This window comes from Acartia tonsa, chromosome 1, assembly GCF_053477335.1.
Source record: "Acartia tonsa isolate MP-2025a chromosome 1, ASM5347733v1, whole genome shotgun sequence".
Classification (NCBI taxonomy): Eukaryota; Metazoa; Arthropoda; class Copepoda; order Calanoida; family Acartiidae; genus Acartia; species Acartia tonsa.
The window spans coordinates 20,395,129-20,539,307 of NC_137260.1; the positions used below are offsets into that span (position 1 = coordinate 20,395,129).

Consider the following 144,179-nt stretch of genomic DNA (forward strand, 5'->3'; position numbering starts at 1 on the left):
TTTCCAAATTTAAAGTTTAGCTACACTTCAATAATAAAAGTATGCCTTTTTAATATAAATGATTGCTTCGCTAATAATGGAATGTTGACATAATTGTACTTGTTTTTAAAAGTCAAATTAAAAACTGCAAGCTTAAATTATCGTAAAAATATATCTTAGTTTCTTATTTGCAGTTAGAAGGGATGTTTTAACGAAAGAAAAACTATTCTTCATTTTATTCAATGTAAATTTTATTTTCCTTTCAAATTCCATATTAATTTATGCCAAAAAAGATTTTCTTGTGATGCAATATCTCTCCCTGTTTTCACTTGTTAATGGATGTTGACAATTATTTTAGAAGTAAAACTTTTTCTTCTTTTTTATGAAGGAGTTATTGAAAAGCAGCCAAAAATAAGTCTTATTAAAAAAGAATTTTTGGTTGTAAGTCTGTCTGTCTGTATATTCCATGATATTTTAAAAACAGGTTTATAGTAGTGTAAAAATTTTAGGACAGGCTTATTGTTATTGAATATTTTTATGGGGTTAGGTCAACGTCAAGGATTCTAAGTGATAAGATAATGAATGAGGAATTGATGTAAACACCTAATTATGATCATCAAAGTTGAACCCAGTAATAGTGTCTGACTGATTATGACGCAAGAAAAAAAATTAGCCAATGAGAGGTCATTATTGACCAATGGTAAAATTTATAGTGGCATCTCATTGACAAATTTTTTTCTTACGTCATAATCAGTCAGACACTATTACTAGGTTCATCAAAGTTACCCCTTCTGTTGATTAAAATTATTGGTAAAGCTTTAGACGCTGCCAGTTTGTACCAACCAATCAAGATACAATAAATATATCCAAAATAACCAAAGTCCAAAGTTAAAGCCAACGCTTGTGTTTACAATATTGTCAGACTTTGGGTAGCAGTATAATTTACAGTCATATGCCAACTACCTTTCTACTCAACGCTAAGGTTTCTTGATAATTTTGTCATTTTGTTTTAACTCTTTGCTATAATTGGCTATAAAACATTTTTCTACTTTAGAGAGCACTCCCACTATAGAATAGTTATTTCTCGCATCGTATTATAAACGGCTTTCCGCGGATATAGAATGTACAATTATGAGATTAAAACTAGTTTTTTTAGCCCCGAGGTGACGAAGTCACCGGCTAAAAAAACTAGTTTTAATCTTATGATTGTACATTTCTATATTCGTAGAAAGCTGGATATAATACGATTCTAGACATAGTTTTTTCGTATGGATGAGAACCGGTTCCTATCCACCGGATTCGAATGAATACGAGAAAATATGTTTATTTGTTTTTACAAAAGTCTTAATTTAGTGGGTTTGTATTAGATATAAAATAATCTGAAAAACCGTGTCATAACAAAAGATATTAAAAAGGTGTCTAGTATTGCTATATAAGGTGCGTGTAATGTTAGGTAGAATATATATGCCGTTTCTTTAATAGACAAGTTTTTCCATATTCTTGATATATTATAGTTTATGGCTATTTTTTAGTTTATAATATTGATTAGTTTTTAATAGCCTTTGAGTTTAAGATTGCTAATACTTTTTAATGTAATTTTCACAGAAACATTCTTATTTAGTGAATTTCTTCTAGGTTAATTTAATGATATTTAGATAAAGATTGCTTAATGAGAAAATACATTTAAAACAAGATGCATAATCACGGATAAGGGATAGGACTAAAATAATTATTATTTTAATGAAAATATGAGAACCAAACAATTAGTATAACCAACAAGCAAAAAAGATATTTGCGGGTCAGATAAAAGGACATTATTACAACAAAGACAGTAAAAAAAATCAAGAAATTTTACAAATTTTTTTTCTCGAATTTTTTCAGTTATTGGTTACAGGTGCAAAAAACCAAAGCTTGAAAAATAAAATAGTTTAGTTTAGTAATATTAAGATAAATATTGTTCAATGTTCAATGATTGAATATCTATCTATCTATCTATCTATCTATCTATCTATCTATCTATCTATCTATCTATCTATCTATCTATCTATCTATCTATCTATCTATCTATCTATCTATCTATCTATCTATCTATCTATCTATCTATCTATCTATCTATCTATCTATCTATCTATCTATCTATCTATCTATCTATCTATCTATCTATCTATCTATCTATCTATCTATCTATCTATCTATCTATCTATCTATCTATCTATCTATCTATCTATCTATCTATCTATCTATCTATCTATCTATCTATCTATCTATCTATCTATCTATCTATCTATCTATCTATCTATCTATCTATCTATCTATCTATCTATCTATCTATCTATCTATCTATCTATCTATCTATCTATCTATCTATCTATCTATCTATCTATCTATCTATCTATCTATCTATCTATCTATCTATCTATCTATCTATCTATCTATCTATCTATCTATCTATCTATCTATCTATCTATCTATCTATCTATCTATCTATCTATCTATCTATCTATCTATCTATCTATCTATCTATCTATCTATCTATCTATCTATCTATCTATCTATCTATCTATCTATCTATCTATCTATCTATCTATTTGTCTATCTATCTATCTATCTATCTAAGGGAGGCCCACAGTGGTGAATATTATGCAATTAATTTCCAACGTACATTATCACAGTTGAAAAACACTTTTAAAATTTAGAATTTAGAATTATTAAAGAGAATCAAACATATTATAATATTTGATATTATATTATTACTTGGATATTGCGCCAGATTTTCATGTACTCAAATAAAGTAATACTCGCAGCTGGCTAAAATAAAGATACGCCCCATCCACTTCCTTTACTTCTATTTCTTGATGAACACACTGGCCATATTAGCAAGCTAAACTGACGACCAATTTTTCCCTGTCAATATATCAACATATATAGTGCATTATTATAACAATTATATATTTATTCAATTTCTTGTATTAAATTGATTCTGTAACAATATAACAACTTGAATATATTTTTTTAAAACTTGTTAAAACATTAAAATTTCATCACTGTGGTATGGTTGCGTGACGGTGTATTTCATCCAACATTTTAAGGTTCCAGATTCAATCTTCATAAAGCTGATAATATCTTAAATAATAACTGAGATACTACACACAGAGGTGTTTCTAAATATTATAGTTCCATTGTATCTACTTGCGGTTACGTTCATAGGAGCCTCTAGGGGCACTTGAAGTGGAGGTTGGATAGGAAAGGTTTGAATTCGACCTTTCAAAATTACAGGATACTGTTTAAGGGCAGACTTTTATTTTTCAAACTTGATTATAGAGATGCTTCGCTTATAATATTGCATTTTGGATACCTTACATAGGGGAGGTCCGACCCTAATAATAAAAAAAGCTCTGCTTTAAAAATCTAACAGGCCCTCAAAAAAACTTCTAAAGTAGTATCTCGACTGGCATAAAGCTGTAAATTCATAACATTTAGATAATGAAATAAGAAGGATATCTTTCTAACATTACCAAGGTTTTGAGTATCGGGTAGACTGTCAATAATTTTGCATCGAGATTTATTCAAGCTAGATTTTTAAAAAGATTCTCTACTTTAGCTGCTTAAAAACTTTGAGGAAATGAGATTTACTTGGCTGTTAAATGATATAGATTTCTGATTATGAATTAATTTAATCCTATTATATAAAGTAGTAAGCTTTTTTGTCTGTAGTGAAGGATCTCGCTAACCGCTGAACCGATATGGTTCTCCTTTACAGTGAAGTTTCTTATTGGTTCATAGATGGTTTTACGGTATTCTATTTTTTTATAAGTAAGCCTGGGTAAGGTTTTAGGCTATTTTTCTGCCCTTCAAATATAGAACCCCTAGATGCTAGCGGCGCAGCCGCTAGTATTCTATAAAGTAAGCTTCTGAAGGTTTTTGTCAACATTTCCCCGGTTCAGACTTTGATTTTTCATTTCTAATCCTTGTTTAGTATATAAAAATCGTGGAAACAGTTAAAAGTCAACCTTAAATACATGACTTTGATGACAACAAAGCCTTAGATGCAACAAATTAGCTAAAGTTACTGCTATGAGGGTATTAAATTTTATAATAAAAATTGCCGCTACTTTTTATTTATTTTAATTTGTCTTTGGGTTGGCCCTTTATATCTTTTTTTTTAGTGGAGCAGCTTCTACATTACTAGTTTATCTGTATATCTTAAACACTCTCGAAAATAGTTTTTATATTGCTAATTCCATTTTTAAAACAGATATATAATTAAGAAATAAGCTGTTCATAACAGCAGATTGAAAAAACATAAAGCATTTAACTTTAAAATGATAGACATAGATAGGTGGATATATAAAATAACACAAAAATGGAGGGAAAATGTAAAATAGATAGATACATATCATTAAATATCACCTTTGGGGCGCATAAGAATATTAGCTACATCCCTTAAATAAACAGAGGAGCATTGTACCCCCCCCTTTCCTCATAACTTAGTTTTTAAACTTAGTATTAAAGTTTAGAGAGAGGAAGTATTAATCATATTTGTAAAAAATAGAATTTGTAAGCGTGGTCAATTTATGATCTTAGGTAAGGTTCAGAATGGTTGTAGTCCTTAGATTTTAGTAAAAATAAAAGGCAAGACAGAGACCTTCTTTCCTTATTCTCATCTAATGAACGAGGGGATGGGGAGTGTGTGTATTTTACTAACAATTGATAGGATATTACCAGAATATCAATAATGAACCCCTTGACCCTTTTATCATGAAAACTTTCATGTATATGGTCTTTTTAGGCAAAAGGTGGTGTTTCAAAAAACTTTTAGTGATTTTTTATTAATCTACTTTAAAAGTCATTCGGTTTTTCAGTAAGATGGTAGTTGGCTTTGACTAGGCTGATGTTTTGGGTTCGAGTCTTCATCAAACATGCAATACTTTAAACCATAAATTGGTACCTACTGCTTACTTATTCAGACATATTTAACTTAAAAACGGGCATGAATTTATTGCTAGCTTGTAAATATTTTCAATTGTCTATGTCGGCACTATGGTATTAAATAAAAAGTGGCCATGGTTGACATGGTATCCATATGATGATATAGAAGCTAATTTAATCCAATAAAATAACAACATTTGTATTGATACTAATTCAAGACATATTAATTTGGTGATTACAGTTAGAATAGAAAATAAAAAAAACAATTTTTTCCATTTTATTTGTTTTTGAAGCACTACTATTAGACAATTTATTCTGAACTCATCACTATTAAGCGATGGGGAATTTGCAACAGAATTGATTAGAATGAGGATTAAGTAAAATTGATAAAAACAAAATATATTGTAGAAATAAAAGTTATTATCTGGATGAATTTTTGAATATCGACTTTTTGACACAAATTAAAATTTGTATTGGTTGACAAATCCTTATAGTAAAGTAACAGGATGTTTGTCTGTTTGTGTGTCTGTACCGAAGGATATCGCTAACCGCTGAACCGATCGGGTTCTTCTTAACTGGGTAGATTCTCATATGTCCCGGGAAGGTTTTTTTAAAACTGTTTTGGAGGAGGGTACCAACACTCTCCCAAGAGAAATCACAAAAAATCTAAATTTTTTTACGTTCTCGATTTTAGAAAGCGAGTTCAACGCAAATATAAACGCCAAACGCAACATAGACATATTTTGAATATAAAAAAACATTTAAAGTGCCACTAGAGGCCTCTATGGGGCGTCGCCTCTAGTTGTTGATATTGCATTATTATATAACTAGCGGCTGCGCTCCTAGGTAGAGGGAAACTAGAAAATAGCTTAAAGCCATACCAAGACTTAAATAAGAATAAGATAGGCCAAAACTATTCCAGGACCTATGTGAAGCTTCCATGAAGAGGAAAACTCAATCACCTAAGCTAAGTAGCTATTGAAATCCAGGGCAGGCTTCAGACAAAAACTGATTTATGTATTAGGGATATTCCTGAGTTTAAAACTGGAATAATACTAACCACTCTCATATGCAGTCACACTAACTTACCAACCTTTCGTAAATTGTTTAGAAAGGCTTCGCTTTAGAGATATAAAAAAGTAGATACTAAATATAAAAGTTTTAGTCATTCTATGTAATATATTCTGATACTCATAGCGAGTGTAGATTAATTAATTTTAATACTTAGACCTAACTTTTTACTTACAGATATTCCATAGACACTTTTTAGCAGTGCTGCTACTCTATAACTAGAACCTTCAAATAAAACCGTCGGTAGATCCATACAGGCATACAGGATGGTACTCTACCACAAAATGGTCATAATACTTTCCACGGCCAACGAGAAGCTACACTGTAAATAGTATCGGTTAGTAAGATCCTAAGTGACATATAAACAGACACGCACACACAGATCCTGTTATTTTTTGGGGGGTTTTAGGGTTTCTTGCATTGATTACTTGTACCTACTTCACGGCATTATTATAGTAGAGGAAAGACCTGGTCCAAAATATGCGCAATAAATTATCATGCATTTTGGAACTTTCAGACAAATATTATGCAACCAAACTAATAAGATTGATTGTCAGTCTGTAATTATTTGTTTTTAATGTTGACTTTTTAGTTTTTATAAGGTATTAATGTTTTAGTGTTGTAATTCATCCTTAAAAGCAACCTGGTAAAATATCCTATTTAAAAAACTGAAAGAAGAATGGTCCTATCCTATTATATAAAGTAGTAAGCTTTTTGTCTGTAGCGAAGGATTTCGCTAACCGCTGAACGCATATGGTTATCCATTACAGTACACGAAGGGTATCTCCACTCTTATAATAAAAAATTACCTTCTCCCCCCTAAAATGTTTTTTCTTCAAAACTTAATTAAAAACTGGAAAATACCCCTCCTTCTTAAGTGCTCCTAGATGCTTCTATGTGAGTAACTGCTAATAAATCTTATAAATGCAAATACCTTTTATCCACTTCCTATTAATTTTAAAGAACACCTACTATTAAATATAAGAATAATAGTTTGATGACTTACAAACAATTATTTACAAATCACGATAACATTTATAGAGTACTTCAAATCATAATTCAGTACTAGTTGAAGTTGGGAATATATTTAAATTTGTTGTAGTAAGGCTTATGGTTTATTTATTTATTTAAATTTAAGAGGACAAATTTAGGAAGATAATACAATTATCGTCTCATATATAACCTACTATTATGAATGAACATCCCTATTTATCTACCTTTTAAAGTAATTTTTATATTAGTACAATAAACAAACCTAACTAGCGTACAAACACTGGAAATGGGACTATGTGATAATTTATCTATCCTACATAGGAGCCATGCATAAAACAATAGCTACGACAAGTGTACTTGTATACCCAACTTTTTGGGAATTGGACACCATAGTAATTTATCTACCTCTATATAGGAGGCATGCATTATAAACTAGTTACGACAAGTGTACATGTGTACCCAACTTTATGGGAATGGGACACCATAATAATTTATCTATCCCTATATAGGAGCCATACATAAAACAATAGCTACGACAAATGTACAAATGTTCCCAACTTTATGGGAATGGGACACCATAATAATTTATCTATCTTATATAGGAGCCATGCATTTTAAACTAGCTACGACAAATGTACATATGTTCCCAACTTTATGGGAATGGGACACCATAATAATTTATCTATCTTATATAGGAGCCATGCATTTTAAACTAGCTACGACAAGTGTACATATCTACCCAACTTTATGGGAATGGGACACCATAATAATTTATCTACCCCTAAATAGGAGCCATGCATTATAAACTAGCTACGACAAGTGTACATATGTACCCAACTTTATGGAAATGAGACACCATAATAAATTATCTATCTTATATAGGAGCCATGCATTATAAACTAGCTAGGACAAGTGTACATATGTACCCAACTTTATGGGAATGAGACACCATAATAATTTATCTACCTCTATATAGGAGCCATGCATTAAAAACTAGCTACGACAAATGTACATATGTTCCCAACTTTATGGGAATGGGACACCATAATAATTTATCTATCTTATATAGGAGCCATGCATTATAAACTAGCTACGACAAGTGTACATATCTACCCAACTTTATGGGAATGGGACACCATAATAATTTATCTATCTTATATAGGAGCCTTGCATTATAAACTAGCTACGACAAGTGTACATGTGTACCCAACTTTATGGGAAGGGGACACCATAATAATTTATCTACCTTATATAGGAGCCATGCATTAAAAACTAGCTACGACAAGTGTACATATGTACCCAACTTTATGGGAATGGGACACCATAATAATTTATCTATCTTATATGGGAGCCATGCATTAAAAACTAGCTACGACAAATGTACATAAGTTCCCAACTTTATGGGAATGGGACACCATAATAATTTATCTACCTTATATAGGAGCTATGAATACAAACATCATATTAAATATATATTCTTTGCTTATTCATATTAAGGGACATTACGTCTGTTAAATTTTAAAAGTAGAAACAAGGGAATCTTTTGAATCTTATCGCATAAAAAAAAGCAGCCGAGAAAATCATATTTGTCTTTAAGAATTTTCGTTTTCACAAAAAAAACCATAATAACGCAAAAAATCAATATTTAATTACTTGGATGTTGCACCAGATTTGCATGTACTCAAATAAAAAGATACTCACATCTGACTAAAATAACGATACCCCCATTCAACCCCCTTTACCCCATATCCCATCCTCCTACCAAATGAACTAACTGGCCAATAAGTGAGGTCCAAATTAGCAACATTAATTGATGACAAATTTTCCCCTGTCAATATATATACGTATTCTATATCTATTCGTAAAAAGCATGAATATCGTAGGTTGTAGGAGAAGATAGCTAATTAACCTTTAAATTAGATTTGAAATATGTATCTTTAATAGCAGGCGAGATAATCAAGTTTTCCTCTTACCTTTAAAATTAAATATACATATAAAAAATGTCGCAAAAGTTTCCTTTGAAATCTAGTATGTATATTGTTTGCGTATTCATATTAAAAGTCTGGTTCTAATGAAATATATTATCTGGAACACAGTTGAATATTTAGTACTGCAGCTACTCCAAAACTAAGCTTATCCAAATGTTCTTTTTGAGATAATGAACTTTGACCACGTTTTCAACATTATTGACAATTAATGCCTAAAATCTCTTTTTTATGTAAGAATCTTAAGGGATAAGACAATAAACGAAAAAATTATGTACTTACCCAATGATGATAAATAGATTTATGACATATTTATATTGTAAAGACTGAGAACTGCAATATTTAAATCAACCAATCAAGGTCTAATAAAAGAACCCAACTTATAAGAAAATAAATTTATGTAACTTTGGGTATCCGTACAATTTACAGTCCAATGTTCCCTTCCTCCCCTGCTATCATATCACAAAGCAACATAAATACTGATACACTAATCGATGGGACATATTTTCTGAGATGTCTTTGAGTTTCACTCGAACACTAACCACCTTAACACTGAACTCGTCTTGGTTTAAATATTATGGTACTGTGACACACTTTAATCTGATTGACTCTAGGACCAATTTTTATAAGATGTGTTTATTTGATATGCTTTTATTGAGCCATTAAGACATTATAAAGTGAAGGGGGGCGTTCAGGGACTATAGGAATAGATTATTACACACAAACTTCCCATGAATTAAATTGAAATAGTTTTTCCTCTCTTCCTGCTTTCTATATACACGTAACTCTTTAGATGCATTTTTTTCATAATGATAAATCATGCCTGTCTTTAGGCCATAGCATTCCTTCTACAAAGTATGACATAGTATACATTAGGTACAATTTTATAGTCTTTACTGACGAACGTTCCTTTGGGCCTTCCAAGTATCGAACACATTAACTTTTTATTTGCTAAATTATATTACTCTAATAATTTCAATATTTTTAATAGAAGCACCATGCAAAGTTAAGAAAATCTTTTTGTTTGGGCCTTTTGACTACAGCCTTATCCCTTTATTCATATCGGCGTTATAATAATGGACGTATGCCGTTTATGGAAGACTATTAAATCATGAGTAAACCCACAGATGGAGATAATCATACAGTAACTTGAAATAATCTTAATCATTGTTTGTTTCATAAAGAAAAATTATCAATCCCTTTTTTGGGGTTTTCCTTTCCCACTTCTCTTCTCATCCTTCCTTTTTAGACTATTTTTATGACGTCACACATGACACTTTCCGCTGTCTATATTTTTTATCTCGACCTAGGTTAATGCTAAGAATTAAGACTATTGCAATTTTGTGATTAATAAAAAGAAATAAAATTGCCTAATCACTACATGATTAAAATAAATTAAAATATGTTAAAACCAATCCATGTTCCTGAGAAAAGCCAGCACAATGTGTGTTTATTGTAGCTTGTTGTTCTAGGCCTTAATTTTTAGTAGAAGCGAGGCTTTTCTACAATTAGGTCCTGCACGTCTGAGACAGATTTTTATTAGAACATCAAGAGATGTAAGAATGTTCAGCCCCTGCAGACTAACAAGTGGTTTTAATCTTATAATTTTTCGTTTTTTTATCCGCGGATAGCTAAATATAATACGATACAACACTGCATGATGTCATTGAAAAGTATTTTGTTAAGTCAATACAAAGTAAGTTATCACCATTTGCAGCCGTCACACAGTCCTAGAAATTGGTTTTATGTCTACATAATCCTACCCTGTATGAAGGGAAGGTATGTTTAAAACATACAGACTGAAACATACTAGTTATAAATATAGAGTAGCTTCGCTCCAAAATAAAAAAAAGAAAACAAATCATTTATTAAAAATAAACTTTATTTACTAACTAATATTTGGCATGGTATGATTAGAATTAAAATCATTATTACATTAGAATCAATAGAGACTGGGAAAAATATTCTATTAATTGTCCGCAGATTTGAAAAGAAACTAGAAAAAGGAAATATAGTTATGATTTCTTGAAACTTATTGGATTGTCTTTACAGTTTAAAAGTAATTTAATTTTCAGAATATTTTTCCCTTTTAGACAAACATCTAAATATGATAAAATTAGAAATACCCATTGTTATAATGTGTAGGGGTTGCTCTAGGGGTCGGAATACCCAAAACCTGATGACGGGAAATAATGTCTTGGGACAAATTGTCCTTGGAAATATTATCACGAGAAATAATATCTTGTATGGGAGTTTCGGCACTAGAACTACTTGATAAATGGCTGCGGGCGGCCGCTAAATAGTCCTGACTAGGTGCACCAGCCACCAATAATTTATCACCCTGAATTTGCGCGGGGTAATGTGCACGTGATCCATTCAAAATGGCGGGAAAGGGCACAACTGCGGCAGCCATATTTTGACGACACTCGAACTCAAACTGTTCCACAGTTTGCTGACATTGCACGTTATGCTGATGCTGAACAGTTGCACTGCATTGTACAGCTGTGGCACACAGCGTTTGATGGATGCTGCTGCTGCTAAAAATTGGTTTAGAGCTGTCACAACTATTTGGATAAAAAGTTCCAATTTGATGCTGTGGGCCGGGGGAGGAGGGGTTGCTGCACATATATTTGGTATTTAGAGATGATGTTGGAGGGTTTATCATGTTGGGACTGACTGAATGTACATAGGGGTTGTGAGGAATTGTCATAGGTGACTGTGGCGTTGACTGGGTCATTATTGTGGATGGCGGCCGGGATTGTGTTGACAGTGGCATTTGGGATTGGATAATATTGCCATTATATCCATTATTAAGCTCAGGATAATGCATTGTCTGCTGGTTATTATTATACAATGTGACAGTTTGACTGTGACTAGTTGGAACAGCTGTTAAATCAGCTGATCCCCAGCTGCTGCCACGATGGCTACACTGGCCAGCTGCAGCAGCTTGTGATAGCTGACATTGTAACAGTTGTTGTGCATGTAGTTGGTGTAGTTGGACACAGCTTATCGGTTGTGAACAAGCGGCTGGCGGATAACACAACTGCTGGTCGCTTGAAGGACAATTATTTAGCTGTTGCTCATGATACATGGAACAAAAAGATGTGTTGAGCTGCGAGTTCGAGTCCTGTTTTCCATTGAAGCTATTGTTGTTGTTGTTGGAAGTTGGGAGGGAGAGGTTTGAGGAGGATGTAGACACAGTTCGAGACTCAGAGCTTTGCTTGTGGTGATTCTTCTCCAGGCAATTCAACTTTGTATCTTCACTCTGAAATAGAAAAATTTGTTAATACAAATATAGTTTTACCAAAAAATAGACAGTATAATTTAATTCCCCTTCTCTATTTTTTATGGTTTCTTGCCCCTCTTTACTTCTTTAACAAAGTACTTAAAAGCTAGAGGCGAAGCCACTAGGTATAAAAATGTAGATAAAAATCTATAATACATATTTTTATAATTTCAAAATAACCATCTTGTAGGGTAATTATCTATGTATTTGCTTAAAATCCATAAAAAAAACTTTACAATTATTTGAACAAAAAGGTAGGATCAACAAAAAGACGGTAAAACTGTACCTAATTACGCTATACTTGGCATATAAAACTATTTAACGAACCATATAAATGTCCGCTGCTATTCAGGCTAAAAATATAGATCACCTTTAATATAGATAAAAAGATAATAGAATTTAGCTTTCTTGTGTTCCCCAACTTAAAGGCTCACAGTTGACTTGAGTTAATTTTTGGTTAAATGTTCCTAATATTTATACTTATAATATCAATATAATTAATAAACATGGTGTTTTTTAAAAGCGAAGCTTTTCTATAATTAGGGTCGGTCCGTCCGTCCGTCCGTCCGTCCGTCACAGAGAGTTAGCTCTTTTCGTTAATTTAAACAGGTTAGAATTGTCCTATCGATTCCAAACTTTGCATGATGATTCCTATAGTAGTTAGGTACAATTAAGAAAGCGTAGCAACTCTATAAACAATACCAGAATGTCCGTACGTCCATTTTAAACATGTTGATTTTTAACTTTTTTGACAAAAAAATTTTGTATGTTAAAATTATCCGATTCTTCTGATTTTTAAAAACTGATTCCTATTACAACAAGGTACAATGTTATAAGCGAAGCATCTCTTTAAACAAGTCCCAAAAATGTAAGTATGTCCTTAAACAGTATCATCTATTTATGCAGTTTTGCAACAAATATTCTTAAAATATTGTTTGTACTGATGCATTGATATTCTTCTAATTCAGTTCTGACAATCTACAAGTGTTAATGTTCGTTTGTCCTTCCATTTCAGAGCTTCGCTTTTATGGATGTTGTCATCCTTGTTTTTATCTTTTTTTTACAGGAAATATTTTTACAATATAATTAACCCATTCACCATTGATTCCTATAAACATTAGATATTATGTTATAAACAAAGCATCTCTATTATCAAGTCTTAAAATGTAAAAATATTCATATAGAGCAAAATAAGGATATTTTAATTTTCTTTTTTTGTTGTCATCCTTGTAATATAAATATCATTTTGATTAAAGTGCAAATAAATTTTAAAAACCAAAGTTAGCTTAGAATTTTTTTTAAACTAAAAAAACTAATTGTGACTCTGGCATAGTGTGAAACTGTATGGCTGTAGTAAGAACCTTAATTCGTGTTGACCTTTCTTCAAAATAAATTGACCCTTCCTACACGGATCTTGTGGATAGGTTATTGAAGTGGAATGCAAGATTACTCATAAAATAAAAGCTAGAATATTTGTTTGAAATTCATTTAAGGTGTCCTCTGCCCTAGAAAATAATCTAAAACTGACATAAGACTATCAAGAAGCTTCCCTAGTACAACATAACAAATTATCTGATGAATTTTGATTAGACTTATAATAAATTAATATTAGTAATCCCTTAATTCCTTGACTTATTAAAAAATAAAACATAATATAGGGTGGGCTCATTTTAGCTTTTATGGACCCCTTTCACTAAAATTACCCGCCAGAAAAAAACATATTCGGAGGTAGGGGTAAAAAGAGTTATTAGAGTAATAAAAACATCTTTTCAATACCTAATTGTAAAAAGAAAAAGAAGAATAAGAAATAATAAAACAAGGATGATAACATCACAAAGTTCCATAGGTTCAATTTAAATCTAGTTTTTGTTACAACATGTAGTAAAAAAGACGAAAAACAAGAAACAAAGTTATAAAAATATTAATTAACAACGAATAAATTGATTTTAGAAAATAAAAACCTATTTTTCTAGTAGCAACTGCATTTGCTGCCTATATTTAGAAAAAAACAGTTCCTTTATTGTAAGGTTCATTTTTACCCAAACATTTTTTGATAAATTGTGATTAAAATAAACAAATGTAAATTTATAATTTATGAATTAATAAAACAAAAGGGGGCCAAAATGATATAAAAAGGGAAATTATCTTATTAACTTTTTTGATTCTTTGATCTTGCATCATAAAAGTTTTTTTTAGTCGTTTCCTTCTTCAAAGAAAAAGGCCTAAAAATCAGGGCAAAAGTGATATGTAAGTAATTATCATTCGGATAAAATGTATTGTTTGCTATACAGAAAACGATTTTGGAGCAATAAAAAGTTTAAAGCAATCTAATATAACATTTTTCAGCAACCAACCTTTTGATTGCATGACCTTTATCTAAATCATTACGCATTTTTATTGCATGACATTTATCTTAATCATTAAACTTTTTTGGTAACAAAAGACGTTTTTTATAACTTTACTTTTCCTTACACCCCTACCTAAAATAAATTAAACTTCTTATTATACGATGGTCATGGTTATTAGTAATTTTAGTCCTAAAAATACACTAAAACAGCTTGTAGTTGATGCTTTATAGGAAAAGGATATAAAGGTAAAGAAAGAATCATTATAACTAGTTTTATTTTGTCAGTTAAATCTTTTTAAATGTTGAGCTTTTCTATTTTAGGAGAGGTTTGGAAGAATTTAATTTATACTTCTTGCACTTCTTTTATAGTGTTTTATGTGACAAAAGTTTTTCCACGACTTTTGTCTAGAAGTCCTAAATGTGAATTGCACCTGTTTAATGACCAAGGCATTGCTCATATTATATACAATACTGAAAATTACTTTACATCCTGGTTCTAACCAATCTCCCAAGATTTATTTTTACATTCTTTTATCATTAAATCTTGAATATTAAATTTTGGCAAGTTTTTAAGGAACTTTTTAATCCTAAAAGTGCATTATGTTGATATTTTATTTGCCAAGATTACATTAAAGATAAAATTAAAACATAATTAGTAGATGGCAGCAGGGAAATATATATTACATATGTACACTGTAAAAAACATTCACTGATAAAAAATAAATTCAATTTCATTTTTTCTCCCGTAGACCTTTTTTTGTAATCTATGTTGGATGAAATAGAGGCCAGGGGTAGGCTGGCACTCCAAATTTAATTTCTTAGAGCGTGTGAACATCCCATCCCCCTGTACCCCTTTTGGCACTCTTAACGTTTTTCTTTAAATTTTGATTTTCATTAAATTTACAATTCAATAACATACTGCGCTATATATTGTCATAGTCATGCTTGTTTTAATATATGCAAAATAAATAAATTTAATCTTATGAAAATGCAAAAAGGGTCAGAAAATGGCCAAAAGCGAAAAAAAAACAATTATGTATCTGAGGAGCAAAGTAGAAATATATCTAGACATTGAAATGTTTTGAGAAGCTATATCTCCCTATGTTATAGTTGAAATTTGAAAGCTTCTTTTATTTGATATTCTTGTAATAATGAATATTAAAGCAATATAACATGAGATAAAGGTTAGGATCGCGATTCGTGCTCCCTATCTATTGCATCTGTATTGACAGCTTTGTTGTTAGAGGTAGGTATTCAAAAACTAGAATATTTATCATTAGATTCAGTGCGGTAGTGAGGTGTCAAAATTGGATTGACTTACCTTTTTTTAATCCATAATGGTTCCCCCGCCCCCCCCCCCCACACCCCACCCTCCGATTAATCGATGTGCACACTGCACACCACTAATTTGATATTATATTTCTTACTTTTAACTTTAATAACAAATAACCTTTGTATTTTTACAAATTATTACAAAATAGCATGCTGTAACTCTTCTCAATAAAGTATTTTAGTAGGACAGCGTTTAAGGTGACCTACTATATGAAGAACGGTTAAATATGGGTAATTTGCAAAATTATGATTTTTAAGAAAACTAGAACGTGCGTACACGAATGAAATTAATGCAGAGATAAAGCTGACAAAATATGCATCAATCTGATGTTAAACCACGGGAGGCCAACAGATTCTAGCCAAGGAATATTAATACTACTAGGAAATATGGAGAGAGAGGGAGAGAGAGAGAGAGAAAGAAAGAGGGAGAAAGAAAGAGAGAAGGAGAGAGAGAGAGAGAGTGAGAGGGAAAATAGAAAGAGAAAAATGTAAAATGTAAAAATGTAAGAAATTTTAAGGAAGATATTAAGTATATGTACTTTCCATCATCCTTTCATTTTCTCTCTTTCTCAAACTATTTCTCAATATCCATTTCTTTCTCTTTCTTTATCTTTTTTTCTTTATATCTCACTCTATTTTTATCTTTCTTTCTTTCTCACTCAATCTTTCTATTTTTATCTGACGGTATATTCCTTTGAATCAAGCCTTGAGATCCGAAAAGATTATGTTTATTATGGAAGACATGAAAAAGGACAATATTTTTCACTAGTAGCGTAAAAAATAGCGTAAAAATAACAGTATATGTGATAAAGAGGAAATTATGTCCATAGTTAGCGCAGCTATAATAAGCGAACAATATTTGTTATAAAAGTTACATCGTCCGTCTGTCTGTCTGTCCGTCCGTCTGTCCCTTAAGATATCGGTAACCGCTGAACCGGTCGGATTATACTCTTCAGGGTATATACCTATTGGTCCTGTGGTGGTTTTAAGCTATTTTCTTGGGGGATGGGACACTTCTAACCCCCCCCCCCCCCAATTTCCCCCCCCCGAAATTTTTTAAATTGATACTGGGGCAGCTCTAATTTTTTTTTAAATTACCTCTTGGGGCAACGCCTCTAGAGGCTAGGGGCGAAGCCGCTAGTACTGATAAATAGTAATACTATATAGTAGCTGCGCTAATGAAAATGCATATAGTATAGTGAGTATACTATTCACACTACTATGAAGGAAATACTAATGGATCCTATTATTATATAGAAGATTTGCTACGTAAAATGCATATCATATGGTGAGTATATCATTCACTTCCTTACTTTAATATTGGACTGCAGGAATTTGGGACATATAATATAAAAAAAAAATTTATTCCTTGTTGTAAGTAAGAAAGTTTTAATAAGCTATATTAAAATTACATGATTTTTTCGGTGAATTTATTTGAAATTAAAGAAATGGTGTAATACATGACAAAAAAGTTTCCCTCTATGTAAAATATTGATGCCGGACAAGTTTTTGGCTATTTTCATTGGGTAGCTCTAAAGAGAGAAAAAAAACAAATCCATAATTTTTCAATCAAAAATTAAACAAAAAATTAAGCTTTCGACATGAAAGGCTAGGGGCGGGTAAAAGGAAGTGAGTTGTATTTAAGTAGATTATTTCAAAGTTGGCATTATTCCATAAAGATGATAAAGTCGGTGTTAATGCTTGTTAATATAACCACGACTTAATCTATATTCTATCAATGACAGGCAAATCATTCTCAAGAACAAAATGTGTATTGCTGATAAAATATTAAAACTCAAATTGGACCACTTTAACCTCATTTAGAGCAAATATTTTTCAATTTTAGAAAAAACGTGACTGTGATACTTTGCAGATATAGTTTCTTTAAAATGTTATTGACAAATTAAAAATTTGATAAGGAGAAGAACAGTACACATAACTAACATATATGTAGTTGGCCAAATAGTTTTTATGTGATATCATCTTGAAAAGTATTTTTCAAACCCTAATTAAACTAAAAGTATTCTATTAAAAATATTTGAGAGAAAAAAACGTAATTGCATGTTGTTTTGAATAAATTATTTTGATGGAAATTAGCAAATCTGCTACTCAAAACAGTAGGAGACAAATAAGTTGGAAACAAGAATCATCAAATTCCATGGAAGCAAAGCATGTAAAAATACATAAAATAAATGTTTTTCGTCTTCAACTTTTACACAAGTGAAAAAGTTTATCATAAAGGCTAAATATTGTTATTTTTACATTATTAATTTTTCTACATTCTATCATTATAAACCATTGATTCTTCAGGTTATATATCCTTGTTTAGGATCTATGGATAAACACAATAATGTAAAGTAGTAAGATTTTTTTTTCAGTAGTTACGAAATGGTTCATCCAAATTATACTCTTCAGGAAAGCTTTATAAATGTCTAAAGGTGGATTTAGGCTATTTTGCTGACCCATACCACCCTCTTTTGGAAGCTATGTGCGAAGCAACTACTATGATTATAAAGTAGCTATGCAAAAGAAACAAAGAAAAAAGTATGGGGAAGTCCAAGTAGCAAAATTTTGCCTCTCCTTAATTTGAAAATAGATTTAGCATTAAAATTGGCTGTTAAGACTAATAAAATTCATAACCTGTCGTTTTACATGGATAAAGAGATAATCATTCTCTGATATACCTAGGTGTTATTATATCGACTATGTATGCTTTTTTTTTAGTGTGCAAAAGTGTCTTAAAATATATTTATACTAGAGGCTTCGCCCCTAGCATTTAAGAGCTCTGTTAAAGTGGTAACGACGTGCTAGAAAATAGCTCACAGCCATCCAAAGACTAAAATCTGAAATAAAATAGCCTAAAACCATCACAAGACCTATGTGAAGCTTTTCCAAAATAGAGAACCAAATCAGTTTAGTATTTTAAACTATAGAGATCCTTACTACTTTATAAAATATTATTATATGTATAAAAACATTTAATTTTTTAACTATTTATTGGTGGAATACATATGTTTCTCTATAAAAATAGATCATCAGTTCCAATTAAGATGTATAAAATAAGAGTTAAAAAGATATATATTGATTGTTTGTTTAAGAATGCCCCAAAACGATGCTTTTCCACATATCGTTAAAGTCTCTTAATATAAGTTAAAGAGATTTCATTCAAATCAATTTAAATTATATTTTATGAATATGTCATTGTCCTAATCTAATGAAAAATCAAAACAAAATGTGACTGAAGCCATTACACTTCTGGCAAATTAGCATCAATAAGCAATAGGAAGTTTGTATTTTAGGCCAATTTTAAAAGCTTTATCGTCACCCTAATTATTCCAAGGCACGCACTTACTTAAGTGTGGCATATGATTGGATTTATAGTTAGTTGAGCAGTATACAAAATGTAGCATTACATTAGTCTCCATAGAGAGGAATAATCTATTAAGAGGCGTGAACCTAGCTAAAAAATAGATGTTTATATCATCGTATTATAGACAGCTCTCCGCAATAATTAAATTGAAAAAATATTAAAAATAACCTTGTTAGCCCAGATGGTTCTAGGGCCCGGCCTAACAAAACTAGTGTTAATTTTATGATTTTTATTTCCATGTTCGTGGAAAATTGTCTGTTATACAATATTAAATCAGTGCTGTTGGTGAGAACTGGTTCTTATCCATACTTTGAAAGCCATACTCAATTTTTATGCACTCTCACATAAACACAATTTTTAAACGTACAAACAAACATTGTACGTGCCAACAACTATATTCTTCTAATATATAAAGTGCTTATACAATGTTTCATTTACATTAATTCGCGAGAAAAAACTTGGAGCTTAAATATCTTTTAGTAATCATTAGAGGAAGATCAAAGAAGACAGAAGTTTTATTAAAAATAATTCAATCTAATAGCTAGATAACATTAAATTAAGTTGTTTCGAAAGAACTCCTTAAAACACACTTCTCATTTAATTTAGGTGGTTACAATATCACTTTAAATATTTGTTTACATATGCTTTCAAAATAAATTGCTTAGAATTTGCTTTATCTAATATCTTTTAAAATTTAGTCCAAACTGCAACATTCCATGGAGGGAGGGGTCAATAGTCCCCAAAGTTTGGGAATAACGTTTTCTTATTTGTGGGTCTAAACAAATTTGGGGACTTTTATTGTGATTGGTTGGTTCATTAAATTGGGTGTCCAAACGTTTCTACCACTATTTATAATCTATAGAATGGATAATTTTGTGTATTATCATTGGGGATGTATAGCAATTTATCAGCCATTGTCTTGATTGCCATTAATTGATTGTAAACAAGTGTACAACTTGAATTTGTTGTACACAAAAGGTAAGTCGTTGTGCAGCAACTTTTAATTTACGTTTTTGGAATACGATTAATTCTCGTGTGTGAATAAAATTGCTCCGTCACTAATAGAGTTAGACACAAAAGGGGTAAGGGGGGTTTAACCACATACATAGGGTATTTGGGTATATGGGGGAAAAGGGTTTAGGAAAAGAAAGAAGGGTTTGGAGGGTCCCCAATATTATTTCCAGATAAGATTGTTTGTAGTGTTTTTTTTTGTGTCAATCTTTAACAAACAACCCTTTAATTGTATGGCGTTTGTGTCAATAATATTTTAAATATTTTTTTCCTCAGTGCCAATGCATTTCCAATATTTGCATACTTGACATATTTTTCTAGTTTTAAAACATTTATTGATATACTAAGAATAATATTAAAAATGATGGTTTTTTAAGGACCCTATGACCAAAGAAAAAAAGGCAATCAAAATTTGTTTAACATTTAACCTATTATTCAAATCAAACAATTTATTTCTTTGATGAAAGAAAATTTGATTATACCAAATGATTTTTAAAAATCAAAATAACAAATCAAAAATACAGTAAAAGTGTAACTTTTTTTACGATAATTTGACAATTTTTTATTTAACAATTTTGATAAAATAATTAAAGACACACATATAGTTGTCTACGAATGGTTTCGTTGATGACCTTCTAACTCAATTAACCTCAATTGTTAAGCAACGTTGCTACATAAAATTATACAATCATTAAGCATTTTAGGGAAGCTTCACATAGGTCATGGGAAGGTTTTGGGATGTTTTTTTTAAATCCAAGCCTTTTTATGATTTTAGGCTTTTTACCCTTTCATATATTACATATACTGTAATATACAGTAGTAAAATTTATTTTGTGGGTACAACCTTTTAGGGGAGATTTTTTAAATGTCTTCGTGTGGTTTTTGGTTATTTTACAGATTTTCACTTCCTCCCCTAGAGACTAGAGACGAAGCAAAACAAATCATATATAAGCACAATGATCAATAGAACACCAAAAATAATAATTAAAATCGCCCATCTAAACCTAAATGTTACGGGAATTACATGAGTATATTTCTACCGCTATATTTAAATGATTAAAAACAGCGATGGGAACCATTAGAACGAATTACAAAATCATTAGGATACGGCCAGGGGGCGAAGGGTAGTAAAATTAACAAAATTTAAAATAATCTTACTGTTTTGTGTTGTTATCTTTTAATACATATTTTTATTAGAATTGTGTTTTGAGTAATACTTCAGGATCTTAAGGGACAAAATAATGGAGAATAAATTAATATGCATCCTCCATTATAAAAAAAATTACACCTTCTGTAGATAAAAATTATTGATTGAAAAGTTTGGACACTACAAATTGGAAACAACAAATGAAGTTTTGATAAAAGTACCCAAAGTTTTGAGTCAACGAATGAGAGAGCATGTTTATATAACTTTGAGAACCAGTAAAAATCAAATTACAATGTGGTTTTTAGGTTTGCGTTTTTGGATAGAATTTATTTGCTAACCCAATTATCCCTGAACCCTCTTTTTTTTAGCCATCTCTCCTCCCTTCCCTAACGTTTTAGAATTATTAAAAGAATAGAAAAAAAACTCCTTATTCATCATATTCTGGATCATTACAATCAACAAAGGGTAGATTGAGATATAACTTTAAACCAAGAAAACGTTGATTTTCGGATTAAACGTTTAAATTTCAACTTTTTGGAAAGTTTTCTAAGCTAGACTTTAAGAAAGACGTCAAAAATTTAGTGAAGATTCCACTGATCAATAATCTTATGTAATTTCTTCGTCTGTCTGTACAAACAAAAAGCTTATGTGATAGAGTATTTTTTCTCTGCTCTAGAAAAGATGTAAAAAAACCCAAAAGTTTAGCTTTTTAAAATACGTATTTTTCTAAATAGCTACACGAAAAATTTACGATATTGTCTGGTAACCGCATAATATTGGAATATAAGATTTGATTAGTCATGGAAACAATTCTAATTCATAGGCTTTAATTTAACTGTGCCTATATATTGTTAGGCAGGGATAAAGAATAATTACTCTTCATGGCTATATCCCTCTCCTTCGAAAGTTTTTACCTTTTCAATTAAGAAATTTTTCAAGCTACTTTAAGTTGAATTATAGAGTTTTTATCGCGATAAAACTTGATATTTTGTTTTCAAAATGTACCTTGAAAAAATTCAAATAAATTTAATTTGAATTGAATTGAAATGAAATGACTGTTGCAATTAAAATAATTCCCAGCATTGCAATGTTCAAGGAGTTTTTACCTTGTCCCAGTTATTTACATGATGACAGACAAACAGTACACCGAAAATATATGCAAGTTTTCAAAATATAAGGGTAAGTAACAATTAATTTACTGCTTCTAAAAGTTTAGTTCATATTTGGTTTTAATAACTCCCTTTTCTCCTATATTTTAGTACTTTTTTATAAGTATTTATATTTGACTTCACTATCTGTTGAAATTGGTGATTATTTTCTAACTTTTATGTAAAATATCCTTTTCCAAATAGCAACGGTATACATAAATAGAATAGTAGTGAGCCCAATTTTCTAGAATTAGATTTGTTTAATTGAAAAGAATCTGGCAGTCATGCAAACTTTTTATATACAGGGTGATCTGGAAACTTTTTTTGACTTATTTCAAATAATTAAAGTATTTATGAATATACATACAGGGTGTTTATTATATCTGGAGCTCATAAAAAAGACATGTAAAGGGTGATTTGAATTTCAAGTTTTCCGAGTTATAGTAGATTTTAATGCATAGATGTAATTATTTTCAATAATGATTATAAAGAAATTATAAAGTAAATTTAGGTTAAGGTCATTTTGGTTGAATCTATAATGTTTTAACAAACAAGAGTGACATAAATCACAGGTAGGATAAAAAGGTAAACACAACAAATATTCAAAAATCATTCTCATATATGATATATGTATGTAAGGTAGAGTTTGAGTCTTTTTTTTTGTAAATATCTAAAACTTGAAAGGGCCAAAATTGGAAATGGCAAATTGAATAGTTTCTACGCTTGAAAAAGGAAAAAGTGTTAAAGATTAATATGAGTCAATAAGGGTACAACAAGGACACGGTGAACATACAATAGTTCTCAAAAACAGTTTCTGGTAACCTTTTTAGAACTAAAGAAATCTTAAAAAGGTCACAAACAAAAGAAGAAACTTCAATGTCTTAGTGAAGTAAAATTTTTGGAAAAATAAAAATGGGGGGCGGTGTCATTTTTTTCCAATGGGCGATATTTCTGAGGAGGGTGGTGCTACTCTTCCCCAAAATAGTTATAAACCTTCTTAGAAAGAAGAACCATATTGGTTTAGCAGTTAGCGAGATCCTTTGATACACATAGACTGACATACTGTTACTTTAATATATATGAAACTCATTAATTTAATTTTGTAATATATGACATTGTCCTAGTAAAGGTAGGGTTACTTGTTTCTCATTTCCCGTTCCGGCACCAATTTAGATAATAAATTTATTTACAACCAATTTTCTGAGTCTCTTATTTTTCAATTAGACCTCCTATATGTATAATTCATGACAGAAAATAAAAAATCGAACACAGTAATAGTGTCTGACTAATTATGACGTAACAAAAAAAATTAGCCAATGAGAGGCCACTATAAATTTTACCATTGGTCAATAACGGCCTCTCATTGGCTAATTTTTTTTTGTTACGTCATAATCAGTCAGACACTATTACTGTGTTCAAAAAAATCTAACTTATGCGGTATCTTATTTTTAAGAAAGTTTCTAAGTCTAACAAAACGTAACCTTTCCTTATAGAAGAAAACTTGCTTTTACATAAATAACAAATAATGGGTTAATGCATAGACGTCCAAGCTATTCTTTTTGGGGGGGGTAAAAAATTTTAAGGGGGGGGGGTAATTCGTACTTGGGGGAGGTAAAATGGCGCGCGAAGCGCGCCGAAATTTTTTTTGACCCCCTCCAAAATTTTTACCCCAGGGGTAAAATTTGCTTGGGGGGGTAATTACCCCCCCTGAAGTCTGTTGGGGGGAGTAAATTTAGTTTACCCCCCCCAAAATTTATCCCCGGGGTAAATTTTTTTGGGGGGGTAATTTAAATTTTATAAAATATTTAGTATTAAAAATGCGCGCGAGGCGCGCAAAAAATTTTTTATTAGGGATTTTTTATTTTGGTTGGGGGTACCTACGGCACCCCCAGGGTAGGGGTAAATTTTAAATGGGGGGGGGGGGGGTAAAATGAAAAAAAAATTGGGGGGGGGGGGGGGGTGGGTAATCGCCCAATTACCCCCCCCCCTTGGACGTCTATGGGTTGATGAGTGTTACACTCGAATAAATAGGATTCTGTTCAATTTTGCCATTGTCCTTGTTATCTACATACATTATTTCTATTTTACTCAGGGATCTAAAGGGATAAGTCAGTAGAGTATTAATTGTTGGACACTTCATGTTAAAATAACAAAATACTTTTAATTATGTAGATTAAAATCAAAAGTAGACAAGGATGAACACAGCTTGCTTGTACCAAACAAAAAGAAGTAAACGTTAGAAAAGAGGAAAAGTTTTTAAGTCAATGAATGAGAGAAAGCGTTTATAAAACTTTAGGAAATAGTATGATTTACAGTCCAATGTCCCTTTCCTATCTGATCACATCATTCTATCTATTTTTAAAAGCGAAGCTTTTCTATAATTAGGGTCGGTCCGTCCGTCCGTCACAAACGAATAGCTATTTTCGTTAATTTAGGCATGTTAGAATTGTCCTATCGATTTCAAACTTTGCATGGTGTTTCCTTTAGTAGTTAGGTACGATTTAGAAAGCGTAGCAACTCTATAATCATAACAAGAATGTCCGTACGTCTATTTAAAACATGTTGATCTTTTTTACTTTTTTAACAACAAATTTTTATGTGATCTAATCATCCGATTGATCTGATTTTTGGTATGATGATTCGTGGCACAACAAAGTATAATGTTATAAGCAAAGCAACTCTATAATCAAGTCCTAAGACTGTAAGTATGTCCATAAACATTATCCTATATCAAGCAGTTTTTCAACAAATTTACTTACAATTTTGCTCCGATTCTTATTGATTATTTAGTTCTGACACTATGCAAGTGTTAATGTCCGTTTGTCCTACCGTTTCAGTGCTTCGCTTTTATGGATGTTGTCATCCTTGTTAGTACTATAATGGTAAAAAAAACATTTCATTGTTTAATATATTGTATTCTATAATGGAATTTTTACTGTACTGTTTAAATATATAATTGTCCTTGTTTAGCATTTAAATCTAAGCTTTAATATGTTTTATGATATATGTATATTATGAAAAATATAACGTGACATAATTAGTCTACGTTTAGTAAACAGAATAAATTTAAATAATGTCAACACAATCACCTTTTACTAATATGTAAAATTAATGCGGGGAAAATTTTTCTGAAATATTTAGAATCAATAACAATTAATATTGAACACTTCTATTTTTCAATCAAAATTCAACAAAAGTACCCAAAGTTTTTGACAAAACAAAAATGTAACAGGTGGTTACAAAACTTTGGGGACGAATTTAATTTATAGTTCGATGTTTCATACCCACGTGAAAATTAAGTAATTGGTAAAAAATTGAAATAGACAAACAAGCATTATGCGTTTCAGTAAGATCTATTTGTTTCAATGAATTCAGAATATTTTGAAAATTCCTTTCTTTCAATAATGAACCAACTATACATCCCTCTCTCTAAAATTAAAGTTTCAGAAAAACCTAAATGGGGCGATTAGGTTGGAATCAAGAAACTGATAGAAAAGCCCCATATTGTTAGAGTTCTACTATGGAGGTTCAGCCCTCTTTTATATGTTAAAGAGAGTGGGTAAGGGGTTAGGTTATCCAATAATTCTAAAAGTATTTTACAATATATGTATGCATAAACCTAATTTATTAAAATAACTGTTTGCTGTCTCATTTAAAGCACTTTCAAAGTATACTACTCGATTTGCTATTATTTAAAGATGTTACTTATTTATGTCATAAAATGTATCATAGCGCATTAATCTGTGCCTTTAAGCTAAGAAATATAATAATACAATAACAAACTATAATAAAAAGTATTATAACCGTAGATAAATAGCCTAAAATCTTTAAACGACTATTACAACAATATTCTGTAAAATTAGAACAGTAAGTATTAAACCATTATAAAGATTTTAAGTGACTCAAAGGTTTAATATTTAATTTAAAACGTCGATAAAAAAATCAAAATAAAAGAGAATCCATTTATAATTCGTAACTAAATAGGGAGAAGAACAATAAAGAGGTTATGCAAAGGTGCGGGATTAAGAATTGCAAAAATATTGTGGAAAAAATCTTTTGATTTAAAATGATGTGTAATAAGACTATTTAAAATATTTATACATTTTAAAAGGATATTATATATTTATGTAAAAATAGTTTCTTGGATAAAGCATTTTCTTTTATTAAACATAAATATTATTTTAAGGATTTATTAATTTTGACTGGTAAATTTGTAACCTTATATATTTCATACTTGACATGCGCTTTAATAAAAGAGTTAACTACATTTTGATATTACAATAGAACGATTGTCGGTACTTTATTTATGGATTTGTAAAACTTGTTCTGTTAAGCAACTGTACATAAATAGAGAATGAATAATTTCAAATTTTGAAACTGTCCCAGAAGACTTTTGTGCGAAGTTTATAATAGTTAAATTTACTCAAATACATAAGGGTTAATACGTGGACGTCCAAGCTTTTTATTTTAAAGGGTAAAATGAGGGGTTTCAAGGGCTTGAGAGGGGTAATCTAAAGTATCTTTAATTTTTTTTTTTTTTTTTTTTTTGGGGGGGGGTAAAATACCCCTTTACTCTCACCCATGGACGTATGTGGGGTAATTTTCTTATTGATTGCAAGAAAAATTAAAGTTTACCCCCTTCAAAAAATTCATAAAATGTCAATTTATTATGTATGTAATTTTACAAACAACTAAAATAAGACCTATGCAACCAACTTAGCAACATATTGGCATGAAATTTATTGATTTTATGCACTCTGTTCTACGCGTAATAAGTTGGAATTTATGGTGTCAAGATCCCATTAGTCATTCAAAACCAGGAATGCAGTAAAAGGTAAATGTTAACAAATAAATCTACTAAAATTTAAGTAAAATTTCCGCTGTTAAGTGCTGTTTGAAAGTTTTTAAGTCCAAAAGTAATGGTTGAAAGTTAGTCATGATGACGACTTAAATTAGCTTTATCGATATAATGTCAATAATAGCCAATTTTTTTGTATATAGTCGACATAAAACAATGATTGTGTATATATTTAAAGGCCAACTTTTGAAATTGGAGGACAAATAAATTAGCATCCATTGACTTATCCCTGTATCCCATTAATCATTCACGGATTAATCAACAACAGCCAAAGAATATTAAGGACAGGGAAATGAAAATGTTTTTAATATTATATGACTTATTCAACAACTTTTTTGATGACATATATATAAATATATTAAAAACAAACAAACAAAAACTTTTTAAGGATGAAAAAGTAAGAAGCAAAAATTTGTCTTTAGTCGCCAAAAAAAAACTAAAGTAAATAAAAATAGTAAACTTACGAGAAACGATTTAATTTAATCCTGTACGAAAAATAAATAAAGGGGAAGAATATTTTATGTTGAAATAATCGTCCCTAGCCCTTAAAACAACAACTCGTAACCTCCATTCAAATTAAGGAAATACAATAATAAAGGGGGTTGTATGTGTTCTTCAAATTTGAGAAAGTAGCGTAGCTGTTCTACATATAGCAAAGAAAATAATAATGTGTTTGTCTTTTTGTCCGTCCTGGAAAGTAAAGGTTACTGACTTAAAGTAGTCTCTAGAATCCCTACACTGTTTATTCAATTTCTTTTTAAGCTGGCAGTTATATGTTAGATTAGGTTGAACATGTTTCAGGACAGTGTGTAACCCACAGGGGTAAGGACCTTTTCCTATAAAGTTATTTAACAATTAGGAGTGGTATGGATCGTATTTTAATAATGACAGAAGAATATTTCCAACTTATTTTTTTGTCAATTAAACTTTTCCCTTTAACTATTGTTGAAAATGATTTATTTTAAAGTTGAAATGATTGGTGTTGCGTTTAATGTTGTTGGGTGTTGAACAAATTAAGTTGTTGGTGGTTGTTTAATGTTTTTGGATGTTGAACAAATCAACAGCAGTTGTTTAATGATCGACTTCGATGGGCTATTTTTCATTTACTTGCCCGAAAAGTTTAATATTTCTTTAAAATTTATTGTTTAAAATAAAATGGACTACTTTCATCGTATCTAGTGACTTAGTGCCTAAAATCAAGAAGATCTGTATTCAAAAATGGTCTAAAACCATTAAAACCCTAACTTGGCTAAAACGATATCAGTATTTTTCTCATTGCCCATACTAATAGTAACTTGATTACAACTGTTTTATACAGTGAAGCTTCTCTATAAATAAATTTAATAAAAACAAAGTCTCACCTTCTTGAGATAGCAGAATGTCAATATTATCAAACACAGGAAAAGTGAGGCCGACACAATCACGATGATCACAATCCGTTTCCGCTGCTCAAGTAAACCGCCGTTATCGCCGCCAGTCATCGGAACCGCAAGGTTTTCCAGCCGTCCATGGCAGCCATTGCTGTTTAGTTGGTTAGCACAACCGTCTGCTTTAAGGATATTATATTTAATTTATGTATTTTAAACTAGATAAAGCTATGAGACATTATGTTATCAAATAAGGCTCGGATGCCGCCTGTAAGCCCCAGGAAAATAAACCTTTTACAACCTGACCCACATATAGTAAACCTTCTCTTCAAAAAAAAATCAAAACATCCAAACGGGTTTAAATTTGAGGCTTAGTCGCGGCAAACACGCGGCTGCCGAGCCCTGCCAACAAACCTTCTAATCTTGCATGGTAATGAACTGTTCAAGTTTTTAACTAAGGTATTTCCCAATCTTTTGGTACAAATATTTAGGGCAGAAGCCTGACATTGCAGAAAGGCATTTTAATGTACATTAATAAAATAATTCAAATATGATATCCTTTCCTTCAATATTATCCACCACTTTAGTAACATTAGTAGCAACTGTAGCATTGTCAACAGTGGCATTATTATTATCAACCACTATCTCACTATCTTCTATAACGACAGAGTTATCAGCTAGAGTTTCAGTGATGGCTTCTATTTCTGAGGAAAGAGATAGTGACTCTTCATCTATAGCATCTAATTCTAGGCTCTCGTTCAGTATTCGGTTTAGACCTAAAAATGTGAATGAAAAATGTAAATAGTTGTGAACAAGTTAAGAAAAAGGGATTAATTTTTAATTGTATTTAAAAAGGGTCACTTTTTCTTTTTGAATTGATTTACTATAAAAAAAGTAATGTTACTCAGTAAATTTCCACACCAGTATTAAAAATAAAATAAAAATGTGTTATTTTGAAGATAAATGTAAAAAATAAGTATTACAGGATCGATCTTGCAGCTCTTTATAGTGCCTATAAAAAAGGGGATAAATAAAAAAACTTTTGGCCGAAAAATCCCAAACGTTGACATATTAAAATAATGGACTACTCTAATAGGACGTCATTCTAGATACTTCGACAAAAAGTTTATATATCTATTCCCTTCTTTTATAGACACTATTAAGAGCTTCCAGGATCTTGATTCAAGTTAAAATGCTAACCATAGACTCACTGTAAATTAAAATGTTACAAAAAAATTCTTACCTATTGCTAAACTTGATCTAACTGTTTCTTGGCTCAAAAATCTGTCTCCTGGATTCCATACATCCTGGGTAAAGAAGTTTAGTTTAGCTGAAATACAACATTTTCTTGAACACAGTAAAAGTGTCTGACTGATTATGACGTAACAAAAAAATTAGCCAATTTGAGGCCACTATAAATTTTACCATTGGTCAATAACGGCCTTTCATTGGCTAATTTTTTTGTTACGTCATAATCAGTCAGACACTATTACTGTGTTCCATTTTCTTTCAGGTACAAAATTAGTACCTAATCAATCTAATTATTCAGAATTTTAATCTAAGTATTGAAAGATGTAAATTCATAAAAGAATTAATCAATCGTTTATAATTAGATTTTTTTATTATATTTATTTGTTTTACCTTTATAAGTTGGTCAGTAAATGTTGGTTCTGACCTTCCCTGAGCAGCTGTTGTCCTCTGGAGGTCAGGGATACAGGTATATTGAACCTCCAGATATTTTGGGGTACCTAAATATAAGATAATCGATTATTATCTAAAGTTTAAAAGTTACCAAATAATAGGAAAGCATCTTTTTTATCTCAAAAAAGTGGACAAATGTTCCGACGTTTGGTCGAACCATGCAATTTACGTCATAATTTGGCCAAGCGTTGGAACAAATTTCCACTTTTTGGAGACACTATAAACTGTTTCAATAATAGGACACTAGGACTAACAGAACCTAATAATTATATCCTGACAAGAGTCACTAAATAATAGGACACTAGGACTATCAGAACATGTTTTCTAATAACTATACCTAGACAAGAGTCACCAAATAATAGGACACTAGGACTAACATTACATGTTCTCTAATAACTATACCTGGACAAGAGTCTTCAAATAATAGGACACTAGGACTAACAGAACATGTTCTGTAATAACTATACCTGGACAAGAGTCACCAAATAATAGGACACTAGGACTAACAGAACATGTTCTGTAATAACTATACCTGGACAAGAGTCACTAAATAATAGGACACTAGGACTAACAGAACATGTTCTCTAATAACTATACCTGGACAAGAGTCTCCAAATAAATGGACACTAGGACTAACAGAACATGTTCTCTAATAACTATACCTGGACAAGAGTCTCCAAATAATAGGACACTAGGACTAACAGAACATGTTCTCTAATAACTATACCTGGACAAGAGTCACCAAATAATAGGACACTAGGACTAACAGAACATGTTCTCTAATAACTATACCTGGACAAGAGTCTCCAAATAATAGGACACTAGGACTAACAGAACATGTTCTCTAATAACTATACCTAGACAAGAGTCACCAAATAATAGGACACTAGGACTAACAGAACATGTTCTCTAATAACTATACCTGGACAAGAGTCTCCAAATAATAGGACACTAGGACTAACAGAACATGTTCTCTAATAACTATACCTGGACAAGAGTCTCCAAATAATAGGACACTAGGACTAACAGAACATGTTCTCTAATAACTATACCTGGACAAGAGTCACTAAATAATAGGACACTAGGACTAACAGAACATGTTCTCTAATAACTATACCTGGACAAGAGTCTCCAAATAATAGGACACTAGGACTAACAGAACATGTTCTCTAATAACTATACCTGGACAAGAGTCTCCAAATAATAGGACACTAGGACTAACAGAGCATGTTCGTAAATCACCACACCTGAAAATTAAGAATCATTTAAGTTTTTACATAAAAGAGTCAAGTCAAACAAGATACTGTTAAAAGGATGTTAAACTTTATGAAGACAGTCATATTCTGTTGAAATAAAAACACAAAAGCATCCTTAACAAACAGTTTATAAATATTCTAGTAAATACATTTCCTTATTTAAACCTTAAAGAATTTATAATTGTCAGAACTGCATTACTTTAAATGGCACACAGCTAGCTCTTGGTAATTATATAAACAAGAATAAATATAATCAGAAGTAGCGCAGCAATTATAAGCTAAAAATTTATTTATAAATGTATCTTAAACATTATTAAATGTAGATTTTATGTTTGTGTTTTCTTCTGTCTTGCAATAGTTGGTTGCGGACAATCAGACATACCTTACTCGTCATAGAGAAGCTTTGCTTATAATTATATGTAAATACATAATAATCATCTAATTACTATAATTATTTAAACAATTCTAAATACATACTTATACGTGTTCTAAGGAATAATTAAATCTGGATATAACAGTGTATTTGTATAATTATATTGTTGTGATGTTTAAAAGACACTTTAAGAATTCTTGAAAAATAGGAATGACCTTCTAAAAGATATAAAGCAACACTTTTGGGTTGAAGATTTGAAATTAAATTTGGAAGTAAGTTATAGTTTTTATAGCTTCATTTAGTATATAAAGTATATTTAAACACGCTATTTAGTTTATTAAATTATTTTATCATCCTTCTGTTTTGACGAGCAAAGATTTTTAAAAATATGGAATTTTGGATAATGCTTGTACCCAAACTAGATATTAGTCCCAAAAACTTTTAAGCCAACGAAATGAAGGCAGTGTTATAAACTTTGGGGACCAGTAATAGTAACATATCTCTCTCCAAGAATACTACATTTTCTAAGAAATTTCTAGTTTACGCCACAGACATGTTGACTCAACTATCCAACTTTTGTATATCGAATTATTGCTAGTAAACTATTACCTTTTAAAAAACTAAAGCTGACAAAGAAAATGCGTAATGTACTTCTTAGTATGCACATAGCTATTCTAGAGCAAGAAACTTTAACTTTCAGCAATCAACAAACGAAAACTTCAGTCCTATGTAATTTTGGGTCCAGAATCATAATCTGTTAAAACTAAAATCCTATGTCCTGCTTTTTGCAATAAAATCGCATTAAAATTGCAACAAATATTTGCGATACCTTATTTTCATCTCATAAGAAACAATAATGCATTTTGCTAAAACAAAAATTAAAGTTAACCATTTATTAAATACTTTCATATCTTTAAATTTGCAAAAAAAATATTTTTTTTGCAGAATAATGCCATTTTTGTCAGCGATATAAAAAGTCTCCTAAAAAACAGATTGTTAGAAAAAAAAGTAAATGTAAGGATTATAATATGTTTTTCTGAAGTCATTTAATAAATTTATATAGTAAAAACCAGAATTGTGCAACTTATTTGAATGAAAAGCCATAAAACGTAATTTGCAAAAAAATTGCAACCCCTAAATCTCACAGAAAAATAAACTTTTAACCAATCTAAAGTAATATGTTTTAAAAAACATTAAAAAATATTAATCTTTTATAAAATGAAGTTTGTTTGAAAAGTTCTAATCAAATAGAACAGGGCAAAATTATTTTTTCAAAATGCAAACAAACACTTAACTTTGAATATTTCTATAGTTTTTCTAAAACTTAAAAATCAAATCGTACTCAAAATCAATGGTTTGTTTGTTAAATCTTCTTGTGGCGAGATTTTTAAATGTTACTTTTTCATATGTATTGAATACTCATAAAAAAAAGAAAAAAAATTGCATTAAGCCGATTCAAATATATTAAATATTTCCTTATTAAGGCAGCAAAATAAAAAAAGGTGTAAAATAAAAATTATTTATTTTTATTTTTTAAGCTGTATAACTTTTTAAAAAATTTTAAAACATGATTTTTGCAAAAATAGATATTTTTTCACTAAAAGGAAATATTGTTTATCTAATCAGCTGTTATCAAAGAATATACCGTTTTCCTATGTTGGGCTAAGAATAGTAATTTCAAGGGATCGACAGCCGCTCACAAGCCTAAAATTCCGCAGGTGTGCAAAAAAAGAATTTTAATAAGGAGTATTGTCTGTTAAGAAACAAATTTAGATATCCTGCTTAATTTTAAAGTTATAATATGACGATTTCACTAAGGCTTACCCGCAGCTTCTGAACCCTGTTAATTTCAATTAAAAACTATATTTATATCAAGTTTGAAAATTGAAGTAACATACTAGGATCATAAATTTAGATCGCAATCTCATTTTAATTGTGTGAAAGATGGAGTTATGCCCCTTGTTCGATCCCTCCAAACAGTAATTATTTGGACGCCCCAAAAATAGACATTAAAAAACAAAAATGACAACATCCAAAATCAGATCAATCGGATAATAACATCACATACAAACTTAGTTAAAAAGTAAAAAAACGACATGTTTAAAATGAACATACGGACATTCTGGTATTGAATTTAGTGTTGCTACGTTTTCTAAATTGTACCTTACTACAAAAGGAATCACCATATGAAGTTTCAAATTGATAGGACAACTCTAACATGCCATAATTAACGAAATGAGCTATCCGTTCTGGACGAACAGACTGAGCAACCCTAATTATAGAAAAACTCACTTTTAATAATGATAAAAAAGCTTCGCTCTTTAATATATACAAGCGGCTGCGCCCCTAGCATTTAGAGGCTCTATTCTAAAGGATAAATAAGGGCAGAAAAATAGCCTAACACCATGCCCAGATTTATCTATAAAATAAAATAGCCTAAAACCACCTCAGGACCTATAGGAAGCTTCAATGTATAGGATTAGCAGCGATTAGCAAGATCCTTCACTACAGACAAAAAAGCTTATTACTTTATATAATAAGACTAGCGGATACGCCCCTAGAAGCATCTAGGTGCACTTTACTTAAGGTAGGAAGAGGAAAAGTCGACCTCATCCCATTTAAAATTTGAGTTTCAAAAAGATTAAAAAAATATTTTTTGGGGGGAGGGGTGTGAAGACACCCTCCCCCAAAATAGTTTAAAACCTTCCCAGGACCTCTTTAGAGTGAGAGGAGAGATTATTTCACAAAAAAAAGTTTCCTTTTGGGATGTAGTTTTCCTATTTTTAAAAAAATAATTTATTTGGTCTCCAGGTTTAGGTACTGCTAGCCTCCAGGTGGATTTTAGACAGGTAAAAAAAATTCAAGTTAGAAAAAAACTTATTTAACTTACTTTATGGATAGTATAAACTGATTTGAAAAAAAATTTAAAACAAGCTCCAGTTTCAGGTACTGCAGGCCTCCAGGTGGATCCTGGACAGGTAAAAACTGAAAAATTTTACTTTTTTAAGTCAAAACAAAACTTAGTTAACAAAAGTTGCTACTTTATGGATGGTATGGACTAATTTTAAGAAAATTTTGAAATCAGGCTTAATGTTCAGGTACTGCAGGCCTCCAGGTGGATCCTGGACAGTAAAAAACTGATTTCAAGATTTTCTTCAAGTTAGTTCATACCATCCATAAAGTAGCATTTTTTGTTAATTAAGTTTTATTCTGACTTCAAAAGTAAACCTTTTTAGTTTTTACCTGTCCAGGATCCACCTAGAGGCCTGCAGTACCTGAACCTGGAGCCTGATTTCAAAATTTTCTTCAAATTAGTTCATACTGCCCATAAAATAGCAACTTTTGTTAAATAAGTTTTGTTCTGACTTGAAATTTTTTTACCTGTCCAGAATCCACCTGGAGGCCTGCAGTACCTGGACCTGGAGGCAAATCCCAATTTTTTTAAATAGGAAAACTACATCCCAAAAGGAAACTTTATTGTGAAATAATTTATCCTCTCACTCCAAAGACAAAGCCTATAATCACTGTTTACGTAAAAGTGTTAGAACTCCCCCCCCCCCATTTATAAAAATTTTAACATTTAACCTAGGTAATTCAAACTATCCTTTCTGACTTGTGCATCTGGGCCCTATTTTTTCATTTGCAAATTGAATACATGTTTGCGGGAGATAATTTAAATTTCATCTTGGTTACCGCAAAAAAATGCGGCACTGCTATGGCTGTAATAAAAAAACCAATGCTGATTGCCTATTAACACTTTTTTTTATATATGATTATATCTTATAAAATCAAATACGAACGATATTATATTAAAAATCTGTTATAAATTACAACAAATTAATATTATTTTTTTACCACTGGGAGTTATTTATGTGAATGTTATGGACATTGTAGCAGACAAATATAAATTTAAAATTCAGAAAGGTAAAATTTTCAGGGATATTAAAAATAAGTGTATAATTTATTTCATTTCAAAAGTTCATCTAATTAATTGTCAATAATCGTATTTCAATATAATATATTTTTTATAGGCAATATATTAACCCTGAAAATTAAAAGTCGTTGTTGTTATTTTAATGATAAGGTTTTTATTTTTTTAAAAAAACTTAGATATCTCTGAAGAAGGGGAAAGAAGGATTTAACTGTAAATGAAAACATGAAATATAGGCCCTAATTTTATCGCCACACTTTGCGGATTCTTGCGGAGAGGCGTGGATAGTATAATTCGCCTCTGCATTTATGTGTATGGTAAAAGGTACAACAAATGTATTAGTAAATACTGATTAATTAAACAAGTACAAGAACACAAGAAGCACAAGAACCTTCTATTATTTTTAATAATAGTATGTTACCTTTTTTTCTTAAAATGACAAATTTTATTTACAACTTTATGACCAACACATACAAAACTAACCATTCTGTAGAGTTAAAAAGGCCGACAGACACACAAACAAACACCAAATCTTATTTAAAAGTAATAGGATGTTTTTGTCTGTAGCATAAAACCTTACTAACCGTTGCCCCGCTATTGTATTTACAGTAAAGGTCCAGGGAGTATTTTTGGAAGGGGGAACCTACAACATCCCAAGAGAAATCGCCTATGTAAAAAATAATTCCGCAAGTTTATATTTTTAGTTTTATTTTTTTTTCATACTAAAATTGAAAAGGGAGGGTAAAAATCTCCCCTCCCCTCCAGTTCCTCTAGGGGTAGTAGCTGATGTCTAGTATAACGCACATAATGCATACTGAAGGAGACATCCTTGTTTTTTTTTCCGCGTATGGTTGATTTTATTATGGCACACGACGGTCCCAATGAACAAACACTTTTTTGCTAGACGTTTTACCAAAGCATAAAAATTTAGCAAATAGTAATAAGACACTTCTAAGGAATCTTTTCTGAGTGTTTTAAACTATAATGGGATAGCACTCATAATGAATTTGGATAGTTTTAAAGTAGATAAAATACTCTATAAAGAAAAAAAAGTGTAGCATCTTTAAAGTCATAAAGAGAATGTAAAAGTTTTGATAGTTTGTTTCTTCATCTATTAGAAGCGGCTGCGCCCCAAGCATCTATGTTTTTTTTAATCATCGGGATAGAGAAAATGGCGAAATGGGCCTAAAACCATCAAACGACTTAAATTTTTAAAAAATGTCTAAATAATTGCTCTAATATGTGGAGCCTCCCTGAAATGGAGAACGCAAAAGGTTCAGTAGTTATTGAAATCTTAAGCTACAGACAAAAAAACTTATCACTTTATATTATAGGAGGAATGAGGATGTCAATAAAACAAACTAATTTTACCTACATTAAAGGTATACTCTGTCTCGCAAATCATCAAAGGATAATTATAAGAAACACTTTTTAAGTATATGTTTGTTTAAAAAGGACAGTCTTGATATTGAATTATTTTATTTACTAAATATTGATATTATGGTTTTAAAACTATTATTTAAAATCCATTCACATTGCACACATCCAGATACTTTACCAGCACTTTACAGTAATAAAAAAAGTTGTCTAAAATATATGAAAAATTAAAAACCTATTTTGTTAGACCCGAGGACCCGAAGGCTGAAGGAATTCATTTTATGACTTTTTTTATAATATTCGTGGAAAATTATGTGTAATACGATACAATACATGATTTTTCATTATGATTGAGAACCTATTCTAACCCAGGGTATATTGATCGGTTTCGCAGCTTTACTGGAAAAATGTATAACCTTAAAGCCAATCCTATCTATGATTCTATATTTTATATTGGTTCATTCCTGTTTCATGCTTATTAACTCTTTTTCCTTTTGAAATTTCACACGTTTCTTATCAGAATTTAAAATTTTGTAAATTTTCTAGTATCAATTAAATTTTAATAAAATTAAACAGGTAAAATAAAAAAAAGAATAGTGTACTACTATGAATATTAAAAGTTGTTTTATTTGTCTGCAATTTGTTAATGTTTTTTTCCTTTTCCTTCATGGCACTAAGGGTGTAGGGAATTTGGGATATGGGGTATTCCTATCCAGTTTTTTGTTTAGGAATGAATATTTGAACAAAAACTCATTTTTATGCTAAAAAGTGGTTTAATTTTGATTTTTAATTTTCATTTTTTCCCGAGGTAGTCATTTTTCCCCGAGGTAATTATGCTTTCTTTTAGTAATTAATAAAAATTCTAAAATCTTCAAAAAAAATTTAAAAATCTTCTAAAAATATTTTTCTCACATTTTTAGATAAATATGACTGTATACTAGACATGGGAACTTTAGTCGTGCGAGGCTTGTGGTGCAGAACTGAGATTCTGTTCACCGGTTTCCTCGGGGAAAAAATGACTACCTCACTATTTAAGGGGTCGTTTATGTGAGAATGGCTATTTATATTCATCTAAAACCCTTTTTTCCCCTAAAATATACCAGACAAACATAACATATTCAGGTGAAAGATTGATTTATAACTGCTTCTACAAAAAGTACCGATTGAGCACTGATATTTCCCCTTCTTATTTTTAATTAATGAACTTAAAAGGTATCTATCCCTAACTTCTGCAGGGCCTTTACCTGCGGTGCTCTAACCCAGCTGGTCTATTCTGTACCCAAAATAATCTAACCTAACATGACCTACAATAATAAACACACAAATGGAAAACTTTTTAAAAACTATTTTTAAAAGATTGGTAGGGAATCAAGTGCTATTTCATCTTATATTGTCCTATTCCATAATTCCTTATGTCGAGCCCATCTGCAAATCATATACAAAGATTGAGAACTTCTAAAATCTTATTCAGATTTGTACACCTTTAGAATTGCAATTACTATAGTACACATAAAAATAATTTCAACCTTTAGTTTCTACGTTTTTATAACCCCTACAGGGGCTTTAAATCACTTTTTCAAAAAGGATTTAATTGCGGTCTACTTTCCGTTGGAGGTAAATAACCATATTCTTATATGACGAAAGCTGTACGAATATAGAAATATATCCGAAGGTCCGTAGGCTAGCAAGTATTAAGATTTAATCAAACACGTCTCAAGAAAGGGTAATTTATTCCAAGAATAACAAGGATTACAGGCATGAATGTTGGAAAAATCCGACCTAAAACTAGTATTTGTGTGTGTATGTGTGTTACTTAAGAATTCTAGAACAGCTAAACTGCTTTATTTGTAGTAATAAATAGAATGTACTGTAGGACTAATCGATCCAGCCGTTTACAAGATCTTGCTAGACATATACAGACCATTAGAAATCTTGCCAAATACAGGATGACTTTATAACCTATTTTCCAATCCGTATGTAAATAAATCTATCAATACATTAGTATTACCAATTAGATATACTAAACATTTGCTATCAATACACGTAATAGCGGTTTCTGCAAAAAAAATTCGCACAAATATTCACAGATTCGAATCTCGTAAATAAATTACATGAACATTACAAAGGTAAAAGCAATATAAATAATTAAGCCTACAGATAAAATGAAATTTTGTTAGTTATATAACATTATGCATTAGCAACACAGAATAAAAACGACGAACAACGACTAATAGAAACTTTAATTGCACAACCTTTGTCCGTTATAGGCCATATCACTTCTCAGTTATCCTTACTTTCTTGGGTTGCTAAATTAAAGTTAGTTTTCCTTGATTTTGTTCGATCCAACCATTCAATTCAAAATGAAACGTGATTGCAAGTGTTTATTTAATCCCAAAACCTGCCTTATCAATACACATAATTTTATTATGTGATAACTGAACAAAGTATTCAGATTTTCTGATTAAACGGTATTGTAAAGGAATAAAAAGATTCACTTTACACATTTAAAGGTTATACAAGGAAATATATATCCATAAGTAAAAATTAGCACAGCAATACAAATAAGCCTGCAATAATAAAGAACAGAAAGAAAAAAGTAAATATTGGTTTTGATACGTTATGGCTAAGATGGTGAATTTTTTGTTTGGTGTCTTGTTTGATTTTAAATATGTAGGCTTAGGAATTTTGAATGCACATTCAAACAGGTAGTTTAAGCCTGTTTTGCCTAAGTTATGTTTTAAAAACTTTTCTAAACCTGGGTAAATGCAGGGGCTGTGATTCAGCAAATCAATTGAATTTGAAATTGCTAAAATTTGAATATTTTTGTGGCGTAATTTTGGCGTATCACTTATTTTGTCGTCCTATAACTTAAGGGAAGTGGGTAAAAAGGGGGAAAGAAGGAATTGAGTTGAAGACAAATTATTTTTGTCAAAGCTCTGGTCTCTTGTCCCTAGGTAAATAGAACACATATGTTATAATTACTTTCCTTTAAAACTATAATCTTATATTATCTTTTGCTACAACCCTATAAAATACCATTTTTTTCTGTCATTACCCAGTAATTTCGAACCCGGTATTAGTGTCGGACTGATTATGACGTAACAAAAAAAATTAGCCAATGAGAGGCTACTATGAATTTTACCATTGGTCAATAATGTCCTCTCATTGGCTATTTTTTTTTGTTACGTCATAATCAGTCCGACACTAATACCGGGTTCAGTAATTTCATACGTGATTTACAATTTTCCTGGACAAAAAGTACACGAAATTCCTTGCACTGAAATATCTTACTCTTTTACATAAAAGTATTTGTTATCATGTAAAAAATATGAAAATGGAAATAATCTAAGTAATAGATTATTAAACATGGGATAATTATTTTTGACATTTGTCTACTGATTTTGAAAACCCTTTCTACATTTCTTACTTTATTGAAATTCTTATATAAAACTAATATTCTCTTTAAATTGACTATAAATATACATATTTTTTTTATGTATAGAGATTATACACCCATAGAATATAAAGATATGTTTTTGGTAAGAGCAACACATCCTGATATATAATCGTTACTTTAATCCCACATACTTTAACCATTACTACGTAACTCTACATTGAATATGGCAGATGTTCTACCTAACTGAACCTCAACGTAATGCGAAGTATCCCTAAATAATTCTATCTTTCCTTTCTTTCTTTTTTTAGGATGATTTTCATGTGATTTTGCGTGCGAGCGGCTAAATACTAAAATAGCGCATATTCTCATATGAATAGCTGAAAATTCGCAAAGCTATTACAATAGAGTAAAGAAACATAGACACATCTAATAAGGTTTTATTTAAGAAGCCATTTAACTATTTATGCTTTTAATATAACAACAAAAGCAAAAGCATAAGTTTATTGCTTTACCTTTAACGATCAATTTTCAGATAAGAGTTTTAGTAAATACGATATAATGTTTAAAATGAAGATGTAAATATTAGACCTATTAAAAGAAAGAAAAAAAACACAAATAATCCAAAGACTTTAATTAAGTCGAAAAAATCTTAAAACTGGAGCTGTGAAGCTTAAAATGGAAAGCTTATTCAGTTAAGAAGTTAATGAAATCCTAAAAGACAGACAAACAAAAACTTTCTATTTTAACAAAGTTTCAGTTCATTGTTATAAATACCTTTGCAAATTTGAACTAAAAAATAAATACTCTATTTCTGCAACTCTGATATGCGATCTTGAAATCTTTAAAGCCGTACGTTTACAATACGTTTTGATGAGCTAGATACCAACATTTTACACCCATGCCCACTAAATTTGATAGTCAGTGTATAGTCACAGATTTAACAGGGAACAATATAGGTTAGAATAATTCTAGGTACATTTATAAGGTTTGGTTTGAAATAAAAATTCTAGATTTCAATAAAATCAAATTGACAATCTTTCAATATCAACCTTCAAGAGATTTTTTTGGACAAGGATACATATTCATTACATATAACATAATAATGTATCAATCATTGATTTACAGTAATAAACCTTTAATTGTCGAAAGCAAAGATATCTGAAACGGCTGAGCAAAACAGGATACTTTTAAGGGACGCTTTCAGAAATCTCCTAGGCTATGGAATAATATATCTGTACTATATTTGAAACCTTTAGAGGCTGCGGACGCAAGCAAAGTAACATTCTTTGACGTACTTCTCTGCCCTTCTGTATTATTGGCAAAAATATATAAATTGCAAACAGAATATCAAATTTTTATCAAGAGGGGTGCAAATAGTAAAATCTGCCATGTTCAAAGATACAGGGACGTGTAATGCAAGTTTTTTTTTAAATTCCTTTTCTGCTTTACTCAGGAATAAATATTAAAGTATATTCCCTTTGAAGACTTTATTTCATAACAAAATTGAACAATAAAATCTACCACATTGAATTTCGTTATCTGTCCTTATACCTCAAAGAGTAACATTTTTAGTAGCGTAGCTACTCTATACTATACTAGCGGCTCCACCCTTAGAATTTAGGGGCTCTATATTTGAAGGAATATGGGGGGCAGAAAAATAGTCTAAAACCATACCCAGACTTTTTTTTATAAAAATTTAATAGCTTAAAACCATCCCGGGACCTATAAGAAGCTTCCATATAAAGGAGGATCACATTGGTTCAGCGGTTAGCGAGATCATTCCCTACAAACAAAAAAGCTTACTACTTTATATAATAGCATAATAATATACCATTACTTTACGCTTTTAAGTTTGAAAACTTGTAAGATTGTGCTTCCTCAAACGAAAAGAACTTATTGGAGACTTACATTTAATAACTTTTAAGTACTATTATTCTTCATAATACTGTTCTATTATTGTTCTTGTTGATAATGCGCTACTTTTGATCATAATTATCCTTGCTATATTTTTTCAGTTATGTAAAATATAGTTTTTACTAGCATGTTTAGATCATTATGCCTCTATGTAAATGTCATCAAAAGACTGTTTGCGTTTTGATTGCTGCACAGCTGCTCTTTGAATCAATTTGTCCATTTGCTGCGCCCCTAGCATATGATGGCTGTGTATTAAAAGGAGAGAAAAAAGGTGGACAGAAATATAATTTAAAACCCCTCCAAGGCTCATATATATAAAATATCCTAAAAACCATCACGGGATATACGTAATGCTTTCCTGAAATGAAGAACTTAATCGTAGTCATTGAAATCTTAAGCTTTAGATAAAAAACCTCACTGCTTTATATTATAGGGTACTTTGTCCTTTTATAACGATATAGGGAAAATGGAATTATCAGATACTACTTTTATAATACTTTTAAATTATGTCACCCTTGTTTAATAGGTTTTTGTTGGACATTATGTCGACGTTTCTATTGTTATAGTATAACTTTCGCTCTTCTTAACAACTTTACTCTTATTTTTTTAATGTACAACAACAATAATGAAAAAAAATTATATTAAAAATGTGAACACAAATTCTGAATAGGGAGAAAATGAAATATTTTTTTTATATTTTTGACATTTAGAGCGTAATAATGATTAATAAAACTTTTTTTATGAATATGTAAAATGGCATAATAGTTAAATTTTTTTTTACAAAACCCAAGCCGTAGAAAGGATGTATTTTTTTTTGTGTACTGGCCTGTCATTGGTAATTTAGTCTGTTTATTGGCGTATCATTGGTAATTTGTATTGTAATTTTATAGACATTATGTAAAGCTTCTATTTTTTTATTGTATATCTATAGATTTCCGATTTTTTATTTTGTGAAATACTTACCAACATTTTATGCAAACATGAAGTAGCTTCGCTATTAAAATCTGCATATCCATGACGGACGGATTGCTAAACTTGTTTGACGGCCATGAATGAAAATACTTTTTTATGGTTATCTTGCAATAGAGCTAAAATTATACTTTTACCTTTTGTTTCTGTTATTAAATCAACGATATGATAGTACTCATAATACATATGTTAACCAGCTTAAATCAGACTACCTTGTTCTTTTAACATAATAAAATAAATTAATATTTTCTATTTCCATCTATAATACAGAGTAGAATGATGTCTTTCTGTTCGTCCGTCCCTTCAGATCTCGGTAACCACTGAACCGATTGGATTATTCTCTTCAGGGAATATACCTACTGGTCCTGTGGTGGTTTTAGGCTATTTTCTTGGGGGGTTGGACACCCCCAACCCCCCAAAAAACAAAAAAATGATTAAAAGATTTAAAAGAAATTATGGTTCGCAGCACCAAAATATGTTTTTTTTAAATATGTTCGAAATAAGTAGTTGCATCTCCATTTTTTTTTTAAAATTACCTTTTAGAGCCAAGCCCCTAGAGTCTAGGGGCTAAGCCGCTAGTGTATATAAATCTTTGTTGTATATAATCAAAGAAACAACAAAAAAATTTATTATGTCGATTATATGTGAGGAGTGGTCACTTTTATTATGTGATATCAACTTAATATAAATTACTGAAAGTCAAAATGTTCTGACAAGATAGATTTAATGTAAAATTTCTTTATCAATTTAAAATGCTTTCAATTTTGTGTGAGATTGTATGAACTCTTAAATATTTAAAGTATATATTTTAGTTGGTAGCGTGAAATCCTTAAAAATCTAGTAGTCTACCACATATCATATCATTTCATACATACATATGTTTATCTAAAATAACATAATTATGTTTTTGCTAAAAACCTCATAAGCTTCTCATTCTTGTTTAAATGTTTCTGTTTATTAGCTTCTAATCTGTCATATGTCTTATTGTTAGTAAATTAAATAACTACAATTTAGACAAAATGTATTGATTTTTTACTGCAATTTTTTTAAAATAAAAAAAATATGGAAATTATATATCGTTTTCATCACTTGAAGTAAGTTTAAATTTTCTTTAAAAAGCATTAAAACTAATAAAAAATGCCTAGCCTAATTTAGCTGCTTTATAAAAACAACATATCCTACTTACCCACAAAAAATCCACATTATTAGAGTAGCAACCTTGCCAAAAACATCTGGATTAATTTAAGAAAGAACGTCATTTTAAATTTACTAATTCTAACTTTTATTTATAAAGTAATATTAAAATTTAAAAATAATTTTTAGCTTTTAAAATATAATTTTAAAAAAATAAGCCTTGGTAGAATAGTTTGAAACATCAATAACCTGCTTTATTAACTGCCTATATCATAATGAAAAATCTTATAATAAGAACATTACTCTAAAGGTAAATGTTAGAAATAGTGTTACTCAAAAATCAAAAACAATTACTTAGTATCAGTTTATACTTTGAAATTATTATCTTGGAACCTTGCTCTATGAGAAAATATTATAATTAATATTATTATATAGTTTTCGTTGCAAATGTTAAAAAGTTTTGTACTTTCAATTTATCAAAGTATACCTTGATGAATATTCTATAAGGTAAATAAAAAATTAGTTTATAATTCCCAATTTATTAATTGACAGTCTTATAAATATTACTCTATTGGCTAATGTTAGAAATAGGTCTTACTGCCAAATTTCTTCATTTAGTTATACTTTGGTTGTTTATCTGTCTTAACCTCTTTTCGAGGAAGCTTTGTGTTTATCAAGTTCGAAATTAAATTCCTTATCATTAAACCAAAATCAAAGCGCAAATGTCGTCTTTTAGGGCTTTCCTTTCATAATGTGGCGCGGCATAGAGTGTTTGTTTATTTTGAAGCGCACGTTCTTTACTTTTGAATGAGATATGAGAGTGTGAAGATTGCGGAGAACAAAATTAGGCCTATCATTGGTCTCATTGAGTGTGAACTACCCTAGTATATCAGGGATTTGAAACCATAAGAGCTTCAGGTAGAATTTGTTAATTTGATTAAGAAGTATGGTGTATAGGACGATTATATGTAGTTTTAAAAAAAGGCTTTAGCCAGCTAAACATGAAACTTAATTATGTTTAATATATGTTTTAGTAATTTTTATGTGCCTTATTGTTGCATTTAACAATGATTTATTAAACCAAATAATTTTCCTTTAAAGCCAAAGTTTCCAAAGATTCTTTAACCATAAGAAAAGAAAAAGATTTTTTTTAGTGCTCAAAGTTTTAAGATAACGAATAATATTTTATTCTGTTTATTAATTGATCTTGTAATTTCAGGTCTTTTGAAATAATTTCATCAATAAATCTATATTCAAACCTGCTGTTGAATCTTGATGGTTCCTGGTATTGGGGGTTTTGTATGTTCGCCAACTGATCTCGTGAACTTCCCGCTAATTCGGAAGTCCAAGCTCAACCAAAGTGTCATGGTTGAGACAATTTCAAAATATCTGATGAATAGGCGTTAGCATTCATCAAGAGATCAATAGCATCTAGTGAATTATTGATGCAATAAACTGTGACAATTTTTCTGTGAAATAAGTACCTAGTGAATCAATATGCCACTAACCAAAAAGCAGAAAATTGAGCGAGCTATCGCTATTGGCAGTGAAAGGCTAGAAGTTTTTGATGAACAGTTAAAATTGTTTTATGACAATCTAAAAGCCTGCCAAAGTTTTAGTTCATGTGAAAATGTGAATGTAAAATCAATTCGTGACATTTTTAGTGAGGTCAAGGACCAATCTGACCTAATAAAAAGTCTAAAACCTGCCGTGGAGACTAGTGAGCTGCGCGAGTTTAAGCGTGATTTGGATGAAGCTAGTGAGCAGAAAACTGTTGCAGATAAAGTTTATGCGTCGTTGGAGCAGTGTACAAAAATTCTGTACTGGCTTGACAATGATTCAGATGACGCGAGGTCAAGCACTGTCGCCAGGAACCTTGACGTCATTGAGAAGGTGAAGATGGACATGGGAGTGCTTAAAATTTCCGTGGAGTTGCGCCAAGAAGTACGTGATATGTACCGAAGGCTTAGAGAGATGGAACGTCGTTCATCTAATCTGGATGAGAGTGGGACACCTGCCATGCTCTCCAGAAGTATGTCTGCTGTGGATATTCGGAGTTCCAACCCGCAGTATGGGCGCTGGGACAACAGTTTGTTGCCGTCGTTCGACGGTACTGACACGGATTACCCAAACTTTAAACAGGTCTTTAAGGATCTATGCTCTGGTTATGGATTTGCTGACCAGAGGTTAAGTCTGATGTTGTGTATGGAGAAGGTGATAACCAACCCGGAACTACGCAAGCAAGTGTCAGCGATTAGAGATCACAATGAACAATGGGCGTTTCTTGACCAGATGTTTTTATCAAACACTCGCCGGTTCATGAGGATTTTAACTAAGTTGAACAAGATGAAACCTGTGGATAAACCTGTGGACGTGGTTAGCGCAATTGCTACCTTCAAGAGCATGATGCAGGAGGTAGAAGCCATCGTTGGTTCTGCAGCTAAGGATTACAACCACCTAACTCTCATTCATATTTTTAAAGACAAGTGCCCTGAAAATTTGAGGGACAAAATTATGATGGAGCTTGGTAGCATGAACCAACCAAACATCCCGAAGATTGTTGAACTGCTGGAGAGGACCAGAGGTGCCATGTTGGCCGGTGATATGTCCTATGATAGTGGCGCCGGCAAGAGAAATCGTGATAGAGCTGCCGCCGCGCAAGTATCTGGCCGCAGCGACGATAAGAATGGAAAGGCTGGAAAGGGCAAGGCTTCCAAGTGGAACAGTGCATGTCCTGTGGAGAGCTGCAAGGAGAAACACCCGATTTTCCGTTGCCTCACGTTTAAGAAGATGGATGTGGTTGACCGGAAGAAAGTTGTCCAGCAGAAGAAGTTATGTGAACTCTGCTTGTGTGACGGCCATACTGCGGACAAGTGTAATAAATCTGAGAAGCTTGGTGTTTGTGGTACTAATAATTGCGACAGATACCATTCCAGGTTACTCCATGAGGCTAGTGCTGGTGTGAATACAGTCTACAAGTCAAGTTCTGCACCCAGCCCCTGTACCTTCTTACTTCAGTTAGTTCCTGTTGTAGCACCTGGCGGCGGCACCTGCCACGCCACGGTAATGTTTGACTCCGGGGCAAATTTGCCACTTGTGTCTGAGAAGTTATCCAACAAGTTGAAGCTGAAATCTACTGGCAGATATACAACTATTTCTGTAGCTGATGGCAGTGAGTCTTCCTGCCGCAATGTTGTGTTTTATCTGAAGGATAGGGACGGCAATCTGAGGGAATTTGAGGCAGCTGTCATGCCTACCCTCGGCGGGGCCAACGAGATGCGCTCGGTCCACCCCGAAACTGCCGCCGAGATATTTAAAATGCCGCCAGAAAGGTTTACATATATTAGTGGAGGCTTAGATATCATCATTGGAAATACACATCCTGACGTGTTTCCTTCAACCTACCAGAAAGTGGGCCAGTCTATGTTGTGGCGAACCATTTTTGGTAGTGGTTTTATCTGTACGAGTGCTGATGGTGGAGCTGGAGATCAAAAGTCGGCTTATAAGGCTGTCAGTGTCAGTGGAGGCACTTTGCCAGACTTTCTGACGTCTGAATCGTTTGGCATACAGCCGCAGGCACTTTGTCCAGGATGTACTGCTTGTCAAGAGTGCAAGGCTATGGCCGACGGCACTACCTGGGACCAGCGTGAGAGGCAGAGGATAATTGAGGCAGGTTTAACCCTAGACTTGCAGTCCAACAAGTGGACAGGTCAATATGCTTATATTGAAGATCCTCACACTTTACCCTACAATGAAAGTTTAGCCCGCAAAATTGCTGAAAAGGATCGTGCCAGGATGGTCAAGGAAGGTACCTATGGAATGTATGTGGAGGTATTCAACGACGCCATAAGAAGAGGCGTTTTCCAAAAAGCCACGCCTGAAGAGTTGCAGTATGAAGGACCTAAGTCTTGTTCATCAATAGTGGTTGCTTTCAAGGAGGATTCAAGTTCCACACCCATGCGATTGTGTGCAAATAGTTCTCTGACGTTCAAGGGTACCAGTTTTAATAACATAATGCTGGGAGGCCCGCCGCCAATGCAGAAGATTTTTTATCATTTGATGCTTTTCCGCGGTTACAAGGTTGGTATAACCGCGGATATCTCCAAGTTTTATAACTCCATCCTGGCCACAGAGTTCGACAGCCAGATGAAGAGAGTTTTATTTTCCCCGACGCCAGATGGTCCACTTGAAATTTACCTGACCAAAGTTGTAAATTTCGGCGAGTTAGCTGCGGGAAATTTGGCAGTTACAGCCCTGAAGTTGACGTCCCGCCTGTTCGGCGGAAAGAGTGAAGCAGAGGTCAAGGAGATGTATGGAGAGGGACAAATAAACGGTAGTGAAATTGTTGCCAAACCTGAATTATGGAAGGAGCCACAAATACCTACCTACCCTGAAGAGGAGTTCAAGTTACCTCAGATTCCAGTTGCAGTTAAGCTTGAGAAGCACAGCTTCATAGATGACGTTATTTCGGGAGCAGGATCGAAGCCAGAAGCCAAGGAGATGATGAAAGAGGCCGACAGGATTATCGGCAAAGGTAGTTTTTCCTTCAAACAAGTCATTTATTCTGGAGATGATTGCCAGCATACCAAGGTTCTCGGGCTGATATGGAAGCCAGCCACCGATGTGTTGTCCATCGCCACAAGAGTCAACCAAGATGGTAAAGTCAAGGGAAGGAAGGTGAAAGAGGATGCTGATTTGTACAACCTCCAGGACGCCTTGGACGAGAATCTGACAAAGAAGATGGTCCATAGGTTCGCCGCCCAAACCTTCGACCCGATCGGGCTTTGCAGCCCTATTCTGTTGAGAATTAAACTTGTCCTGCGGAAAACCTGTTTGCTGAATTTGGGCTGGCAAGATTTCATTCCAAAAAGTCTACGGGATGAACTTGTTCAGTCGCTGGAGGACAGAGCTGAGGTCGCTAAATTGGAGTTTGACCGTTGTGTGGTTCCGGATGAACCAACTGGCCTTCCATCCTTGATGATGTTTTCGGATGGGTCATCAGAGGCTTATGCAAGTAATGCATATTTGAGGTGGCCAACTAGACAAGGATTTGAAACGTTTCTGCTAGCCACCAAGTCAAGAGTTGCGCCGGTCAAGTGTGAATCAATTCCACGCCTTGAGTTGATGGGGTGCCAGATGTCCACAAGGTTGGCAAAGTCCGTCAGAGATGCCCTGCCCTTTGATATTATCAGAGTGATGTATTTTACTGATTCATCGTGTGTTTTATCACAAATAGTTTCCAACAGTGCTATGTTGAACACATTTAATTCTCATCGTATTGGAGAAATTCAATCTGCGACCAACAAGGATGACTGGAGGTGGGTCCCGGGGACGCAAAACGTTGCAGATTTGGGCACCAGAAGCACCTGCAAAGTATCAGATTTGGGACCAGGTTCCAGGTACAGATTGGGCCCAGAATGGTTGCGCCAGGATGAAAGTGCGTGGCCGGTGAAAACTGCCGAAGAAGTCAAGCAGGTTTTACCCCCAGAGGAGTTGAATACCAAAATGGTTAAGTTATGTTCAATGAAAGTTGCCGGAGAAGCCGCTGAAGATGTCTTTAGGTTTAAGCACAGGAGATCATTTGGACAGGCCAAACGTATTATGGCAGCTGTCCTGCAAGTTGCGAACACCTGGTTGAAGAAGCTAAAGAGCAGACAAGAAGGTAAGGCTACAGCCGCTGGTAGTCATGTAGCAGCCGCAGATTCTGTGTACAAGCCGTCTTTGTACAATTTTATGGCGGCGGCGGAATTTTTCATTGTGTCACGAAGCCAAGAGGATGAGTGGATAAATGACGCTAAAGGCAATTATGCGTCATTAAATCCATTAGTGCATGAAGTATCATTGACCTGGCCTGTCGTTGGTCCAGGTGGAAAGTATGTGACCAGGGAGATGAGGATTCTTAAGATGGTTGGTCGTGGACAGCCAGTCATTGACGCCATTACTGGTGGCCGTAAAATGATATTTGAAGACATGCCAGGTTTAATAATTTTGGAGCCTGGTAATTGGTTAGCTGCTGTTTTTATGAGAGAAGCGCATGTTGAGCTTCACTCTGGTGTCCGTGGAACTTTAGCTGAGAGCCGCCGTTGGTGCTGGATTGTGAAGGCAAGGAGGTTGGCCATCATGGAAGTGAAGAAATGTTGGCCCTGCAGTGTTGAGAGGGCTAAAGAATGTCGTGCTACCATGAAGGAGGTGTTACCTGACAAGTTGGTCCCGAGCAGGCCTTTTGAAGCTGTGCAAGTCGACCTGATGGGTCCGCTGGTCACGAGGAGAGCTGCCGCCAAAACGAGGAGTCAGACAGCAACGAAGAAGGTGTGGGTGTTCGTGGTGGTCTGCAGATTCTCAGGGGCGTTGTGGTTAGATGCCTTGGAAAAGTATGATACCAGCAGTATCCTGTTGTCCCTGCGCAAGTTGGAAGCTGTTCATTGTTTGCCGAAGATCATAGTAAGCGACATGGGCACACAATTATCCGGTGCTCGCAAGGTTTTAGAGCAGAGGTTGGGCAGCCAGGTAGAGTTTTCTTGGTCTCAGATCCCGGCCCGAGCCCACCATTATATTGGGCAGGCTGAGAAAATGGTGGGATTAACCAAGAGATTGCTGTCCAAGAAGTTGGTGAATAGTTCTGTTAATTTCAACGAGCTCCTGGTGCTGTTGGCGGAGGTCAGTAAAATTATGAATAGCAGACCACTGACGATTGAAGCTGCGAACGACGTGGAGAATTGGCGGCTAATTACCCCTGGCCAGCTGCTGGGAAATGTTGACCGCCAGCCGTTGTGCAATGTGGCGATGAAACCGGAGGACCAAATTTCCTCCAGGTTGAAGTTGTTGGAAGATTTATCTGCCCAGTTTTGGACTGCCTACCGCCAGGAGATCCTACCGAAGATATTACGGATGTCCAAGTGGAAGGATGAGATGGCAGAGCCACTAACTGATGGAGATGTAGTTCTGGTTACGAGTACCAATCCGCTGATGAGATGTTTGAGGATGGGCCGAGTGACGAGAATTGAGGATGGAAGAAAGACGGCAAGAGTCTTGTTCAGACTGACAGATAAATCTCCCCTAGAAGAACATGCTGTATCAGTCAGGCAGTTGTTAAAAATTATGATAATAATTGATTCTTATTTTATGGAAATTGAGTTTTTTTTTTAGTAAAAAGCCACATTTTTCATATGCCTATTTTTATGCCTAAAATAAGAATCAAATGAAATGCGATTAAATATTCTTCTATTTCATATGCTCAAATTTAATTTTATTGAGTTTAATTTCTTTTCAAAAGTACAATTCATTTTAAAACTTACCTGAAAAGTTTAACAAAAAGGAATAAATGTGTCGAGGTTGCGTGATTCGATATTTATTCTAAGAAAAAATCAAGTATTTTTTTAGCAGATTTTTTTAAAAAATTATATATGAATTTCAATCAAGTAAAACATTTTTATTCAGATCAAGGAATGATTGAAAATTCATATTTAAAGTTTTTTTTTACAAAGAAAAATTGGTATTTTTTTCATAATTTCAATGAAAATTCTAACAAAGATATTATTTTGCTATTCTTTAAGTATTAAAAAGTTTTATTGTTGATTAAGATATTACAGTTCTTATTCATTAGGTTTGAAAAACTTTCTGCCCAAGGATTTTGAAAAATTTTTTCTTACTACTCTTTTTGATGCTTAACAAATTTAGTTTTAAGTACCTATAAATCTTAATTTTCTTGTCTAAGATTTATTTCGTTTTATTTTTACCATTATTTGTTTACATTTACATTTCAACCTGATTTCGTAGGTACTTATTGATTTATTAATAATGATTTATTGCCTATTGATTATGAAATGATTATTAATTAGTATAGTTGTTATATTTACAACATCATGATTAATAGGATTATCTATTTTAGGATTGTGTATGTGATCTTGTGATTGTCATGTGCATGGAATGTTGTATGGTACAAACCAATCCCCATCCTTCTATCCTAAAATGTGAGGTATTATGAGTCCTAGTGAGGAGTATAATATTGTGTATGCATTTCACGGGGTTTCATTTAGTTAGGAGCAAAATTGTCACGTTTTCGGGATGTGGCCATTCTCATGTGATTATGGTGAGTTGAGTTTAGTGAGAAATGTTGCTAGTGCTCAGCGCGAAAAAAACCTTGAATCTCGTTAAGGAAGTTAATTTGACTTTCAAACGGGGGGTGTGTCTTAACCTCTTTTCGAGGAAGCTTTGTGTTTATCAAGTTCGAAATTAAATTCCTTATCATTAAACCAAAATCAAAGCGCAAATGTCGTCTTTTAGGGCTTTCCTTTCATAATGTGGCGCGGCATAGAGTGTTTGTTTATTTTGAAGCGCACGTTCTTTACTTTTGAATGAGATATGAGAGTGTGAAGATTGCGGAGAACAAAATTAGGCCTATCATTGGTCTCATTGAGTGTGAACTACCCTAGTATATCAGGGATTTGAAACCATAAGAGCTTCAGGTAGAATTTGTTAATTTGATTAAGAAGTATGGTGTATAGGACGATTATATGTAGTTTTAAAAAAAGGCTTTAGCCAGCTAAACATGAAACTTAATTATGTTTAATATATGTTTTAGTAATTTTTATGTGCCTTATTGTTGCATTTAACAATGATTTATTAAACCAAATAATTTTCCTTTAAAGCCAAAGTTTCCAAAGATTCTTTAACCATAAGAAAAGAAAAAGATTTTTTTTAGTGCTCAAAGTTTTAAGATAACGAATAATATTTTATTCTGTTTATTAATTGATCTTGTAATTTCAGGTCTTTTGAAATAATTTCATCAATAAATCTATATTCAAACCTGCTGTTGAATCTTGATGGTTCCTGGTATTGGGGGTTTTGTATGTTCGCCAACTGATCTCGTGAACTTCCCGCTAATTCGGAAGTCCAAGCTCAACCAAAGTGTCATGGTTGAGACATTATCAATAAAGCCAAAATTCAATGTTTTGCTATCATGCTTATATTTTTTCTTAAATCCATATCTGGGATGTTCATTGTACAGTGTTAGAAAAAGGCAATAATTTTCAGGCAAAAATATATTGGGTCAATCTTTTTAAAAAAGCTAAAACATGAAAACAGATTTTTCAAACTGATTTGTGTAAATACTGACAAAAAGATCTTGTGGGGTCTGAGCACATTTTTATATCTGTCAAAATTCATCATAAGAAAAGAAATCTTAAGACATAATATCATATATTATCATACTTAAATCTATTCAAATGAAAAAGGTATAATTTCCTTTGTCTTTTTTATTAACGAAGCTACTTTATAATTCACTTTGTCTGTCCGTAAGAAATTTTTAGACAAAAAATTCAAGCTAATTCAACTGTTTATAGCAGATTTTTTGTATAGTATAATATGAAAAAAAATAACTTCCATTGCATACTGAAATGTGTACACCTAATACCCAATAATATGATCGTATTGTTCTTAAAATGTTTTACTTTTGGTCCAATTAAATAATTGGTCCTCTACACTTTCTATATTTATTCTTGTATAATTGTTACTAACCCTGACCATATAGCTGCGTCAAATTGCATCTAATGAGACTTGTATCAATGGATTTATTATCACTTGGATCTTACACCAGAATATCATACACTTTAACAAAGTGAAACTTGTAGCTAGTTAAAATAACGATGCCCCCCACCCACCTTTTAACCCCATCCCCTCCCCTCCTACTAGATGAACAAACTGACAAATAAATGATGCCTGTACACCTAAATTGACGAAAATTTTCCCCTGTCATAATATCCACATATATTGTATATCCATTTTTGTTTCCAACATATAATAAACACAGTTTTAAGTGCAGATAATTAGAGGTGGGTAACTATATTTAGATAGATATATCTGGAATAAAGAGATATGGCGTTGGAAGATAATTTTTTTGCAAGCAAAATATAAGAAAGAATTAATTTCCATAGTCCTTTCATTGTATTCATATTAGGTAGACATTATACAGTAATAGTATACTCAAGATACCAAATGATATAGGCTGTGGATAAAAATTTTATTAAAGATAGATAGATAATTGATGTTCCATAGAAAAATATAGATAGATAGATAATTAGTGTCATGTGCTAGCAGCAAATGAAGTCATAAAAGGTGTTGCATTCTAAATATGGCAATAAGTGCTCTTACAACCATGCTAGATAAATTTTAGCAGAAAATGTACCCCTTTTTAAATTCAATAATTTTATTTTTTTTCATTTGGTCTGTTCATTATAATCAAGATTTTCTTATTCTTAACTTTTTCATTGATTTTCATGAAAAATTTAACCTAACAATGTGTGAATTTCTTATTGTCTGTTTTTGTTGCTTTTTTGTATGTCATGTATGTATATCGACAAGTACAAATAAATAGACTAAGAAATACACAGTTCATATGCAGGAATCGAGAGAACAAGCATTGTAATATTAACTACTCTACAATTCAAATAGTTTGTTTAACGTTAAGTTCAAAATGATTATTACATAAATGACTTTTTGGAGACTTTTGTATTGTATTGTATCACATATTTACACAATTAGATAATAATTAATATCCAGAAAGCATTTAGAAAGGGGGTGAGGGATGGTGGTGGTGTCCACCCCTCCAAACATGGATCTATATCCCTAAAGCATTTAAAAGCAGTGTCAAGTAAAATAAAGGCACAACCCTCTTAAATTCAGTGGTGTATGAAAAAAATTTTTCAGTCAAATAATGTTTTTTGGACTTTTGAGTATTTTCATTTTGTTGGGGGATGTTTCTATTTATCCATATATTCTTGATTTCACACTCCTACACTCATAATTATGAGTGCAAATCTGCGTGCAAGCGCAGTCATAGCGGTATGGGGAATCAGAAAAAGAAGGCAATAGTGTTGGAGAAATAGAGTTCTAGGACAAACGCAGGAGTGACAAACGTCGGAGTGGACACTTTACCTTATAACATAACCTATTTTAAACATCTTATAGGTTTTGTTAAATGCCTAACCCCTGTGGGGGGACTTATTTGAATATTCATAGCCTAACCTAACCTAACCTGTTTAGAAATACTTAATTAACTAATATTTTAGACACTTCGACGTTTGTCACTCCTCCGTTTGTCCTGAAACCAAAAATAGATTTATGGAAAAATGATCAATCAATGTATATCATATCATATTTTTAAGGGAAAATTTTATAAAAACTGCTTTTAATAAAACCATTACTAGCTATCAATTAAATCAGTAATTTTAGATATTAAGAATAATACCGATATAGATTATGTTATTTGTTTTTACAGAATATTATCTATGACCATAAGAACACACATACATACGTACATGCCTAATTGGCAGGAACCAATGCATATAGCAAAGTGCAATTTTAGAACAAGAAAAACCGTCAGGGTTACAGTGATAGGTCAATGTTAGATAAATTTGTAAGCTATAGTTAAATTTGGCCTTGAAATATGTAGGTAACATTTGTCCATCTCTTACCTATTTAATTGAGTTCAAGTGATTAATACTATTTTTTTTGTAAAACAACATTAAAAAAGTTTTTTTTTGATTAGAAGAATTTTAGCTTATGGATCGATGACAACATCCATAGATGGACGGACCCTTAATGTAGGAGAGTTTCGCTTTTATACAGCTCAGTAAAAGTTGGGTATCTATTAATTAATTTTTACAATAATATTATACACTTGTTTAATATACTTCTTAGATAGTATTATCATTAATTTGTTTACAGTATTATTTTTCCTAATACAAAAAAATTGGTGTTTTTATTCAATGCCTAGATTGTATATAAAGTTATAATGGGTATTTAAAGCTAATAAAAGAGGTGAATTCTACACATGTTTAATATACCCCTTAAAAGTTGGGTATCTATCAGTATTTTCTAAATTATATTTTTCTAAATGCATAAGTAGTGTTATATTAAATGCCTAGATTGTATTTTATAGTTCTAATAAGTATTCAAAACCATTACTACACTTTAAAATAATCCTTAAAAGTTGGACATGTAATATCAATTTGTTTAATTATATTTTTCTAAATTATGAATTATTATCTTCAATAGCTAGATTGTATTTTATAGTTGTAATAGGTATTTAAAGCCAATAAAAGAAGTAAATTCTACATATGTTTAATATACCTCTTAAAAAGTTGGGTATCTCATCGTAAAAAATGTACACAATTTCTTTATAAACTTAAGTGGAGAGACATATTTTGGGAGAGTTTCAAAGGCTAGAATGAGAAAGAAAATAGATAAACAAATAGATAGATAGAGAGAGAGATAGAGAGATAGAGAGAGAAGATAAAGTGAGAGAAAAGGGAATTTTTTTTGGGGGGGGGAGGTAGTAGGTAATCACCCTATTTTCCCCCAAACATATTTGATATATCCATAATATACAACTTTATGATTAGCTACCCAACTAAAAGAATGTATTCTTATGTTTTCCAATGTATAATAAACACCTTTCTTTGTGATCCTAGCTGTTTGTGTGTGTATGTGTGTGCAATGCATAGAAAGAAAAAACAATTTAGCCCTAATAAGCCTCATTTTTACATCACTTTTAAAAAGGATACTTCAATTTTAGAATATCTAGCTTTTTTTTAGATTTTGGGTATATTTAAACTCTTTCATATCAATAAAAATAAGTTTTGTAAAAAATGTCTTCTGAAAGTTTTTCATATAGCATTTAAACTAATACTAGCTGCTGCGCCCATATCATTTAGAAGCTTAGTATAAGAATATGTATGGAAGAGCAAGAAAATAGCCTTAAACCATCTCAAGATTTTAATCTAAAATCTAAAATACCTTCCCTGGACCTATGTAAAGCTTCCCTAAATTGAAGAACTAAATCTGTTTATTAGTTGTCAAAATTTTTAGCTACTGACATTAAAAACCTTGCTACCTTATATCATAGGATAATATAAAGCCAATATAAAGCAATGAAATTATTGTAATTTTACACAATTATTCAACCTAACTCTCTTTTTTAAGAAATAAAAATCAACAAAGAGTGTACTTTTAAACAGTTATTCCATTGTAGAACACATAAGTACAAGGCATAACATGTTCCTTTTCACAATATCAAACAATAAAATTACCATGCCACATAACCAATCACTGATGCCACAAACATATTATTTTTAGAGGATTTTCAGAGGGCTATATTGATTTTTTGAAAAAAATCTTTCGAGTTTTATTTCTTTCTGTTATATTTCTTTCTTGTATTCATTCGAATCCGGTGGATAGGAACCCGTTTTCATCCATACGAAAAAACTATGTCTAGCATCGTATTATATCCAGTTTTCTACGAATATAAAAATGTACAATTATAAGATTAAAACTAGTTTTTTTTAGCCCCGAGGTACCGCAGAAAGCTATTTATAATACGATGCGAGAAATAACTATTATCGCATCGTATTACTGATAGCTTTCCGCGAATATTAAAATGAAAAATTTTAGGATTGAGACCAGTTTTGTTAGCCGAAGATAATAATCTTATGATTTTTATTTTAATAAGTGAAAAATTGTCTGTAATACAATGCTATACATGATTTTTAGGTGAAGCTAAGAACGGGTTAAAATCCAGCGTTTTTAAAGCCAAACTGGAAAATATATTTTCATTGGGTTTAGTTGTGTTCTAATGAAAATGTTTGAAAATCCTCCAAACTTTGGAACACCGTGCGGATGGACTGTAATTTTGCATAGGTATGGCGCGTAGGAGTTTAATGATTAAATGATCTTCACGTATAATATAACATAACATAAAGAAAACAGGGACAATAAACATCATTTTTGCATAGCAATGCGTCTAAAAATACAATGATTTTACAGAATCTTCCCTATTAAAGATATTTCACCTCTACATCTATCAATTTTCCTAATGTGTAGGTATTTTACGTAGTTTTATAAAAATATCCTTTTTTATCTTAAGAGTTTTTAATATAGATAACTAATTTTCTCCTTTTCATTTAGTGTCCCCTTTCTTATTTCATTAATGTCTCTTTTAAACTAAAAATAGCTTAATAAAGAGTTGTACAGCTTAACAAAATGCTTTGTTTTGTCCTGCTGAGATTTTATTAAACTACATCCTATTACATAAGGTAGTAAGTGTTTTTTTTGTCTGAAGCTTAATATCTCAATAACTACTGAACTGATTGAGGTAACTTTTTTTTAGGTAAGCTTAACATAGCTCCTGTAATTGTTTTAGGCCATTCTATTTTCAGATTTCAGAAGTCTTTCGGATACTTTAAGCTAACTTTCTAGCCCCTCTCTCTTTGAATATAAAGCCGCTGGAGGCTCGCCCATAGCCACGTAACTGGCTTATTTTATAATAAGTTATCGATAATTATTCTTGTACCCTCAATGAATTATTTTTAAAATTATAAAATAATTAATAATGAATTAATTGTAAAACAATTGATTAGTTAATACAAAAAACAAACAGGACAATATCAAAAGAATCAATTATGTATCTATTCTAAAAATTACTTTTTTACGAAGTCGTGGATGATAGATTTAGAGCATTTTATAGGCGGAGAATTGGGCATAATTTTGTGCATAAAATAAGAAAAAACATATCGAATGAAAAAATGTAAAATAGGTTTTTTGGACAAAGGAATGTATGCTTTTAAAAGCAATCTTCAAATAGTTTTACATACATCATTTATTTGTTATCTAAGCCTTGTTTAATATCAAACAATAAGAATATAGGTTTTATATGGTTAAGTTTTTAAATTGGTTTATTAATACTCATTCTTTACTTTTTACATATACCAAAAGCAACGTACATACTGACAAATACTAGTTGTAGAGAAACAAAGCTACTATAAATGTACTTACATGTGTTGAATGGTGTGTATTGTCGTCAGAGAAGTGCAGTGTGTGGAAATATTCATCAAGCCTGATTTTCATAAATTGTCATCCTCCAAAATGCTTATTAAGTGTTAAAAATATCTTTAAAACGGATAGAGCCGTTTTTGCAACGAAAAAATATTAGGGTAAGAATGGTTGTACTTATTTTTAAAATATGGATGATTCGAAGCATAGTTTAAATTATCTTAGTATAAATAGTTATATTAATCTTTTTTATTATAATTATAATAAATGTTTGTTTTAAGTATAGCTGTATGAACCAGACATTTACCTAGTCCCTTTTTTTTGTCTGCTAACAAATTGCTTTCTCCTTTTTTTAGCGACTTCAGACTTGGCTTTGTTAATATTTACTATACTATTAGCTATTATTCAAAGACCCAATTGAAATTTGGTACAGGGTCCAGGGGTGGAGCAGTTTTTTTTTAACAACTTCCCCCTCTATTGTTTTACTCTAATATATCAATATACTACGCATAGTTTTAAAATCTGCTATTTTCCGCCCCTTTAGGTAAAAAATCTTTGGGTAAAAATAGCACGAAATTTTTACGCAAATTTCCAAGTCATTGATTTTGATTGGATTTGCAACACTATGGTGTTTTGATAATCACACCTTTTTATTTGTACTCAAAGATATTTGTCGATAAAAGCTACAGCAAAAGGAGGGAAGAGTACATTAATCAAATTTCCTTCTTTCTAACCCCAAAAAAACTTACCAGTTTACCCTATAAAATAAACAGCCTTTCATCAAATAATTGTATCTTTTTAATTTCGATATAATTAGAATGTCGATATCAGCAACGACAGCTTATAAAAGCAATATTGTCGATATAAATCTTTGAAAATGCATATCGATAAAATCATAAAAAGTTACAGGAAGTTATTTTGCAAAGACTTTATTTTTGTTGGTTTTTATGAACATTTTTGCAATATCATACCTTAACAGAATATACAAAAGAAAATATGTTTTAATAATATTTTACAAAGAAATAAGAACTGTTATACTGAAAAACACATAGCAAAACACAGAAGATGAAGGTTTATAAAGAGATTTAAAATATGGTAAAGTTTTATGTTGCTATTAAAAATTCTTGTAATAATGTTAATATTAATGTTAGATGACGATAAATTGCCATTTATTACTGTTTTAAGAAATTTGTCATATATATCTCGTAAGGTTAGCTCTATATTAGGTCACTTATGACCATTTTCATTAAATTTTGAAGAACTTTTCTAGGACTTTTATTAGAACGTCAATGTTTCATTAATATTTTGACAAAGACAAGAAGTTATTTTTTCAAAGGTTAAAAAATAGATTGATTTTGTTTTTGTCAAAGCCTTAAAACAACATTGCACTAAATCATCAATAATAATTGAATGTGCGTTTTGCCTTGGCTGTCAATTATGATATAACAACCACAGAAGAAGAAAACAAACAAACTAGGCAGATATTAGAGAAGCTTTGCTAAAGAAGGGAGGGTACATTGAACTATAAGTTATACTCAAGCCAAAACTTCTGCTATTCGTTATCTTACAAAATTTCCTAGTATACTGATAAATTTAATCTAAACGAGGGATTATACATAATTTGGTAGGGGAGGGGAAATTCATCATCCATTGTCTTATCCCTTAAGATCCCTGAACTGTACAAATAAAATCATATTGAACTAAATTGTAAGCAATGCTTTAATGTATTTTTTTTGCTTTGACCCCCAAACATGATTTATCAATTGTAATCAGAGAAACATAGATTCCATATACTTAGAATGATGATATACCATTAAATTGATATAAATGCTCGCATAAATTTGTATTTAATTTGCATAGAACTGGAAAATATTTTGCAATGTGAAAATATTTACTTTTAATTTGATATATTCTATTCTATATATATGATATATTCTACAACAGTAGATAATGTTATGCAGTAATATTTTGTAGAAAATAAAAAAGTAATGAAGGTTCTTATTTTCTATGTAATTGTAATCTATTGGACTCTGATGACCTAAAAATCCCACACAGGACTAAATTATCTCACAAAAAAGCAGGGGCGCAGGAATAGGGTAACAGAAAATTAATTGTTCTTCTCTAAAATTCTTGGGGGTTTTGGGTAGAAATAAAAATTAGTAGACATGAGTAGAGAAAGATAAATTTATCATTACATAAATAAAAATATTGCGTTAAAGCTAATCATAACTATTTCTAGTGAAAATGAGAATTTACTCACAAAATCTTTTTTTAAAAAATCATAAAACTAATAGGCTTTACGATCTTGTGATTTATATCATCCTTGCTGTTTATTCTTTTAAAAAAAAGATATTAAAAAGAAACATAACTGTAATTTTAGCATTTGGGGGGAGAAATAAATAGATTAATGATTTGGGCACGGTTTTTAAACATAATATTCGAATTTCTGCTTCAATAGTTCAAAATCTATTTTAATGGTTTTGTTCGATAAATGTTTGTTTTACATAAAAACAAAATTAGGTTGAACAGTTTTTGCTGTTATTGTTACAACATAAGACTATATATACACAAGGATGAAAACATCCATAAAAGTGAAGCTCAAAAATCAGAAAGAAGGACAAACGAACAAAATTGCGTGAATACAGTAAAAGGACATTCATTCATTATTAGGACTTGATTACCTATAGAGTTGCTACGCTTTCTAAATTGCACCTAACTGCTTTAGGAATAATAATGCAAAATTTGAAATTTATAGGACAATTTTAACATGTCTAAGTTGACTTGATTTAGTTCATTTTATTCATATTTTAAAGTTAGTATGTTTTTCAACCTATTTTTAAAAAAATTACACTATTCTAAGACATGAAGATATATTTCGATTTTAGCAATCATTTTCAATTCATTTTGTCTAAAAAATATAGGCATGAGACATTAGATAACAGCAAATATGATCAAAGATATTAAACATACATTTATATAGAACAATGTCACAAATTATTTTGAATCTTAGGTATCACCATAAAATACAGATGACTACTGAAAAAGTTTGAAATAAAAGATTAAAACAACAACATTACAACAACATTACAACAATTATTTAGGTATTTTGCTTAGATTTTTAAAAAGGTAAGTTTAATTAAGAACTGATAAAAATTATTTCATATGGGGTAAGCCATGTTGTGTTATAAATGATGTTTTTAGGTCATACAATAATACAAAAATTTAAGTATAGCAGAATCTTTTTCTTTTACTTTTTGTTTGTATTCTAGGACATCTATTATATATCCTACTGGACTTTGATTTTAAAAGATGGCAGAAATATGTTTAATCTACTTTTAAACTAAAAAATCATATTTAAACTTACTTTGTCAGTCTGGATAAGTAAATTAAATTTAGAATTGTAATTTGCTTGAAGATTCTTAAATATTGTATTGTATTTATTCATAAGACCGTTCGACTGTTTTGATAGCTTTCATAAACAAAAACAAAGTCATTATTTTTACTATTTAAAGCATTATAAATTTTTGCTGGTTTCTATGAAACATCGATTTATATGGTTTCCAATTAAAGAACTCTATTAACCTTATTTTACAAGGAAATAATATTGTTATAGATAAATATATTCAGGGATAGAGGGATAGATAATTAAATAACTCTAATAACCTTATTTTACAAGGAATTAATATTGTTATAGATAAATATATTCAGGGATAGAGGGATAGATAATTAAAGAACTCTATTAACCTTATTTTACAAGGAATTAATATCGTTATAGATAAATATATTCAGGGATAAAGATATAGATAATTAAAGAACTCTAATAACCTTATTTTACAAGGAATTAATATCGTTATAGATAAATATATTCAGGGATAGAGGGATAGATAATTATAGAACTATATTAACCTTATTTTACAAGGATATAATATCGTTATAGATAAATATATTCAGGGATAGAGAGATAGATAATTATAGAACTATGTTAACCTTATTTTACAAGGAAATAATATCGTTATAGATAAATATATTCAGGGATAGAGAGATAGATAATTAAAAAACTCTAATAACCTTATTTTACAAGGAAATAATATCGTTATAGATAAATATATTCAGGGATAGAGGGATAGATAATTATAGAACTATATTAACCTTATTTTACTAGGAAATAATATCGTTATAGATAAATATATTCAGGGATAGAGAGATAGATAATTAAAAAACTCTAATAACCTTATTTTACAAGGAAATAATATCGTTTTAGATAAATATATTCAGGGATAGAGGGATAGATAATTAAAGAACTCTATTAACCTTATTTTACAAGGAAATAATATCGTTATAGATAAATATATTCAGGGATAGAGGGATAGATAATTATAGAACTATATTAACCTTATTTTACAAGGAAATAATATCGTTATAGATAAATATATTCAGGGATAGAGGGATAGATAATTAAAAAACTATATAAAATAATAAATTATATAAATAAGAAAACTGAAGTTTGTATATGTAAATTTAAATGTAATAAAACCATAGCATTTTTTCATTATTAAAAAAAACTCTTTAAAGCTTCTTTTTCGATCTTTTATTCAATTGTTATTTATTAATTTTTGGAATTGCTATGCTAAATTAAGAGATTACAGTACTTACAGTCCAGCAAAAAATGAGAAAAGCACAATAAAATATTATAGAAATGGTCATAGATTTTAAAATTTTGTAAAATTAAATTATTATTTTTAATCTCGTCTTATGATGTTTAAAATGAATTTTACAAAACCTAAATATTTTCAAATATATTGGGTATGGGAATTCTTTGATTTTACTATTGTTAGCTTTAGTTCATTGTAATCAAAGAAACAGACAAAGCTTATGAGAAAAAAAATTTGCAGATTTTTAAAGACAATCAGGTTAATAGATCAGTAAACACAGGGAGGCAGAAGGCATTGAACTGTAAATTATATTAGTACCCAAAGTTTATAAACGTGCTTTATCATTTGTTAATTTTAAAACCTTGGGAACTTTTTATCAAATCTTTATTGAACTAGTAATGTTCAAACTTTTAAACCAATAATTTAAATCTACAATAAATGTAATTTTATCATCATAAAAATTTCATATCCTCAACTCATATTGATTTTTAACTTTTCTTTAAAAGAGTATTTATCCCTTCCCTATTATATTTTATGTGTATTAGTTACGCAGCATCTCTGTAATCCTAGTTATCCGTATTTCCGTTATCATAGTCATTGATTAACTAACAAAAATTAAATTTTTTTGTTAATATCTCTATCTTTTCACTAGCTTTAAAGACCTGTCTATACATACATGTTTTTTAAAAAAGATTTAATTTTAAAAACGTGTGAGGTATTTTACTTTTAAAGAATAAATCCTAAAAACATTTTCATCATTTTAATTCATTACAAATATACATTTTAGTTATTTAGATAAAGACATCGGTAAAACAAAAACAAATGAAAAAAATTTACATTCATTACAAAATTGTACTTGTTGTTCATTGCATAGAAAAAAATGCTACTTTTATTTTATTTTACTTTACAATAGACAGCTGCTTTTCCAAGTAATAAATATGTCAAAATGGAACATTTTCACATTTCGCACACTCAATATACTTTCAACTCAATTTTTAATGCTTTTGTACATAAAAAAGGAACAATTTTTGTTCAATACTTTTTGCACTTTTCCCTGTATTTTGGGCACATTTTATAGAGTTTTGCGATACCTTTTTATGGAAAGTTTGCATTTTTGATGAATTAACGACATTTAACTTTTCATCGGATAAGTTCAATCATATTTATTTATTTCATATACATTTCAACCAATAATTTTAAGCTACAAAAGTTTTTTCATCGATGGGGATGTACTTGAATATATATTTTTCATTGTCTAATCTCTTAACATCCTAAAATCTCCCAAGAAGGGAGTTTACCACTTCCAGGAAAATGGCTTTAACTATTCTATTTGAAATAAGATTAATCACTATCGGTCCAGTGGTTAGATTGTCAAATTGTATAATAAACCTACGAGATCTTATTGCACAAACACACAACCTATTACTTTATACTGTAGGATTAATTTCTTATGAAAATTATAGATAATTACTGCACATATTTGTACTTTAATCATATATCAAAAGTTTCCTCAGGGAAATGTAATCTGAAGAATATGTTTTGCCTCTAAATTTCATTAATGATAGAGAATCAGATGTGATTTAGGAATGGAAATAGGATATATTGACAGGGGAAAATTTGTCGTCAATTTAGCTTTCTAATATGTACCTCATTTATTGGTCCGTTCGTTTATCCAATATGAGGTGAATGGATCATCCAAGTAATATTATATATCGATTGATTTAAGGCTGGCATATAAATTGATGGAAAAATATATTTTCTCTGGTTAAAATATCCCTCCCTGGTGGCCCTTTGCAGCGTAAAATGCATACTTTTATCTTTTTTGTTTATCAAATAATGCAAAACATAAGTGTTTTAATAACATAAAATAAATAAGTATCTCTAATAGCAAATACATATGCAAGAACTTTATTTTGAAGCATATAATTACAATTAAAAACTAAACTTTTTAAAACCTTTTTAAAAAAATCCTTCTATTTTGCGGGTTAGTTTTTAAATACTTTAAGTTTGTTATTTGTTTTTTTTTGCTCTATTTTTCTTATCTTTTTTTGTGCTAACGAAGGAACTCTGCAAAAAAAAGTTCGCAACGTTTTGTGGCCTAAATATAATATTTGCATATCTAGTAGATTTTTATCTACTTTATTCATTAACTTTTAGCTACAATTTTTTTACATTGCTTTTTTGTATTGAAGCTTCTCTATAATTTAGATTGTGTACGACTATCATAGGCGTCCAAGGGGGGGGGGGTAATGGGCCATTTGGCACCCCCAAAATTTTGTGAACAATACCCCCCCCAAAAAAAATTACCCCTACCTTGGGGGTGCCGTAGGCACCCCCAACGATTTTGGGGGGGGGGTATTTACCACCCCCCCAAACCATTTTGGGGGGGTAAATACTCCCCCCAAAATAGAAAATCTCTAACAAAAAAAATTTTTGCGCGCTTCGCGCGCATTTTTAATACTAAATTTTTTATAAAATTTAAATTACCCCCCCCCCAAAAATTTTACCCCGGGGGTAAATTTTAGGGGGGTAAACAAATTTTACCCCTGCCAACAGATTTCAGGGGGGGTAATTACCCCCCCCAAGCAAATTTTACCCCCGGGGTAAAAATTTTGGGGGGGGTAAAAAAAATTTGCGGAGCGCTTCGCGCGCCATTTTACCCCCCCCCCAAAATAAAAAGCTTGGACGCCCCTGACGACTATGATTAGTCTTTTTTTACTTTTATCTCTTTTTTAAAAAATTTACCATGTTTCTAATTTTCTGGTTTTTAAAATAAACTTAGGTATCAAATAAAATCCCTATTCTCTTTAGTTTTTTTATGTAATTTTTACGCTATGCATGATTCATCAAGTACTTGCTTTAAAATTACTTATTTTTCTCTAAAAAAGGGCAAAATTCAATTTAAAGTAATAACTTTTCAAGAATTGAGCAGTAAAAAAGATCATACTGGTAGGAGAGTTCAATAAATACGTTCTCCTATTTGTTGGGTTAAAAACTTTGGGCACAAATTTCCGATCTGTTTTACAAACCTCTGTGTCCAAACTTTCCTAATAATAATGTTGATCTACAAAAAGAGAAATTTTGTTTATCGTAAATGGAGGGGGAGGGGGGGAGGGGGAACATATAATCCTCAATTGTCTTATCCATTCAGATCCCTGAGAATTTTTTTTAAGGTTTGGTGTATTTAAATTGACTTACAAAGATCAAAACCCTAAAACAATTTTTTTAAAAGAACTAATCTGCTGTTAATTTATTGATTTGTAGGTATTAGTAATTTTCTGTATGGAGATTTAAAAATAAAACAAGGTCAATCATTTTCACAGGCTTCTAGGGGTACTTAAGGAGGGTAAGTTGGCCCCTGCCCCAATTTAAATTTTAGTCATATCTAGAATACATAAATTAATTATTCTGTGGGGGATTTTTTTCTAGAGGTGATATATCTTTGCAGGGTAAAAGTACCCTTCCCCCAGAGAGTTATAAACCTGCCCAGGAACTATGAAGGTTCACTGTGAAGAAGAAGCATATCGTTTAGCGAATCCTTTGGTATAGGCACACACACAGCAATCCGGTTACTATTATGTAAGGTTATGTTCCTTTGAACGGTATTCTATTAAACAATTTTTATTGTAATAAATTTTACTTGATGTTTTCCTGTAAAATAAATGGAAAAAAATTTGCTTAAAATAAGCGTTTACATACAAACTAATTTAAAAAGCAGCTGTACTTAAAAATGATGTCATAAAATTTAATAGAAAACATCGTAAATTTTAAAAGATAGAAAACATCATACAGTTTGTAAATTAATCTTTTATCTTAAGGTGAAAAAAATTGCTAGTACAGGGGAAGAAGATCTTGGAAAACAATTGATTTATTTTAATTTTCACTGTCTTTTAATTATTTGAAGTAAAGTTTAAAACAATTCTAATTAATTCTGATCTTTAAAATACAAAAACATATAGAAACACGGTTATTCTCCACTAAAAGAATTATGGGGATTAACTTTTTATTGCATCTTAGGGTACAATAGTATGATGAAGAAAAGGATAGTATTCAAATTAATCGCATAATAGATGAAGGCCACAATTTTCTGCAGTTCCTATATCCCTTTCCCAGATTAAAAATTATTTGTAACTAAAGTTGCAATTAAGCTGTAAAATTTGGATCTCGTCATACATTATACAACAGATTGGGTATCAAATAGAGGACACTACGCATCTTTAACCTTTTACATGAAAAAGTTTAGCTTTCATCTTCCTATAATATAAAGCAGTAAGGTTTTTTTTATCTGAAGTTACAGAAGTAAAATGCATGTCCTAATTTGTTATATTTTTAAAGAAAGCGCTCTAAATGTCCTAGGGTGGTTTTAGACTGATCTGTGGTTCTTCCCTAGAAGCTAGAGGCGAATCAACTCGTTCGTTAATATAAGAACACTTAACTTTTACTCAATCACAATATTAATTTCCCTTCAGTTTGTCTTGAACCCAGTATTAGTGTCGGACTGATTATGACGTAACAAAAAAAATTAGCCAATGAGAGGCTACTATGAATTTTACCATTGGTCAATAAGGTCCTCTCATTGGCTAATTTTTTTTGTTACGTCATAATCAGTCCGACACTAATACTGGGTTCGTTTGTCTTTATATCTACAAGAGGTAATTTAAAAAAAAAACCATACAGTTAATGGGAAAACATAGATTGTCCCTTTTAGAAGTACTTGATATTATTTCTATAGTTTAAAGGTAATAAATAAATAAATGAAACTACTAATAAATAAATGAAATTAATGATATATAAGTAATAAATAAATGGAAAAGCGTAGTAGATAAATGACCACCTTGTCATGCAGAACTTTAATTGCTTATAATTTTAAAATTTGTGCAATTTCTCTATAATTTTATCGTTGTTTCGATTTAAATTGTATAAATAGGTTTGGTATTGTATCTATGGTATCCTATTATATAAAGTGGTTAAGTTCTTTTGTCTGCAAATTAAGATCTCCATTTTCAGAATTAAGTCTTGAGATGAATTTAAGCTTTTTTTCTAGTCCATCTATCTTCCTCTTCGAACCTCGAGAGCCTAGAGCCTTGGGGCCTATCTGCTTCTGTTTTTTTTTTAAATAATCATAAAATTGATCTATTTAAACTTAAATTCTTAAAACGGAAATTATGCTTCTTTTTAAAAGAAGCTATCATGAACCTTTTTAGAACCTTAAGTAATATTGAAATTTAAAAAAAAATATTTTAACAACAAAGATTGACTTGCAAGACAAAAGACACAGTTTGTTTTTAATCTTCACCTTACTCTACCTAAGAACATTGCTTCATCAAATTCAAATAAAACCAAATTTTTTACTTGAAATTAATTTTCACTTTGTAAGGATGACAAAAAAACCTAAAGGATTGCAGACAGATACAGAAAATCTTCCATAGTTAGCTCGAACTAAATTTATCTTTTCACCCTCCTGACATTCTAGCAGCAGGGGTGCATCACATGTGTACATAGTTCTCACTATTGGCGGGTGTTCACTGTGTACATAGTGTACAAATTGTACACTAATTGTGTACAATATTATAATTATTGCACTTTTAGAGTAAAACATTGTATTTTTTTGTATAACTAAGTTTTTTTGTATTTTTAGTTTCACTTATATCATACTTCAGAACTAGTTTCAACGTAAAATCACATTTTTATTAAATAACTAGTATATATTATTCTTTAAATGCTAAAAAAGCATGTTTTTTCACATTTTTAAAAATTTGGGCAGTATATGTTTACACGGCAAAGGTTTATTTGCAACTGAAGCGGCTACGCTGTCTCTTCGACGGATCGAGATGGTTATAATTGGTCGGAGTAAGGTAGGGGGAGGCAGAGAATGGAAGTAGGTATATTAATAATGGGGGGGGGGGGGTAATTTTAGGGAGGTTCAAGTATATTGGGCCCAAGTTTGCTACACTGTTCTTCTGAATTTTGCAAGAATTATTTTATATTTTTTAGGTAAACATTTATCATATATATAGTTTTAAACATCACTAGAACACAAGAAATAAAAGTCTAATAAATGCAGCGAATCTTTATTTTAAAAACCGAAAGAAATTCTTTAGATATGTTTTTGGAGAACTATTTTCTTTGAAAATAGCCTTAAACCATGAGGTCTAAAATGGTATTATCGTTTTATTTACCTTTTTGAGTACCAGAAAAAAAGCATCCGATTGGATACAAAAATAAATAATTTAGAATTAAAAAATCTTATTGATTTTAAGGAGATCCGTGAATTTTTATTAAATATTTAAGCAAAATGTCCCTCATTTGGCCTTATACTTACATTCCAAGTACCCTCCCCTATGACTCTTTCTCCCCCCCCTAAAGTTTTATTCCCCTTTTCTTTTCTTCCCTCATTAGAGACGTGACGGGACAACTAGAATTTCTTTTCTTATTCATTCATTATCGTCAATGATTCATTGACTCTTTTAATTCAATTATCAAAAAAAAAGGATTTAGATAGAGAAAATTCAGACGAAGATTAGCATGAAGAAATGAGTTTTATTTCGTTGCTAATAAAGAAAAATGTCTTATTTTCCTGTAAAACCCTCAAAAAAAGTAAACATTTACTTTGTAACTTAATTTTTACTTCTCTCTGTCTTTTTAAACTTTATAGTCTTCTTTTAGATTCGCATTACAACTCACTTTGTCTTTTCTTCTGATCTTGTTTTTGTTTTAAATATATTAGTTTCGCCATTAATGGATGCTTTTATACTTGTTTCCATCTGAGTTAAAATAGTTATTTTTCGCTATGTACAGCTTTCCGCGGATATTAAAATGAAAAATGGTTAGTTTAAAATAAGACTTTAACGCATATGTTTGCCGGTATCGTATCTGAATTGAATAATAATGTTTCTATTCGCATATTTTTGCAAAAAACATTTACACCGAAAGATATGTCTGCTTAATTTGTGTCACACCTAGATGGGGGGGGGGGGGGGGGGCTTTTTCCGACTTTGGTAATCATAGCAAAAGTTTGCAAGTTATACTATGAACAGAAAGTTTATCAACCTTTTGGTAGCTAATAGTCACTGTATGGACTTTTAAAGAAAAAGAAAAAATACAAAAGTAAAGAAAACTGCAATGGAGATATTTTTATGTAAAACCTCAATTTTATTTTTAAGGTTTAAAAAGCCACAACCAAAATCAAAGACATCAAATACATATGTGTGTTTTTATACTGGTCTGCATAGACGTTTGTACTCAATGTACAAAAAAGGACACCGCCTAATTATAGAATAGCTGTGCTACCCAAAAAAAACGACAAAGGTTCCCCCACTTTGTAAAGATTTAAAATGTATTTGTCACTAAATTGTTAAAGTATCAGGTTTTATGTATATTCAGGTGCCTATCCGCTTAGATTCAAGGATTGCATTCTTACAGGACAATGATTTTGGTTTTACTAGGTTTTATCTAGTTAATGATATGTAAAACGATGCCTGTTTTTTCAGTAATCTATCTTTCTGAAGCGGAAGATCTTGCTTATCGTAGGACATATTTGACTTTCCTTTTCAGGGAATATACCAAATAGCTATACCAAGAAATTTAATATACAGACTACCTTACCATTTAAATCATTCTATGATTTTTATTATGCTTTGAAGACTTTAAGGTCCGTCTGTCCGTTCATCTGTCTGTCCGTTCCGGACAGATATTATCGTCAATTTAAGTTAGAATTGTCATATTAATTTCAAACTTTGCATTATGATTTCTGAAACAATTAGGCAGGATTTAAAAGCGTAGCAACTTTATGATCATTACTACTACAAGTGTTAATGTTCGCCGCTTTTATGAATGTTCTCATCCTTGTTTTATAAACAATTTTGTAATTATTTTTTAATCCTAACTTTTGTTTTAAATATCCTTGAATGTAAGCAACAAGATTATAAAATGTGCGCCCTTACTGTCTTCACGGGATACTAGCGACAGTTATTAGCAGGTAGGACAGTAACCTAATATCTTACAGGTTAAACTTGGAACTATTGTGCTGACTTCAGAGGATACTAGCGACAGTTATTAGCAGGTAGGACAGTAACCTGATATCTTACAGGTTAAACTTGGAACTAATGTGCTGACTTTATAGGATACTAGCGACAGTTATTAGCAGGTAGGACAGTTACCTGATATCTTATGTATATATAGAAGGCTGAATCTTTTTAAAGGAATTTACTTAACAATAAACATCTTACTTCTCTGCTTCGCTACGTGTAAAAGTAATCATTCTTGTTTCTTGTTAAATATCTTATTAAATATTTTTAAAACAAATTAATCCATATTAGCATGACAGTAGTAGTATACCACAAAAATAATTTTTAAAAAAAGTTTACCACATTGAATAAGGATAATATTGTATGTAAAAAGTGCAGCAATTACGAGCTAATGCTATTAAAACAGAACAGTCATAATACAGATTTCATAAAATACTGAAAGACTGCATGCAGGATAAGACTGTTTGGACTATATTCTTCACAATCTTTATAAGAAAATCATATAAATTTATAGAGTAAATGCGTTAGAAAAAGAGCATGTTAAATATTGATTTTATTTTCAAGAAAAATTGGCTCTAGCCTTGGTAATTCAATGTTTAGATTATGTCTACTTACTGCTTGATCGAATTTTATAGTTTTACCACGCATAACATGTTCTATAATATAAAACTTTTTTACTCTTTACCTTACAATAATTATCTACAGGAACAAGCTAGCTGAGGGTTAGGACACCTTTTTAAGAAAGTATTATGAGCTTTTCCACAAGTGGCCGGTTCAGAACTGAAAACCCGATCCCCTCATTTAAAAAACAAATTAAAATAAGGGGGCCATAACTCTCTGGGGCATATACATACAGTAACCAATATAACCTAACCTAATCTAACCTAAAGTAATAAACAAACAAACAAAAAGCTATCCCCTCTTCTTTCATTTTTTTTTTAAAGTAAGGGAGAAGGAAGTTATAAGTGCCAAAAAGGGTACTTTGTGACTGTGTTATAGCGCTGAAAGCTCTGTCTTTATCATCCTTCTTGTAAAACCCTGTGCAAGCGCCTATTATGAAGTATTTATCAAATATTGTTCTCTATTCTATTAATGATTTTGATTATTCTTGTTTTATAATTGCACAAAATTCAAATTTTTGACCACCCCTGATTTTTAGCAAATAATACTAATAGCTAGTTACACCTGTATTTATAATATAGAACAAGGACATATATGCCTACAAGCAGCGCAGCAATAACTAGCTAACTGTATGGATATAGCAGCTATATAGTTATAATACGTTATAAATAGAAGTCTGTCTGTGTGTAGAGTGGGATCCCGCTAACACTATACCGATCTGGTACTCCTCTACAGTGAAGCTTCTCATACTAGGGTAAAGTGGACGATTGAATTGGTCCCTTACTTCCCCCATATTCGTTTAGTCATGTAAAGGTTGGTTATTTACGTATTTCAAATTAAAATAAATTTCTGTGGTATGTTTTATCCATGTAGGGTTTCAGCACTGAGTGGATTTTATGGATTGTAACTTATCTTCTTCTTTACCTAAAGAAGCAAAACACAGATATTTTTCTGATTTAAGCACTTTAAAATAAAGAAAATTGCCTTTTATGGTATAAATAATTTTCATAATGATTATCCTTATCCCTAAAGAATTTTATTAAGATATAATTAAATTGAAGTAAATTAAGTGAACGTATCTCCCTATAAACAACATTACAATCAGATAAAGTCAAAATAAACCAGTGCCAATAATGATGATATACACCCTGTAGACTAAGAATGTACGTAAGTATAAAAGGACGAAAGTAAAATATAAAATATTGCTTTTAAAAGTTGAATCAATCATAGGTTTAAGAATTTGTTTATTTTGTATAGTAAATTCTAATTTTAAATATAATTGTAAATCGAAAAACAACCTGTACAAAATCGTTCCCTAAATTAACCTACCATACTAGTGGCAGAGAGTGAGACATAACTACTGAAAAAAAAGAATAATTATTTTCATAATAACAGTATTAAACCCTAGATATTGGTGTTTTTGGTAACGCGTGAAGATGTTGGGTTCGAGTCTTGGCCAATCGGCGTCATACTAGGAACATTAAAAAATAGCAGGTACATGGCATTAATTTTCATAGTAATTAAATGCCTTGACCATAAATAGGCGCATTACTTATGACTTGCAGACAAAGGTCGTGCAAACAAAGAGTTATTCTACGCCGATTGTTTGGACATAAAATCAGAAATTGGCTCCCCTTATCATTGGTTGTTGTTTACCTTACGTGAAAGTGTTATGGACAGCAACATCGCCTTAGGAGGAACACAGTAATAGTGTCTGACTGATTATGACGTAACAAAAAAATTAGCCAATGAGAGGCCGTTATTGACCAATGGTAAAATTTATAGTGGCCTCTCATTGGCTAATTTTTTTTTGTTACGTCATAATCAGTCAGACACTATTACTGTGTTCCTTAGGAGGTGAGTGACGTGGTAGACAAAAAAAAACTGTCCATGTCCATGTTCAAATATTTAGAATATTTTAAATAAGTAATTTTGCAACAGATATTTTAGGATTTTAAGAAGCGCAACTTCTTTATAGTAAACTAGCAGCTACGCCCCTTAGAAGCCTCTAGGGGCACTTAAGGTAGGAGGGGTGAAAGTCGACCTCATACCATTTTAAATTTGAATTAAAAAAATGTAAAAAAAAATAGTTTTTTGGGGGAAGGGGGGTGAAGACACCCTCCTCAAAAATAGTTTAAAACCTTACCAGGACCTATAAGAAGCTTCACTGTAAAGGATAACAATATCAGTTCAGCGATTAGCGAGATCCTTTGTGACAGACAAAAAATCGCTTACTACTTTATATAATAGAATGTCTGAATATCCACCTTTCCTTCCAAGTAAAATAATATTTGATTTCAAGATTTAATCGGTGGTTGAACGATTATAAAAATGAAGAGACCACTAGCTTTATGAATCTTTTTAGTTTACACTTTATTATAAAAATTGTGTAAAAATGTTGGAATTATTAAAAGAAATACTTTTGGGTATGATTGTCATTATGTCTAAGAAGGGCTTTTTACCATTTTGTTTAATTATTTTTTTCCCACCCTGTTGCAGTAAAAAAATAATTGATAAATTTTTAAATGATAAAACTACAATATAGAGTAGCTGTATAACAAAAAAGAAAGTGTCCTAAACCTAGTTTTCCCTAATGGCCTACAACTTAGCTTAAGAGCGAAGGTTTAATTTAGATTAGTTCGTGCTAGGTATACAAATAGACAAGATTTAAATTTAAACTAATCTTTAAAAATGCAGAATTTGAATGTACTACTATCTAATTGTATGTTATATTATTTTTGAAACTTTAACTAAAATTTCTGATTTTATACAAAGACTCAAATTTAGCTAACATTGTATATAATAAATTTGTGTTTCCCTGACATTGAAAAAACACTAACATTTTAACTAGAAATAGAAATTTTAAGCGATATTCATGAAGATTAGATGTTATATGTTTGTTTTTTAAATCTTCGAACAAAATAACAAAAATTCTTCGAATTTATCTTCATGTTTTTCAATATTTTCGAAAACATTGAGAGAAAATATCTTCAAACTGAAAAACATTGAGAAAAAATCATCCAATAATGATAATGATAATCTTTCGAGTGCTTCATGTAAAAATGGTCAATTGTTAGCTGCATAGTTTTTACATATAGACAAAAGGTTTATACTATAATAACAAAGATGTAAGATTGTACAATAATTTTTAACGGAAGTATGAAAAAACTAAATTTTTTTTCAATTATGGAATAAGTTATTTATAAATCATAGAATTGTATATTATAAAGAACATGTAAATTAGAGTAGATTTAAATTCCATACCATGAAATTATCTTATATTTTCTTTTACAAATAATGTCACACTAATCTAAAATCTATGTCTAAATCAGGCTGTATCCTGTGTCATTTTACTTTATCATATTGTCTTCAGAACCAACCAAACCTATTTAGATAACTTTAAAGCATCTTTTGCATTAGAAAATATATGAATATACTTTGGATATAAAAAAGCTAAAATTCCTAAATTAGTCTGCATATCTAGCCTCTAAGTTTTAAAGAAAGTGGAAGTTCTATTGAGTATCAAAGCAATGTAAAATTAATTATCTTAAAAGTGAAGTATTAATTTCAACTTTCTGAGGATTTACCCAAATATAAAACTAATGTTTTAGACAAAGTTTCTCTGTATAGCAGACTATCTATAATACAAAGTACGATGTCTGTCTGTCCGTCCGTCCGTCCGTCCGTCCGTCTATCCCTTAAGATCTCGGTAACCACTGAACCTATCGGATTCTACTCTTCAGGGAATATACCTACTGGTCCTATGGTGGATTTAGGCTATTTTCTTGGGGGGTGGGACACCCCCAAAACCCCAAAAAATAAAAATCCCCCCAAATTATTTTCTTTTTCTTTTTTCTTGCGTAGGTACCTATTTTTCCACAATTTTTTTAAAGCGAAGCTTTTCTATAATTAGGGTCAGTCCGTCCGTCCGTAACGGATAGCTTTTTTTGTTAATTTAGGCATGTTAGAATTGTCCTATCGATTTCAAATTTTGCATGGTGATTCCTTTAATAGTTAGGTACGATTTATAAAGCGTAGCAACTCTATAATCATCACCAAAATGTCCGTACGTTCATTTTAAACATGTTGATTTTTTTACTTTTTTAACAACAAATTTTTATGTGATCTAATCATCCGATTGATCTGATTTTTGGTATATTAATTCCTGGGACAACAAAGTATAATGTAATAAGCGAAGCAACTCTATAATTAAGTCCTAAAAATGTAAGTATGTCCTTAAACAGAATTCTGTATTTAAGAAACATAATCCTGAATCAAGCAGTTTTTCAACAAATTTACTTACAATTTTGCTTTGACTTTTATACATTTATATTATGATTATTCAGTTCTGACAATATACAAGTGTAAATGTCCGTTTGTCCTACCGTTTCAGTGCTTCGCTTTTATGGATGTTGTCATCCTTGTTTTCTTATGGGGAAGTTAGTTCACATAAAACTACTGGCGGCAGCACCAGTGCTACTTAACTTTTTTTTTTAATTTTCTCTTGGGGCAAAGCCCCTAGAGGCTAGGGTCGAAACCGCTAGTAAATTTAATAATTTACGACGCAATGCAAGGAAGCTATAAATAATCACAGGATTTAACAAATTTTGTAATTAATATAATCTATTACAACAGACAAGCTTTACTCGGTCTAATCCGGTCTTTTTTAATACTTTAATTTGTCAAATATTCAAGTTTTAAATAATAATACAAGGAGAAGGATAGGAACAAATATTAATCAATAAGAAAATTTATTTACCTACTTATTATTAAAATATTTATATTAAAATCATATAACATTTATAACGTTTTCCAATCGTTCATAGCATAATAAATACTAGCGGCTTCGCCCCTAGCCTCTAGGGGCTTTGCCCCAAGAGGTTTAATCAAACCAATTTTTCGTATTTTAGATTTAAAAGAAAAAATTAAAGGAAAAAAATTGGGGGGGGGGATTAGGGGTGTCCCACCCCCAAAGAAAATAGTTATAAACCCTCCAGGGACCTATGAGAAGCTACCCTGTAAAGGAGAACCCGATCGGTTCAGCGGTTAGCGAGATCCTTCGCTACAAACAGACAGACAAACAGACATCGTTCTTCTTTGTATTATAGATATAGTTTCAAAAGCAAATTTTTCACATTACTGCTTCATATATAATGGTCAAAGCTAAAGAAGACTGGAAAATATACTTTTCTAATAAATTGTTTTAGAATTTTTGTCCATGTCCCAAAAAAAGTAATTTAATATTTTTGGGGTTTTAAAATAAAAAAAATAGTATTGTATAATAAATTAAGGGAAAAGCTATAGAATATCATAGATAATGCAATGATTTAAACAATACTAAAGACTAGAAGAAAGCCTACCCAAAACATTAGAAAACCTTTTCAAATCACTAGATAAAGACATGGATGTTTTCAACTTTATTACTGATTTCTTCACCCCTTGTTTTTGTTTTATATAATTTTTTCGAGGTAAACATGAAACAAACTATGAATTTATGTAATTTTAAATGTTTACAATAGATACAAATTATGAATTATTCCTGTTACTGTTAGGTCGGATTCAGGAAGCGAAGCAACTCTAAAGTCGTTACCAAAAAGTCCGTACTTTCATTAAGAAAATGCTAATTTTAACTTTTTGACAATAATTTATTATCCTATAATTATCCTATTCATTTCATTTTTGAAATAATGATTCAATAATAATGATAACAATGTATAATATTATAAGATAAGCATCTCTATAATCAAGTCATAAAAATGTAAGTAAATTATTATACAATATCCCGTATTTAAGCAATTTTGCAACAATTTTATAAACAATTTTGTTAATACTTATAAATTATTAATCTAGTGTAAATGTTCGTTTGTCCTACTGTCTGAATTTGGAGCTTCGCTGACTCCGTGTAAAAATAAGCCGTAAGATTCTTGACCGTAAAGGTATTTGTTATTAAACCTTCTGTAAATAAGTTTCTAGATAAAAATCTTTTTGTAGATAAAATCTTAATCTCAATAAACCTGTACTAAACTGTTATATATACAGATTACTGACAGATTTAAGTACATTAAGGAGAGAAAATTTTACTTAGCAATAAGAGAAACTAATAATGAAAATATGAAGAAAGGCATGGAAAACAAAAAGAAATATATTCCTTATGATAAATAAACAAGTACGACAACAGTCAAAAGTATCGAAGCTCTATGATCTACTAAAATAGATCAAAAGAAAAACGCAAGTTATAGATGAGATGATTTTTGGAAAATTTATATAACTATCTTTAGTAGCAGCTTAGATATTTATATGTTTTGCATCACAGTTTAATGATTGTATGACAAGAATCCTTATACTAAAGTAACAGGATGTTTGTTTGTGTGTCTGTGTGTTTGTACCGAAGGATCTCGCTAACCGCTGAACCGATCGGGTTCTTCTTAACAGGGTAGATTCTCATAGGTCCTGGGAAGGTTTATAACTATTTTTTTTTTGGGGGGGGGGGATACCACCACACTCTTTAGAGAAATCAAATTTTTAAAAAATTTCTCAATCTTAGAAAGAGAGTTCAACGCAAACATAAACGTCAAACGCAATATTTTTTTTACTTTTTCTTTTAAAATCTAAAATAATAAATTGGGTTATCAAATTCGACTCTCCCCTCCTCAAGTGTCCCTAGAGGCCTCTAGGGGCGTAGCCGCTAGTAAGTCATAAAGTATAAGCTCATTGAAAAGAAAGTACTTTTTATGAAACAACTGACAAGCAGATTGAAAATGTGGGTTATAGAGTAGCCACGTAATAAAAAGAACAGATTACGGATCGGCCAAGAAAGGAGAATTGTAAGAAAGATTAAAAGATAAAAATGTTTAAGGAGTGCGAAATAAGGTCTTTTGGTCGTTATTATAATGTTAAGGATAGTTTTTCCAAAAAATATATTTGACCAAGAAAAATTAAGAAAAACTTGCAACTTGAGCATTAAAAGTTACTCAGTTATACTCGGCGGATGGGTTTTGGGTTGGAATCTTGGCAAAACACAATTACGACATTAAAATGGTACATACTTGTAATATTTTTAAACACGCATGTCCCTGTGCATGCGATAAGTAGGTATAGAATTAAAGAATTAGGACATCACATTAGATCAAATCCTTTTTCCTTTGAAGGATAATAACCTTAATAAAGTACACGAGTAAAGGTAAAAGTAAAACTAAATAATAGTCTTCAGTTTTTAACTTTACCAAAGTATTTGGCCCTTTCACCCATACCTACTGCGAGGGGAAACCTAAAAAAAATTTAATAAATAATCCAACTTAACTTAACATAACCAATAGAGTGCAAGTTTTGAAAACATTTTGTTCCCAGCAAAAAAAATATTATGTTATGTTTATGTCTTTGTTTTAAAGATCTATTTTAGTTTAGGATACGTTGGATACATTTGAATAAAGGCCCCTAAAGGTTGACACTAACAAGGATTTTGATTAGGGTGGATTAGGCATGAAAAATTAATAATCAACTAATACATAAAACTTCAGTTTTACATTGACATCTGAAGAGTGCAAACATGCACGAAACAATTTGTAATGTCTGAATAAATATGTAAAATTCATATTTTGTTTGTGAGTTAACCTCTTATATTATTCTCTACATTATGTATTGAGAACTCTCTGGTAACGATTTTGATACCTTCACTTTCAAGATGAAAACTTCAATTAGGTATTCTTTCCCCTTTTTAAAAATTGTATTTTCTCTTTTTATGTATTTAATTCTTCCTTGATCTTAGATAAAATCCTAACTAATAATGTTATCAACTTGACAAATCTTTATTAACAATTTGTACTTGAGAAGTGACACAAAAATAAAAAAAAATCGCTATAATAAAATGTCAAAGAACGCTTCTTTGAATTTAGGTGACCACCTAGGTGGGTGTAACATATACCCACAATCATGTGATCCACTTGAAACCCGACTAAAGCTCACATCTCCCTCCATTTTGGTTTAGGGGGGTGTCAAAAATAGTAATTGTCTTTATAGTTAATCAAGAAAAAATTATTTTAATGTAGCACCTCTTTTAAAAGTGACCAGTGCAAAGGAAAAAGTCTTTAGGAGTGTATTTAAACTTATAAATTAGAGTATAATAAGTAACAGGAAAATCTTTTAAAAATTTTTTTCAACTCTTAATCTTGTACTTTAAGAACAAGAACTTATATACGATTTTAACACAAAAAAGGGAAAGAGAAAAATAAAACATTTACAAAATGTTGCACAACTATTTTTTAAGTAAAAAAAAGTTTTAGGAACCCATTGGAATAAAAACTTTAATCTTTTTTTTACTATTCGCAGAAAGCTGTATGTAATACGATGCTATAACTATCCTTATGATAAAGTAACAAGATCCCTGTTTGTATTAACCAAAGGATCTCATTAATGGCTGAACTGATATGGTTTTCCTTTAAAATATAGCTTCTCATAGGTCCTGGGTAGCTTTATAACTATTTTTGAAGAGGGTACAACCAACCTCCAAGGAGAATTTGTCAGTAGTAAAAAATTACCATCTCTCAAAAAAAAATTCTTTAAAGAGGGAGGGGGGCACATTAATCCCCCCCCCCCTTAAGAGACCCTAGATACCTTTAGGGACGTAACCGCTAATGCTTTATATAGTACTCTACGTAATCTATCAAATAGAATGCAATACGAATCTTGTTTTAGAGGAGCTACACACAATTATCAACCTCCACTCCTCATTCTCAGCACAAACCACTCGTCAAGTCTTGCAAATAAATTACACAATTTAACGCTGTTCAATTCATTACACAAAAAACCTAATTATAAAAAACAGCATAAGAATAAACAAGTATGTATTTAGTAGCAAAATTTTTAAAAGCTGCAAGAATTTACTACATCATCAAATACTACTGATATAATTTTTAAAATATTCCATGAAACCTCCTGATTTTTAAAATTATGATAATTGTGATGGTTTTTAAAACTTGAATAGGTTAGGGGAAGTATATCAAATCCTTATTGTAGTAGTACCATAGACTGAAAGATTCAAAAGGGGTTAGAGATATATTATTGGAAAAACGGCCACTTCTTTTTCACATAATATTAACATTTTGCTGTTTTATGATAATTTTATATTTTCGTCGAAATGTTAGAACACCAATTTAACAAGACTTTAAAACATTTAATTGGACAAGATAGTTATCAAATTAAATTGAGGATTTACAGACACACGAGACCACAAGAGTATCGGCATTTTAATAGGTCTAATAATGTTTTTTAGCTAATTTGGTCTAAGTACGTGTCATCAGTAGCATTAACGTAATTAGTAACGTGGAGGTGGCGGGTTCGAGTCTGGGCCACTCTGCGTCATACTAAGGCATCCAATGTTGCTTTATCAAGCGTGTGCCATCTATAGTAGAAGTAGGAATAATGCATTAGCCCATAATCCGACGAAACTCATGACCATGTAAAGTTGGGACTTACGAATAATAGTCGTGCAATCAAAGGGTTGTTTGTCTGTTAGGTTACCCATCGGGACGCGAAGTATGTTCAAGATACCCCAGATAAAGAATTGTTGCCCGGAGCTTCATATCACCCCTATTAGAATTTTTGGCTTTCCTAACATATGATAATAGTTATTTCTCGCATCGTATTATAAACAGCTTTCCGCGGATATAGAATGTACAATTATGAGATTAAAACTAGTTTTTTTAGCCCCGAGGTGACGAAGTCACCGGCTAAAAAAACTAGTTTTAATCTTATGATTGTACATTTCTATATTCGTAGAAAGCTGGATATAATACTATGCTAGACATAGTTTTTTCGTATGGATGAGAACCGGTTTCTATCCACCGGATTCGAATGAATACGAGAAATTAAATTATATGGTTTTAAAGATAATTGATTTTCTATGTATCACAGCAATAAACAAAATTTAACGTGACCTTTTTATATAATCCTATTGGAAAAATAAAGGTTTAACTACATTAGTATATAGGATATGCAAAAATTAGCCAATCAAATAATCTAATTTTGCATAATTTTTTTGTTAAAATGACACTTGCACTTGCTTTTATATTTTTTCCTTGTTGCAACTATTTTGTTAATAAACAAAGGAAAAAATACAATAGAAAAATAGAAAAATTCTAGTCAAGGGTAACAACATCCACAAAAGCAAAGCTAAGCTAAATTAACCCTTAACGGTCGGGGGGGGGGGGGGCGTTAAACGCCCCCCCATCCGGTTATTTCTATCTCATTTTCTGTGTGTGAAAGATAAAGAGCCCAAACTACGTGACTTTTTAAGTATGGGTATGACACATAACTGAGAGTTGGAATTTTTTGAATATCTCCATCCTGGCGGGCACAGGATGCCAGCAAACCTGGCAGGGTCATCCAGGTAAAGAGCAAAAATATTTTTTTGACTTAAAAAAGCATTTTATCTTACCAAAATACTAAAATATCCTCTAGTAGTACATCCTCATATTAAATACAGGTGTTCAAGTCAATTTCAGGTTCCAGGTATGATCCTGCAGGTCCTGATCCTCTAGGTATACAGAAATCTTTAAATGGCTCCTGTGGCAGCAATTTATGACTTAGAGACCTCAAATTTTAAACTTAAGCTTTTCTTACATGTCTTCATAACGTATTAAAATTTCATAAAGATCCGCCGCCGTTTACCCGCCGACCGCCAACTGCGGCGGCTGGCAGCTGCCAAGTACAGCTGCGGCCGCTGAAATTTATATTTTGATATTTGAAATATAAAATTTACATAAAGATTAACATTTTCTGCAAAAAAATTTTATTCTAGCTTCAAAAATAAAAAAATTACAGCCGTTTGAAATTTTTAAGTAAAAAAGGATCTAAAAACAAAGGTTGTTAAATAAAAGGGTGAAGGAAGCGAAAATTGACCTTGACTTACTTAAGGTCGGAAATTCAACATAACACAGGGGACTTACACAAAAAAATAGGAACTGATTAAGGTGCGGCAAGGGGCCCGACTGTAAGGGGTTAATAGTGGTAAAAATATGTTAACAGTGGCAGTTTTTTCAATGTTAAATAACTAGAGTTCTAATAAATATTTTACGTTCGCCTATCGGAATAATAATTGTTCTTAATCGTTTTATGACATCACCATTTACAAAGTTAGGTTAATATACCAATTCTATCATTTATATAAAAATGGCTAGAATATCAATAAAATTAAGATAAACTTCTTGGCAATAGTTATGTCTGTACCTCATTGTTACTGGAATCATCATGTTTGTAGCATGCCTAACCGTTACTAATGTACGGACAGACACATCCTAAATATAGAGAGGCTTTGGTTAAAAAAACTATTGTATTGATAGAATGACAGAACAACTAGTTTGCCTACCTTTTTATACTTTGATAGAGTCAAGCTATTCGATCAGTTATCCTCTCATACCATTAACAGGATGTTTGTATGTCTCTGTGTCTGTGGCTGAACATCTTGCTAACAGCTGTACTGATACGCTTCTTCTTCACGGTGTAGCTTCTTATAGGTCAGGGAAAGGTTTATAACTGGTTTGGGGGAGGGTACCTCAACCATACTAAGATAAATCGCTTATAGAAAAAAACACCCTCATACTAAATATAATTTTTTTTTAAAACTAAAATTGAAAGTAGATAGCCAATAACTCTTTGGATGGTGGAGGTAGCCTCCTCCAAAATAGGATTTGACCTTTCCTGGACCTATAATAAGTTTTACTGTAAAGGATAACCTTAAGGATAACAAACACAAGACAGACAGCAATGCTGTTACTTTTATACCAGGATTAGAACCTCGCTGTTCTTTTGCTTATTTTGATTCCTGTGTTTGTTTGACAGGGAGATTTATTTGTAATTCTATGATTCCAGGGAGAAAAGGAATACATAAATAAGCAAAAGAGGGTTTTAATAAAATATTCATATAACTTTCAAGTTCATTGTTGGTAGGTGTGCTTTGTTACTTTCTTTTCTTATATGAATAGTGTCCAAACCGATACACCCAACTACCCCCCCCCCCCCCCCAAAGATAAGGGTCTAAACCCCTTGATAAACGCCCTAAACAGCTAAATGGGATGACAAGGTAAATCCAGTCAAAGGATGCTTTTTTAATATTTGGAGAATGTTGATTATAAATGGGGTTATCAACCCCCTACACCCCTGACGAATTAAAAAGTGCACTTCGCCCACTTCACTTTTTGTGTATATTCTAAAGTATATACACCTGAATTAATTATCCAATAATCCCTGATTTAAAGAGGTGTCAAATGTCTTTATATTTAGCTTGAATAGTTCGTCGCGTGGGATTGGCATTTACAAAAATGCAATATTAGCTTCTACCAACAATTGATCTACAAGGTATAGATTGATGATATTTATGTCAAGAAAACTGATTGGCCTCTTACAAGATTTAAAAGTGTTTTTTCCTTCCTAAAAGTATCGTCGTTATCCTCTTAGAAATTTTTATTTCAATTTTGAAAATTTTAGTACCCTTCCCCCCTCCCCCCCCCCCGCCCCGACAAGGACAAACAACTATTTTAGGGTAGTTTAGGTTTTAGGCTAGGGAGCCGAGCGCTGCGGCTAGACAGGCTAGAAGCCGAGCGCTGCGACTAGGAAGGCTAGGGAGCCGAGCGCTGCGGCCAGAATTCATAGTTCGCTGTCGGGGGGGGGGGGGGGGGGAATCAAATTTTCAAAATTGAAAAAAAATTCTAAGAGGATAATACCAAAGTACCTATAAAAAATAAAGTGAAATATTTTTATCTTTTTCTCTTTTAATTTAGCTTTATTTTTCTATAACTTTATTGTTTGTACATCAAGAATCTAATTTGCATTACTTGAAACAAAGATTCCCTATGTGTATCCTGTTCCAAATAATATATCAAAATACTTTAGATTTCTTCTTTATCTGGCTTCCAATAGTAATTGATTTATCAATACTTGGACGTTTCACCAGATTATCATGTACTCTAATATTAATAAGTGAAACTTGCAGCAGGCTAACATAACAATTCCCCCATCCACACCCTTTATCCGACCACCTCCTTACCTTTCCTTTGGGGCCAACCAAACTAGAATCAATCTTATAATTTTTCATTTTACTCTCCTCAAAAAGCTGTCTGTAATACAATGCGATAAATAACTATTATATTATTTAAATCAGATAGTCGCCCATTGCCAAACCATAGCAATACTATATTATTTAATAATTTGCTAGAGCAGCGAAAAGTTAGTAAAAAATGGCTTAGAATAATCGTTGTAACACTTTAGTAAGTAACCTTAGCAGTTAACTGTGCAAATGAGAATAATAAAATATTTCCTGTGCACACCCCGGCCCTAGCTCGGTATCTTTGTTTCTTACCAAAAATACACCAACAATTATATAATAATATATGTATGTCAATATAAGCATGCTCAAAAGGGCAAAAATAAATAAAAGAAATACAGATTCTAGTCTGCAATCCTCTTAACCACATATAAAGCTTTCAATATTTTCCCTCTCCTATCATTTTTACCTTAAAAATCTAGCCATAAAGAAACCAGCAACTAAACATTTAATAGAACTGCTATAATAAGGCATAATGAAAAAAGAAAAAAAACACAAAGAAAAACAACTGTTTGCAATGTTTGATAGTAAAGGGAAAAAAATAATAGTCAATCCTCTTCGAAATTAAGCATTTAGTAACTAGTAATTATTGAAAAGTTTAGAATTCTTTTAAAATATTCTAATTTGTTTTTTTTTCTTCTTCTGAATCTTTATCCCTTTTCTTGGCAAAAAAGATGGGCGTTTACGCATCGTTGACGCATATACATAACATATATATGCGTCAGTGCGTGCGCACAGCTCATATGGAGAATACCGCGTACAATTTCCTAACCAATAATTGGAACCACAAATCTTTATTGCGAGAAATAGAATGGTTATATGCATATTTTGTACATGAGTAACTAAATAAGAAGAGAAATATGATGGTTATATGCATGTTATGTACATGAGTAACTAAATAAGAAGAGAAATATGATTGTTATATGCATATTATGAACATTTGTAACTAGAATAAGAGGAGAAATATAATGTTTATATGCATATTATATACATGAGTAACTAGAATAAGAGTAGAAGTATAATATTTATATGCATATTATGTTCATGAGTAACTAGAATAAGAGAAGAAATAGAATAGTTATACGCATATTGTGTACATGTGTAACTAAAATAAGAGGAAAATAGAATGGTTATATGCAGATTATATACATGAGTAACTAGTATAAGAGGAGAAATAGAATGGTTATATACATATTATGGACATTAGTAAGATAATGGTTTTATACATATTATATACATGAGTAACTAGAATAAGGAGATAAATATTATAAATGTATGTATATTATGTACATGAGTACATAGAAAAAGAGGAGAAATACTTTAAAGTTTTTAAAATGTATAAATTCTAGTTTTTTTATATTTAATAAAAAGATAAAGAAAAAGAGACAATCTAATCTTTACCTATTACCTCCATGACTTTTGAGATGCATAAATAAGGAAGATGGTTATTCTGGTTTGACTTTTAGTTTATGGACTACATAGATAATGATATTATGAAGGAAAATTATATTTTTTATTAGTACAGTAGTATATAAGTAAATTTTTGATTGTTCATTGGTTCCTAAATCTCTTTTTAAAAAGTAATTCACCAATTGAGTAATGCTACAGAAAGTCTATATATTTTAATAGTACAAAAAAACAGAAAATTATATTTTTCTAGAAAAAATACAATAATTATTATGATTTTTTATAGATAAAAACTGGAATCATAAAAATTAGCTCATAGTTTTCTTGATTTTGTTTAAAAAGTTTGTGTATTATAAAAAATTACTAGTGAATACGACCTTAAAGGTCTCTAGAGGCACTTGGGAAAGGGAAAAGTCGACCCCCTACATTTTATTTTTTTGAAGTAAAAAATCTTGTTTTGGTTGTGGATATTTTTTTCTAGGGACTTACTCTGAAGAAAGTGGAAGTAAACTATTTCTAAACCTTCCCTATACCTAAAAGAATCTTCACTGCAAAGGAGAACCTTATCGGTACAGCGGTTTGTCAGATCTTTACTTTAAAAGACAGACAGGAAACATATTACTTTAATAAAATCAAATTACAACAAGCAGCATATCTTTAGTTAATTGGACAAATAAATTTACAATCATCAAAATTCGCAAATTTAAGGTAAAAAATCAAAGTACAACTACCTTTTTTCTACAAAGGTCAATTTGCGTAAAAAATGCGAAAATAAATATGTTCTAACAGTGGATTGCTAAAAAATGGTGAATGGGCTCAAACTATCCATGTAATATTTGTTTTACTAAAATTTTTAAGTCTCTAGTTCTAGTTTTATGTAAGTATTTTGTTCATTAAAGTAATTAGTTGTGTGTGCATATAAATTAAGGTCTCGTAAATGGCTGGATCAAATGTTCCTAGCTTTTGAGTGATGTATTGTATAGTAATAATACATGGTTGTATGGCTAGAAGAAAAACCTCCATCCTTAAAATAACCACCAAGTCTCTTAAGGTGAAGCTCCAGGAGGCAAGGGCCGAAGCATATAATATATGGAACGTTATACAGTACAGTTGTGTTGGCAGTGAAGTCAATATTCAAGTTAAAACTGTAAGCTTTTTTAGTGACCTAATCTCTAGAGGATAGCTACAATAAATAGTCTTTTTCAGACTTTATTGAATGTATTATAGACTGCTCCTCTTTATTTGTCCAGACATTTTTATTATACATGCTTTTTAATCTATTATCTGAAAAAAGCTGCAGAAGGGTGAGTTTTAATGTTTCTGAATTATCGCAATTTTAGCCATGATTAATGGAAATAAATTGGCTTTTGACCATTCTAAAAAAACTGTGCATTTTCAAATGTTTCTTACGTGTGTAAATTCAGGTTTTTCTAAATTGCTCAATTTAAATTGAGATAAGGAGGCACTTCAAAGAGATTAGATTTTTAAAATCCAGCCTTCAAAAAAACCTAGAGGCAAACAAAAAACTTACTCTTCTTTTTTTTCCTATCCGCGGACAACGGTTAGGTTAACGATGCAACAAATATATAAATATATAATTTCCCTATATCCATCGGAGAGAATCTTAAAACGTTTGAGCTAAACATTTTAGAAACCCTTTTTGCAAAAGATTATTTGATATTAAATCTTAAACTAAAGTGAAGAAGATAACCATCAATAGAATTTTTTTTTGTATACTTTTGAAGCACCACTATGCCTTTTATTTGAACAGACGACGCGACAAGACTTGTATGTAAGTATTTCAAACAATAACACAATAAAATATATACAGACTTTTATTATCTTTTTCTTGGTAGCGATAATTCTCTATTATTTTCTTTGTCCATCTAGCCTGTCGTTCTTAAATTTATCAACTGAAATTTTATTTCAAATTAGCTCAATATTTGTTCTTTGATTTTAATTGATATAAATGAATAACGGAAAGACGGACAGACATTTTGAACTATAGATCGAGCAGCTTCACTAATAAAAATACATTTTACCATTGGTTGTTGTGCAAAAATGTTTTTACTTAAATCTACATGTTAAATTTATGTAGTAGACAGATAAGCTAAAAAGGAGAGGTAAAATGCAGGAATCTAAAATGATAAGACAATGGCCGATAAATTGATGTACATCCCCAATGATGATACTCCAAATAATCCCTTCTGTATACTACAATAAGTGGTTAAAACGTTTGGACACTCAACTAAATGAATCAAACAATTAAAACTCAATAAAGTCTCCAAATTTGTTGAGCCAACGAATATATAACATTATTTAAAACTTTGGGGACTAGTGTAATAAACTGCCCAATGACCCCTCCCTCCCTGGAAAATAATAGTGTTATGGTCATTTAATCTTGTATATGCTTATCCCTATTTCCCTGGTTAGACAGACAGGTTACAAGTAGTAAGGCAAATTGATATATCAACATTATTTAAAACACAGACATACAGACGAACGTATGGACAAATTAAATATTTAAAGGAGAGATATATTATTTTATCTTAACAGACAGACAAACAGAGAGATAGAAATATAATTATAAAGATAGAAAGGGGTCAGACAGAAATACAGAAAGAAAGACTGACACACAAAAAATAAGCAAACATACATTTAGATAAAAGAAAGATAGAAATACAGAAATATTTGGGGAAATAAAGAAACTTAAAGTTAAAAATATAGACGGATAGACATGCAGAAAAATATACCTAAGTGGTAGATATTTAGAGAGATTTGAAATGATTGACAGAAATACAAACATACAAATAGATGGTAAGAAATAAATATAGACCCGCAGCCATTGAATTGTTGTAACTTCAACGATAAAAAGAAAAGCATCGTTATATCACAGTAAAATTTGACGATGTAATCAGGGACGCGGACAAATTATATACGATTTTTTATGTGAATTTTGATCTTGATTTAGGTTGCTAATATAGTCCTTCTATATATTGGTCAATATGTTCCTCAATAGTTAGGGAAGGGGATGGGGAAAAATCGTAAGTGGGGTGGGTAATGTTATATTAGCCAGCTGGGAAAAACATTTTATAAGGGTATGCGAGAATCTTTCATACTATCCACGTATTCTATATCCATTTTTATTTTGTTTATATCTATTTTACTTTGTTTCCTAACAAGCATATAAAGAATAGTGTCTTATAGACATTACTAAATTAATAAAACTCGCTTATAGTCTTATATTACTTTTCACTATCCTGGATATGATACACTTTTAAATTAGAAAATGAAAATTATGCCCATAAGTAATAGGGTGGGTTCATATCGGAATTAGACAAAGCGCGGATATGCAACAGATAAAATTAACCTTAAAAACATTTCTGACCGAAAAAGAATTTTAAAAAATTGAGTTTTAGAACACGACCACTTAAAAATATAATTCATTACTTATTAGTATGCAAAGACGACATTCAAAAATTTTTTGAATCAGAACTATGGCTTCATGGTGCTCCCTGGAAAGGCCTTGAGGAGCTGAATCAGGAACTTTTGTCCGTTTCAAAATATCTCGTTCCTAGCCTTAGAAATCACAAAAAAAAAACAAAATTTTTTAAGGTTTATTGAGAATTGTCCAATTTGTAGAGGTTTTTTAGATTTTCTCAGGCTAGGAACGAGATATTTTGAAACGAACAAAAGTTTCTGACTCAGCTCCTCAAGGCATTTCCAGGGAGCACCATGAAGCCAGTTCTGATTCAATAAATTTTTGACTCATATTTACAAATAGCTATACAATTGAATGTCTGGTCGTCAGCGGTTTTAAGACTTAGGATAAATTTTAAATCAAATGATGAGATGTATGTTGCTTGAAAATAGCCAGTAGCTAATGACTTGACCCCATAATAAAGGGACCTTCTTCATTTTTTGGTTTATTTGGCCAAGAATTTTGTTTTGTAGTTAGAAATAACAAAATCTAAAATAAAAAGACGAAGATCATGTCAAATATAAAAAAAACCGGCAGTTTCTCCTCATAACTCTTTAGCACACAAATACACTTTTTATGTTAATTATTATGTTATGTTACATTAAGTAAAGAACAGAAGTTCCCAAAGGGGCAATTTGCTGTAAGGATTATTATAGAAAATTCAATTAACTATCATAGCATCCAACAGAATTTGTACTATATTTGTACCCAAACATATTATTATTATAGAAAATATAATAAACTATCATAGTATCCCTTTAAAATTATATTTGTACCATATTTGTACCCAAACATATTATTATTATAGAAAATATAATAAACTATCCTATGATCTCTTTAAAATAATATTTGTACCATATTTGTACCCAAACATATTATTATTATAGAAAATATAATAAACTATCATAGTATCTCTTTAAAATAATATTTGTACCATATTTGTACCCAAACATATTATTATTATAGAAAATATAATAAACTATCATAGTATCCCTTTAAAATAATATTTGTACCATATTTGTACCCAAACATATTATTATTATAGAAAATATAATAAACTATCATAGTATCCCTTTAAAATAATATTTGTACCATATTTGTACCCAAACATATTATTATTATAGAAAATATAATAAACTATCATAGTATCCCTTTAAAATTATATTTGTACCATATTTGTACCCAAACATATTATTATTATAGAAAATATAATAAACTATCATAGTATCCCTTTAAAATTATATTTGTACCATATTTGTACCCAAACATATTATTATTGCTGTGGAAAATCAAACATTTTAAACTTGATTCGTTACGGATATCAACTACTTATTATATAGAGTAATAACATATTAAAATTTTGCGTATTTTTTGTAGCGAAGATTTTCTTTATTTCATGATGTCTGTTGGTAATACGTCTTATTCGTCCTTATACATAGATAGTTACCGAACTTTAGAGTGTTTAACATTTTTTCTGATTAAGTATTGTACAGGTAAAAATTTACTTAAATGGCCTGAAACCATTGTTTTTTTTTAACTTGTTGATGTTATTTTTACCTTATTTATTATAAACTTTGCAATTTTTTACATAATAATCATTGTTTTCTGTAAATAATAAGTATTTTATTAGGATTATCCATAAAAGTATTTTTTATAAATTGTTTTTTATAAACTAAAGAGACAGGTTGTCGGTCATTGACCTCAGCTAAAAATTTTATTTCGAAATATCATCAATACGAAAAATAATCCATTAAAATTTATTAGCAATATATAAGGTTTAATGGTTAAATGGATGTAAAATATACGTGGATATTAGGACAGTGGAAAAATTGTCGTCAATTTAGAAATTTTAGGTTACTTACATGGAACTCACTTATTTGTCATCCAGTAGGAGGAGAGGGGATGTTGTGAAGGGGGGAATCGTTATTTTAACCCGCTGCAAGTTTCACTTTTAGAGAACATGAAAAGATCCTATTAATAGTACTAGCAGCTGCAACCCTAGCATGTAGGTGCTTTCGAAGAAGTAGCCAAAAAACCACGCAACGACTTAAACCTAATAATACAAATGCCTAAAACCACACCACTACCTATGTAAAGCTTCCATAAAATGGAGTTATAGAAATCCTAGGATACAGATAAAATAAACCTTATTACTTTATATATTAAAAAGATATCCATTAATGGTCATATTTATATCTTGGGATATATGTATTACACTTTAATGATGGGTATGAAGAATGAAGAGCCTCCTCCATAAAGGATTTGAAACCCCTGATCTTCCTTGTTTCTTTTCAAGAAAGCAAATTTTTTTTAAAAAAACTATAAAGATTAAATACTCTCTTTTAATGAAAAGAATAGCTAAAGCACTAATTTTCAATCATTGATAGACAGTTAACAAATTTTTACATTTCTTATCGTTTAGAAAATCAAATTATTTCAGTTTTAATGATATTTATAAAGATTTATTACTAATTTAATAGTATAATATTTATAAATCAAATTCTTTTGTTTACAGGACATATTCTATAAATAATAAAATAAGCATAATGTTTTGTACATTTTGTAAAAACAATCAAACTACCTGAATCCTTATGAGGATAGCAGCGCAGATACTTTAAAAAAGACTTATCTTATAAACCCATGTTTAAGAATGTCCAAGCTTTAAATGTTATTTAACAACCCCCCTTGAACGTATTTACCAAAGTTACATGTAGGTTTGCTGCATTACTAAAAATGTCACTTAGAAATACAAAATGCACAAGAAATTTATATCCAAAATTGTTCATTATCTATAATCTTGTGATTTCTTTGTTTAGCAGATATTAAAGGACATATTTTCTATTATTTGCTAAATGCTTCTGTTTAGAATAAGAGATAAGAATTCGAAAACAAATTCAAGAAAACTTATTGTTATCCTTATATAAAAGTAACAGGATATCTGTGTGTACAGAATGATCTTGTTAACCAATAAACCTTCATGGTTTACCTTTACAGTGAAGCTTCTTATAGGTCCCAGAAAGGTTTATAATCATTTTGGGGGAGAGTACCATTACACTCCAAAGAGAAATTGCACCTAGAAAACAATGACCTTTACGTGCAAGGTCCCCTCATCATCATCGCCATTTATCTCTTCTTTTCAGAGCATAGGCCACGCACAATGGTTCTCCATTTTTCTTTGAATTGGGCCTTAGTAGCGGCATCATTCAAAGAAGATAGATTCTTCTCTTTCAGTTCATCCAGGAATTCCCTCCTCCAGGTTGTTTTTGGTCCACCTGGTTTTCTCTTTCCCGTGAGGTCCCCTAGTGTACTCTATTTGTAAAGAAGCTACGCTACGAAAAGAAAGAATTTTATTCTTTTAGAATTAATCAGTAAACATATTCTAATTTTTAAAAACTTTGTAACGGGTCATTTATTAGTGGACATAGTTTTCTTTTATTTTGTATATGCTTCTAGAAATATTGTCAATAGAGTCGGCTCAAAGCTGGTTATTGTCTTAATTATTGATAATATAATACAGAACAAGAATCCATTCTAATACTATATATTTCAGCAGTTGGTTGTCTCCGCGAATGTTTCTTACTTCTTAAGATCTTTACAACGGGTAGATTAATAGCTTTAAAGAAAATTATGATACAAAAACGGCAAAAAAGATAGATATCTCATTTTAAATCTTTTTGATCGTTCTAAATTAAAGTTATAATTGAGCATTATTTTCTTAAAATATGGACAATTTGCAAAAGTTTATAATGAATTAATCCAGGCATAAGACAATACATACATTATAACATATGAAATAAACTACAATACATTTTAGAAAAGAACAGTATTTTATAATTTTTCATTTTAATATCGGCGAAAATCTGTATATGATATTATGCTATCAGTACTATTATCTCATTTACCTTCTATTGACTTAATCTTGTATAAATGACAAGAATGTAAAGATTCCAAGGGAAGAAAATGTGACTGAATGGCCTCCCGCGGGTCATTTCAAATTTTTCATCTCATTTGTCTGATTTGTCTCAAGCATAGTATAGTGCAAAGATGGACATATGGACGTTCAATACTGTTAATTTTTTTAATAGCCAATTTAAAGATTAAGATATATGTTTAGTAATTCTCAGCAATATTTTTCCTTTAAAGGTACTCATTAGACTAACAATTTATTAGTGCATGCGCACCTAACATCTAGGGGTTCGGTATTTGAGGGACATTAAAGAGTATAAAATCTTTCCAAGGATTATATAATAACTGTCTAGTAAGATCTCTTACACCTATTCTTTAGGAGAAGATTGGTATCCAAATAAGATCTTTTAAAATTTAAGTAAGGGGAGGGTAAGGGAAATTATACTTCCTCCTTGGGTTGAAGTAAGAAAGAAAAATTAATAGTTATTTCTCGTATCGTATTATAAACGGCTTTCCGCGGATATAGAATGAACAATTATAAGATTAAAACTAGTTTTTTTAGCCCCGTGGTGCCGAAGGCACCGGCTAAAAAAACTAGTTTTAATTTTATGATAGTACATTTCTATAATCGTAGAAAACTGGATATAATACGATGCTAGACATAGTTTTTTCGTATTCATGAGAACCGGTTCCTATCCACCGGATTCAAATGAATACGAGAAAATTCTTTACATAATATTAATTTACGGATTTAAGAAACACTATATACTTACCCTTCCCCTATCAATTTGCATTATATGGTTGAAAGATGACGGGTAATAAAAATCTGAAAATTGAAATGACGCAAATGACGCAAATTCTGACGCAAATTCTGAACGCAATTCTCACGTTTATCTAAAAATGCAACATATAATAATAGCTATTAAAACAATTTTCAAGCATAACTTTTATCTTATTAGGATAACAATTAAATAAGAAAAATATTTTTAACATATGAAATTCGTGATCAAACACCTAATTGAAAAAAATGCAAGACATAGCTTTTATTTTAAGAAAGACTAGGGGCAACGGACGCCCCCAAGAAGCCTCTAGGTGTTCTTAAGGTGGGAGGGGGATAAGTCAACCGCCCTTCTACTTTTTAACTGAGTTTTAATAAGAAATATTCAGAAAAAAATTTGGGGGTGTGATTTTAAATTGGGAGGGTAGAGATACGCTCTCCCAAAATAGTTAAAAACCTTCCCTGTACCTAAAAAAAAGCTTAATTGCAAAGGAAAACCAAACAGATGTCATTTTTTAACAATTTTATAAAAAAAAACATTGGCGCACTTGTATAAACACCTTATCGCTATCAAGTTTTAGAATAGTTAATCCAGAAAAATCCAGTTCAAAGGGGAATGCATAAAGAGATGGGGCGAATCGAACCGAAAATAGTTATGATGGGCATCTTCCTTCATCGGTTGACAACATCCCCCTCCCCCTTCTACCCAATCTTCTGGATAGCGAGTAATGGATATCTGAAAATACGCATTGACGCCAAAGAGTACAAATGTTACGCCAATTGTGATCACAACTCTCACGTTTATATAAAAATGCAACATATAATAATAGCTATTAAAACAATTTTCAAGCATAACTTTTATCTTTTTAGGATAACAATTAAATAAGAAAAATATTTTTACCATATGAAATTCGTGATCAAACACCTAATTGAAAAAAAATGCAAGACATAGCTCTTATTTTAAGAAAGACTAGGGGCAACGAACGCCCCCAAGAAGCCTCTAAGTGTTCTTAAGGTGGGAGGGGGATAAGTCAACCGCCCTTCTACTTTTTAATTTGAGTTTTAATAAGAAATATTCAGAAAAAAAATTTTGTGGGGGATTTTAAATTGGGAGGGTGGAGATACGCTCTCCCAAAATAGTTAAAAACCTTCCCTGTACCTAAAAAAAGCTTAATTGCAAAGGAAAACCAAACAGATGTTATTTTCAAAAAAATTTTATAAAACAAAAATTGGCGCATTTGTATGAACACCAGAATTATAGGTTTGAAAGGGGAAGGAAAAAAAGAGAGGGGGAAGAGAGGGGGTAAACTAGTTTGAAGATATCTGAGAATAGTTATGATCGCCATCTTCCACTATCATCTTCTGCTTTGCTCCGCCCCTTTCTTACACCAATATTACCCCCAAAATTTCACCTTGGTTGGTCATCCATCCCTCCTCTTCCCACATAATTGGTGTTTTCTCAGTATGTCAACAATATTAGACTATTACAGCCAGAGAAATATGTCAACAAAGAAAAAAATATACTTATCTAAATTTTCATATATTTAAATTGACAACGTCAATCTTTTATTTGAATCTTATTTGAAATGTTCTAAAACCATGTATTTTTTGCTTATCCTTTGACAGCTAAATATCGTGTTTTGCTATTTCCAATTTGTTTGATTGGTAGTTGTTGCTTTTGTGGATACACTTTGGTGATCATTCACCTAGTTCATTCCTTTGTAGATTATCAGTACAGATAATCTTCAAGTATCAATATACTCACACACATTCACACATACTTTGCACACACACAAACACACATACTTGCACACACACATACACACATAACCACACAGACACATAAGAAGAAGTAAGATAATCTGCAAGTATCAATATACCCCCCCCCCTTTCTGCATACTCACACTCGCCGCAGAAAGTTAAGTATTATGAAAAACAGACAATAATAATAATGAATATTGCAGTGTACATTCTATTTATCATTGTGCTGACATTCTATTTTTATGAATGGTCTATATCGACTGTTTGGTATTTGAAAAAGTATACATGGCTTACAACATCAAATTCATGTTGTAAATGAAACTACAAACCTATACTGACCCAATAACGTCATTCATATATATATGACTTCATATAAAAATTATGTTAATATTATAACAGCAAAGGAAAACAATACTTTTGAATGCATTTTTACCAAGTACACAACTTTGGTACATTTGATAAACTTAATCCATAAATTTTCTTTTCAAAATACAGGTACCTCTAGTCGACAAATAAGGACAAATTTGTGTGTATTAAGGGGGGGGGGGGGTGAATTATGGGATGGGAGGAGTATATAAAGAGATTTAACAATTAAAAACAAAATTCTTATCCTTTGATAAAATAATACAAAATCCTTTATTCATTTCCTGACCCTTTATCCCTTTTCAAAAATGGCCGTTTGCAGCTGAATTTTAAAAATTAAACAGTAGGGAAGAAAATTGACAAGTTATCTTAAAAACAAATACTATAGCTTAACTTAAAACATGAATACATGTTTTTTATACACCTATTATTATGGTTTATACAGACTAATTTACTAATTTATTTAATACAATTTTAATAGCTATTATAATACTAATTTATCTGTTAATTACATAGACATTGTGTCCATAATTGAGTAATACATTTACAAGTAAATCAACTTAACTTAACTTTCCAATATTTTATTAATATGTTGATATAATTACAAAAAATAGTTCACAATTTATTTTACAGCATTCCTATCCATATGATAAGTGTTTCTTTTATAGAACAGTTATTTTCTTTTATAAACATTATTTCTAATATTTTATATAAAATGTAGATTTATTAAATACAGGGATAAGTAAGTAGGAGAAAAATATTTTTTCTTTGATAATTAAAATATTTCATAATTTTTAATTTAAGTATTGAGATTTAATTTAATAAATTTTTATAAATGTTGTTGTGAGATATGTCGATGCAAATACCAGCTAATTCAGCTTTTATGTTAAAATTCTACGTTGACAAAATGCGGATAACACAAAATTGCATGTCAAAAATACGATAGCATCAAAATAATTTAAGATATTAGGGACTTAAAAGATTATATAGCAAAATTTCTTCCTTTTTTGAGACAACTTTTGTTCTATCTTTTAGGATAACTTACTTTTCCCCTTGTCTATTTTCCTTTTATTCCCAAACCCTTTATTTACGAAAGTGTGTTTTGAATCATTGACATATTTTATTTTATTATTAAGAGATAATTAATCTTTTTATTGTTAATTTTGTCATGTGCCTCAATCAATACATTAATAGGATGTATTCAAAATAGCAGGAAAGGTGTTTTTCTACAAAAACAAGGATGGCAACATCCATAAAAGCAAAGCTTAGCAAATCAGATGTTCATCAAAATTACTTCAATACAGGACATACTTACACTTTAATACTTATAATTATTATTATAGAGATTCTTCGCTTTAAAAATTATATGTCATAATTGGACTTACGGACTCTTTGGTAATGATCTATAGTTGCTACACTTTCTAAACTGTACCTAACTTGAACAGAAATTTGAATACCAAGTTTGAAATCGATAAAACAATATAACACGTCTAAATTAACGGATGTACGGACTTAAGAACCAACCCAAATTGTAGAAGCAAAAACAATTAGATATAAACTATTGCAAAATAAAAAGAAATTTTCCACATTGAATCGTATTAATGTCTTTCTGTTACAGATGCACATCCAAAACCTTAACATAATTTTTAGCTCATTTTTTCCTTTATTTCATTTATTCAAAAATTATGCTGAGTAGTCGGAAATACTTTGCATACTAAGTTACCGGACCTTTATTCAAATAGTCATCACTAAAAATATTTTTATCCTCTGCAGGGGCTGTATTTCAGCAAAGTGACAAACCCCAAACTGTCCAGTTTTGAGCAAGACGATTCCTGTGACGTCATATAAAAAGGGAAGGGGAGAAAAAAATCTCTTCCCTTTTCTCCTATCTCTTTTGAAGAGATTTTCTTCCCCCTTCCCTTTTTCTTTCCCGAAACGTATATGACGTAACTGGAATCGTCTTGCTCAAAACTGGACAGTTTAGGGTTTGTCAGCAAATTAATTCCATTTGAAAATGCTAAAAATTTGTATATTATAGTGGCGTAATGTTGGCGTAAAACTTGTTTTGTTCTGTAACTAATGGGAAGTGGGTAATAAGGAAGTGGATTGTGGGAAAAATTTTCTTAGAATTTTCAGAATACTTGTCCCTTGTCTTTGACTCTGAATTGGAGGATTTTAACGTCATTTTACCTACTTATCCATGCATCTAATATATATCCTATTGCTTAAAAGATAGTTTTCAATAGAAAAGAATCTATCCCAAAAGAAAATTTCTCTTTAAGAATGTAAAAGATTTGTTTAATCCTCCTTTACAACCAGGGATTAAGGAGACATAGGAAAGCAACTAATAGTGCCTATATCAAATATCGGCATTCAATACAAATGACCAATAATAGGCCAGTATTTATATTGTAATTGACCATTGGTAAAATGTAAACTGGCCTATAATTAGTCATTTTTATTGTATGACATAATTTTTTTTATAGGCACTATAAGCCGTTTCAGACCTTGGATTTTAAAATATACTGGTCCACATAACTTTGGAAATTTATCAAGATTGATTGGTACAAACTCATCAAAAATTATAATCTACAGAAGAGTTAACTTTTTATATTATAATTTGTGGCGAACAATTGTCTTATCCCCTTACATCCCTGTTTAAACTCAAGGCAGGTACTAAGTAGTGAAAAAAAGTCACAATATTTTACAATTGCATTTATACAACTAGGTTTAGTAGCGCAACTACTTTATAAATTTGTCGTATAAGGATGTAGGTCTGTCCGGCAGTCATTTTGTCAATAGACGATAGATACAATAAATGCATTATTTACAAAACATAAGCTTTAAAAATGTTAAAATAAATTTTTAAAAATATCTCATTTAAGAATAAAAATCAAATTGATTAAGAATTTTACAATCGAAGATAACTTTTTCTTTTAACTATAAAACTTTGAAGCAGTGAAATTTAAAAGCATATTTTATACAATGTAACCACTAAATATATATAAAAGCAAAATTATAAATCAAATAATATTAAATATTGATAATATTATTTCTCGTATTCATTTGAATCCGGTGGATAGGAACCGGTTCTCATCAATACGAAAAAACTATGTCTAGCATCGTATTATATCCAGCTTTCTACGAATATAAAAATGTACAATCAAAAGATTAAAACCAGTTTTTTAGCCGGTGCCTCCGGCACCTCGGGGCTAAAAAAACTAGTTTTAATCTTATAATTGTACATTCTATATCCGCGGAAAGCCGTTTATAATACGATACGAGAAATAACTATTAAAACAAAGCTTTTTAATAATCGCCTGTACGTGGAGACGAAGTTCAGTCAATTCCATGCTGGGTACCTTTGTAAACATGTTATTATGCTATTATTGTGCTCCAATTTGAACTACGAAGAATCAAAGATCAAAGATCCTGCATAGTAACTTATATAATGTACACTAATTAATAAAAATATGTTGTACCTATTGAGGAAAATAAATCTTATCTTATCTTATCTTATCTTACGTAACATTTAGCTCTTTTTGATAATTTAAGCATGTTAGAATTGTTCTATCGACTTCAAACTTTGCATGATGATTCCTGTATAATAGTTAGGTACGATTTGTTTTGACATTTTTTTTATAATATTCATATATATCCTATTCATCTGATTGTTGGAATATTAATTCTTAGAACATCAAGGTACAATATTACAAGCGAATCATATCCATAATTAATTCCTAAAAATGTAAGTACATAAACAGTATCCTGTATTTAAGTAGTTTTTCATCACATTTATATACAATTTTGTTCTGAAAAAAAATAATAATCCGCTTAGTACGTTCTGACACTCTACAAGTGCTCATGTTTGTTTGTAATACCGTCTGATTTTAGAGCTTCGCTTTTATAGCTTTTGTCATCCTTGTTAATTTATGTTTTGAGCAGTAGCTAAAGTTATATTCTTTGGCAAATTTAACAGTTTAAAATAAAATAGACATTGGACCGTGAAAAAGCTTTGCTATTTAAAATATTTCCCCAGTTTTAAATTAACGTTCTAAAAGCTTTTTACTGTATTTGCCAAATCTTAATTAACGTGATTTAGCTTTTTTTTTTGCAAATTTAAGTAAAATTGATAAAAAGGATACCTACCAGGAAAGAATGTTTCATATTGGAAGAAAACTATTTTGCCTTTAAATAATTGTCATATTTTCGTTGTGGTTAGCAATAACAGCACACTATTGTGCAATAACAAAGTACAAATACTCCATTTTGTCTAAATATAATTATTTTATCTTGCCCAAAAGTTAAATAAAAATACAGATGAAGTATAATGGTACTTTATGGCCATAATATTATTACTTTTTTATAATAACAATGAAATCAAAATACAACTTTATGTCTTTTTTTTAGACATTCAGTTATTCACTTAAATTAAATTTTATTACTAAAGTATGATATTTTGTCAAATATAGCTCTAATGCATTATCTAATAATAATCCTAAAAAAGCACATAAAACTTTATAAACTAGCAATCGATTTTATGTTACTAACAATAACAATAACAATATCCTCCTTCCACCCCCCCTTTACCCCATCTCCTTATCTACTACTGGATAAACGAACTGACCACTAAATGAGGTCCATGTTAGCAACCTATTTTGACGACAAATATCCTCCTGTCAATATATCCAGTATTCTATATACATTATACTTAGACATTCTATACCCTTAGATCGCTCGGTACAAACGAATATGTAAAACTTAGGAACCCCGTAACCCTAGGTTATCCTCAGATTTTAGGATTTATTCCTATGTCTTCCTGTTTAAAAGTTAAAGTTCTCATGATATGACCTATCCCTGGTTTCCCGTTAGTCTGTCATTAAATCACTGCAAGCATGCTATACCATTCAATCTACTATCTCAAAACCAATTAAAATTGTCTCGCTCATTTAAAGCATCGGTTTTTATCATGGATCAAGGGACAGAAAAAGAAAAAATTATACCTATATAAAAGAAACATGATGTCTCTCTGTGTATGGCGAAGAATCTTGCTATACCGCTAAACCGATATAGTTCTCCTTTAAGGTGAAGCTTCTTATAGGTAGGGGAACGGCAAATTTAAAAACGTGGAAGAAAGGAATATATAATTTATTTATCTATCCCCGTTTCTCTGTTTATTAAAAGCATTGGTTTTAATACTCATTACTTGCTTTTAAAATTTCCATTGACGTGGAAAATTATTGTGAAAAAAAGTAGATAAAAGTAGGGAAAAATATATAAAATTTATGAAAAGTCAGTTTCCAAGTAAACTATCCCTCTGAAATAAACTTGACCGAATAAAACTACTTCCCAGAGAAATTTGGTCGTTTGGTCGCAGGATATGAACATCACCTACTAATTTAGTGTCAGAATACTTACTGCAAAGAGTATGGGGACATTGGGTTGTAAATGAAACATACCCAGAAAGTTAACGCGTTCATCCATTCGTTACATACCTAGAAACTGTTGGTGTAGGTTGATTTAAGGTTAGTATATACAAATGTTAATTAATGAACAATGCCAATACTTTTTCAACATTAATTTTTTCTACATGAATAAAAAAGGTAATTTTGTTTATTACAATGGGGGCATATTTGTTAATCGTCTAATGTCTTGTTGATTTGAAGAATTCATTTCTTTTCTGATAAATTCAAACTAATGAATGGAAGATTTATAAGACTAGTGTTTATACAGAAAAATTCATATTTCCATTTGCTACCAAGCTTGTCTTTGAGGTTTTAACATATTATTAATTTTTATTTGACTTCAGCCAAAAAAAATAGTGGAATTATAACAAAACTTCCTGTATTTTAAAAAATTTCTATAAATTGCTATTTCGTTTTTAACTTTGTTTTTGCACAACATAAGATATGGCGTTGGTTTGAAATAAACCAGTTAGATGTCAAACACTAATAAAATATTCTTAGGTGTAGATTCTTGAATTGTCTTTAATTGTCTTTTTGAATTCATATTTAGATCTAATTACTCATTTAATAGCAACGAAGGTTTTAGTGTTTATGTTTAATGAAGAAGTGCACTAAAAGGCTGGGAATGGTAGGGAAAAAATTTAAATTTCTACATTAAAAAAAAACGTTACAATGTAGTACATAAGACAGGTTTTACAAGGAAATTGAAGGTTAATTTCAAGGCAAAATTTAAAAATATAAGTTTTATAAAAAGGGTCAAATCTGATCATCCTTTTTATCAGTTTATTCAGCAATGAAACAGTGCGATTAGAAGTAGACTTATGTAATTGGAAGGTAAATCTACTTTTTACTTGTTTGTTATTTTTAGTCTTTTTTATTATTACTTTTTAAAAGCTAATGTATGATATAATTGTCCTTGGTTTTTATGCAAATTTGTGATAAAAACTGTCAATAAAGTTGGCAATCCTATATTTTCCTTAATTTGGAATTAACCCTATTTATGCAAAAAGTATTTATTACTACACTTTAAAATATTAGGATAAGGTTTTAAAAAAATAATTAACTAAGGAGAGTTATGTCCTACAAAAAGTTTAAGGCTTTTTTTCACTTTTTGCCCCCAATATTTCTCGAAAAAAGTTACTATTACTTTTTTAGTATCTTGCTAAAAATGCCTCTTTAAATGTTGTAAAAATTAAATAGAAATATAGTCTAGGGTTAAAAATAAGCAATTTCAATATTTATATTTTGGTTAAAACTGTTTCTTGGTATTTATGTCGTATAACAAAATTAATTTATTATTAAGTATATTTTCTATTCTTTTCTTTGCTAATATTTATAATTTTTAGAATTAAACCTTGAATGTCCTTTTTTTAAAGCTACACAGTGTTTAACCGCTGGATAAACAAAAAACATTTTTACTTTTTTTATTTTATCATAAGTAAACCATTTTTATTTATTTATGGTACAACATTTTAACTATTAAATATATTTTTGTTGAATTGTTTGAACACTCCGAATGATCTAATTGACACTATTGTTGGAATAATTTGACAGATGTTGAACCTTGCAGAACACCCCAACAAATTCAAATCAAGGTTATATATGTAATAAAAGTGTTTAGAAAAGTTTTTTTTCTGGAAGGGACGTTTGTAATATTTATGAAACGATGTTGCACCAAGCTGGTTAAAATAACGATACCTCCATTTCAAAATTCCTTTTTCCTTCTGCTGGATGGACGAATTGACCAATAATTGAGGTCCATATTTGTAACTATATTCACGATAAATTTTCCCCTGTCAACATATCCACATATTATATACCAATTTATGTATGTTTATTATATATTAATTTGGTAACCTGTATTTTCAACCTTGATATGCATTTTTCACAGATATTTATTTTATTCAATTTAAAATTTTCTGCCAAAATATTTGAATTTGAATATTTGACTCAAAATAGTTATACAATATTTTACATTTTATCAACAAAATGAACAAAATATAAATTAGTATTAGTTATGGATTCAGAATATTATTCTAGTATCATTTTATAACCAGTTTTCTACGAATATAAAAATGTACAATCAAAAGATTAAATTCAGTTTTTTAGCCTGTGCCTTTAGCATCTCGTGGATAAAAAAATTGTTTTAATCTTACAATTGTACATTTTATATCCGCGGAAAGCTGTTTATAATACGGTGCAGGACATAACTATTTCAATATTTGACAAAAACCTTTTAAAAACAAGAAATGAGAATTGTAACATAAATTTGGTAGTGTATGCTACTTATTCAAATAAAATCTTTTTTTCACTTTTCCTGTTTTTAACTAAAATTAAAAATCAACATACCCCACCACTCATTCCTTTAAGTGTACCTAGAAGCCTCTAGGGGCGTGCCGACTAGAAAATATTATAAACTAAAATGCCCTTTCTTCAACAGTTAACTCCGTGATTATTCACACTACATAAAGAAGATAATAGTTAGTCTCTAAAATTATATAGACCACTCCATAACAGCAAAAGTTAATCATTCTGGCCTTCTAAACAATGTTATTTGCATAAGCAATTCATTTCAGAACCAGGCCTAAGTAGATTTAGAACCGTGCATATTACACATAGTTTAAGAATTACAAGTTTCATACTTATAGAATGGAGAACTAGTAGTTTTGAGGTTTCTCCTCTCAAATATCAGGTAAAAATATCAGAACATTATTACAGTGAGAAAGGGGACATTTGACTGAATATTTTACCGGCCTCTAAGGTTTTATAAACACATTTTTCATTCGTTGGTATAAAAACTTTGCGGACCGTTATTTAATCTTGATTGGGTAGCACAATCTACTAATGTCAAACTTTTCTATCAATGATGTTAATCTAAAGTGGGTAATTTTGTTTATCATTGTTGGTGTTCATCCGCTGTATTATATCTTTGATGACACCCACCAGTCAACAAGAAAATTCTTTCTTTAATGTCCATAAATTAAAGTAAAAGAATAGAGGGTGCATGAGCTATATATAACTCTGCCCATAGGGCGAGGACCCTGTACCGAATTTGTATTGGGTCTTTGAAATCAGCTAATAGCGTCGGAAATATAAACACAGCCTAGTGCCCACAAAAGAACAAAAAAATAATTTGCTAGCAGACGAAAAGGATCTCCACCTCTTGGATCATGTAGTTGTCTGGATTATACATCTATGCTTATACATTAATTATTCATAATTTTTTCAATTCAATATTTTGACTGGTTGGCATTTTTATACAACTGTATCTAGATAAAATCCACCATTGCCTAACTAAAAGTAAATAAAGTACAGCATATAATTAAAACTTTGATTACACGATTTTTGTCATGAAATATCTACTTTCTGTTCATATCTATATAGAAGATATTTTGAATTGTATCATTTACAAGCCTAGCGAATTAAGATGAGCACATAAGCTTAAGATAGTGGGTTACACAGATAAGTATATTTATTATTTAGAAAGAAACAACTGTCAAACATTTTTAAAATCGACATGAAAGGCGGTTTTTAAACAGCTACTGTTTCTATCTAAATGATATTGTGATTGAATGTAAAGGTACAAAAAGGGCCATTTAAAAAATAAAATGAGGACATACCGTGGCTGCTGGTTCAATTTCCAAATATTTTATCTATTTTCAAATATTTGTGATCAATTTTTATACCTTACATATTTTTGGGATAAATTACTTATCCCTTTACTCATCATTTACTATAACTAATGAAACACAAAAGATTTTCAAAAATCCCGTTCAGTTCTGTTTTATCTCTTTTCAGTCTTAGCAGACTTATCTAAATAAAGATCGAATGTCAAATTTAGGTTGAAATCTTAATATTGTGTCTTCTTTAATGGTATTTAATCCTTGTATCAAAGTATGACGAACCCCAAACTGTCCCACTTTGAGAAAGACGATTCCAGTGACGTCATATACGTTTCGGGAAAGAAAAAGAGATGGGAGAAAAGGGAAGAGATTTTCTTCCCCCCTTCCCTAAACGTATATGACGTCACTGGAATCGTCTTTCTCAAAGTGGGACAGTTTGGGGTTCGTCCAAAGTATCAGTAAATCTATTTTATGTGTGTCTGTCTGTAGCTCAAGATCTAGTGAACCGCTAAACCGATAAGGTTCTCCTTTACAGTAAAACTTCTTTAAGGTCCAGTAGAGGTTTTATACCCCTACCCAAAATAATTACTTTTTCTTTTAAAAACTAAAATTCAGTCCATTGCCCTTGGAAGTCTCTATGGGCGTACCCTGTTGTAATAGATCAAGAGTCGAATTGATAGAGAGAATTTTAGTAATTCCTTCATGGCTACTCAGTACCCAATATCCTATCAAACAAAAACTATCCCTACCCTTAGTTTTTAGTTTATTTTAAGATTAGGGGGGGTGATATTGGTGCTCAACAGTTTACTTTTGGTGAATGCTCAATCAACTGTACTATATCCCAAAAGTCTTTATGAAACAACAACTTGTAAGAAATTGTTTTATAACATGCATTTAAAAATAAAAGCTAACGGTTTTGAACATTTTTTTCTCTCTACTTTTAATTGTCCTAAACTCTTTTTTTCGCAATGATTATTGTAATTGTTTGTAGCGAAGCTGCTATATAAATTAGGTCTTTTCGTGTTTCAACCACCACATCCGTAAAAACCTTTCTTGCTTATAAAGCACAATGCTCTATATACACAATATTGAGCTTTGACTCGTAATCACGCACATAGATATACGCCTGTACAGATCAGTACATGCATACACATTCAATTAAAATGTCTAAAAAATAAATTTCGTTGTATAAACATATTTACTTAATATATTCTAAGATTATTTATATTATTCTTAAGTTATAATTTTCTATTTTGTTGCAATTTTATGGATATAGTTGTTCTTGTAAAGTAATTGTTGGGGGTTAGTCATGTTTCTTAAAGAATTTTCTTACGTAATCATTCAGTTACACTAATGTTAAGAATCTGACCAACCAGAATTATTTTCATTAATAACACAGAAAATTCTGTCAAATATGATGGATCTACTGCAGTTCACGGTAAAATATTGCTGGTAACGAATATTGCCAAAAATCTATGAATTTTAAAGGCTGCTAGCTGCCAAACGGATGAACGTACAGATCATACCCGCACACCATTTTAAGCGGTATAAGAAGGCCTACAAATAATCTGGAATAGCCAAGATCCAATGATGCACAGGGAAAGCTTCACTAAAGAAAAAACGCGTAAAATAGGCATTTTTTGCGCATTTCTCTGCACTGCGAGATAATTATGCATTATTGATTTATGGCTATTCCAGATAATTTGTAGGCCTTCTTATTCCGCCTAAAACAGTGTGCGGGCTTGGTCTGTACGTTCAGCCGTTTGGCAGCTAGCAGCCTTTTAAATTCATAAATTTTTGGCAATATTCGTTACCAGCAATATTTTACCGTGAACTGCAGTAGATCCAATATGATTATAACAAGGGCTCGGCAGCTACACATAAGCCTCAAATATAAAACAGACTTATGTACAAAAAAAAGATGAATTGTCTGTTTAGTTTTTGACTTCCAGCTAAATTTTAAAGTTGTTAATTGACTATTTCACAAATCTTGAAACTAATTTTTAAGATCTAAATGAGTAACAACCAGGTTAACAGTAACTTAACTTCTTTAACGAACGAAGCTGTATTTAAAGCACGTTCTTCGATAACTTACTTTAAAGGACGGACGTACGGACATAACCTCACTTCATTTTAAATCTTTTAAAAATTATTTTATAAAATTTCTGGCTATCATAAATAAATTTTCAGTATGGCTTTGAAATCATTAATATCTGTAGTTTAGAACCGGTTTCAGTCATACTAATAGTAGTAAACAACTTTTAGTAAATGCTATTTAGTCGACATTAATTAAAAACAAAAGAAAATTCATACCAGAGCTGGATCTTTAAATGTGTAGCAGTTGCCGCAGCCATAGCCGTAGTCGTAGCCGTCGCACACTGCCAGTGCTTCCAATAAAACATGGATTTTTAAGTTTTGAAGTTTTTACGTATTATTATTATAATCATTTTTCATATTCATATTCAAAAAGTGGTTGTGATTTAAAGATTTAAAGCCGTGGCCACGCGTAGCCAATTTGATTTAAAGATCGCTTTTAGGTTAGTGGCTGTACCTCTGGCAGCGGCAACTGCAATAACTACACATTTAAAGATCCAGCTCAGGTGAAGCAGCGCTAGAAAAAAATATATTTTCCCAAAAAAAATAAGTAAGATATACAGAAAATTATATGTTCTTGGTAGGTTGGATAATTATTACACTAGTCCCCGAAAGTTTTACAATAACATTTTCTCATTCGCTGGATTAACATCTTTGGGGACCTTTATTGAATTTAGATTGGTTGGTTCTTTAAGTTGAGTGTTCTAACGTTTCAACCACTAATTGGAATCTATAGAAGGGGTAATTTTTTGTAGCATCATTGGGGATGAACCTTTAATTTATCGTTCATTGTCTTATCCCTACAAAACCCTGGTTTTTGTTAACTTTGAAGGCTGAAAGCATAGGTTCACACATTCTTAGATCCAAAAATAATCTAGCCTTGAATAAATAGAACAGACAGAAAAGTGTGTATGTAACATACAACGGCTAGAGAAATATGTGAGTAAAATTTTACACATTAAGATATTTTCGTGCGTTCTGTTCGCACCTTTTTTTCCTTTTAAAAGAAGCAAAATACAAAATATTAGTAAAAAACACTTCAGCAACAACATAATTTTGCCTCATTATATGCACACCTCTATTATTGAACCCGACTAAATGGTATATCCTACATCTTAATACATTTTTAGGATAAAAGCCCCGTCATTTTCGCACATACACAGATTTAGAGATATGTAATTACACTGTTAAAAATAATTTTTTTATTTAGTATCAATTGATACTCTGGAGAGTATTGGAACCGTAAGTACTACATAATTAATATATAACACTATGTAATACTATATAACACAATAATTATTACTATACAGAACCCATACATTTTTTTAGTATCGATTGATACGCTCTAGAATACTTGAAAATACGTTACAGAAATGTTTTTTAAAATAGTACTATTTGATAGACTCTAGTGTACTGGAAAATACGCTGTAGAAATGTTTTTTAATTTAGTACTATTTCATACGCTGTAGCGTATCAGACAATACGCAAGAGAATGGTTTATTAAAATAGTAACTATTCATACGTTCTAGGGTACGAATCCGTACTGTAAAGAATAATTGAAACAGACACCATTGGTGCATACCTCTCATGGAAGTGTTTCTGCTTGGTCGTTTTAGACAAAGATGAAATGTTACTATTTATGCTCACATTTATAGTTTTGATTTTTGTAATTATGACTGACCATAGTTTTTATTTTTAAGGATCATGTTTAGTCCTAAACATCTTTAAAGTCATTTTTTTTACTAAATTTACATTTAAATTAATGTTTTATTGCTCTGCTTGGTATGTTTGTTGATATAACAAAATGTATATGTACATACAATAATCATATATTATAAACTGATCTTTCATCCAAAGTAAAACAGTTTCATACTCTACAGAGTATCAAAAATTATGATAGAGGATATCAAAAATTGCAAAGGAGAGTATTAAAAACTTACTTCTACCGTATTGAATATTATTCCAAAGAGCGTATTGGATAATACTATGCAGACAAATACATTATTTAGTACTACATGTTACTCCATAGAACACTAAGTATTGCTCAATACAGTATTGGAATCTTCCTTGTATTGTAATAAGGTTTTTTTCCTATAACGTAGGGATTGATACTATACATTAATGTGAAGAATATATAGTATTATCTGATGCTAAAAAAAAAAATATATTTAACAGTGTACAGAATAAAACTTTAATTTTAAAAATAAAAAGAAAGCTAGAAAGTAAAAATTATTTCATCAGAAAAAGATGATTTTACTTTTTCTATCACAGAAATCAAAGTTTCTACTTTTAAAAGAAATACAAACCCCTGCAAAAAAAATTAACCTGTTTTTTTTAAACAGTGTCAAACTATTACCATTCTCTACACCCCTGTGGAATGATTTACACACCCCTGAGTCACAATATTACCTATCCCTACACCCCTGGTAAATGATTTACACGCCTCTGAGTCACACTATTACCTATCTCTACACCCCTAGTGAATGATTATCACACCCCTGAGTCACACTATTACCTATCCCTATACCCCTGGTGAATGATTTGAACAACCCTTAAGTCAAACTATTACCATTCTCTACACCCCTGTGGAATGATTTGCACACGCCTGAGTCACACTATTACCTATGCCTACACCCCTGGTGAATGATTTGCACGCCCCTGAGTCACGACCTCTACGATGATGTTGTTCTAATTGTAGCCTCATGCTGACACTAGAGTAGATAAGGGGAGTCTTTTATATCTCAAAAGAATGGCCCCTTTGCTTTGAAACCCTATCCTTTTTGGAACCTTTGTATAAAAATAACAAAAATGCTACTAGTTGTGATCGTGGCTAACATTTTATCGATATAACTTTATTCATATGACTTCATACTTACATACGTTCATCAAACATAAAAATTCAATAGGTTCCTACAGACATTATAGTAAAAGAATACCACTTGGGCCAGATAGTTGTCTGGGTTGTACATCTATACTTATACATTTGTTCTACAGACAATGTCCATAAGTAGCGCAGCTATATAAATCTTATAAAAAAAGTGTAGAATTGCCTTGTTTTACCCCAATTATAATGTCCAACTACACCCTTGCCCTGTCAACTCACTTCTATAACTTCTTTTCTTGTCTATACCCTTTCATTTTCACTATATAGGACCGCCGCAAAAATGATTTTGATATTTTTTAGGCTATCTTTTTATTATGAGTCTGGATCACAAAACAGTTCAAAAGCCTTGGTATAATTTAAAGATATTTAATGTTTTTAAACTAAAGTAGAGGTCATAAATATCCACTATTTCACTATTTTTTGATGACTAATGTAATTAAAATTAGATACCAAAATGCAGAATACATATATTTTTCCTCTCAATATAATGAAAGACCAGTCGAAAAGAAAATATTAGAAAGTTTTTTTTCTGTATTTTATCTCACTCAAGAAAAAAATAACCTTTAAAAACCTGGAGTATTTAATATGTGGCTTTGGCCTATAATTTATGCACCTTTGGTATTTGGATGAATGAAAATGTATAGTAATATAATGATGAATAAGATAATTATTTTTTGCTGTTGCATAGTAAGGAATGAAGGTTGTTGAGTTTAAAGGTATGATTGTTACAAAATAACTTTGGATCTTTTTTCCTTTTAATCATTAACGGCAAGGGTTATTTATATCAAAATCCGTCCATGTAAAATTTAAGGAAATTTGTTAATTATGACAGACAGCTTTACTCAAATCTTGGTCATTTATCCTTGTTTGCAGTTTCAAAATTCCTAAAACCTAAATTTGGCCATTTATATACTTTCCTAAAAATTGCAGAATGGTTGGTTCAACTCATTACGAGATCCTTTGGGACATACAATCAATATATAACGTACTTCCTCTAAGAATACTTGCGGATATTTCCCTAGAATCTCTGGGATCTGTATTTAAAGATGTAAGAAATGGCAAAAAAAACAAAAAAAGCTTCCCTAAAATGTAAAACACAATCAGTTCAGAAACTATAGGAATCTTAAGCTACACATATAAATACTGAATAAAATAGGATGATTGCATAAGGCAACTTTTGCACGTAAAAGCAATTGCTTACATAAGTCTCAGAGGACAAGAAGATTCACTTTAACTGCTAGTTGCGGAGGATGATAAAGCTACATTAAAAAGCAAAAAAATTAAATTTTTCTGCTTTAAACAAGAGAGCTTTACATTGATTTTATTTTCTATAAAAGAGTTGTGAATATACTACACTTTTTATTTATGAAACTTATATTTCTTATGCAGAAAGCGCCTTTTTGGATGCAACAGTAATTGCTTAAATTGACAGCGCTGGATAATTATGTCCATTCAAAACTGAAAGAAAAATGTAACAAGTGACGTGCAGAGGATTTTGCTAGGGGGAAACGCGAAAAGTCCCAGAAAATTTCCTACCAACCTTAAACTAAATTCGAGGTGATTTTAAGGGCGTGTATTGAAGACAACAAAAGGAGTCTATTTTTACTGTTAGGGGGGTGGACACACTAACCTTGGCGTCCACCGTCAGTGTCTCTAAATTGGTAAATTATTAATTTCAAAAAGATAGGGTATCAGGGGGATGTAGAAAAGACCCTTGTCAATGGGGTGTAGAAGTATGAAGGACGGGGTGGGGGCACATAAGTAGGTATCCAATCCACCCTCCTTAATTTAAGGAGGAAAGGTAAAAGGGAAGATTTTCTTGGAGTCCAATATCCATCTGAATATCCATAGCCTCTATGAAGATATTTAGCAAATTTTTTTGCAACATTGTATGGAAAATTAATGATAACAAAATTGGCAAACTCCCTCAAATTAAATCATTTTTCTCACTTTCTTAGTAATTCAGGTTTTGTTGGGCTCTTTTTTTACGGCTTAATTGTTATATTTTCTCTTCTTTCCAAAATAATGACTGATATTTAAAAAGTTAAATTTTATACTTTGAAATTATATACCTAAATATATTTTTAAAATCTTAAGATTTCAATTAAAATGATTGTAAACAATTAAAATATAATTTGCTTTAAAACGTTAACAGTTAAGTCCACAACAGAGCTGCAAAAGTACATCATAAAGCAGGAAGTACATTTTTAATTTTCTGTTTTCATTTTCCTCATGGCGTTAGCTTAAATTTTGGGTACTTTTTAAATCTTCTTCACCAACAAACAATAATAAATTTGTTTATCATCATTAGGAATGTTCATTAATTTGTCGTTAGATTTATTATCCTATAAGATACATAGAAAAAATTAAATTCCCTTAAAGAAATTCAGAATCCATCCTATATGATGTACAGAGGGACAATGTAAGTTATACGTCAACTTATGTACAAACCCTTTTATTACTTAGGGCAACCCCACCATAGTTATTAATACTTCTATTAATAACCTTGCTTTAAAAATGTAAAAAGAAGCAAAAAATTTAACATTGTCATTGGAATATCGTGCAGAGCATGCAAATTCAGGGATATGGGCATAGGTAAATAATTCGAGAGAATTCCTGCCAAAATTTTATTTTGTTATGGTTTGAACATTATATGAAGTAGTACGGTTTTTTGTCAATCTGATAAGATCTCTTATAACCATTTAACCTATTCCTTTTTTTCTGCCCCTTCCCAATTACAAAGTCCCTTTATGCTAGTGACAAGACCACTAGTTAGTGTAAGAAGTATAGAAATATGAATATAAATTTGTCATACTAACCACATGTTAAATGGCAACATAGTTTTTAAAATAAATTCGAAAAAAATTTACAATTGTTATGTACATAATTAATTTTGATTAAATTTCTATTTTTAAAACTCTTTACAACCCTGACAGAAAATAAAAATCTATCCTATACCATTAAAATTAGAATTCTTTAAATTTCAATCCCCATCCCTACTAAAAACATAATTTTTGCCCATAAATTGTTAAACAGCTTTCTTTTTTTAAAATTGCTGTGATAACTAAAAATATCATTGGATTGGTTTTGTTTTATTAAATATGCCTTGCGCAAGAAAGGTTACTAACACAAAAAAAACGGCCATTTTCTTGCTTAGAAAACACAATTTTGTTTAAAATTAAATAAATTTCCATCGTTATAACTTATATCTTAAAAGGGACATAATCCTTTCAAAGACCCCACACTACTATTAGCAAATGTTTAAAAAGCAAAAAATGTTTTTTAAAAAGCAGACAAACACCTACTGCACGTTTTAAGATACATAAATATGTATATCTATTTAAACTCAAATCTAAGTGGTCATAGTAGGGGACTCGCATGGACGCACAAGCAAGGGGGGATCAACCTTCCACGCCCAACCAAACTCCCCTCACAAAAACCTCTGAAATCCAATCTTTTTTTCAACAATTGGTCTCACATAGCAAAACTATTCAATTTTTCGCTGTTTTAATGATATACAATGATTCCAAACACAGTGTATTTCAATTATTGTCTAGATACTTATTTTTTTTAGAGACACACAAATTATAGTGTTTTTTGTAAACCTTTTAATTCTAATGTATTTTGACCAAAACTGTTCAATATTTAATATTTTGCAGTGTTTTATCCATTACGCCAAGTTTAAACTGGTCGGTTGGATGTAGAATATACGTGGATATTATGACAGGGGGAAATTTGTCGTCAATTTAGGTTGCTATATCCCTTGTAAATTAAGGTCAGTTCTTTCATCAATGGATTGTCAAAATTTATATTTGCAAATCTTCGTTTTGATAATAAATGCTTTTGTGGTTTATTCTTCACATCCAATATTTTGCTTTAGTGGTAAATCTTAAGATAAGCGTCTACAAATATTTGCTAACTTGTCAGGGATATAGGAATATGAATATTTGTTGCAATTGTAAATCTTAAGATAAGCGTATAAAAATATTTGCTAACTTGTCAGGGATATAGAAATTTGAATATTTGTTGCAATAGTAAATCTTAAGATATGCATCTACAAATATTTGCTAACTTGTCAGGGATATAGAAATTTGAATATTTGTTGTAATAGTAAATCTTAAGATGAGCGTCTATAAATATTTGCTAACTTGTCAGGGATATAGAAATATGAATATTTGTTGTAATGGAAAATCTTAAATTAGGCGTCTATAAATATTTGCTAACTTGTCAGGGATATAGGAATATGAATATTTGTTGCAATTGTAAATCTTAAGATAAGCGTATAAAAATATTTGCTAACTTGTCAGGGATATAGAAATTTGAATATTTGTTGTAATAGTAAATCTTAAGATGAGCGTCTATAAATATTTGCTAACTTGTCAGGGATATAGAAATATGAATATTTGTTGTAATGGAAAATCTTAAATTAGGCGTCTATAAATATTTGCTAACTTGTCAGGGATATAGGAATATGAATATTTGTTGCAAAGGTAAATCTTAAGATAAGCGTCTAAAAGTATTTGCTAACTTATCAGGGATATATAATTTTTTCTTAAACTGTCGCAGAAACTGACACACCCTAAATATAAGAATGATAAGAATAGTGTACCATCATGTTTGTTACCTCAGTTATATATCCCCGTCTCCCATATTAAAGGGTATCTATTTGAACTCTTTAATTTTGACATTTTAAAATAGTTCCAAGAAAAGCGGCTTTTGTTCTTATCGGTCTTGTTATAATGAGTAGCTTTTTTCTTTTCAATAAAACTCGAAAAAATAACATTAAGTAGACTGCAAAACTTTTTTTTCTAACCACTTGCTTGTTTTGACATTTTCAATAAACTATGATATCTAATATAATAAAATGCAAATTGAAGAATTTATAAAATTCTAAATAATTTACATGGGACAAACAATTTCAGAACAATTTGTATAAATGTAGAATTTTTAAAAAATCTTTTTTATCTAACACAATGTAAAAAGATGTACTTTTGATATACTTTAACGTATTTTTCAATCTGCATTTTTTTCTATTTTAGAAAATGCGTTTTTAGTGTTTCTAAAGTAAAGCAAAAAATACTTCCCCAAACTATTTTAGTTAGGGTTACAATACTAGGTTAAAACCTTAACCTAACCAATCAGTATGAAAAATAATTTAACTGGAAGCGACTTTTAAAGAAAATAATTTACATTTTACCTAGACAAAAATTTGGAATCATCCTTATAATAAAGTAACAGGATGTTTGTCTCTGTGTGTGTGTGTCTGTTTGTCTGTACCAAAGGATCTCTCTAACCACTGAACCGATCGGGTTCTCCTTAACAGGGTAGCTTCTCATAGGTGCCGAGAAGGTTTTTAACTATTTTAGGGGATTGTACCACCACCCTCCCATGAGAAATTTTGAGAGACTTGAACGCAACATAGGTAAGTAACGTATTATTAAAAAAAAACATTTCAAGTGCCACTAGAGGCCTCTAGAGGCGCAGCCGCTAGTCTTAAATAAAGAGAGAAGAAAAGACTTATAAAAAAAGATTTAATGATATCTTTATGAAAAGTAAGATAATTTTCCCATTTTCCAATTTTTGTAGAAAAAATTTTATATGGATAGATTTATCCTTGTTACAATATTTGTTGTCACCTTGGAAAATTTTTTAAAAAGATTTAAGTCTAAGATATTTGTTCATCATCAATTTTTATAATCATTGTGCCATTGTCAAATTTTGAATTTTACAGATTTTATTGATTCTATTGTTTTTTTTCCAACCATGCAGCGGCTGCACTTCTAGCTTCTAAAGTCTATTTATTCAAACTTAGTAAGATAGAGCCGTAGACTATATCAAGAGTATAACTTTAAAATAATACATCTTAAGACATATGTAAAGCATCCCTATAATCGAGAATTTGACATGTAAGTTATTGGATTGATCTAAAAACCTTCATAAAATTTATTATAAGATATTATAGATACTGTGAGGCTGATATTTGTTTGTCTAAAAAGCCTCGCAACTTTTAAGCATACTCGTTCATGACTCTTTTCTCAAATATTCTCGTTTTTTTAAAAAGTTGTTATTTCATCCTAGCGACTGCATCACTAGCATCTAGGGGCTCTGTATTAAAAGGGTTAAGGGGTAGAAAACTAACCTAAAATGTTTATAAGGCTTTAATTAAAAAATACAACATCCTAACCTACTCAAGATCTATATAAATCTCCCCTAAAATGTAAAACTCAAGTGGTTTAGTAATTCGCAAGATCTAAACGGACAATCAAAAATTCCTTATTTATTAATATAATAAGTTGGCTGTGATTAAAGTATTTTAGTAAAGTTAGAATTTATAATTGATTCTTGGTCTTGTAAATAATCTAATATGATAGACAATAAGAAAATATCCTTGAAGTAACTTTTTTTTATATGCAAAAATACTTTAAATGGGGACTTTAAAATTTATAATCTTAGTATACGTACAGGCATGAGACTTGAAATATAGTCGGTAAATGAAATAGATTGATCAGGTTTAGCTTTTTGCCAATATTACATGAAAGAATCTTTTTTCAACAAACCGTCCTTTTTTAACCAGCATATTTGAGACAAATAAGTCTTATGGTGCCCCATTTGCATAGCTAAGATAACTGCTTCATAAAACCTAATCTTACTATACCCTAATTATCAAGTATCATACCCCCCCCCCCCCAGAAAAAAAATATTTGCAGTCTTAACTCTTATCTATAAGTTCGAAACCGACCTGATGAAGCACTAAAAGGCTTTAATAAATCTTTATTAAACCAATTAAACCTGTTTTAATAAAAATTGATATTAGTTGGCATTGGGAGGTGAGGGAGGGAAAGTTTCACAGCAATAAAAAGGATTGTGCTAAGCAACACTGTGTGCGCATAGTTAAAATGAGCACAAACATGAAATAAGTCAATAATTCAACAATATTCCATTTAAAATTTCTAAGCCACCTTTTAACAATCCCTCCCGCCTTCGCGTAGACCGATTGAATGGGTGTAGAATATACATGGATATTATGACAGGGGAAATTGTCGTCGAATTAGCTTGCCATTTCCACTGTCATTCATTGGTCAGTTTGATCATCCAGTAGGAGGGGAGGGGTTGGGGTGAATCTGTATTTCAGCCCGCTACAAGTTTCTCTTTATTAGAATAATGACAATCTGGTGTAAGATCCATTTAAGAATTTCATTAAAAAATTAAAGTATTCTGGGAAAACAGCTAGTTATTTACACTTGTATTATTGCTATAAATGTTAGTTTATGTTTGAATAGTTGTATGTCGATAATGTGTTACAACAATTTCATTCATATTATCAACAACAACAAATGAAATTGTATTTCGACAAAAATAACAACTTTTAAAACCATATAAGAATAATTTGGTTGTGGGGGGTGGGGTATTGTAATGAGAGGTCCACTCGTAATATATGAGATTCTGTCAATAACTCTTCTTAAACTCAAGTGCTAAGAATTTAAATAAATAGAACATTAAATTTTAGTAACGTTATACATCTCTTAATCTTTATTTTCCTCCCTTGCCACGCAAACAATACAGATATGTACAGTTGAATAATATATAAAAATAAAAGAAAACTTATGATTTATTTTGTATCTAAATATCATTAAATCTATTACATACGTCATGTTGGTTAGGTTTTAGGCTATTTTACCTTCTACTAAAACTTAAGTTCTTCTTTTTCTATAAAAAGGTACAGTTTTTTACATGAAGTTACTTAAATGATAGATATCTACTTATTTTTTTTTATTTAAAAAAATGAGAATATTCATAATACCAAAAATATATAAATATATGAATGCAAAAAAATTACTTTTAATGCTTAGCGTTTGGACATTCTCACATAAAACTTTTGGATGTTTTTCAAAATGGTCTTTATAACATTTCGTCAATATTTTTAGGTATGAGAGTAAGGATTGCCTGAATTATAGAAAAGCTTGGCTCTGAAACTAACATGTGTTAAAACTAAGTGTTACATTCATTTTGCCACTCCCAAACATTCACAGATAAACTTGTAATCATTTGTTTCAACAGCGAAATTACTCTATACTTCTGTTTGTCTGTCAGTCTTCAACTTTTCTTAGTGTTGTTGCAATAGTTTTGTCACTATCATCATTCACAAATAATCGAAGCTGCTCTAACTTTTTTGGTTTGTTTTTAAGTCTGTCTGTAACGTTTTTTCTTCTTTTTTTCTATAATATTTTCTCCCAGTACAATTTTTTCTGTACCTATGAAACATTTAAACACTTATTAACATATTAGTGAAAAGAGAAGAAGAGGTTAAATAACTGTATGTTCCCACCCAAAGGATCATAAGCCGACTTTCAATAAGGTCTTTGAAAATCTACCAATAGCGTAGCCAAGACGCTACAAATGGGCAGGAAGCAATTTGCTAGCAGACGTAAAAGGTCCCAGTTAGTTTTCATGATATACATCAATATTTATAGATTTATTATTCACATGCTATGCTTTACAGTAAACATAGATACACTTATCTTCTTCTCCCCTTTAATTATGCTGAAAAATTATTTACATTTTTGCTTTCATATTATGTTTTTTTGTTTAATAAACACTTTAGACTTACTACTTTTACAATCTATAGTTCTATTAGTTCTAATCAAATCGTTCTTGTTTTGTTTAACTTAATAAGAAAGAAAAAGTAAAAAATGGAGTAGAGATATAGAATATATTATACATGGTATAGGTGGTTTAAAACCCGATGTATCATTTTTTAGATGTTAAGTTTTTTTAAGAATGAAGTCAAATCTGCATTTTGTTTTCTTTCTTTTCCTTTGTATTCAACCATACTTATTTTTATCTTTTTGTTTTATTTTAAGCCTTAATTCTACTGGTAAAATTGAGTGGGACAAATAAGGTTTTGTGATTTTCTTTTTTGTGATTCTTAACTTTTCAACTAAATGTAATAGTTGAGTTATGATATTTTATTTAAATTTACCAACGACACTATTCGAAAGTGGATAACAAAATATGGGGTTGATTCTCTTTCTTGTTATTCTACTTCGTTTTTTGCTGTTAATTAGTTTCGCGTAATTTTTGGACCTAACTTGTTTTTACCCTTGTTAAAATAATCAAGAATAATATTGTTTTAGTGGTGCAGCTACTCTTTAGCCTGGTAATGTCTGACCATCAGTTACTCAGCCACCTGAATTCTCATTCATGCTTAGCCAAAGTTAGCCGTAGCTGCATGACCAAACGGCTTTTTAACAGCTTTACCCGCTGAAATACCAAATAAACTGGTCAGACAAAACTGAAGTAGCAGCATGAAATAATCGCATGGATCGGAAAAATTTTGGCAACTTGAAGGAAGAATCAAGAACCAGCTGCAACCAACCTTAAGCCACACTTTGTGTCAGCCACCTGGTCCCTCATTTTCAGCTTTCAAATTTAAAACAGCCACCAACATTAGCAGCCACACCAAGCAACACTTAGCCTTAGTCGCAACTGCAACCTACCTTTTAGCGACAGCCACTCTTAACTGCAGCCGCAATCTTGCATAAGACTAATAAATTTTTTTTTCCTACAAAAGTGAAGCAACTCTATAATTCTAAAGAAAAGAGCATCTATTGTGTAACTAACTTAGTCTGTCAGGTAAAAGGCAATACTGCTAAATATAGTATTGTGTTAAATTTATTTTGTTAAACTTAAAAGCTCTATGTACTGTTTTATTGAGAAATTTTTACATAGTCACTATAAACAATTGATGTAACACACTCTTAAAAACTTTGATGTGAAATAAATATATGTGATTGGATTCTTATAGTTGCATCGAATGTCTCCTAAGATCAATGAGTATTCCATTTTAATGCTGCTTAAAATGAGAAAAAATTTATTGGATTTCTCTCTCCCCCCTTTGTCTGAAGCTACTTTGTCCAAGATCTGTAAAATTGAGTGGTACAAATAAAGTTTTGTGATTTTCCTTTTTTGTGATTCTTAACTTTTCAACTTAATGTAATAGTTGAGTTATGATATTTTATTTAAATTTACCAATGACACTATTCGAAAGTGGATAACAAAATATGGGGTTGATGCTCTATCTTGTTATTCTATTTTGTTTTTTGCTGTTAATTAGTTTAGCGTAATTTTTGGACCTAACTTGTTTTTACCCTTGTTAAAATAATCAAGAATAATATTGTTTTAGTGGTGCAGCTACTCTTTAGCCTGGTAATGTCTGACCATCAGTTACTCAGCCATCTGAATTCTCATTCATGCTTAGTCACAGTCAGCTGTAGCTGCATGACAAAACGGCTTTTTAACAGCTGTACCCGCTGAAATACCAAATAAACTGATCAGACAAAACTGAAGTAGCAGCATGAAATAATCGCCTGGATCTGAAAAATTTTGGCAACTTGAAGGAAGAATCAAGAACCAGCTGCAACCAACTTTAAGCCACACTTTGTGTCAGCCACCTGGTCCCTCATTTCCAGCTTTCAAATTTTAATTCAGCCACCAACAGCAGCAGCCACACCAAGCAACACTTAGCTTTAGTCGCAGCTGCAACCTACCTTTTAGTCGCAGCTGCAACCTACCTTTAACTGCAGCCGCAATCTTGCATAAGACTAATACATTTTTTTTCTACGCTTTCTAGATCGTACCTAAATGTTACAGGAATTATCATCCAAAGTTTGAAATCGATAGGACATATTCTAACATGTCTACATCAACGTAAAGAGCTAACAGTTACGTATGGACGGACGCTCAGACCCTATTTATAGAAAGGTTAGCTTTTAAAAAGGAAAAAGAAATGTCAAGTAATAACTAGTTTTGTGATCTATTGTTTATATTTTAGGTGCAGTTTTATTTAAGTGAAAATTAATCTAAAATAATCAATTAAAAAGTAACTGAATTTTGAATGCACAACTCTTGTTTTAGTCTGCAACATATCTATCCAAGAATAAATAATAAGTAAATGATTTATTATATTTTTTATTGTATCGTATTATAGACAGCTTTCCACTGGTAGTTAGATGAAAAATAACCTCAATATTCAAATGTATTTGATATGAAATAAATATAAAAGTTTAGATCCCCACTCACTTAAAGGGACCAATAGAATCACAGTACAGGAAATATCTAACCACATTGCTAGTTAGAAAGTGTACATATTTCGATACAAAGGAACTGTTATTTTAAAATTCATTTATATCATACATTTATTAGGACATTAGGAGAAATTACGAACGGATTGTTGTGTGGAAGTGACCAGCTAGGGTAATATATCTATTGTTTATCACTTAATCCCTGCATTTATCAATAAAAGTGCAATGTAATCCTTCAAAACTCATCTTACAATCATAAAATTGATAAATAAAACTTTTTTTGTATTTTTTACTTTTCTTAGACAATGTCAATATGCATAAGAAAATACAGTACGGCATTCTACATAGTTGGTGTTTTATTACAAGGGATAAGGCACTAAGTTATATCTATTCCACAGCAAAAAATCTAAAGCAATGTTTTCTTTTAATTTATAAGACTCTTTCCAGTATGGATTTAAAACCGATTAATATCCGTTGGATTTGAACCGGTTCTAAGCCACACTAAAAAATCCTCTATCGTATCGTATTATAGCCAGTTTTCTACTAATTTTAAATTGAAAATCAACATACTAATAAAAGTTTGTTAGCCCGGGCCTTTGGACCCTTGTGGTTTAAATTTTATAATATTTTATTTTGATATCTGTCTATAATACGATACGATAAATAACTAGCTTAAAATCTAGAGGAAAGCATTATTTTTCATCCTGTGTAGTTGTACAATATCCATAAAGATAATGACTAAATATAGCCTATTATTCATATATCGAAGAAACGATATCTCTCTATCATTCACTTAGAGTCTCCAAAACGATCCTATTGAGTAGCTTCGCTCTAGGCTTATTTCTCGGGGAGTGTTTTAAAAAATATATTTCTTAAAATTAAGCCCTCTACTGTTTGATAAGGCTTTATGTTTGAACTGGAACTTTTTAAATAATTCTAAAGGTCTGCCAAGAAAATAGCATCTATTGTGTAAATAACTTGGTCTGTCAGGTAAAAGGCAATACTGCTAAATATAGTACTGTGTTAAATTTATTTAGTTAAACTTAAAAGCTCTATGTACTGTTTTATTGAGAAATTTTTACATAGTCACTATAAAAAATTGATGTAACACACTCTTAAAAATTTCTCTGTGAAAAAAATAATATATAAGATCGGTTTTTGATACTTTCATTTTATGCTTCCTTTGGTCATTAAGTACTCCTCTTTAATACGGCTTAAAATATTTGAAAATAACAACCAGTAGTTGTCATTGGCATATCCAAAAGCTCTTAAACCAAGGCTACATATGTATGTTATTATCCAGCTTGTTAATATTAATGGCAAACTCTTACTACTTTTAGAATTACATAGTTTTTTTTTACAGTGTGTTGGCATGCTTTCAAGTGTCCCGCGTCCTACGTAATATTGATAAAATTAAAAACAAAGGGTTCAATAAAGACAGAGATGTAGCGATATATTCAAATCTTGGAGAGAAAAAAATGTATGACATTGTCTTCAAATTTGAACACGCAATCAATTAAGACAAAATTTAAACTAAATGTAAACTACCCAATAATTTCTTTACAAGAAATATATACCTATGTATTTTTCAGGTATGTGAATGTTTTAGCATAATAGACAAGTTTTAAGCTTAAATGATGGTAAAGGTAAGAGAAGGCAGTTATCGCACCCCCTTTGTTTTAAATTTAACGCCAAAGTAATTTTTTTTTATGGAAGTGTCCTTCCCAAACATTTCGACGAATTTAGAGAATAAATGTTTTACCTTTCCTTTTACTTCTATATAATGGCATTGCTTTTATGTAGCCACTTGTTAAGTGATTTTTATGTTCATTTAAATATTACTTGTATTTTATTTTAGCAAAGTAATGAGGCACTAACATCCTAACTATCCTAACATCCGACTATCAACCTTTTCATTAAATGATCTTTGTCTGTGCGTAGAAATGAATTTCATCTGAATTGGCGAAGGCATTGCCTTCCACTACTCTTACTATTATTGTCTCGCATTTAATATAGAAGCAGTAGTTCTGACGCAGTTTGAACCTAGATTTGAATACAAAACCTATCAAATAACAAGCGAAGGCGTTAAGTGTTATGCCACAGTCGTAGAGCTAATTTTTAATTTTACTCATTACAAATTAGTATTGAAAATAAAGAGTATTTTTTACTATAGTAATGTTAAATAAAACAATACATACATCTAAGTGTTAATTGCTATTATTTAAAATACTATTTTTTACACAATTGCAGGAACAATTTTAAAGTGTTGCATATTGAGTTTGTTTATCAATAAATATTGAAATTCATCAGACATAACAAAACAAGGACAATTATGTTTAAAAGAAGCGCAACAATAGCAAGAAAAGTATATTTTTGTTACTAGCGGATAAGCCCCTAAAGGCCTATAGGGGGCACTTGAGGAGGGATTAGGGAAGGAATCAATTTAAAAAATTGAGTTTTTTTTGGGTGGAGGGTACTTTTTTCTTGGGGCGATCTTCTTTAACCCTTAACAGTCGGGCCCCTTGCCGCACCTTAATCAGTCGGGGGGGGGGGGGCGTTCAACGCCCCCCCATATTATCTCAGTTCCTATTAGAGCTAGAGGGCTAAAAAAATTTGTGCAAGTCCCCTGTGTTATGATGAATTTCCGACCTTTTATAAGTCTAAGTCAATTTTCGCTTCCTTCAACCTTTTATTTAACAACCTTTGTTTTTAGGTCCTTTTTTACTTAAAAATTTCAAACGGCTGTAATTTTTTTATTTTTGAAACTAGAAGAACAATTTTTTTGCAGAAAATGTTTATTTTTATGTAAATTTTATATTTGAAATATCAAACATAAATTTCAGCGGCCGCAGCTGTATTTGGCAGCTGCCAGCCGCCGCAGTCGGCGGTCGGCGGGAAAACGGCGGCGGATCTTTATGAAATTTTAATACGTTATCAAGACACTAGCGGCTTCGCCCCTAGCCTCTAGGGGCTTTGCCCAAGAGGTGATAAAAAAAAATTATTGCGAGAGACCATAAAGGACCATGGAAACTCCTTCAAAAAAAAAAAAAAAAAAAAAAAAAAAAAATGGGGGGGGATTTTTTGGTTTTTGGGGGGGTTGGGGGTGTCCCACCCCCCGAGAAAATAGCTTAAAACCACCACAGGACCAATAGGTAGATACCCTGAAGAGTAGAATCCGATCGGTTCAGTGGTTACCGAGATCTTAAGGGACAGACAGACAGACGGACGGACAGACGGACAGACGGTCAGACGGACAGACGGACAGACAGACATCGTTCTACTTTGTATTATAGATGTAAGATAAGCTTAAGTTTACAATTTGAAGTCTCCAAGTCAAAAATTGCGGCCACAGGAGCCTTTAAAAGATTTCTGGAGACCTGCAGGATCAGGACCTGCAGGATCATACCTGGAACCTGAAATTGACTTAAACACCTGTATTTTATATAAGGATGTACTACTAAAGGATATTTTAGTAATTTGGTAAGATAAAATGCTTTGTTTAAGTCAAAAAAATATTTTTGTTCTTTACCTGGATAACCCTGCCAGGTTTGCTGGCATCCTGTGCCCGCCAGGATGGAGATTTTCAAAAAATTCCAACTCTCAGTTATGTGTCATACCCATACTTAAAAAGTCAAGCAGTTTGGGCTCTTTATCTTTCACACACAGAAAATGAGATAGAAAAAACCGGATGGGGGGGGGGCGTTCAACGCCCCCCCCCCCCCGACCGTTAAGGGTTAAAGGTAGATGGTACCCTCCCCTTCTTACCAACCTTATTCATTAAAGTCATTGCAGTAATATATACCCTAGTCATAAAGTACATAAAGTAAATATTATTTTAGAATATTATTACAAAACTATAGTTTCGTTTTGCAGTTTCGCTACTTTGAACAATATTAAAAGACAAAGAAGCATTTCTGCAAAATAATTCATTAAACTCAGAGATAAAAGCATACCTATACAAAAATTTTCAAAGTGAGGATTTCTTTATTTTAAGTGTGTCTGATTAAAACGGATAGCTTTTATTCCTTTTTTACTCATTGAAAATGAGGGGGGGGGGGTGGGTTGATTTATTCTAAGACGTTTCCTTGAGAGTAACTAAGCCCGAAAATGATGTATTTAAAAAAAACCAGTAGAATGTACAAAACACAACAGGGATTATTGGGCTCGGCAGCCGCTTGCAGCCTCAAGTAAGCCGCAGAGAAACTGACTTTTCATAACTTTAAAAATGAGCTGGTTGTTTACATCTGTACTCAAGTGGAATTAAGATGCCAGCTTATGCTTTATTTACACGGCTGCCGAGCAATAATTAAAGAAAAGAACATTTATTTATGCCTAAATCTCTGACGATACTACAGGATGACTTTCATTTTGAATAAAATTGATTTTTACACGTTTTAAGAATAATTTCATGTCATAATAAACTTTAAAGTGATTTTTGATTGTTAGAACTGTAGCTTCTCTTTAGATGAATTTTTCTTAATGAATTTCTTACAATTCTAATCAAATAATAATTTATTTTATTATAAATGTGGCCCAAGAAATATACCAGCTTATATTAGAATGAAGCTTACAAATCAATATAAGGACGTACTAACCACTCCACTAAAATGATGTCCACCCTATCGGATATGGACCACAATCATTCTTTTTTGAGTTAGGTTGTGTACAGTAATTACTAGAATTGCCCTGGATTGATAGTACCGCGTAGTCCTGGAGGGTTAGAGCCCTCCGCAGGACTGTCGCAAATTGGACAAGTTACATAACGATTAGACAATTCATTATAATAAAAAAAGTGTAAACAGAGAAGTACTAATGGAGATGCGTACAGAACGTACTTATTTAAAAGCGTAGCTAACAAAATAGTATGTAAGATTGATGTATTCTTTATTGACCTAGCGCTATGTCTTAATTGTTCTTACTTAAATATTAAATTACTCATTTTTGATACATGTAGAATAACAAACTACCCTAATTATGTATAAAATTATGTTTACAGTTGGGATGCTGAAAGTAGTTATAGTCTCTTAAAAACAGAGGCATGCAGAAGGAGGTGTCTTAACCCCTGTTTCAAATTAAGAGGATGGATAGTAGGCACAAATACCTACACTCCCGAAAACACTTATGGGGGGTGTCAAGTTAAAAACTCACACCCCTCTTAAACAAAGAACACTTGTTGGACTTTTGAGTATGCTAGTTTTGTAGGGTATATGGTGTAAATTTAATCCTATGGTAACATGGAGATGTAAAAAATCATTAATCTTACTGCATTGTCAGGCATGTGACATAACAAATTCAAAAGTATATCATTACAAAGAAAAAGCTTTCAGAAAAAGGCCATGTATAATTAAAGTGATGGTTTTCTGGCGGCTGTAAAATAAGGTGCACTGATTCGGGCAACGAGCAACATTGGCAGATTAAAATAATTTAATGTTTCATGTTTGTAAACATTACCTTTCATGATCTCTACATTAGATTTAATAACCAAGATGGCCAATCAGACACAATAACCCGTAAACCTAAAAAATCAATTTCTAGCTGACAAAGATTTTGTTAAAATTTAGTTATACTAGCGGCTTCGCCCCTAGCCTCTAGGGGCGTTGCCCCAAGAGGTTTGATCAAACCAATTTTTCGTATTTTAGATTTTTTTTTTTTGGGGGGGGGGGGATTTTCATTTTTTGGGGGGTTAGGGGTGTCCCACCCCCCAAGAAAATAGTTATAAACCTTCCCGGGAACTATGAGAAGCTACCCTGTAAAGGAGAACCCGATCGGTTCAGCGGTTAGCGAGATCCTTCGCTACAAACAGACAAACACACAAACAGACAGACATCGTTCTACTTTGTATTATAGATATGATTCAAAATGCTACGAAATGCAGTATAATTTTCAATGCAAAAGAAATTTAGTAATTAATAGTTGACTTATTATATGTGTACAGAGTCAATATTGGTCTAAGAAAAGAATTGGTCATCTTGACTTTCTATATATATTTATTATCGCTACACTTGGAGTGTAAGAGTGAGAATACAATGTAACAAAAAAAAGTGTTCATAAGTAGCACAAAAATAACGTCACTTTTTTTAATCCCTAAAGTATAATAATTGAAGTACAATTTATTTAAGGCAAATATAACATTACATAGCTTTATAATTAATAAGAAGAAAGATATGTTTATTATTATTATATTGCCTTAAAATTATAGCCATCCTGTGATATGAATTAGCAAAAAAATTGTATGAAGCTTAACATTTGTATAACAACTGAATCGATTGAGTTCTCATCTTTAGGTAACTTCAAATAGATCCAGGTTTCAGGCTATTTTTCTTAATCTTTCGGATGTAGATCCTATAGATGGGCCGCAGGTGCTATTAGAAACATAATTAGATTAGCACAATATACATTGGATTTATAAGAGAATATCTTGGATTTCATAAGAGAATATCTTGAATTTTAAAAGAGAATATCGGATTAGTTTTAATTTAATATTGTTATAATAACTCTTATAATTTAGGTGTAAATTTTTATGTAAATAATTAAGACAAATAAAGAATCAAATAATAATAATATGCATTGGCTTAGTTTTCAAAAAGGCATAAAAAAGAATATAAATAGCTAATAGATAAGAATTATGGATACCAATGTAACAACATCATTACCCCATGAAGCATATTAGTGCCAGAGTATTAAACCATTCATATTAAAATCACTATAAGACTGGGAGGAAGGTGGCAGTGACTACTATATCCATTCTACCCCCAAACTACAAAGGGCAAAATTTAACGATCATTATATACTAAGAAAAAAATTAGCAAGACAAAATCATGCACAAGGAAAGTTGGATTTTATCTAAGTCAAATTTACCATCAAAGACATTTACAGACATACATACAGACGCTCTTTTTGGTAATACTCTAATGAATCTAAAAATTATAATCTTTAAAAGGAAAATAAAATCATATGACGACATCAAAATGCTACTCTATTCTTATATCAGTTTCTACCAAATAAAAGGATAAATGCATGTAAAATATAAGACTCTAATAAATCAAGCAACAGTCTATTCTAAAAATCTATTTATAAAATGAATAAGCTAACCAAGCCACACATTTACTCATGGGACACTAATAGAATTTAAAAATCAACCAAACAGTCTATTCTAAAACATCTATTTATTAAATAAGTAAGCTAACCAAGTTAAAATATTTCAAGCCTATATGTCATGCATTATTATTTACTCATGGGACACTAAGAGAATTTAAAAATCAACCAAACAGTCTATTCTATAACATCTATTTATAAAATGAGTAAACTACCCAAGCCATATATTTCAAGACTATATGTTATGCATATTATTTACAGCTAAAGGTCAATAAAATATGTGCTTAAGACAATAAAGTTAACAGACATAGATAAACACTATTGTGAAATAAACTCTATATACTTGAGTTAATCACGAAACGAACCTATTTTTCAAAGAGTTTTTGAAAATTTATTTAAAATAGAACGTTGTATAAAAATGATTCTTTTCAGCAAGGTAAATTTAACTGGTGTTACTACCAATACTATTTACGTCTACTTTTTTAAAAATTTGAATTTTTTAAAGAGTTTTTTTGTCTCGTCACAGCAGCAGTTTTTCAATTTCATGATATTAGTTATTTATCGCATCGTATTATAGACAACTTTCAATAGGGGAAAAATTAAAAACTACCAGATAAAAACCAGTTTTGGTAGCACTGAGGGGCCGAATGCCTAGGCTAACACCGCCATATTTTTTGCTTTTTAAAATTTTAAATGGTTATCCCCAAAACCCCCACATAAAAATAAGAAACGAAGAACAAAAACATGAACAATATTTCTATTTTGAATATTTTAAAATTTCACTAATTAAGGAAAACCTTAATTTAAAAGTAAAGATACTTCCATATTTTTAAAAAATCAGTACTAAGATCACGAAAAACAATTATTAGAAATTAATAAGTTTGACCGGAGGCTTCTGATAATAATATTAAATATTATGCGCGATATTTTATTGATGAACTTTTATAGGTGTGTGTTTGTCTGTTTAGTGTGCACGTTCAAGGAAAAAGGTATACATTAACAGAATATAGCAACCTGTAGAACAACTTTTTGCCGTCATATTTTCCGCTATTCAATGGTAATTCAAGTATGGCATAATATTGGTATTCCATTTTAAGAGAAAATTTGACAAATTTATTCAAGGATATTATGACGACCTATCTCTATCAATTAAACACTTTTAATAACTAAAGGATGTGCCCCTAGCATCTGTGGTCTATTTATTCGAAGGGGTATGGCAAAATTTAATCAAACCCCATCCAAATTAATTTAATAAAAATAGCCTGAAACCTTTCTGGGACCTCTGTGATGCTTTCCTGAAATGGAGGACTCAATCCGTTCAGCTACAGATATAATACAATACTACTTTATATAATAACATGATTTTGTTGACATAATAACAACATAAGTAAAAGTTTATAGCAGATTTACAAACACCTACATCCCAATTGTATTATATAGTTTAAATGAACATTAATAACCCTGTGGCAAATTTATTTTAGTAAGATGAGACTAATTTTCAAGGCTAAATATACCCCGTAGCAATTATTAATGGAATAACAACATGGATTCACGCCACTTTAGGGTGCGATGCACCTCTATAATTACATTTACATGTTGCTACTTGCTAATAACTAACTTTTCTTTATTCTTAGTTGCTTAATATCTATAAAATTATTAACTTATATGACTGCTTTGAATGTAACCTGCCCTTAATTCATGGGAACCAAATGATTCTTACTGTTTTAGTGTACTATCTGTCGAAACTGTCAAAATTGTGTAATAAACAAATATCAAAATATTTAATTTATATTTATAATTTATTAAAGAAAATTACTTGAGAAAAAGTTCAATCAGTCGATTAGGGAGACGTACAATTATAGAAAAGCTACGCACCTTAGTATTAATCTAAGAAAATTAAACCATCAAATAAGAGTTTATATTCTCGTATTCATTCGAATCCGGTGTATAGGAACCGGTTCTCATCCATACGAAAAAAAACTATGTCTAGCATCGTATTATATCTAGCTTTCTACGAATATAAAAATGTACAATTATAAGATTAAAACCAGTTTTTTTAGCCCCGAGGTGCCGAAGGCACGGGCTAAAAAAACATTCTATATCCGTGAAAAGCTGTTTAAAATACGATGCGAGCAATAACTATAATAAGATTATTAGAGGACTACTACTTTGATTATTTCCATCCTTGTTTATTGTTTAATATTATGTAAAGAATGATGGATTTGTTGATTATTTTTTAATGAATAATTTAATTTTATACGTTAAAACAACATAAGGAAGTGTCTTTAATATTTTTACAAAAATCTACTTTGACGAGTTTATGTTGAAGATATAAAATGGGTAAAATATTTGATTTCTATTAATTGGTGAACCAAACAAAAATTTACTGTCTCAAAATAACTGTATTTGTTTTTAAATCTATCAAAATAAAATAATATATGTATCTATTCTATACACAAATTAAATTCTAGGTGGCCAGACTTTTTTTTCCCTTCAAAGACATAGTACGAAAAGTTTAGCTTTTACTTGAATTAAAATTTGTATAACACTAGCTTATATGTCTGTCGATCCAAATTGTCATAGAAATCAACATTTTATGCATCAAATTAATAGGATGATTCTATCATTATTATGTTTGGTGTATGTTATGCTTTCAGAATACCTGTTCCTTCTAAAACTTTTTAATAACACGGTTAATTAAGGTTTCCAATCAATATGTGGTTCCTAAGAATAACTTATTAACGGATTATCACATCAAAATAGAACAGGGATGTAGAAACTTTTATTAGTAGCACGGCTGCTTATTGCTATGGTATATGCTCGCGTACTTTTTTGTGGATTGGCTACAAATGAAAACACAGATGAAAATATCAATAAAAGCAACAAAATCCAGCCTGTCAAATAGAAACTATTATTGATATTAGTAATAGCGCTTTTAATATTCAATGTTATTTAAAATTTATAAATAAGAATACAAACTTTCTTGTTATTATTATGGAGTTGTTCTGCTTTTAAAATTATACCTGCCTGTTTCAGAAATCCGCATTCAAAATTGGAAACCAAAAGAACAATCTTAATAATGCTTTAATTAACTTTAAGAACCATGCTTTATGGAAGTACAGACAGACCGACCCTAAATATGAAATGCTTCAGTTTTTATTTCAAATGATGTTTCCTTTAAATAATCAAATAGGCCCTTTATTTTTGATACTGCAAGGCTTAAAATCTAAACTTTTGTTGTGATTATTCCAAATAAAATAACCATAGGACCCACCAAATAATCAATCGGCGTGGTATAACAGTATTCATTCGGTAATATTGACGATAAATCATTTTACTCATATTTATCAGTAAAACCAACTAAAATACTATAATACCTATTTGTTTGATTATCAAATACTCCTATAACTATTTCTTTTTCCTATACTAGCAGCTTCGCCCCTAGAGGCCACTTAGGGTTCACTTAGATCAGCTTCGCATCTGTTTTCAATTTTAGTTTCTAGGGGCGATTTCTCTAGGGAGGTTAGAGATAAGCTCCTCCAAAATTAGTTATAAACCTTGAATGCACGGTTCATATCGGTTCAGCATTAAGCGAGATCCTTTAGTATAATTTAATTTATATAATTTAATGAATAATAGTTATTAATTGTCTAACATTTTTGTGTTTTTGTAAAAACACTGTGAATCTATTCATTGAATGAAAAAGTCTGACTGACCGATTGATTCTTAATTTAGTCAAAATTAGGTATATAATTAGTCTTTTACTTTATATCAAAGTTTTTGATATATTACATCAAATATTAGGTACTCAGTCATCTGCAGTGTATAATATGTTTCTTTTACCGTTTTCATGGCGATTCTTCTCTATAATATTGTCCGTATGTTCTTCCTTCACTACATCAATGTAAAATAAAATGTCCTAAAATAATAGACTTTTCTTAATGAAACTCAGGGAAGGAAAGAAAATTGGACAGTATATGATTCTAGTCCCCAAAGTTTTTTAGCTTTTTCAACTTTGAGGACTTTTATTAAATTTTGATTGGTTAGTACAAACTAACAGTGTCCAAACTTTTCCTTCAATAATCTTAATCTACAACAGGGGTAATTTTGGTTGTTTATCAATTTATTGTCCTATCCCTTAAGATCCCTGCTGAAATGAAAAAAACCTTTACATTTTCTGATTCATACAACCGACAGACTAAACATTATAAAAGACTTGTAGAATATATTTGCTATTAATGCCGTCCAATATAATTAATGCTTGCATCAAATAAACAGTTAATGTGTTGTGTGATTGCTTGTTGAACTAACCTTTTCTTTATATCTTATCAAACAAGACCGACTATGTTTAGAAGTAGCGTAGCTCTAATTGAAGTTTTTTATCAAATTAAAACCCACACCTTTTAAACAATCATTTTACTAATTTCTATGTTTTAAAAAGAGGATGAGGAAGGGAATTAAATGTGAAATAGTTAAAACACAAAAATTTCTTTATGTTAATGAAAGATTTTTTTGTATTCTATTATAATTTAAACCTATAATTTACAGTCAACTATCTTCAATTTTATACATTCTTCTATAAACCTTAACAATGCCAATGTGTAGTGGCAAATTAATTAATATTACTCTTCTTATCCCTCTATTGCCTAGCTTCAATCTCTAATCTGAACCCTTTATTTTCTTTGTACCTACATACAAATCAATCATTGTATCTTTAATCTTAACTCTCTATTGCCTTGTTACCAATTGATAGTAGCAAATTGATTATTACACTCTAATCTGAACCCTTTATTGCATTGTTACCAATTAGTAGAGGAAAATTAATTATTAAAACTCTAATCAAAAAACTGTATTGCCTTGTTACCAATTAGAAGTGATAAATTTATTTAAGGTAACTTTAATATCAACCCTCTATTGCCTTGTAACTTTAATCTAAAACCTCTTTTGCCTTGTTGCCAATTATTAGTGGCAAATTCATTATTAAAGCTTTAATCTAAAACCACTTTTGCCTTGATACCAATTAGAAGTGGTAAAATGATTGAGACTCTAATCTCAATCCTCTATTGCCTTGTTACCTGTTAGTAGCGGTAAAATGATTAGTGTAACTCTAATCTAACTCTAATTAGTGTTACCAATTAGTTGTGGCAAATTGATTGTTTTAACTCTAATCTGAACCCTCTATTAACTTGTTACCAATTAGTAATGTCGAATTCATTATTGTATCTCTAATCTTAGCCCTCTATAGTATTGTTATCAATTAGAAGTGGGAAATGGATTATTGTGACTCTAATCTAAAACCTCTATTACCTTGTTACCAATATTAGTGGCAAATCAATCATTGAATTTCTTATTTAAAACCTATATTGCCACGTTACTAATTAGTAGTGTAAATTAATTATTGAAACTCTAATCTAAAACCTCTATTGCCTTGTTACAATTTATTAGTGGCAAAATGGATTATTGTGAATATAATCTAAAACCTCTATTACCTTGTTACCAATTTTAGTGGCACATCAATTATTGAAACTCTAATGTAAAACCTCTATTGCCTTGTTACCAATTAGTAGTTGCAAATTATTAAATAGAACTCTAATCTAAAACCTCTATTTTCTTGTAACCAATTAGCAGTGGCAAATTCATTATTGTAACTCTAATCTTAACCCTCTATAGTATTGTTACCAATTATAAGTGGAAAATGAATTATTGTGACTCTAATCTAAAACCTCTATTACCTTGTTACCAATTTTAGTGGCACATCAATTATTGAAACTCTAATGTAAAACCTCTATTGCCTTGTTACCAATTAGTAGATGCAAATTAATAATTGTAACTCTAATCTAAAACCTCTATTTTCTTGTAACCAATTAGCAGTGGCAAATTAATTTTGGTTGATATCAAGATTGGCACACTTACTCCTGTGCCAAAACAGAAGGTTAAAAAGATAGGAAAGTGGGTAAACCAAAATATACTACATTTGTTTAGCTCTTTATTCTCATTATTTTGAGGCTAAAATATACAAGTTATAATCTTTGATGGATTATTTTTTTTTGTAATGAAAAGCTGAATTAAAAAGAAATCATATATATGTTTAAGGGACATAAGAATTACTGGCAGTTTAAAAGTTTTAAAGGATAATTTAAAAGCCCAAGAAACAATTTTAAGCACATATATGTAGCAATAAAAAATCAGTGAAATTGATTCTCTTTATGCTTAGCTTCCTGAGACCTCCTAAAGATGGAATTGATTATAGCCTTAAACCACCCTAAACATATATAAATTTTCTTATGAAACAAAAAAATCAGACCATCCTTCTAACTACTTTTCATATATTAAAGGATAAGGATAAATACCTAAAATTTAAAATCTTTCTTTTAAATATTTTACTTATTCCATTTTCTAAGAATGCTTTACTGAGGCAAACTTAAATACTTTAATTAACCATATATTAAAACAAGGTTCACATTTTTAATGTTTGAGGAACTTTTTACAAATACAAATTCCTGTTCAATTTATACATAGAAAATTATACTTTAATTGCTAATTGGCATTTATAATAATTTATATCTTTTGGTTTGATTATTACAATCGTTTAATAAAACAAGCTCAAAGATTTGTTGACTTTTTTTCATAACCTTAATATAATATCCTTCAAATTAATCATGTACTTTTAAAAAGCACTATGGAAGAAAAATGTAATTTTGAAAATTTCAAAGCATTTAAAAAAAATATATACCTAACTAGTTTATATAAATAAACTAAATCTTTAAATCTGTAAATATTTAAAACTTAATTTTTTATTTTCCAAAACAATTACACTGTGAGATAGTTAAGTAATGTTTCGAGCCAATTTTAAACACTAATTGCTTAGATCAAACAACGGTTTTGGTGCCTTTTAATATAATGAATATTTATGGGTTGACAATGATAAAAGTACAATGTATCAAAAGCGGAGCTCATTTTGCATGAAGACGATTACTGTAACAATAAGATATAATACTGAAAATGGAGCAAAATCATAACAAGAAAGTCTCTTTTAAGCATAATGGTTATTTTCTTCAGCGTCTGTGAACTTTTTAATTAGGGCCTGTCAGACGTGCTTCAAGCCACACAGCTAACACTGCGCCAAATCTCTGGGCTGCGGATTATTGGGTGATTTTTGTAAGCCGCGAGGCTGTAAGCAGCTGAGAATCTCGATTCCTGCTTTAAATCCCTTATGGGGTTCAGTTTTCTTTTATTTGATGCACCTTAATTAAAGGGAATAAAAGGTGTACAAATTTTGATTATCTTACTCATATTCAAAGCCTCTAGTATTGTATAAAATATTTTGAATAAATAGCATGAAATTTGTAGTGCATGAATAATAAAAGTATGGCTTGTGGTCTGTAATTTGTTGACAGTTATGAAAGTCACTGCCTATACACAGAATTATCTTATGTATCACTCAAGACAAAAGTGGTTTTTATAGCTAGCCATACCACGGCTGGTGACTGCCTATTTTAAGTTTCTTTTTCAACCAGCATAAATTTCTTTCTGGTTTATGAATCTTGGGTGATTTCCCTAGAAGTGACTACCGATCACAAAACTTTTCCCCACCCCCTATTTTTATGGAAAAGGAGGGGTATTTTTTTCTTTATATCTTACCTTTTTGTGTCTGAACCATGCGGGGCTACCTTGTACCAAATATACAAATTCTTAAAAGCATATAAATATTTATTCTCCTGTCCTAACAATGTAAAAGCTTTAAAACTGTTTACTCTGTAATTGAAAAAAGAGGGTGAAATTTAGGGTGAAAATGAAATTAAAAGGATAATGCCTCTTAGGTCACTATTGACCCCTCTCTTAATATTTACATATGTTAAATATATAAGAGCTCTTCATAGCTACATTGAGCAAGAATCATAACATCCATAAAGGCTAAGTTTTTAATTCAAAGTTAGTATTAATTAAAATAATAATCATTTGGATAAAAATCTGCTACACTAGACTTTAATGTTTCAAATGGACGTATTCACCTGTTGAGTAAAATGTACAACTGATACGCTTGTAAAGGGTGTGCAAAAAAAAATGCGGACATTTTTTAAATTGAAATTGCGCGGCTTGTGTTAATAGTAGAAAAATGTTACGCATATCGTTAGAACCGCTAGGAAGTCTATTTTTTGGAAATATAAGAATGATTCCTCTGCTACGTATAGTTACGGAGCTACGTGTTAAAATGTCCCAACTGATGTAAAACTTGACTTGCGAGTAAATCATTAAAGATTAAATTAAAGGGTATGCAAATAAAAATACGTACATTTTTAAAATTCTAATTGCTCGGCTTGTGTTAATGGTAGAAAAATGTTTTGCATACCTATGGAATCGCTATAAACTCTATTTTTGGGAAATATAAGAACAATTCATGTGCTACGTATAATTTATGAGCTATGTGGTAAAATCTCCCAACTGACTTAAAACTAAAAAAAAAAAAAAATTCCACTTTTCTCACATTTATCAATACAGCTCCTAAACTAAAAATAGCACAAAAATCATATTTATATTTCCAAAAAATAGAGCTTATGACGGTTCTAACGATATACATAGCATTTTTCTACTATTCACACAAGCCGAGCAGTTTGAATTTTAAAAATGTCTGCATTTTTGCACACCCTTTTTTTATCTTTAATGATTTACTCGCAAGTCAAGTTTTAAGTCAGTTGGGACATTTTACCACATCGCTCCGTAACTATACATAGCAGAGTAATCGTTCTTATATTTCCAAAAAATAGACTTCCTAACGGTTCTAACGATATGCGTAACATTTTTCTACTATTACCACAAGCCGCGCAATTTGAATTTTAAAAAGGTACATATTTTTTATATACTTTAATGATTTACTCGCAAGTCAAGTTTTAAGGCAGTTGGGACATTTTACCACATCGCTCCCAAACTATACGTAGCACAGGAATCGTTTTTATATTTCCAAAAAATAGACTTCCTAACGGTTCTAACGATATGCATAACATTTTTCTACTATTAACACAAGCCGCGCAATTTCAATTTTAAAAATGTCCGCATTTTTTTTGCACACCCTTTAGTTACGTGCCTTTTGGTACTGTGGATCATGTTTCAAATTGATAGGATTATTCTAGAATCTTTAGGTTAGCACACAGAGCTATCCTTACAAACAGAAGACCACATCCGTAGTTTAAAAAATATACACTTTTAAATTTTCGACCTCACGACTAAGAAATAGCTATTAAAAAAATGAGGATGGACGGACAAAAACCTAATATAGAAAAGCCATGCTTAAAAAAATTTCACTCGTCATGACATAGGCATAATATTGAATACTAACTATACAACTCAAATATATTCTAAATATACTTTTACATGTGTTGAATATACAGAGAAAGTTAGTCTGAAAGAAAAACTAACATTGTCGGCAGATGAGAGAGAGGGGAAATGGGCTGTTTATTAGTTCACAAAGTTTTATATTAACGTTTTTTTATTCGTTATTTAGGGACTTTAGTAAATTTTGATTAGTTAGTTTATTAAGTTGAGTGTTTATACGTTTCAAATACTATTTTTATAATTTTGTGTATCATCATTTAGTACACAAATTTATCGGTAATTGTCTTATCCATTTGGATCCCTGCATAGTCGGGTAGTTGATGAGCTCGAATATATTCCAAAAAACAGCGTAAAAGTTGTAACTATGGATATTATGTGAGATGCGTGAAATTTAACATGCATAGTTAAAACTTAGAAACAAAGGTCTTGCAATGAAAGGGTTATTAGCCTGTAACATTTCAATCTAAGTATTAAATTTATCGATTATCAGAATAAATCCATTAATTAGAGAAACACATTTTATTTGAGAAGTTACTCTATATTTTTAAATGTAAGACTTTTAGATAGTATTTAAGAAAGGTTATACATATTATTGTGAAGATTCACTTGTACAATAAGCTTTAATTATACACAAAATCTTACTAGCAAATACTTTAAATTATGAATAATTGTCCGAATCTTTGTGATGACCTTGTAAATGAAGCTGTGAAACCAAAGTAAACATTACAAAGATGACTACACAAAAATACCTTACATCTCTCAACCCCTCCCCCCCCCCCCCATCCCTCAACCAATGCACAAAAACATAATTTCTTTATTTACTTTTTATCATTTAACACACCATACTTCTCACATATGTTTTTAAGATCTTAAGAGCTACTCTTCCTTTAGATAGGTAATAAGTTATTTGAAATTTGGGTAAAACAGTTCCCTCTTGTTATTTGTATCAAATCAAATGTATTTCCTGGATATTAAATATAGTTATTTCGCTGTGTAGAAATATTCATATAAGCGGTCCTACGACAAACGCAGGAGTCCCAAACGTCGGAGTGGACACTTAACCTAATCTAATCTGTTTTAGCCCATCTTATAGGTTTTTTAAATGCCTATTTATTATTTGCCTATTTGTTCATTTATATCTTAACCTAACCTAATCTGTATAGAAACTTTATAAAATTAATATTTTAACACTCCTGCGTTTGTCCACTCCGACGTTTGGGACTCCTGCGTTTGTCCACTCCGACGTTTGGGACTCCTGCGTTTGTCCTGGAACCATATAAGCTGCATGTTATAGCAATAAACTATTAATAGGAAAAGAAATGTAATCAAGCAATTATTATTTTCCACTTACTAAAAAGTTTAAAGGAATTTATTTTTTGAGGTAAGGTATGGGGATTATACAAACCTTTACAGGAACAAATATGTTGACCTGGTCTTCAAAATAAAACTTTTCTGAAATATTTATGGAACTTTAATCAAATATTGTTGCGCCCCTAGCGTCTACGTGATTCACTCCAAGTCGGGTAAACCATATTAGAGAGAAGGGGGGAATGCCCTAACAACTTAAAACATTACATGACCAGCTGGTATATTCGCTAAAAAGCACAACCATATCATTTTAGTGGTTAGCAAGATATCATGGGAAGAGTGACCTAAAAACAAACATCGTTTTACTCTTTATTGAAAATTGATAACGGAAGTTTTTTATTATTTTCTTTTCATAAGCATCTGAAACTTGTATTTTTAAATAAATTCCGCTATTGATCAAATTTGGTGTGAAAATTATGTAAAAAATATATAATTTTCTGACAGAATTGATTTGCTTGAACTTTCTGTTCAGATAAGAGGAAAGATAAATATTAGAATTTTATATTTACCTTTTCAGACAACAAATTTTATGAACTTTGTCTTGAAGTCTTAGCTGTTTATGAGCATAGATATTTTGGTGTATCATCATCATACTTCAAATTGTTACTACAATTATGAGACAAATTCCATAAAGGATTTATATTATATTGTTTATTTTTATATGCAAATTCACAATTAAAATTTTCAATTTTGATCAAATGATTTATATAATACTAGCAGCTATGCCCCTAGTTGCCTCTAAAGGGGAAATCGTCACCCACCCCCTTCCCCTTTCAACTTTAAATTTGAAAGGTAAAGTAAAAAAAAACTTGACTCTTTTCGAGAAGAAAATTTAATGAAAAAACTGGAACAATGATTTTAATCTACTGAAGGGGGTAATTTTGTTTAACATTATTGGGTATGTATATCAATTTATTGTCTATTGTCTTATCCCTTAAGATCACTGATTATCCCCCCCCCCCAACAATTATTTTTTAAAATTCTTTTTTATTTCAATAGTTTATAGGCAAAAATGAATTGGTGGGATTCTAACCAATATACTAGTTACACACCTTTGACAATATGGATAATTTTTATATACACATTTTCAAAATTTATATATATCTTGACTTTACTATTATAAATTCTGTTTTTTATAGAAAATATTTCCATATATGGGGCCTAGCAGTTGTTCTTCGTAGTTTTTCTTAGTTATCCTGGGTTGTTGGACCCGACGAAGGAGTGTCATGGACAGCAGCCAAACCCGTATGAGGTAATTGATAGGAACATAGGTAATCTCGGAAAATTACAGCTTGTAGCTTCTATATCATATGTCCTATACTTTTACTGTTCTAACCATAACTTTTGTTCTAATCAGTAAAATTTGTGTGTAGCAATCGGATTTATATAATTTTTGTATACACCTTTTTTAACAATACACTCAATTTGCCAATATTATTGTCACGCTTACAGATAACAAGAATAAATATTTCCAGGAAATAAAATTTATACTCGAATAATATGTCCTTTTTGGTGCAGTCGAAGTGTCTATTGTCTCCTGGGACTTAATCACGTAGTGATTGATATATATGGTGCATTATTTGCCAAATGTACCACTTTTCTGCACTACCTCTCCGATTTTGTTAATACTCTATACTTTGGTCCGTTGGGTCATTCAAGGATGCTGGATGGCCAAAAAAAAGTTTCAGAGTCCCTGGATGTCTAGATATCTAGCTATCTATGAAGGTAGGTAACAAAAATGTAAAAAACACCCATTTTTTCACAATTTTAAAAATTAATTTTTTTATCAATCTTACATCCAATCTATACATTTTATACACCAAAATGATCGTTTATTCATGTAAAAAGCGCAAATAATGCTATTTTGGCCAAAACTCTAATTTTACAGGGTGTCCAACAAAAAGTGTATTTTGGATATCTAGCAAAATACCCAAAATACCTGTCCGAAAAAAATCATTTTTTTTGGCTTAAATCCTGTGTTTTATCTGTGTGCATATGTGGTATATAACGGTTTGGACCACCCGGGACTATAAGGTTGTCAAATTTCACTTTGGGACACCCTGTAAATGTGATTTTTGCGTCTGTAAAGCTAAAACTTGGTCCAAATTGGCTATTTTTTTCAAATTACTCTAATATGTGTCTTAGTATGTTTGGCCATAGTGTTTTCTGGCCAGATCAATATTTTCATTTTTTTTGGACACCTTGTATTTTCAAAAAAAGAGAAAAAAAAAATTTGTTTTTTTTTTAATTTTTTTTCTATTTTTAAGTTACTTAAAACTGTCATATAGATACAGATTTTGACTAATAACAATAATATTTGCCTATTTTACAATTTTTTACACTTTTGGGACACCCTGTGCATGTTTTTGAAAAATGATGTTTTTTGCCCATTTTTTGGGGAAAGGAGTCGTTTTAGGGCCATAGACTATTACTTCATTTTTGTAGAACTTTTCAAGACACATCATTTGTTATTTATGCAAAAACCGCAAAAACCGAACCGTTTTGCCGTTATTCAACGCCAAAGGCGGAATTTTTACGTTTTTTGCCGTTCCCGAGGTTCTAATGGCCATTTGTGGTAAGAAGACGTTGATTTATCAAGATAACTGTGAAATACTTTTATTTAGGCATTTTAATTTACTAAATTTCATGTGAAGTAAATTTTTTTGTATATCCAACCGATTTTTGTCAAAAGGAATTTCAAATGCACATGATTTATGTTTCTTTTATCACTTATGTTATAGCAATTATTTATGTTATATTCACTTAATTTTCTTGTTTTAACAATTGAAATCCATCTCGACGAAAAACGGTTAGCTGCACAAAAATTTTTACTTAATATGAAATTTAGTAAATTAAATTACCTAAATAAAAGTATTTAAGAGGGATCTTGATAAATCAACTTTTTCTTACCACAAATGGCCATTAGAACCTCGGGAACGGCAAAAAACGTAAAAATTCCGCCTTTGGCGTTGAATAACGGCAAAACGGTTCGGTTTTTGCGGTTTTTGCATAAATAACAAATGATGTGTCTTGAAAAGTTCTACAAAAATGAAGTAATAGTCTATGGCCCTAAAACGACTCCTTCCCTCCAAAAATGGGCAAAAACCATCATTTTTCAAAAACATGCACAGGGTGTCCCAAAAGTGTAAAAAATTGTAAAATAGGCAAATATTATTGTTATTAGTCAAAATCTGTATCTATATGACAGTTTTAAGTAACTTAAAAATAGAAAAAAAATTTTAAAAAAACCAAATTTTTTTTTCCTCTTTTTTTGAAAATACAGGGTGTCCAAAAAAATGAAAATATTGATCTGGTCAGAAAACACTATGGCCAAACATACTAAGACACATATTAGAGTAATTTGAAAAAAATAGCCAATTTGGACCAAGTTTTAGCTCTACAGACGCAAAAATCACATTTACAGGGTGTCCCAAAGTGAAATTTGA

General features: G+C 30.8%; 2 protein-coding genes across 2 annotated transcripts; both read right to left on the minus strand.

The window, feature by feature from the left end:
- Positions 1-10,821: 10,821 nt before the first annotated feature.
- Positions 10,822-29,005, minus strand: LOC145314674 (uncharacterized). The gene is made up of 2 exons (XM_080154690.1): positions 28,818-29,005; positions 10,822-12,222 (listed from the first exon to the last, which is right to left on the minus strand). Exons 1-2 carry the CDS (start codon positions 28,935-28,937, stop codon positions 11,074-11,076), a joined length of 1,269 nt encoding a protein of 422 aa, XP_080010816.1. The 5' UTR covers positions 28,938-29,005; the 3' UTR covers positions 10,822-11,073.
- A 349-nt stretch (positions 29,006-29,354) lies between these two features.
- LOC145326818 (uncharacterized) lies at positions 29,355-70,140 on the minus strand. Its single transcript, XM_080170248.1, has 6 exons — positions 69,745-70,140; positions 59,705-59,765; positions 31,707-31,771; positions 30,465-30,571; positions 30,067-30,130; positions 29,355-29,599 (listed from the first exon to the last, which is right to left on the minus strand). Exons 1-6 carry the CDS (start codon positions 69,950-69,952, stop codon positions 29,355-29,357), a joined length of 750 nt encoding a protein of 249 aa, XP_080026374.1. The 5' UTR covers positions 69,953-70,140.
- Between the last annotated feature and the right edge of the window lie 74,039 nt (positions 70,141-144,179).

What these genes read in the sequence shown, in the direction of transcription:
- LOC145314674 (XM_080154690.1), bottom strand. Translation starts at nt 28,937, where the DNA reads ATGACTGGCGGCGATAACGGCGGTTTACTTGAGCAGCGGAAACGGATT. An exon ending in CATTCTGCTATCTCAAGAAG is followed by an intron (nt 12,223 to 28,817) that starts GTGAGACTTTGT and finishes TTTCTATTTCAG; the next exon opens with AGTGAAGATACAAAGTTGAA.
- LOC145326818 (XM_080170248.1), bottom strand. Translation starts at nt 69,952, where the DNA reads ATGTTTTACTCTAAAAGTGCAATAATTATAATATTGTACACAATTAGT. An exon ending in ATTTGGAGACTCTTGTCCAG is followed by an intron (nt 30,572 to 31,706) that starts GTATAGTTATTA and finishes TCTTATATTTAG; the next exon opens with GTACCCCAAAATATCTGGAG. An exon ending in TAGATCAAGTTTAGCAATAG is followed by an intron (nt 29,600 to 30,066) that starts GTAAGAATTTTT and finishes TCACATTTTTAG; the next exon opens with GTCTAAACCGAATACTGAAC.